Genomic DNA, 144,179 nt, shown 5'->3' with positions numbered 1-144,179 from the left:
GACTTACAATTTTGTAAAAAGATCATGTTATTAGAATACAAGAAAAATGATTAAGCGTTTTTGAAAATTCCTCCCCTGAGGGGGTTAAAAAGGGGTTGAAAGTTTGTATCGAGTACAAAAAGTTTGAACCTTCTTTGAAAGCCATAATAATAGAATACAAAAAAATATTTCAGCGTGTTGAAAAATTCATCCGCAAAGAGGGTGAAAAACGGGTTGAAAATTTATAATTATGTATCGAGGGTGATAGAAGTGAGGAATTCGAAATTTCGTAGACAAACACAATATTAGAAAACAAGGAGAGCATTTCAGCGTTTTTGAAAATTAATTCCTTAGGGGAGATAAAATGAGGTTGAAAATATTTTTTCAAAAGACATAATAATAATAATAATAAAGCCATTTATTCCATATTTCGCATATATACATCTAAATTTTGTTAGTTGGTTGTAGTAGAAAGAGAAAAAAAAAGTACATAAATTAATTTGTTAGTCTTAATGCTAATGAAATATGGACCCCTTCTGGGTAAAGGCCTCCTCCATCCTCTTCCATGCCTCCCTGTCCTTGCCCAGCTTAATCCAGTCGGCTCCTGTCGCTTGTGTGATATCATCAGCCCACCGCCTTATTGGTCGGCCAACATTTCTTTTTCCCGTTGGTCCCTTCCAACGCGTGGTTTCTATGGTCCATCTTCTGTCCTTGAATCGTGAGATATGTCCAGCCCATCTCCACTTAAGTGAGAGCGCGTGCCTGAGAGCATCGGTGATTTTTGTTTTTTGTCTAATGCTTTCGCTCCTTACTTTTTGAATTCTTCTAATTTTTAATATACTTCTTTCCATTGCTGTTTGGCTACATTTGATTTTCTGTTTTATTTCGTCTGTAAATGTCCAAGTTTGGCAGGCATACAATAGGCAAGGTAGTAGACATGTGTCAAATACAGTCTTTTTTAGGTGCAAACTGTAGTTTCCTTTTAGGATTTCTTTCAATGTCCAAAATTTCCTCCAAGTTGCGTTTATTCTTCTTGTTATTTCCTCTTCATTGCTAGACTTTTTGAATGACAGCTGTTTTCCCAAATATATGTAGTCATTGACATATTCTATGTTGTTTCCCTTTATCACAATGTGTCTTTTGCGATGGTTGGTCATAATCTTAGTTTTATTCATGTTCATTTCTAAACCAATTTTTGAGCTTTCGTAGTCGAGTGAGCTCATCATTTCCTCAAGGTCTTTACCAGTTTCAGCAATTATAACTATGTCGTCAGCGAACCTGAGATGGTTCAGAAACCGTCCATTTATCCGCACTCCCTTATTTTTCCATTCTAATTTCTGAAAGATATTTTCGAGTACTGCGATAAAAAGCTTCGGAGATAGAGGGTCCCCCTGTCTGACTCCTCGTTCTATATTTATTTCATCTCCTAGTGTTTCCAGTCTAACTCTACTTTTACTGTGCGTGTAAATATATTTCAAAATGTTGATATATTTTTGGTTAATATTTGAATGTTGTAGTGCGTTCCATATTGAGCTGTGACTAATGCTATCAAAGGCTTTGCTGTAGTCTATAAAGGCCAGATACAGGGGTGTATTAAACTCTCGGTGTTTTTCAATAATTTGATCTAATGTTTGTATGTGGTCTATTGTGCTATAGCCTGATCTAAAACCCGCTTGTTCTTTTGGTTGCAGGTTATCAATGTTGTGGGATATTCTATTTAAAAGTATGGATGAGAAAAGTTTGTATATATTTGCTAAAAGGCTTATGGGTCTATAGTTCCCTATATCTAGAGGGTTTCCTTTTTTGAAAAGCAAGATTATATCCGATGTACACCATTGTTTTGGTACGGTTTCTGTATCCAATACCATATTGAAAAGTTGGCACAACTTGGGAACTAAAATAGGTGCTCCCATTTTTAGGACTTCGTTACACAATCTATCTGGTCCGGGGCTCTTGTCAGCTTTTAGCCTTTTTATATGTTTATAAACTTCGGAGTCTTCAATTGGTTTGATGCAGTTAGTATTACTTATGCGAGATGTTTGTGCCACTGTTTCAGTGTCAGTTTGGCTCTTGTATAATTCCTTATAAAAGTTAGTTGCGTGGTTGATTATATCTTCCCTTGACTTTGATTCCTTCGAATTTTGTTCCAATTTTTGTATCCATGTTCTGTGTGTTTTTAATTCTTTGTCTGCTTTTTTGGTACTTCTGAAGTTCTTGATATTTCTTGATATGATTTCGTATCTGTGGTTACTATAGTCCTTTCTGATTGATTTATTGGTTTCTTTATATAGTCTACTAAGTTCCTCTTTCATGTCTTTAGTTTTATTTTTTGTTTGGATTAGTTCAGTTCGCCTTTTTATTAGTTGAGTTGTGCCATTGCTGAAAATTTTATGTTGACCCGGTTGAGTACAGGTTTTGGGGGGCAAGCTCTCTGTTATGCCTCTTTCCAAGATGTTGTAATAGGTTTGGATATCAATGCAGTCTGGTTCTATGTTTCCAATACATGCTTGTAGATTTTTGGTGAAATTTTCGATTTCTTCTTCTGTTTTTGGGATATTAGATGGTGTTGTAAAGTTTTTTCTACTCTTTTTAAGGTGACATAGAACTAGAGTAGCTCTCACTAGTCTGTGATCAGATGGGAATTTTATATTACTTAGAATTTCAATGTTAGTTATTAGTTTATGGTTGTTTATCATTATAAAATCAATTTCGTTTTTGACATTTTGGTTGGGAGATATCCATGTCCATCTACGGCTCTCTTTCTTCCTGAAAAATGAGTTCATTATTGACAGCCTATATTGAAAAGCATAGCTTACAAGACGTTCACCTCTTTCATTGCGCACTCCATAGCCATGTTTGCCCATGACTGGGTAATGATCCGATTTGGGGCAGCCAATTTTGGCATTGAAGTCCCCCATCACTATAACATTCTCATCAGACATAGTATGAGCAGATTCAAGGTCCTTATAGAATTTATCAATTTCATCCTCTGTTGAGTTTTCTGTTGGTGCATATGCTTGTATAATTGATAAGGGAAAGCTTTCAAATTTTAGTTGTAGAAGCGCTACTCTTTCTGAGATTCCTATAAAATTTCTTATTTTGTTTTTATATTGTTTCATGATTAGAAACCCCACTCCGTGTAGTCCTTTAGTTTCACCTATATAGCAAAAAATAAAGTCTTCATGCTCTTCAATACTACAGCCCATTCTGCGGACCTCTGAGAGGCCTAAAATGTCGCAATTGATGTTTTTTAGAGCGTAAGTTAGTTCAAGGTATTTTTCTGTTGATGCTAGCGATCTTACATTATAAGTACACACTTTGAGGGTTGTTTTTTCATTGTCTATTTTGATTTTTGGTGGAGGGTTGCAGTCTAATTCCCCACGATGACCAGTCGGGTTGGGGAATGTTTTGTTTGTAATGTTTAGTTCTTGCTTGCTTAGTGTTGTTTCGTTCCGGTGGCTGATGGCTGTATCCTATGCTTTCTGATCACTTGGTGAGTTTGGAGTAGACAGAGAGTTGCATCTATTTCTCATTACATCAAATGCATTCAATCGATGTGTTTTTGTTGTTGATTGTTGTTTGCGGGGCTGTTCCGTTACATTTGGCGAGGATGATGCTTCCCTTTTCCGCTTTTCATTTCCTGGTTTCCCCTCTTTGATGACTAGTTTGTCATATTTTATGAACGCGTATTTGCCTTTCTCTCTCTCTTCTTCAAGTTTTGAATATAGTTCTCTTCTCCTGTCGAGGACTTCCTTTGGATAGTCTTCAGCAGCATATGCATTTTTTAATTTCTTTTTATTCATCATTACCTCATTTTTCTTCCAGTTGTTAACGAATGATAAGACTATCGGCCTCTCCTTTCCATTTTCTTTGTTGTTTTTGCCAATTCTGTAAATCGTGTTTATGTCTCTGTCTTCGAGTAATATGTTTAAATCGTCTTCGAATTTCTTTTTTATCATTTCTATGAGGTTGACAATAGATTTTTCGGTTTCTTTTATTCCGTACAAAATGATGTTGTTTATTCTTTTATGTTTTTCGAGATGGTATATTTTTTCTTTTAAATTCACATTTTCTAACTTTATTTCCTGCATTTCCACATTAAAAGGCACCAACTTTTCATCTATTCGCTTCATGATGTCCTCCGTTTGTTTTGACATTTCTAACTTCATTTGATCGAACAAGGTTTGGAAGTTATCCATTGCTTTTCTTTTGTTTGCGAGGAACGGAACGTAATAGTAAGAACGCAGCTTTACTGAGTCTGTCAGGTTGTATTAAAAGTATGTAGGATATTTGATGTGGCAACACTTCACTGATGTTGTCAAAGTCTTTTATTTATGTACCGTTGTCACATAACCTATAAAGTTCCTTCGTTTTTTCACTCAGAATATTTACGTTTATTGCACAATTTCCACTTAGTATATTATTTCAAAATGTACGTGGACACATTATACATTGGATTTGAATGTTTTTACACTGGATAGCAAGGAATGTACACAGTTTTTTCGACGAAAGACAGAGCACTATAACAGTACGTGTTTACTTCAAGATAACCGGAACCGGAAAAGACATACTTACTTTAATTTCGTAAAAAGGCATTATATTAAAAACAAGAAAAATAATTTCAGCGGTTCGGAAAATTCTTCATTATGTCAGTTAACGGCTTAGAGATTCATAGGTTGTGACAGACAAATGTCATGCGTTGTAAAATTAGTAACAAATTATTAACCCTACTACTGCTGTCTTTTGCTGCACAATGTTCTATGCTCGCATTATCATGTAGAATTATACAGCGTGTCTTTAGCCATTGGACAAATCCCAGGTAGGGTTACTTTTCAGGGATGCTATAACGTTAATTTTTTTTTTATTAGAACGAAAGGTAGAAAAAAAATCATACAAAAGTTTATTATTAAAAGTTATAAACCAATAAACGACAGCAAAAAGAAACACACTGTATTAGTCTTTGACAGTGTTTTTGACAATTTGTTCGAAAATGTTCGACAAGATGACATTTTGTCAAAAGTCAGAATCTTATTAGTGTCATCAATAAAAAACATAATCAAAAAGGTCGAAGAAGGTTTTATACTATTCTATGAGGATCTCAGGAGCTCTTCACACATACAGGCTGCTCCAAAGTAAAAAATCTTATTTTGTTAATTTCTTCGTAACCGCTACACCGGCTGTTATGATACTTTGTATACTGGTTCTAAATACCCTAATGCATATGTACATTTCGGTTTTGTCCAATGGCTAGGGACACACTGTTTAACAACCAACATACAAATCCACGTATGAAGTTGCGGGCAACAGCTAGTGTACCTATAGGTATACAGGGCGTCCCAAGGCGGACATCAAGGGAAAGTACCTTAAATATCGTAGATAGGATATTTTGCTGCAAGAAGACTTTATTTTATTTTTTAAAGTAAGTACTATTACATTCAAAGAATTTCTAAAAAAAAAACTGGGAATTAAACCGAATCTTGAAATTTTAATCAAAAATTTTACTGTAGTCATTTTCGTTTGCGATATCATATTTCTGAGATGACTTATTTTTTATGCATTCTTTCGATTGGCATCATAAAAATACAGGATGTTTTTTCACATTTGAGTCGGTTCGATTTACAGACAAAGTAACTTATTTTTTTTTAATTTTTGAATGCAGTATTACTCAGTTTTGAAAATAAAATAAAGGCTCATTTTAGCAAAATATCCTATGTCTTATATTTAAGGTACTTTCCCTTGATGTCCTGGGACACCCTGTATATGGCTCCGGTCTAATAAAATGTGTAGGGCTCAATTTGAGCGAAAAATGATAAGATTGATAAGGTAAGTGAGCTTACTTGCAAGTTGCTCTAGCGTCAGAAATGGCCAGTGCAGCCAGGACGGCCAATAACATTATTATAGACTTGTTCATGGTTGACGTGCTATAGCAGCTTTCTGAAATAGAGAAAGAAAAAGTGGTTGAGAAACATATTGGTATTAATGAATAATATATTTGTATGTTATGTATAAGCGTATGTACCAATGAGTTTTTCGCAACTTATGTACGAAATATCATTTGATATTTACCAGTCGCTTATCGGTGAAGGAAAACATCGTGAGGAAACCGGACTAATCCTAACAAGGCCTAGTTTATCCTCTGGGATGGAAGGTCAGATGGCAGTCGCTTTCGTAAAAACTAGTGCCTACGCCAAATCTTGGGATTAGTTGTGTAGCTATGGGGCTATTAAATACAGTATAGCTACAGTTGTCAAGCGGACCCCAGGCTCCTATGAGCCGTGGCAAAATGCCGGGACAACGCGAGGAAGAAGAGGAGATATGTATAAGCCGTAGGTACTTGTTATGCAGTCTCAGGTTTTTTTTAATATTTTACTATCATCTAATCTGCATTGAGCCATTCCGTTGTTGCTGTTGTTTTAATTTCACCGTTATTTATTTTAATATTATACTTGTTTTGTAAAGTCATAAAGCAGTTAAAATCTAGAAAGAAGTGCTGGACACAGAAATAAAGGAGCATTTGTGTAAAATTTTATGCTTTAAAAAAATTGCAAATATTGTTACATAAAAGACTGTCTTAAAATTAGTTTGTGGAGCGTTTAAAGGTTTCATTGAAACTTACCTATAAACGGAGCAAACGTTATACAATGTCTACGTGGTCCGAGTCAAATATTTGCACTGACTCCAGTGCCCGTGAGATACAATAACTGGAACACATCTTAATAATTTACATAACTGTAGTTATACAACAATAAGGTCAGTCTGATAATACTTTGAATCAACATCAAAATACTCGTAAGTACAGAATAATATTGCCTTTAATTTGACAACGTATCAATTGTTTTTATAAGTGCATGTCGCTGGTTGATTGGTTAGTGGTTAATATCAATATTGTTGGTGGTTATATCTATAGTCTTCTAAAGCTACAATTGAACTATCATAGAGATGATTATATATAAGAAATCCTATTACACAGTAATGCTACAATTATCATCATATACGCCAAAATTATTTAATTTATTGTTATTACACCATTATAAGTTCCTCATTATTAAAATGCCTCATTAGGTATCTATGATTAAATATACATATTCCTATGATAGTCTAATTGCGGCCTTACTCATAGTCATACCTATATTCCGCGACGTAGAGACAATTTAGGCTTCGAGTCGGTTTATTATGATATCTCCAGGTCGAATTTTGAATCGGGGTGGCAGTGGTTGATGCTTAAATGAGCTGGTTTGCATACGTACCTACTTTGTTTGACTTAGCATCTGAGCCTTAGCCGGTGTGATGTGATGCTGACATAGTGCACGGACTCAATGCCGCTTAGGCTGAATTAGCAGTCATGAGAGCTCCCAGTGCTATTTTGCCTCAACTTCGCCTGCCCCTCGTAATCTCTTCTTCTAGTCCTTGCTGCAGGATCTGCTGGCTAGAGATGCCCCAAGTATCAGTATCAGTATTTCACCAGTTCGAATTATGAATAGGACTTCTATTTAGTACACACACACATACACGCACGCACGCACGCATATATGCACGCGCAAACACACACACACACACACACACACACACACACACACACACACACGCACACGCACACAATTTCCTAATACCTACTATACCTAGTACCTAAGCAAATCCGTATTATTTTGATTTGTATCTGTTACGGAAACCTGTTATTGGCTTCATGACTGTATTCTTGTTATATTAATAAATAATAATAATAATAAATAAATAAATATTATAGGACATTATTACACAAATTGACTGAGTCCCACAGTAAGCTCAATAAGGCTTGTGTTGTAGGTACCTAGACAACGATATATATAATATATAATTATAAATACTTAAATACATAGAAAACACCCATGACTCAGAAACAAATATCCGTGTTTATCACACAAATATATGCTCTTACCAGGATTTGACCCGGGACCATCAGCTTCATAGGCAGGCTACTACCCACTAGGCCAGACCGGTCGTCAATATAAGTCTATACTGCTTGTTAAAAAATAAAAGTAATGCAATTCAGTTGCAGGGTATAATCTTACTAACAGCTGTATTTCACTCCGCTTTATATGGATTAGGTATTCGATAAACGCTCAACCCTCACTGTCAGCGAGAAAACAAGCTTCTTACACAAATAGAAGGGATTTTAATATCCCTAAGTAGTGATGATACTGGCCTTCTCCTATAAAAGACTTGCAAAGTAATCCACAGAAAGCGCACAGATATCCTCCAAATCTGCCTGAGTCATCGCATCCTTTTCGAATGAATAGGGTCAAGAAAGAATTTTGGTGAAGATACTTTGCAAATATACTTTTTAATTCCACGTTCAAAGGCGTCTAATGCGATTATAGCGAACACAGTATTAATGAAAGGTTATTTATTTATGGCGTTATTCATAAACGCGTTACTGGCCTGAGCTATGAATCGTTTGTCTTTATCTGTCATTTTGACTTCTGTATTTGTCAGAAAGGGATAAAACATAATTTAATTAAATCAGGCCCGTAAAGTTTTATAAATAAGGGGGTTATACAATGGTTCTGGATTTATAGGGTTAAGTAGGTTCAGAGACCGGAGTTTAAAAAAAAATTCGTACCGCTTTTTAGGGCTCCGTAGTCAACTATGAGATCCCCCTGCAAACAAGTTTCTATGCAGGGGGTCAGTTATCTTTGCAGCTTGCTGTACAAACAAGTACGAGCGAAATACACGCGCAAGTCACATTAAAATGATGAAGATAATTTTGATATCAGAATGTAAGTTCAAATTGGCCTTTGTCCGTTTCCAGCTGCTGCGGTCGCAGTTCAATCTTACCTTTAGCTATGATTTCTAAGGGACAGGCGGATTGTCGCTACGCAGTCAAATATAAATGTATCAAGTTTTTAATTTGGAACGTGAATTATAAATATTATAATATAGGTTACTGATCTAAAATAAAAACACTCCTTATATTGTAACTTTATGGTACAGTCGACGATATGTTTACCTACATTTTTCACCTTATTGCAAAGGAGTAAGATGCAAAAGTGTAAACATATCTTTGACGTCGACTGTACCTACTAATACAGTGCATTGGTGACACCGAAATTAAAAACATAGGTAAAGGCCCAAAGTGTCTATTAATTTAATTTTTCAGGTAAAACTGAAACTTAAGTGAAACTTAAAAAAAACACTTGTAAAAACTGGTAAGTACCTAGTACTGTCAGAAAATGTATCAAAAATAACAATGTATGTACTATTCAACAGGATATCAATTAAGCGTGCACCCGTGGAGGACAAAACATACGCAATGCGACAAAATTAAAAACAAGTTTTAACATTCCTGACAATATACCAAAAACAATCTACGTAATTTGGTCGGGTTATTCTTTACCCGCCATAAACTGTACAAAATGTACGGTGGGGAAGAAAAACCTTTTTTTTTCCCACCGACAGACTGTGACAAGGACAAACAATAATAGCCCTTTCTCTGCTAGTTCTACTGAAAGGTCTATAAGTGTGCATCTCGTTCAATCATCTCCCGGCTCTATCATTTCATCTCCATACTATAGTACCTCTATGATTAAATATCATTATAGCAACATAAATGGTTATCGTTTTCCGGCAACTTTCCTACGGGAGTTTACCTACAATAAGTGCTGAACGTATTACCCGCGAATGAAATTACCAACTGGCTTAAAACTTCTCGATGAACCGAGTTCGAAAATAGCATTATAAATTCACCAGTTTACAATCACAGCGCTACTTCGTCGAGGCAAAAAACCTTGGCGGGAAACTCGTTCTAACTTTTCCTATTTTTCTGCGTTAATTTCACCTGAACCCATTACACTTGGCAACAATTCTTAGTGCGAACGTTTCTATTAGGGCGCTTAAATTGCATTTTAAATGACTTTCTCCAAACTTCGGAAAGGTAGGAACAGTTTTTCTTTTCACGGACGTGGACGTGGCTTATTATCATGTAATGAAGAAAACAAGCTTACTTATACTTTAATCGACCGGGATAAGGACTTTGATCTAGTGAAACTACCGTGACGACCGGTCTGACCTAGTGGGTAGTGACCCTGCCTATGAAGCCGATGGTCCCGGGTTCAAATCCTGGTAAGGGCATTTATTCGTGTGATGAGCATGGATATTTGTTCCTGAGTCATGGGTGTTTTCTATGTATTTAAGTATTTATAAATATTTATATATATCGTTGTCTAAGTACCCTCAACACAAGCCTTATTGAGCTTACTGTGGGACTTAGTCAATTTGTGTAATAATGTGCTATAATATTTATTTATTTATTTATTAACCGTGAATCATTCAAATCTGTTAAGCTTACTTATTTTTAAATATTTTTACGACAAAAATGATTTATGTACCTATATAATTTATCTGGGTTCAGCCCGAAGAGAAAACTCGAGAACGCTGATCATAATAAGAATAAACATTAACTATCTAAATCGATTTTTAATTAAGTCTTTAAATTGCAAGTTCTAGTGATGCAACGAATAGTATTGTATTGTATCAGAAAAACCAACAAAACCTCGATAAACTACAGTACTTACCCACCCAGATACATCTTAATTTGAAAAGGTGATTAATTTTGAAAACAAAAACTTACTCTTCTTAAAACTTATTGCCTAGAAATTAGCCTGTTAAAAAAATACAACAATACTACTACACATAATACACAGTATAAACTACACGTACTAGTAGTAGTAGAATACTATATTGTCCTATATTCATAAGAAGACTGCTATGCAGTTGCAGTAAGACAAGTAGACTTCAACGCTACCGCGCCGTAGTTCAAATGAAGTTGATTTACGAGTAGATATCACTGTCAGCCATTTAATTGACAGATTGAAGTTCTGGAGTATAAAAAAGAAGTATATAGCTAGTCTAGTTGAGCAATGAAATGTTAAGGATGAATAAGTTAATTGGCCTCTAGAGCGTATCGACGGGGCCTCCTGCGGCACAGAGGAATGCATTTAAATTGGATTTTAAGAGTAGAAATCACCGGCGCGCTCCCCGCCTCTCTCTGCCTTGTTAAAGCCAATCTCAAAGTTTACGTAAACGAATAAACCTTCTCCGTCAACTAAATCCAACGGTATCAATTTAAACTATAAATCGACTGTTACTATTTTAATTGAACTTCAGAACTGCGCTGTTAGGAGGAGTAAGCAAAGCTGAGAAAAAACTTAGTTCTTTAACTATAAAAATGAAAATGTTAAAAGCAGTCAATTAAGTTAGCAATAGTTAAACAACGTCCGATATAATTCAATTTGCGAAATTCTGTCGCGCAAGATTTCTACGACCTACATAGCTTCTTCTGGCGCATAACCTAATAAACGAAGTTTAGGTAGTTTAGGAATTAACAGACTGCGTCATGGTATAGGTCTTGTAGTTTTTTATGAATGAGTACACTTAAATTTTCTTGAGTTACACTAAAGCATAAAGTAATTTATTTAATATTAGGGGAAGGTGGGATGACACCGGATAGATAGATCAGGAAATTAGATCATGATTAATTAGTTAGGATCGAAATAAAGTTTTATTCATTAGTAATTTCATCAAATGGTTTTATCCGCCACTTGTATCAATTCAATTCGGGTTCCAAAATTTCGATAGGTAAGTATATTTGGTATAAGTTGTTGCTAGGCCATATACGAGTATGTATATTCTGAACCTGATGAACATCACTTTAAATCTACATCAGGTACCAAAATTAGTTTCACATTACAAATTCTCGCATTTGTTGAAATGGAAAAACGCGAGCAAGTTATTTAAAAGGCAGGTAAGTGCAGAGAAAATGGAACACGAATACTCATGTAAAATCTGGGTTAATATTTGTAGTTAGTGGCCACTAACGTGCATAGCCCATAATGATATTGGTTTACGCACTTTTGTGTACCTATCGCGTAGTTACGAGCAGTATAATTATTACATACATGTAATAATGTAAATACCTACATGTGTAAACTGTAATGAAACGTTTCTGTGAAGCCAGTCATGGATGAACGCTTTATTTTGTACGCTTCAATTCCCGACTAACGTTATTACGAGTATCGTCCTATATAATTAACTAGGAAGCCAATTCGAAGGTACACTTGACATCGAATCAAAAAGATATCTAAATAATGTCATCAATCACGCATCATTTCGCTCATGTATAAGCGTGAGCGAGACACACGGGCGAATGAGAACAAAATGACATCGTATAGATTTTGATTTGGCCTCTAGGTGAGTTATAAATAGAATTCAAATAACTTTCAAACCCGAAGTACGGGAGAGACGCGGAGGGGTGTATTTCACACACAGCACCAGATAATAAGCTGAGCAATATGTAATCATTAGGTAGGTGTTAATTTATGAGAACGCGTCTAGCTGGGCACGAGGGTCATTTCTCAGGTCAGTAGAAACATTAACTTAATGGTCTACAGACAATGTTTCTGTGTTTGCTGTAATACGTACCTTCGCTTTTAGCGAACTAAGGTACCTATTGGTGTTATTTTATTTCGTGATTCATTATTATGTGAATGTCCTAATGAGAATGTACAATATAGTTGCAATAAGGTATATATGTTTTGGACCCGGGTACGTCCTTAAACTACGTCCAAAAGAGAGGTATGGGCATTGTGAATGTCATCTCGCTTTGTGTGGTAGGGCACAGCACAGCGGATGTCATTCCAGATCTAGAGCAGAGCCCAACTGGGGAAGTACCTCCACCTTACAGAAAACCGCAGCCAAATAACACTAGACCCTACTCATAGTGTTGTGTTCCTGCCGGTGAGTAAGGTTGCCAGAGCTCAACTAGGGGGGGGGGGGGGGGGGGGGGAATGCTAGGGTCGGCAACGCGCATGTGACTCCTCTAAAGTTGCAGGCGTATGCTTGTTTGCCACCGACGTAGTATAAAAAAAATATGTGTATATTGTTGTAATACTTACAGTTTTTAGTTCCGGACATCCGGGGACTGTGCGTTTGCTAACGAGATATGCTGTGTAGTATAGATTAGTTAGCTGTATGGGCGCATTGTTATCGGTGAGTTCTTAATATGACTTGGAATAGGGACTTTGGAAGCTGCTGCAGAATGGTAAATATGAATAGGTAGCTCAGTCAGCAGGTGTAACTATTCATTTGACAAGCAACCCGATGGATGTTATAAGACCAGTAAAGGAAACAGTGAAGAAATTAAATGGACACATATTATTGTAAAAGCAGCCTTAACCGAACCTAACCTAACCCAAATGGCGAGAACTAAAGACCAGCCGTCAGCCGTGTACGACTACATCATCATCGTGAACACGATCACTCTAACAAGAGTGACACGACTAGCGGCCCGAATCGAACTTATTAAACATACGATATGGATTAAGGATGACTGACGCTAGACCGGGCCGGGCCCAGGCCGAGGCGTCCGACACGTCGTTTTCTATGACGGCTAATCAGTAATCACGTGGTGCTTTCCATAGAAAACGAAGCGCTGGAAACCCCGGCCCGGCCCCGACCCGATCTAGCGTGAGTCATCCTTTAGATAGGTCAGTGTCAAATGTGTCGTTTCTTCAAAAAAAAAGTCACTTTTAACACTGACATAAATTATCTTTAGCATGTTTGAAGTATCTTAAAGTTCGAATCGGGACGTGCTGCTAAACATATCTAACCTGAAAAAAAATAAGTTAATGAAATCATATCGAGGCGTAGATTTTGCGCCCTGGCACCGCGGGCTCACTACGACCCATTTCTTCGCCGATCATTATTCAAGCTAAGTGGGCAGGCCGATCAGGTTAGTGGATGAGTAACAAAAATCCAGCGGTCATACATAACTAGAGTGATAAGGTTCACGAAGTGGTTGAGTTTTGTCGAAAACTTACATGAGTCTTCAAAAATGAAAGCTAGGTACAGTTTTCGGTAGAAGTGTTACTAATATTAACGACATGTAAAAGTAGCTGCAAGTATTAACTATCAGTCGTCAATACCGCTAGAATCGTTTATGTGACAAATAACTATGCATGGTATCGCGTTCAGTATGAATCAAATGAAATCCAATGACAGAGGGGCCATAAGCGCTGCGGATTTAACCCTCAAATATGCTCAGAGAAAATTAATGGTTTCGGAGGAATCATCGATTTTGTGTTCTTCGTTCACTGTGCCATAGAGAAATAAGTAAGCATAGAGTAATTATAGTCATTATTTGCGCGTATTATTTTCGTAGTCGACATCTAGCGTCAAGTAGCGGATTTATCAGTACTGCTATTTGACAACAGATGTCGTGACGAACTAAAAGTGTAATTAACAATTTTCAGATAATTTTATAACCGGATTAACCGGAACTCTGTTATTTTAAACTCCTTGTGCTTGTAACATTAGTTGTAAATTGTTGAGCAATACAATACACTTTTCGTCAGTCGCGTCACTCGTGACATCTAGTGTTTAGTAGCGGTACTGATAAATCCGCTACTTGACGCAAGTTGTCGATTACGAATATAATAAGCGTTTTGGTAATAAAACTGATGTATGGAGTGAGCACTCTATGCTTAGGTACTTATTTCTCTATGGCGACCGTACTAACGTTATTATTATACTTGGCCGTCTTTTGATCCATACTAAACGCGACACCCTTTAGATCAAGAAAGTCCATAATAAATTGTACAAAAACAATGTTTTAGATGTAGAATATTTAGCGCTTAAGTAAAGTCCCAAATCCCCCGCTGTCACGATGACTCACCGACCATATGCGAAAATTCAACAATCACATTGCATTTCCCTGGGGAGCACTTCTCACGCTTCTCTCTGACACCAGATGTGATATGCTGTCTCGTTGATGATGTCAGTAGATGCAAATGAATGAGATCTAAGTCGAGTAAATGTTAAATATTTTCATAATCGCAACACTGTTGTTTATACGTAAACAAGTTTTGCCTAACTACATTATAATTTGTTGGAGATAATATTGTTTATACCTATGTATATAAATAAACATATTATATTTTACCCACAGAAACTTTGAATTCAATATCAGCTCATATAACGCAAAGCGCTCATATAAAATAACTTTACAGTACATAATATGGTGCTACTTTACCGCACTAGTGCGAAAATTAGCATATTACGTTTGTCGAACATTTAAAGGGCCATATGTACTGTAAAACGTTGTACGATACATGTGCGAATAGGTAATTCGCAACTCTTGTCGATTTAAAACACTCCCTTCGGTCGTGTTTTAATTTATCGCCACTGGTTTCGAATTTCCTATTTTTCGCACTTTTATCGTAATGTACCTACTATTACAGTACATATGGAGCTACTTTCCCGCACACGTGCGGGAATGAGCACTTTCCCTGCATATGTCAAAACTTTAAAGAGCCATATTACTGTAAAAGGTTGTACGATACACGTGTGAATAAGTAATTCGCAACTTGTGTCGATTTAAAACACTCCCTTTGGTCGTGTTTTAATTTTTCACCACCGTTACGAATTTCCTAATTTCTGTACTTGTATCGTAAATTTACTTACTGTTCATTACTTTCTGTTTATGTAATAACAAAACGGCCCAGCCACATATTTTGAGTAAGGTGTAGAGTTTGTAAAGTTAGGGCGTGTAGAAGAGTTAGAAGCTTGGCTCAACATGAGATCTGATAACTTTCTGACAGTGAGAGCCATATGGTCTCGTCTTGGCAACATTAATGAATAGGTATAAGAATGTTTCTGATATTAACTACTTCACAAGCGTTAAGTGTTATAATAGTTATTTTTCACCTTACATCTATGTGACGGTAACGAAAAAGCCAAGCCAGTTAGGGCGTGCAGAAACTTGACTCTACATGAAATCTGATAACTTTTTGACAGTGCAGGCCATATGGTCTCGTCTTGGCAACCTTTTACATGAAAATTTCATTTATTTTGTTTCGCTCGATTGTAAAACGAAAGAAATTCATCCATATTTCCTACACAATTGAATTCAAACTCAATTGCCATTTTTTTTTGTATGACGGGCCTTAGTCGGATAAAACGTGTAGCAGACAAACGGCGACACGTGATGCGGCCGCCGGTGCGTAGCCCCGTGGAAAGAAAACGGCTTTCTTTACGAGCTATTTCGCTGAGCCAATATTTCTCCGCGACAGAGCGCGGCATCATAAAATAAAACGAAAAATTCCAACGCACTGCCACAACCGCCATGAAAATCATAAGGGCCTAGATTTTTATTGACATTGGTGAGAGCTTCATTCCAGAAATTGCCTGATTAATCTATACACGAGCAAATACAAGACGAAATTGCATACCTGATGCCAAGATAAATATTACCTAAAATCAAAGAGAATTTGAAATAGAGGTGGATTGTCAAAAAAAAATTTGTAGCTGCAGTAAATTCACTGCCATCTTTTGACACTTGATTAAAACTTTTAGAATGCCATTTGAACGCCAAAGTAGCGCCATCGCTCAAAACGATGCCGCCATAGCTTTGGCATTTGATCTATCAGTTGGCGCCACTTTTTGATATTTAACAAATTTAACAAATATCAGTGAAAGAATAAGGATCAAAGTCAAATAGCAAATAAAAGTTTTAATCATGTGTCAAGATGCCAGTAAATTACCAGTGGCAAAAAAAAATTCTTTGGCAATACACCTCTATTTCCAATTCTCTTTGCCTAAAATGAAATCATTCTTGATTGCAATAATAATTGATGCATAATAAACCAACACTTTAGAAATATCCTAAGCATCACTCTTGCATTTTGTAGCAAACCACTTTTGTTTAGATATGGCTCTAACTAAAGACTATAAATACCTTACTTAGTGACTTCTTCCTCGCGTTGTCCCGGCATTTTGCCACGGCTCATGGGAGCCTGGGGTCCGCTTGACAGCTAATCCCAAGATTTGGCGTAGGCACTAGTTTTTACGAAAGCGACTGCCATCTGACCTTCCAACCCAGAGGGTAAACTAGGCCTCCTAAATATAAATACCTTACTTAGTGACTATTTTTTACTAACAACGAAAGATATAAATATTTATGCCTGTTATGTTATGTTATGTGTATTCATCCGACCCATCATCAATTCACTTATACAAGCAAAATCATTTTATTCGATCCCTGAATATTCATGTTGGGACGAACAGCACAAAACATTATCTACGTCTAGCGGCTAGACAGTAGACATAGATGAACGTACCAACTTACAGTCCTATTAAATAAGGTAAATGCCGTTTCCCGTATATTTTAGTAGGTATGTTTTGACGAAAATAGGGAGAGACAAAAACAAAATAACGTAAAATCTCCAAAAAGATTCCATCATCCAGTACTGTTTAAGCATCTTTACAACATATTCAACACACAGTTTACAATCGCTTAACATTCGCAAAATGTATACGTAGTGTATCACAAAATTTATAGAAACTTCTACCAATTTTAATGGGACAAAAGACATTTAGTCTGACTCTGAGTAACTCATACAACGGTCGGGCGTACCTTACGCTCTTAGAAACACTCTACTCGTACCTACAACCGTATAAATAATCCTAATAATTAGAAACATAGAACAATTAAACCTTTGTTTTCTACAACGTTTTGTTTTTCTGTAAAAACACGTGAAGTACAGAGTGCACTTGTTATTTATATTGTGCACTTGAGGCTCGTACGACAAATGCTTGACAAAATACTCTGCCAATTGTGTCGGAGTGCCGCCCTCAATTGTTCGAGATGAAAAATGGCCTATTCGGATTGTTCGCGAACAAATGCGTGCCGTGCGGGTCATTACGCTTTGTTTTAGGAGTAAGAACGACAAAAAATTCACTGTGAAAAGCTAAAATTTTCGCATCCGCCCTCTTGAGTTGCGAGGAGCCGTGTTTAAACTACGGCCAATTGTTTTGCTCTGAATATTTTGTTTCGGTATGGAGTGCTGCTTAATTAAAATTAAAATTTTACTTCGAAACATTGTTTAGTTAACACGGCGAGTGGGCATGAGAACGTTTGTATAATGTACATTAATATATTAGATTTACTTGTTAGCTTGTGAAAGCTTTCACTTTTCTAATATAACCCACGCTACCTTTTCTTCATCAAATAACACAATAATACAATTTTGTAATACGTCTCCTTCCATAATATCTGGCGTTTTATATCTAAGGGAAGAAAGAAATCTCTGAAAATAGTCAATAATAAGAAAAACGAAAATCGTCGAAATCATAACAAGAGATTTTACTGCCCGGCATCCGATTCGAGCAGAGCAAAGATTGTTTCAGGCCTCTGGCGGGATAGAGACGAGGCGATAATAACAATGTCGTCACTTCCTCAATCTTAACTTCTTCAATATTTTCTGAACCGATCCGTAATAAAATTCTATAGAGCTTGGATATTTTTATAAGGCGCACCCTGACAACCTTTGTTAGGATTCCCTTATATTAGCACCGTGTCCGTTAGCATCCATTTGTTTTATAATCTTTGGCTGAAATGATATGTTGGGGAATCGCGCTGTCCACTTGTACAAATATAATATAGCTCACATGGTTTTAGAAGTTAACTTACTTTAAAAAAGTAGAAATATGTATTGTAAGAGAGGCTAAGCCATTCATAGCCGATTTTTCAACAGTAATTGCATTTTTATCTGTATTAATTCAATACCATTTATGTTCAGTTGTTGCCTTACATAAGAACCGTTTGAATTCAAACTACACAAACACACACACACAGCCGTAATCTGCAGGATTAAATAATAAAATCTTTATTGCTTTATTTCATATTATAAAATTTATGAACAAGAAAGAGGTGTATTAGGTTTGTAACACATTTAGTAGTGGAGTTGAGCCTCTGCCTCCTGAACTATGTCAAAATCAAAACCTGTGATTGCGGCCCGACTTTGCTGCCGAATACATTGCTGCAACGGCAACAACAACGGTACCTTTATATCAGCGGAATTTTAACGTACGTGGGCCAAAATACTTTAAATGCCTAATAGAAATTGTGTACAATTTTTGTTTCAAGAGACAAATTAGTTAATAAAATATAACATTTCATTACTTTTTAGGGATCCTTAGTCAACTTATAGTTTCGCCATGTCCGTCTGTCTGTCTGTTCGAGGCTTTCCTTGGTGATCGTTAGTGCTAGAAAGCTGCAATTTGGCAATATATAAATCAATAAAGCCGACAAAGTCTAAAAATTTAACTTTTTCTAGGGTACCTCCCCGACCCCTACACGTAAAGAGGGGATATTTTTTTTTTTTGCTTCAACTCTGTAGGGTCACACTGTGTGCTGTATGTGTCTTTCAAAACGAATACGGGTCTTCAACAAACAGTTTTTGATAAAGTGAATATATTCGGAGATAATCGCTCCGAAAGAAAAAAAATTGTGTCCCCCCCTTACTTTTGAACCATAGGTGCAAAAAATATGAAAAAAATCATATAAGTAGAGTTTAAGAAAGACATTAAATGAAAACTATAGCGGACATTATCAGTTTAACTGTTTTTGAGTTATCGCAAAAGGTCTCCCCTTCATAGTAAAGAGACGTACATCCACTAAACGTTATTACGACGTTAAATGAGTTGTTAAAATTATTTGGCATTATTCATGTAAATAAACTAAAATTTAAGACAAAAATTGCTCTAAAATATGTTTATTTTCATTTATATAGCAATCTAAATGTTTTTCGCTATCAGATCTTTAGACATGCAAAGTCTCCGATTGGAAGTAAGTCCAAAGGAAAAAATCATGGCCATACGTCTTTTACTTTAATTAGGTACTAATTATGCAAATTTGCTAATTTGTTTAAATCGGATGAAAGGTACCATTTCATCCTTTGGTTAACAATCTACTATACTTTAAGCTCCAGTTTAGCTTATTGTGACGGAAGGGTAACTACGGAACTCTGCACTGAGCATGGCCCGACATGCTCTTGGCCGGTTTTATTTATATTCATTCCGCATATTTATAATTTATTCTATAATAGTCTATCATCGCTGTGGCGAAGTTTTCACGATAATTATATTAGTTATGCCGATATTAAAAACAACATGGGATGACCCATCAACAACTGCGTTAGATACTTTAATAAAACCTTATATTTCATTAGAGAAAAACTGCAGGAAGAACTTTGGTTAGTGGTAACAAGTTTTTTTTTGTAATATATTTCATTTTTTAAATTATGCTTATAAATCTTTGGGGCAAAATGGTAACGCAGTAGTAACAATACCTATAGTAAAACAGTTGAATAAAGGAAAAATAAAGATTTTTATAAAATGTTATATTTGAAAATAAGTGTTTCACATAAGTTTGATAGGTACCTGACATTTATGCGTTAGAAATCGATTTCAATTTGGAAACGGACAAGTTTTTAGGCATTAAAAAGTATTTTGGCCCACGTAACTAGACAAAGATCGTAAATATACCTTGGCGTTATAAAGGAGGGATGGGAGTTAAGTAATTGTAGTAATTACTGGGCCGTAAAGACTGTGAGTAAACAGCGGTGACGGCATCGACCGGCGACAGACGCTGCCAGTATCTGTTTGCACGGTGAAAACTGTTTATCGAGTTAATAAACGTTTTTATACAAAAGTATATATTATTTCATGTTCTATAGTTAATCATTGCTTTTTGTTTTTATTACTTTATTACACCGAAAAAACCTTATTAAATTGTGTACTTTCAGAACATTTATATGAATTTGGGGACTAGGTATCTATGTCCCTCTACTCCTCTATTTACTTATGTACAAAAATAAATACCTATATAGAAACCATCTATGACTCGAAAAGAAATGATATGGTCTCCCAATCCACAATTTTAGACCTACGTTATTTGTGCAGCACTATATTTACTCATAGTTTATCTACGGTGGAAAGTTACACTATTCACAAAGTCAACCCTTAGCTATCAGTTGATCTTTGCATTTGAAGCAAACGCCTCGTCCGAATGTTGGTGTGGACTTAAAATTCGTCATATCAAAGTTATCGAAAGGGATGAGTGGTCATTAATTAATTAAGGCCCTTCGCGACTTCTCCCCGGGGATCCATTACTTAATTAGCATTACTCACGTTGACCCACCGGAGCATGCCCTTATGCTTTAATTATAAGACAACTGGCTCTAATCTCAATCACGAAAGAGGTACTTACCGTGCGAGTATCTGTGCCCTGTTCTAATATTTTCGTATAATATAATGATTAAAAAATAAAATAAAAATAATTTATTTGCCAATAAATATGCATTCACCACCACACTAGCCTAGGCCTCGTGGCGTAATTTTTTAAATATGATACGAATTATTTAAACATTTTGAGTGATATTACATTATTCTAAAGTATAGTATTGTATTATCCATACTCTCAAAAGAATTATCATAACCGCCTTAAGTGACTGAAATACTTACCTAGTCAGAGAAAAGCACACGATTTCAGCATTATTCAAAACAGACTTTCTTTACTAATGCATTTTATGGTCGTGTGGAAAATTTACGAGGCCCAGGTGAACGCAAAAAAACGAAAAGGTAAGCACCTCATCGGGGCTGATTTCAATATATAAGTTTTAGGAGCACCGAACGAATTTCGAGTCGTACCTATAGACAATTATTTTTCAAGGAGTTTTGTTGGATTAAGATAAAACCACACAACGCCTAGAAACATAATTTCACGCGTTCGCTAATATTAGGGACGCTGGGACGCGTCGAATTTTTCGGTTTGATGGTATATTGTATAATTGCTTGTTAGCTTCTTGGCAGCCAAGATTTTTGTAAGCCAATGTTTAATCCCCGTATTAAGAGTTATGCGTGGCGCGGGATTTGAAACGTGTTTTCCCCTATTTTCCGAGGCCAGGCCGTCGCGCCGCTATCCTGGGGGATCCCATTCGGAAAAACCTCCATAAATATTTCTTACTTTGTTTGTATCTTCCGCGGAGTATCGTTAGCACAATTCCCTTTTTCCTCGCGGGCTTAGGCATCTGCTCCCGGATACTATTCGTACTTTAAGCCGATACGTAATCCTTGTTTTTACATATATCCCAGATACTAAAATGACAGTTTGCTTCCCCAATTTGTCCAACAAATCTATCATTTTCGAGTGTCATTCTCAATTATCTTTGTTTTCTCTCTTAACTATGAATTTTAAATCTGAAAGTTTCTGGGTACCTTTATCGGGAGTATTAGTTGAAAAATAAACAAACGGCAATAACAGCCGCGGGCTCGATTAAGCACGATCTGATTGCCTCGAGCCTAAGTAATCCATTTTGTTTACTGTTTTGTGCGAGCCTTTTAGTAATTAATAATTAACCTTATCTCCAGTCAAAATCTGTTGTTTTAATTTTTACTTTATTTAATTAAGTTAGACTTAATAAAAGGAGACTCAGAAAATCATACAGAAACAATTATGATTACATCAATTTTAAAAATATCACCAATTTAATAAATTGTATATCTAGTACAAGTACGGCATTGTTTTAAGTAGATTACCATCTTCTTCTTCATATTATTCTTTGTTAGGGGATATATCAGGCTCCTTAGCCTCTGTATTACCTACTGCGACCATTCCTGATCTATTGTGATCGCCACCTCGGTCAAGCCCTAGGTGCAAGCGATTCACTCATCATTAGGATCATTTTGATCTAACTCCTCCGGGCGTAATATATATTATTGCTCAGAAGTGAGTCACGAGTGCGCATTAGGGCAGAGCAATCTTTGAGGACGTGCAAGGGTACCTCCTCTGTGTCTGACTGAGCAAAATCTGAACCGCCCTGTACTATGTTTTCCCATAGTATTAAGCCACAGGGCCCGGTAAGCACACTATGATTCCAAGACAGTGCCAAGGCGTTCGTGGGGTGTGGTTCGCGTTGCCATCTTATTTAATATGAGGAATAAGAACATCTGATAGGAACAAAATAAGGGTATCCTTAACCTATATTCTGCTTAACCTATCTAGCCTTATCTAGCAAATCCACCCAATAACAAACGTTGCCACAGAACTTAGTAACACAATTTGGTTAAAAAATAGTGATGATCCGTTACGGGGCATAAACGGTTCACCAGACAGGTTAATGCGTTCTTTACCAGGTCTATTCAAATTTCTTCTAATAAATTTCTAATCAATATGGTATGTCAGCTACCATTACACACACCAAGTGACTGGCACTACACTCTTTTTATAAGTAGTGAATAATTATTTCGACTGAAAGCAGAACTAAACAAGCCCAAGCCGAAGAAATATCGAGATTTTCTGATACAGTTTTATAGTACGAGCACACACGTATTGTGAAGGTATCGAAATTCGAACTTAATTGACAGTTTACGCTTCGCCCGTTTATGACCTCGGAAAAACATCCGGCTCGTTGATTGCTTACGTTTTTATGCGTACTTAGAACTCAAACGGCGCTCCGGGGAAAAGCAATAATAATGCAATCCAATGCGCATTCATTGCGTTGTATTTGTAGGAATAATATACATTTACAGTAAATAATGGTGCTACTTTACCGCACTAGTGTGGTAATTAGCACTATTCGTGCCGATGTTGAAAATTTAAAGGGCCAGGATATGTTCTGTAGGTAAAACGTGATGATACACGTGCGTATGGGTAATTCGCAATTGGTCGTGTTTTAATTTATCGCCACTCATCACACAAACAAATGACCTTACCTGGATTCGAACCCAGGACCATTGGCTTCATAGGCAGGGTCACTACCCACTAGGCCAAACCGGTCGTATGTTATTGTAAATTCCTCATCTCAGAGCTTTCAAAAGGGGATGGCAGTTTGTATTATGTACGACATTTTTCTAATTAGAGCTTTCAGCTTACATTTTGTCAGAATATAAGAAGAGTTGTTTCAGCGTTTTTGTAATTTCATATTTATCAGTACCCCTAGTGTAAATTTAATCGACATCATAACGTGACGAACGCGTTTGCGTTAAGTCTCATTTTGTATAGGATTTTGAGTTTCCAAAACGTCCCGCTTGGCGCGCTCTTTCTAAATCACATACAAAATGAGACTAAACGCAAACGCGTACGTCACGTTTCGAAATCGAATTTATTTACACTAGGATACAGTACTCCAATACCACCTCACGATATCTATCTGGTACACACATGCATGCATGGTGACATGCATGCTAAAAATAAATGATTTTATTTTGTATTTTGTTATATACGTAATGGTTCAAGACTCCCATCTGGGCAAATCTTCCGGATTCCCCCTAGGGATCAAAAAGGGATTTTCAGTTTGTAACGGGAACGACTATTTTAATACGTGAGAGTCTTAGTAAATAGGTGTTTTGCCAGAATTCAGAAATAAAATATTTCTGCATTACGTAGATAATAGCCTTGTCTAGAAGAAAAGACATTTCCAATAAAATGATACCTAAGTTTAACATACCAAAACATGGCTCCAAACATGGTTTCCAGGCTATTCAAGAATTGAAGAGGGAAGTATAGCTTTACAATCCTAGCGAAATAACGGTACTTTTCCTATGAAATTCCATTTCGGAAGAAAAAGTTTTTCACTAACTAAATCTTAACAAATTACTTTGATCTTTATGTCGGTCGCTTCAGCATATTATATTCTAGGTTTATAAGTTTCGCTTTAAAAAAATATATTTTGTATAGCAAAGGACAATGGGCACTTTTGTATGGGGAGTGTCCCATGGATGTATACTGTTGAGACATATGTCGTTTTAAAGCTCTTAATCGTAGTATTATTTTATTGTATGGCACCAACCTTGGACTACTTGCAGGGACCGAGCTATATAAAAAAAGAAGTTGCGCATATAAGCAGTTATATTTCCTTATACGCGGGATATAAAAAGTTTTAGCGTATTTTATTCGAAAGAATATAAAAAATGCTTTATGTTTTTTGTATCAACACCAATGATAAAGTATTTAAAGGGACACAATGTACAGTTTTAAAAAATCGTCATTCTAAAAATTACTTGATACACAGCGAAATAAGAGTGTATACAAATGCCATGTATATCATGTGAAAAGTATTTTTATAAGCTATTTTTCGTATAATATAACTGGGGTCAAATCGTTGCAGGGACCAAAATAAAACCATTTAATGAGTTAATTAATTGTAGTTAATTACGCCTTAACTTTTCTACTCAACGCCAGATGTCGCTCTAAAGCAAAATTCTACTTGACGTAAAACATTCATTCGGTTCTCCTATTGCACGCAAGATGTCAGTACTAGACAGGATTTGAAAAATCATAATTAAGTAGTTTAGTGCCATTTATTGAGCGGTATTAATTTAAAAAAATATATAAATTACTTTTTCATTATATTTCAGGCATGCAAAGTGATGTAAATGGTTACAAAAGTAACTCTATATGAATGACATTTTTTAGTTCCAGTTTACGCCGCAGCGCATGATCAAAATTATTAATATCATCTTCCCTGGACACTTTCGGTCTTTGGTGTCATATAAGTAATTAATGCTTAATTGAAGACCTTCCAAATAGGATATGACTCAATTGTATATACCAATAGTAAAAATTATCCAAACTGCTACCAAGGCTCCATCTAGTGCCAGGTAGAACAAACAAAGCGGCATTTACCACAATTAATTAACGAAAAAACTCGTTTTATTACCGCCCCTGCAAGCATTTGAGTGCAAGTATATATATATTAAAATACCTTATAAAAATGTCTTTTAAATGATATATATGGCTTGAGTATACAAGCAAGTTTCAGTGTTTAATAGCAGTATTTTTAATTCAAGCAGATGTTATATCAACTAATTCCAGCCCTGTACATACTTAAACGTAAGTAGTGGTAAACAGAAATCTAGAATTTCTCATATTCTTTCATACAAAACACCTAACAACCGGCTACATAACAAGTACTTTGTAAAACAACAGTTTATTTTCGCCACTCTTTTTTTTAAATTGCTCAGTCCCTGCACGTTATCCAAAGTTGGTGTCATACAATAAAATAATGCTAAGAGTAAACCCTTTCAAACGAGATATGTCTCAACAGTATACATCCATGGGACAAATTGCCCATTCTCCTTTGTTTGCGAAGCGAAGCTACGTAAAAGCCTGTAAGAATGCGAATTTACCCCTATTCGTTATTTACCTGCTGTTCGTTTTCTATTGTAACCTTATCTATTAAGTTATGCTTAATTACATAATTATACAAGTAAAAATCTAAGCTCAAGTAGGTTACTTCTAGTAATTGTCAGAAAGCATAGATATAACATAGATTAAGATAACCTGCCATACCTCCAGCTCGCGTGCAGCCAGATTGTGATCTCCACAGACGGCCGGCACCTCATCTCTCCATTAGCTGATTAGATTTCCTTCTATACCTACACTCATCTGGTGGTAAAGTACGTCCGTACCATGCATCGATTTTAATCGATTATACGAGTACACAGACAGCACAGACAGCAATAGCCAGACTGATTGAAAATCAACATATTACACACATACTAATTTAAGTCATCACATTGTAAATAAAGTTTACTACTAGGTATCGAATCAAGTTATTTTTATCAAAAGTTTTTATATTCACCCAGAAGGCACTGTAATAAGCCTTTAAGAAAATATACCTATACTCAAAAATTCAACCCATCCCATAACGCCGTGGCCGAGAAGACAATGGATGCGAATGCAAAGGACGATGGTTCGATCCTAGCCTTGGGCTCTGGAGGCTTCGCTCACTTTTTTCTTTTTGGTCTATTTCAGTTCATACTCGTAAAATTTACCTTTGAATGGCGACTGCAGGAGCGCTTTTGTAACAGGGTTAGATTCGGGTTATTTATTATTACCTAATTACAGCGAGATTTCATCGCATATAGACTTGAGAAATACCTCCGAAGTTTTAAGCGCAACATTGCACTGTGATCCTCGAGAAAGATTTTTTCCGGGACCACGAGTCACACGAGTCGAGTGCAGTTACGGGCTGAAAACGTTAAGGGACTGATTATGTTTATTTATTTATTTTAAAAGCGATTTATTCTTGTTTTAGTTAAGAATGATAAATGTTTATATTTGAAATAAAAGTGTCTTTCTTTTGTGCTTCTTTAAGGGTAATTTTTCAAACGACTCTTCAAACAAAACGATTCCTTTCGACGACCGTTCTGGCCTAGTGGGTAATGACTCTGCCTATGAAGCCGATGGTCTCGGGTTCAAATCCTGGTAAGGGCATTTATTCGTGTGATGAGCATGGATATTTGTTCCTGAGGCATGCGTGTTCTCTATGTATTTAAGTATTTATATATATTATATATATCGTTATCTAAGTACTCACAATACAAACCTTATTGAGCTTACTGTGGGACTTTAGTCAATTTGTGTAATAATGTCCTATAATATTTATTTATTATTTAAACGATATTTTTTTCGCGTTCATGGAGAAAAAGTACCTACCCGACGCAGTATTAAAAATCTGACCGCATTATTTATTTATTTTCATTACTAGCACGCACACCACGTATTCTAACTGGGACACATTATTTTTTTGTTTAATGTTGTGAAATAATTATTATTTAAATTAAATTATTATTTTAATTATTATTATAAAAAAAATATCTACTAAAAATTCAGTACATCGTCCATCTTCCATTTTTTTTAACAAACTACCCCAAGTTACGCATCGAAAAAGTATGGTATTTAATTTAGTCGAATAGTTAGCAGATTAATAGTTAGCATAGATCTTTAGGCATGAAAAAAAGGGTTTGGAAATTATTAGATAAGTGTCGATAACTAAGAAATAATTATACCAATGGAAGATAGCAAAAAAACTGTGAATCTGTTTTATTATTATTTAGTAAATGATCAATCTCAAATACCGGATTGTTTTTATTCCCCGTACACTTTCTCATTCCCTTGTCGGTTTTTTTTACTCCCTTTGCCGATTTTATAATTCCCCTGATAGCTAAAATACTAATAGGAAATATTACGCAAAACTCTGTGTAGAGGGCGCCACTATCACATTCTGATGGCTTACCACGAAACCCGAAAATCGAAATGAAGTTATCTGCATCTGTGTCATTCTTGCATATTCGAGCGATAAAGAGGCCTGATATCGAAATTGCGCCCTCTGTAAACAAACCGCTTTGATGCATCAATGTCATAGTAAAAACTTCTCAAAAAACTGTTTAAGGCATAGTATGTATAAGTTACTCTGTGATTTATGTGATATGATAGTGCTGCTCTCTGGCGGCCGAACATTGCAGTAATACTGCCTATTGCTGTTATTGTGTAATAAATGTTCCAAAAGTGATGGCTATCCTATTCGTGGGCTTAGAATTAAATTGAATTTCATATTTGATTACAACTTGGTCAACATTAGTACGAATTAATGATGTGAATAATCTGATTCGGAAGAATGACCCTTATTCAAAATTAATGTTTCGTTCGTTCGTTCGTATAGAAGAAACTTGTTTTTCGGTCATTTATGTCTTGTTCTAAAAGTTGAGGATTTACACGTTCTCGCCATGTTTAGTAAGACAACTTTACCGTGCTAAGTCCCAAACAGAAGTTTTCTAATAATGTACTCGTGAAAGCGAAACCGTGTTGCGTGATCCTTCAGGGATTTAGTGTAACCGCACCCTGAGGGTCAACTGAAAGGTTTGACCATACGAGTAGACGATAATTCCAAACTTGAGGAGACTCGTGTGGTGGATACATTTTCGGACGTTTAAGGAAAACAATTTAATGCTTATCATAGATTTAATCGCTGTACCTTACCTACTCATTGTATCGGTTTGTAAGGGGCCGTTTCGTGCGTAGAGTACTTTTGTATTGCTTTAATGCAATGGGTTCCATATAGACATTTGATCGATTAATACCATTAATAAAATTCAGGTAAAGGTCGTAACGGATAAAAGAAAAAAAGACTATGTCATGGAACGAAAGACTTCAATAATGCTGCACAACTTTATATGGGATACAGGGTTTTACTATTATTTTGTCTTTGCGTTGCTAAGTTTTCTTCATTATGTCGAATTAATTAAGAAACATGAACATATAGTTTAGCACAAGCCACCTTTTGATTTACTAATTGAAAATTTCCTACAGAAGTCACAATCACATAATCGATAGTAATTTCAAACAAGGTTTGAAATTTTTTGTTGTTCTTTTATAACTACATATAACAATGCCATGTCAAGCGTCACACTCACAATTATAAACGTGTTGGAAAGTGACGGTCTCAATAAGACTATTAATCTAATCGAGACTATTACCTTTTGGTCCTTCGGCTTATGATTTGCATCCGCGAGCTAACTGCTGCAAAAAATTATTTCACCTCAGCAGCTCGAATAAGCCTACTTTCGTCACTCCAGGGAGTGAGACAAAGTAGCTTTTTAATTTAGTGAAAGCCATGAATACAGGAATAAAAACTTTACTTGATGTTGCATTTTTTTAACTTTTAATATGTTCTCACTATTGAGGTGAAAAGTTGTATGTGTCACACGAGAGTAAAGTTATTTTACATTTCATATTTTTGAGTCCCTCGCTACGCTCAAGATTCTAACTTCGTAACACTCGCTTCGCTCGTGATTCAATTATAGAATCTTTCGCTTACTCGGGTCTCAAAATACTACGAGAAACTATAACGACGGGGAAACTATAGGTCTATAACTAGAAAGATGTTACTTTATATACTTATCTGTTTTGTAAGACTGTTTGTTTCTTAATAAAACAAAAAAAAACAACACTCGCAAGAAAAACTAACTTTCCTCTCTAATTGCACAAATAACTATTAAATAATTCATCTGTGTCCATTTTTTAGAATGCACACAGATGAATCGCTACGTGACGTGTTTAGGGAAAAGCGTTTTTTGACACTTACCGGCATTCACGTAGGTTTTAGAATTAAGCCTATTTGTAAAAAATCACCCTGAATATTTCAAAAAGCGTTCTTGCAAAGATAATATAAATACAATATGGTACTTCCAAGAGCACCTTAATATATAAAACGGTTCATATCTGCTATTTCAATCATCTGTCTAACGAAATTAAAAGCCTCGAAGGAAACATTTTTAAAAGAAGTTTATCGTATTTTATAACTTAAACGAATTATATAACTATGTAAACCTAAATGTATATTAAAACTTAGTTTAATAAAAAACCTAAGTTAACATATGTAGTTTAAGATCAAATATTTCTGATTTCTGAATTAATTAATTATTCATACAATATATGAATAATACACTATAAAATTATTGAAATAACGTAAACCGTATTTATTTTTGACATAATTATAAATATTATGTTACTTGACCGTATAACATCACATGCCTGTGTTTCATATTAAAATTCTTAGTCGTTGTTTTTTACGAATTTGCCTCTGTATCAAATATGTCCTGGGTGCCTAGTCAAGATGCTCATCCTTCGCTCCGTAGCGAACGATACGGTAATCTCTCTCTATCACTCTGCGACAAAGACAGTTACGTTTAGATCGCTACGGAGCATTTTCGTCTTGCATCGATTCGATCGTCTTCAAACGATTTGCATCTTGGCTCCGCACCCTGGTGAGATAATGTTGCGTAATCCTTAAAACATTTAGTGTAACTGTCGGCCCGATTCGAAGAATGATTAAGACACGCTTAAGATCTTGGAAAGATCTTTAAAAGATCGATAACTAAACGATGTGTCAAAATTGAGGTTTATTTAGATTCCGCTGTGATCCCAATAATATCTATGTACGATATTTCTAACGTCAAAGTGACATTGCTTGCCCGAATCAAGCTGCTTCTGTCAATTATACGATATACAAACGATATCTAAATGAGAACTTATCTCAACCAGAACTTATCGATATCGTATCTCATTCTTCAAATCGGGGCTTGTAACCATAATCGACCCACTTATACACACATTCACCGCTGAGCTACGGTCATAGTGCTACGGCGTAGCCGATAACAATTATTTCCCGGTATGTAGCGGAAATACTTCGTAGAGGCAAGACGACAACGTGTCGTGATTAGCGCTGAATGGGTTAAAAAAATATGTTACTTATTTCTAATTAACATGTTCTTAATAGCAGCGCATCTCGCTCGCACCTAACTGCCAGCAAGATCCACACGCGAGTCACTTCAATGTGTAAGTTCGAGTCCGCCTACCTATTGGAAGCGTGCACGACTGTCCCGCAACCTAGTGTGCGCAAGTCTAGGGGAAAACGTCAATTCACTACATCTTATAAAACTACTCTAAAACTAAAAACTACTGAACGGATTTTCATACGACTTTCATCTATCAATAGAGTGATTCTTGAGGAAGGCTTAAGTATATAAGGTTTTGTGTAAATTGTTTGAAATATAACGATGTTGTCGGAAAAAATCACGCTGGCTAGGAGCTTTAATCGAAAACGCTGCCTAATCCGTTTGAGCTATAACAACACAATGTATGGTGGGGTTGTTTCTCATTCATAGGTCTACAAAAAAGTCCGTGATGTTAAATGTCTATCTTTTAAGGATAACTTAGTATATCCATTCTTAACTTATAGAAAAAGATCACGTAATATGTGGCATTTGCAAAGCTATTTACATGGATACATTATTAACAATTATCAAAATAAATACGTTAGTTATATTAAGCATTTCATACAGATTACAATGGTCCCTTACACCATTCAATTTAAATGAATATTTCAGGAGTAATCGTAAATCAAAGTTTCATTTCGAGCCATATAATTGTACGAAATGTTAAAGACGCTATCCGCAGTTAGTTCAAATTTTTACCACCTTATGCGCTGGGATCGCTTTACTTACCCCCACCATGCACTTCGCACGGTCCCAATACGGGTTATTCTGTTTTCCTTACTGCAACTAAATTATGCAATGCAGTTCCACCGACATAGCACTTGTAGCACAAAATACGTGCAGAATGACGTAGCAAAAATGTATTATTTTCAGGTTGAATATGGAATGGAACGTTATTCAGATTTTAAATCGGATATAATATTTAACACTCATAATGGCTTATTTATTTGCAACCGCGATATGTACTGTACATAGTTATTTAAAACTAATATCATATTTTTAAATACATGTGTGTCCGAAATATTCGTTAATAATACGGACAAACCAACTATGAAAGAAACAATAATTACGTTATGCAAAAAAGATAGGTACTTATATTAATTATATAAACCAATTACATTGTATTAAAAAAAAAACCTCTAATTAGTTTTATTATTTTATTAGTCTTGAAACCTACAGGCCAGTTAGAACGTACGCTGACATCAGAATGAAATCTAAATATGTAATGTCATTTACTTTCGTGCGTTTCGCTCTCGCCGATACATCTACCGACAAATACCTTCGAGCGAAATGCAGGATAACTAACGGCCCGATTCGAATAATGATTAAGACACGTTTAAGATCTTGGAAAAATCTTTAAAGATCGATAACTAAACGACGTGTTAAAACGATCTATCTACGATATTTTTAACGTCAAAGTGACATTGGTTGCCCGAATCGAGCTACTTCTGTCAATTATATGACATATAAACGATATCTAAATGAGAACTTATCTAAACCAGAACTTATCGTTATTGTATTCCATTCTTTAAATCGGGCCGTATATAAATGACATAATTTAGATATAGTTCGTGTCATCATGTACGTTCGAATTGACCTGCTAATCTTTAGTAATAAATGTAAATTGTAAAATAAGTTTTTAATATACGTGTTAGTCTAAGTGGTCAGTCGTGTATATTTCAGTTGAGCTTCGCCAATGGAGCATTTGAATGGCCCTATGTTAGTTATTCAAAGCGTGACTCGGTGCGGCTGCGCCGGCCGCCCGTGCCTCGTAAATCAAACTCGCCGTTCGCTTATGCATTATACAATTTTATTTGTGCGAGTCCGCTGAATAGGTAATAAACTACGGCAGGTGAAATGTTTTGCGTCCAAACGAGCGGGGAATTTCGAACGAACGCAAATACCTAGTTGTTAGTGCATGTTCTGTTTGTAGTGTTGATAGCGGACGTTCATCTGCATGTTGGAGGATTATAATTATACAGTTCCTAAAATGTTAGATGATTGATTTTAAATCAATCTACATAAATTAGGTACCTATGCCCAATTAGTCCGTCAGTAAAGTAATAAATTTAGTCACTAATTTTACATCCTGTATTACTAACGACCCACCGCGGCTACAGGTAGTAGGTACAGCGTAATATTGTACATGCCTATTTTTTCCATTAGCTTGTAGTATCGAGGATGAATAACACTTAAATTTATAATTTTACAATATCATATTGTATCATATTACTTGAAGTTTTATTATAACTCCAACAACACAATATTCAAAAAGACAATAAAATACATATCATATGCCTCTGCTCTACCTCCAGTTATCACCTAATTTCAATTAACAGTAACTTTGAAAGTCTGTTGTCTATTAATTTATTAAACCGGGGAACCCTACTGCTGCGCACGGTCGATCTACGCACGGGGGTACAAAAACTATTTGTATCAAAATGTAGGTAGATACTTCACATACGCACTCAATGACGTCACTACACACGCGTGGCCTGGGCTATGACCGCGAAATACGTCAATTGCGGGCATTTTTCTCCTAATTACGTCTTACTGTGAATGAAAGAGAAAGATCCCCGCAATTTGAGAATTTCGGTTTTCTCGGTAGGCCCCCTGTTTCCAAGTACGTCCACGCACATGCTAACCACATGATGGTGGTTGAACGGGGGGCATGAGAATCGTACGCCTTGTTTGTAGTTTTTATAACCAGAAGCTACGATGACTGCTTACCATCAGAGGTCCCACCAACGTAGTGTAAAAAAACAGTATTCCTTTACTTGGAATACTGTAATTATTATCACTACACAGTTGTATTCTTAAATAAACTTTAATGAAATAAGCCACAGTGTACAATGGTACCTACCTACCTAGTGGGCAGACGTGGGCGGTTCACCATATAACGAGAAATGCAAACCACAAACTAGTGTTAAATTGATCTCCGCGGTACTTTCCAGTGAAATGTGGACATTATTTTATTCAGTGAGCGCGTTAGTTTCCCGCAGGCCTCTTCATCTCGGGACGCAGCGGGGCAGAAAATTCACTCCTACCCTCGTTCCACACATAGATGCGTGTCTACCTAACCACAAAAATGTGCTCGTTTCTGAGCATAACCTTCGCATAATTTGACCGCTAGATACCTAACAACTACGCATTAATGGAGACCAGTGTTGAAATAGTTCCCTCCGTTGAATCAGGCAGGTAAGCGACACGAACATCAACCCTGCACCCTCGCCAGCCACCAGACTAATCCGTTAACTAATTTAGTTATTTACTTACAACAGAATTCACTTTTATTTGAACTTTTACATTTATTTTTCAAAGGTAAATCCTGTAATTACCCTTAAAGTTAAGCAATTTAAATACTACGTAGGTGGCAAATAAGCATTCGGCTTGATGATAAACGATCTCTGTAGCCTATGGACGCCTGCAACTCCGGGGGTGTTACATACGGTTGCCGTAGTTCTACTTAGGTAGCCTAAGGTATGCGTCTTCCAAGCTGGAGAACGCGAGTTTAAACACAAGCTCGTATTTAATGAGTTTCTTGTTCTTGACACATGCACACGGAATATCAATTAATATTTACCAGTCACTTATATGTGATGGAAAAGTCCTAAGGAAACCGAACTTATACCAATAAGGCCTCAATTTCTGCCCTTGGTTAGAAGATCGGAGTTAGAAAACTAGTGCCTGTGCCAATTTTTGTGATTCGATTCGCAAAGCGGGCTCCTTCAGGATGCAAACAAAAAACGCTAAGATGACCTCGTACCTAGTGTAGGTACCTACTTAAATACTTATCTATTTTTGATACCACACAATGTAACATTTTACCTGCTTATCGCGAAAAGGTGCCTTTCAGCGATCCAAACGTATCAGAAAGCGATTCATCCATTACAATAAAGAACGATGATCTGCGTCCAATGTTAATGAAATGGGAAGTGAAATGGTCGTAATTACGCCGGCCGTTTTTACTGCATTGTTGGCAGCCCTCGTCGGCGAAATCACCTGACATTACCGTTGCGAAAATATTTCCAACAAATCACCCATTTGTACAATCTACGTACTTATTGTAATTACTCTAGTAATTACAATTGCCTATCGAATATACACGTAATGTCACAGTTCAATAAGCCAACTGGAATTAAATATGGGACACTGTAAATATGTCAGTACACACACGGCAGTAATGCCGTTGTCACTGTCCCAATAGTTAACCCCTTTAATCTTAATTAATTTTTAACAAGCAACGTATGAGGCCCTGAGTTCAAGCCTCACCCAAGGATCAATTTTTTTCCCCTTTTAAAATTATACTAACCTTTAATCTTAATTCCCAATAACCATTAAATAAATGAAAACCCTATGCTGATGCCACAAAATCTATTTTATGTCCGGTTCACATCTATTCCAGTGGCATTCCAGTCCAGTGATCAAATCCAGTGCTGGAATGCTACTAGAATAATGTGAACCGGCACTGGAATATTCCAGTAAGCATTCCAGTCTAGTTACTGGGATCTCTTTCTACTTTTCTACTACTCTACTTTTTATTCCAGCCTGCCCAATCCAGCGCCACTAGAATGTAGACCGTCAATCCAGTGATGGGCCAAACGTTAAATAGTGAAAACGTATTGTTTTTTTCGGTAACAGTCTCCATAAATTCACTGGATGAAAATGACTGGAATTAAAGTAATGTATGTAATTCAATTCAGTTGTGCTGGATTTGATCATTGGACTGGAATGCTATTGGATTAGATGTGAAAGGGGCATTATGTTAAATTTTTGGTACAAGCTTTTATGGCTGACATTTTGGAAAAGAGCTGATACTCTTCGAACTACTGGATAGATTTTTATCAAACATAGCAAGGAAACTAACTTTCACGTAAAAAAAACCGCAGCGAAATCGGTCCATCTGTTGGAAAGCTACGATGCTACAGACAGACAGACAGACATTGGCATCAAACAATATTATATTAGTATTATTAGCGTAGATTCTACTGTACCTACCTGGTAGACACAGTTTTGTAAAGTGGCGTTTATATTTTATAACTCATTATCATGAATAAACTAGGCTATAGTTACGAGTAGATCTGTACTTACCTAAAGTCCCGGATAGACGTGCGAGTAAGTTCGCGAACTTACAGCTCGACGACCTTTTTCGCTCGTGTGTGAGCCTAAGTACGCGTACTTTACAATCGAAAAAAGTCGTCGAGCCATAAGTTCGCGAACTTACTCGCCCGTCTATCAGCCACTTAATACAACGTCGACTGTCGACTAACAGCGTATTTCGGATCGTCTTGACCCCTTGGCACTGCGTAGAGATGTGGCCTCGCTCTGCATTTTCTATCGCATGTATAACGGGGAGTAGGTACTCCGAGAAATTGTTCGGATTAATCCCTGCCGCTTCTTTTCGCCATCGCCCTACGCGACAACATTTCCATCCTCACCACTTAGATGGTTGGCAGTCCTCAACTGTGCGTTTCTCCAGAAACTTCCTGCCTCGCACCGCTAAACTGTGGAATGAACTGTCGCCTGCGGTATTTCCGGACCGATATGACCTTCATACCTTCAAGAAAAGAGCGTACTCCTATCTTAAAGGCCGGCAACGCACTTACAACCCCTCTGGTGTTGCAGGTATCCATGGGCAGCGGTAATCGCATAAAAAAAATACAAAGCTTAATTTCACAAAAGCTATAGGTTATAGAACATTATTATTATTGCCGCGGATCCCTGAAACACGGTTTGGTAAATTTAAGAGGAGAAATAAAAATAAATTATAAAGGCGAGGACAAGTTACGGTGCGGCTTAGCGAGGCCACACCATCCGTCTTTATTAGAGGGATCTTAGCCCGCAGCACGCAATGGCTTGGCCCACTACTTTGTCTGCTTAATGCCTACACTTTTACCTAATACTTTATTCATACAATTTGGGCTGAATAAGCGTGAACATTAAACAAGTACCTACCTGTTAATACTTTGTCCCTAGGCATAATAGAAAATTCGGGAGACAGTCGACACGCACCAAATAGACACATAAATCTCTGACCTTTAAGTTGGAGACAACGAAACCATAAGCGAAGGTATGTTTCACATAAGTCGGCCGCGTAGTCGAATATTGAGTGAACTTTTATGAAAGTTTCAGCGTCGCGAAGCCCTGAGGACACACGTTGTACTTTGTTCTTTTGCAAAAGTTTAGAAGTTGGTTAACAGATGTTCTTCGTGACTTCTGCTAGTTACTGATGTAATCTCTGTATTTTTTTTTTTTGCTAGAAGTAAGAACGGTTTCAACAATTGGTATATGGGACAGACCGACTGTAATCGCGGCTACAACTTGTGTTGTAATTCTACTATGACTGCAGTTTTCATATAAGTTGTAGCTGGGATGCAGTCCGTCTGTGTTAGCTGTAACACGTAGGTATATATTTCAGCTCCAGTTATTACATGCGCATACCTTTGTAAGGAAATATTTTTTTTTAAGTACAAATTATAGACTATCTATTTGTTTTGTAGGTTCAACGACTAGGCAACTAAACTAAATAAAGATCAAGTCTCTTAGAGTCAGACCAAGCTAGTTAGCTAAAAGAATACTTGAAAGTCAGTGAATTTGATAGCACTGACTGTGCAAGTGTTATTTTAAACGCCATAATTTTATAGAAGTTTGACAATTAAAATAACACTTGCTCAGTCTAGTCTGTGCTATCAAAATCGCTGCAGAGTTAGCTTAGTCTGACCCTATCCGATCACGCGTAATACGCTACAATAAGGTAGTTATTTGTTTTAAATTAAATTAAATAAGGTGGGAGCAAAGTTGTTGTTTAACCGCTTGTACTAATATTGATACCATTGCAAACGAAAGATTCCAAAATATAGCCCCGAGCATAGCGAGTGGTTCAAAAAGTGGGATCTTGAGCCATTCGAAGGTTTCAATACAACGAGTGTTAAACAAATGTTGCCAGCAAATGAAACACTTGAACGCGAGAACAACTGTAAAACATCAAACAGAATCAATCCAAATGAATAATTATCATTCAAAATCAATTTAAAAGTCAACTCTGCCAGCCAACATAAGGAAAAAACTCAGAATTTGCATCAGATTACTTTGCCAGTCTTGTGAATAAAATGCAACTCTCTCATCAGTTTTTGAACAATGGAGAGGGCCTTTACGAGCTGGTGCGGTGAAAAAATTATTGGCGTTATACAGATATTATACATGGACATTTTCGTTTGAAAATGATCAATTTTGTTTATTTGTCTGAATAAGTAAATCCACAAAGTTGATCATGTGTTAGCGTAAAGTGATGTTATTTAATTTGGTGTAATTTTTTCAGAAAACAAAGTATCTTCGTAAAATTCTCCCGTGTAATGGAAATCGTGCCCCACAGGCCCCAGGGCATCGCGGATTCTCACACAAAAGGCCCAACAAAAAGGTCCTGCCGTCACATGAACATTGTAAAACTCTCCCTAGTACTTACGATCTTCGGACCAAACAAATCGCAACTCTATGCCACCAACGTAAATTGCATTTTCGCTATAGCGACATTGTTTTGTAACAGTTTTTTCCAATCCGATAATGCGACCTTAGCGTCGGGATCATGGTTTACTACAAATTGTATTAGAGTAGCAGATTTAACTATTTATGCGGACTCTCATTCCAACATCTTGTAATCTTACCTTTCAGTGCTCGGTCCTTTGACATAAATAATGTACTGTTTACAATCGAACCTTTCTTTATTCACTCACGGTATGGAACCTGCGACAAAGTTGAAAAGAAGTTTGCGTATTTGTGACATATTTACTTTACTCTTTGTTTGTAACTAAAGGTACGAGGTTTTTAAAGGGTCGGCAAGGCGCATGTAAACCTCTGGAGTTGCATGCGTCCATAGGCTATGGTGACTGCTTACCATCAGGCGGGCCGTATGTTTGTTTACCACCGACGTGGTATTAAATAAAGAAAATGATTGTCGATTACGCATTAGGTGAGTAAGGTGCATGTTTGTGTAGCTCTAATACCTAACAAGCTTCTACATCCTCCTAAATTGTGAGCATTCACGAGATCGATTACCCTGTCGAGAATTCCTCGGATCTCCATTTGATCTTCATTTCACAAGAAGTACTTGGGCGACGCGACTTGATCTGATCGTCTTGCCTAGACGATTCTGTGCTACTCAAGAGGGGACATTATCTGAGAAACGTGCTACTTGCTACGGCAGCTTGCATTTCGCTTTGCGTAAATGTCAGACTATGCCCCAGTGGGTAAATCGAAGTTGAGATAAAAGGATTAAATTATGCAATTGCACCAAATAACGAAAGACGCAGATAATATACTCGTAGGTTATATTTTTGACCTACTTCGAAAGAAGACGTTTTTTGCAATAATCTATAGTCAGGTTTTTCATAATTACATTTATAGGTACTTTTGTTTAAGATCCTTATCTAAGTACTTGTGCTTCTATTGTGTTGCAGCTTGGTTACATCCGTCACAAAGTTAAGTGAATCTACATCCTTTAAATATTTGTACATTTCAGTCAGTTATGTGAGAGATAATCATGAAAATTAGATAAATAGAATAAAATATATAGAAGCTTCAAAAACAATAACAAAAATCCCTAAAATAAGAACGAAAAAACATATCCCGATCATGTGCATTCAAGAGTTGCTCTTGTTACTATTGTTTTAGTAACATTACTCTTGTTCCATCCTAGACTGCATCGGCACTTACTACACTGAAAAAAATAGATAGCCGAACTGGTTTTGTAACTTTACTAAATAACTAAACTACGGTTATAAGAAAATAAACTTTGCATAAATTTACAAACTTATTTTGTAGTGTATACCCAGTACCTGAACACTGATAGCCAAACACGGTTTTGTAACATATAACACATAGTTCGCAAGTCCCAATTTTTGTGTAAACAGTAACCAAAATTTTGTTACAGTTATGCAAACATTTCTTTCAGTGTATCAGGTGAGATTGTGGTCAAATGCTTACCTTTTACTAATAATAAAAAATGGAGGCAGTTTGAGTCCCAGGGAAAGAAATAGAGTTTTATCGCGGAAAGGCAGATAAATGGCGTTATTCATAAATGTCTGTCAAGCTAGTTATACATATAGGATATACTTAACTACAAGAACTTATATACAATATTTCGCCAAAAATCCTTGTATCAAATCTTGGAATCGCTTCGTATTGTTGTCTTTTGTGTTCAGTTCGCATTCGTTTTCCATCGCACACCATTATTCACATTAAGTGGACAGATCTCGGGTCAGATCCAGGCATAAGAAAAGCACAAAAAGTGCCCGCTTTATCCGAGCATGATAAATCTACTTCAAATCCGAGAATAGCGTCTTTATGAAGGAAATTGAAATAAACCGACCGTGCGGATAACGGCTAAGTAAGAAGATCGGGATCCTTTTAGAATAAGTATATTGGTGAATCATTTTCATTCATCACTCCATTGTACCGCTGCTGTAGCGAAAACTTCGTAATAACTAGGTAAGTGCTGGGTTTTCATAACTCTTTGGTAAAGTTAAGTAAAAAATATTTTTAAAGTCTGGTGAACCAATTTGTTTGCCTGGACAAAGTTGTCAGCAGAAAGGCGGGTGAAAAATGTAGGCTCTAGAAGAGTCGCTCTCCCATACAAATTTACTACATTTTTAGGGTTCTTCTACTGCTTAACCAGACTATATTCCATAGGTAATTATAACCGAAGTTTAGCACTTTCCATGCCACGCGCCCATTTTCAATACAAAATGAACACACCTAACGTGATCTTGTCAGTGAATGCGTTAAGAGGAAAGAGGACGGCCGCTTCTCCATACAAAGGTATTCCCCATTTTCCTCTCTGGATACTGACATTATGGAAAACATTTTTACATAATTGGATGTATATCAACAATGGTTATGCTCCTGCGTTTGCTTTTTTTTAGAATTTTTGATTATTGTAAAAATTAGGAGCGAAAACAGTTTTCATACAAATTTTAAAATGCTCTTTGGTAATAATTACAATTTTGAAAAAAAATCTAACGTAGGGGCATGGCTGTAGTCGATATACATCAAATGGTGTCCAAATATTTTCAAGAATGTTAATATTCAGAGAGGAAAATGAGGACTACCTTTGTGTGAAAAGGCGATTTCGCACAGGTTCTCCACTTTCGTCTTAAGAGCGGAGTATTTCTGAAATTCCACTGATACACGAAAATTTCTACCGCTAAACGCATTAAAAATTTCTCCAATGATGGCCATCATCAACACTTGAAATAAGTATTGAAATATCAAAAAATTACAATGGTGAACAAATTTAAGCATTACTGGAGAAATAAAAGTGTTTAATTAACCGATTAAAAAAAGAGGTGGTTATCAATTCCACCGCATTTTTTGTATGTATTTTACCTCAGAAGTCCGTCATTACTGAACCAATTTGGATTTTTTTTTGTTTGAAAGTAATATATCTAATTAGTGAGTGAAAGAATATGCTAACCTAACCTACCCCTTCGGGAAATACGCCTGATTATATTTGTGAATGTAGGTATTGATCTTATTTTTATAAGTATGTCGTTTCACTTAAAGGTTAATCCAATCAGCAAAACTCCTCATCTTAGCATTTTCCCGTCTTCATGCCACAGGAGCCGAGCCTCCGTTTTGGTATTGTAACAAGCGACTACCATCTGGGATACCACCCAAATGGGAAACTAAACCATATTGAGATTAGTCCGGTTTTCTCACGATGTCTTACCTCACCGGAAAATGATTGGTAAATATCAAAAGTAATATTCTATACACGCGTTCAAATAAAATCACTTGTACGAGCCGGAGTTCCAATCAGCAACCTGCCTTTGAAAGAGTTACCACTAGGCTCCCAACGGGTTCCACCTACTATTGTATCTACCTTAATATGTAACCCGTAAACTTTGTAAGTCTATAATTATGAAGTACCTAGTATTCTTTCTTTACCATCGCACCCTTTTTCCATTCAGCAGATTGTCCAGATATACGTCCTATTTTAGTAGTGCGGCAGAAATCGACCGTGAAATGGTTACCACACGAGCTCGAAGTGCATTCCCAAGTGCAAACGAGTCGAGCGCTCGCTCTAATGATCAGTGGAGTATTCGCAACTACCTAATGCCGCCGCGGTACCCATGTAGGGGCAACACTGAACATTTGACAATAAATCTGTTATGGCTCCTCTACATGATGGCCCAGCGTAGGCCAGTCCAAGGGACGCATTTATGCGTTAGAGGGAGCAAGTGATACTGCTATCTCATTTCACCGCATAGCTGCGTCCCTTAGACTGGCCTACCCTGGGCCATCGTGTAGAGGTGCCCTTAAGGATATAAATCTCATAACGATCAAACTCAACTGATGACCAGGAATAAATCTTGTTTACACGTACATGGTTGTATCAAGAGTGAAAGATCAATCTGAATCGGAGGTCGCATATGTATATACCGACTACTGGCTCTGTGAGCTGTATACCTCGCAAATCCCCATAAATCCGCTATTATGCAAAGTTACCAAAAACGAATGCGACTAAATAATATTTATAATTATCTCCCAAAGATCTCGAGATTGCGAGTCATGCGAGAACTCGTCGGCTGTAATGGTTGAATTAAGATTGCGTACTTTTTATGTATGGACTCCCAACTCTACTCTAAGATTTATTTCAATACGCTGTAGTCAACTATAAAAAAAAATTGCCAATCACTTGCCGCCGCGCTCCCATAGAAAATACTAAACGGGCGCGGGGCGGGAGTCGAACGTTTATGTATACATTTTTGTCCAAGCACTGAGATATAGCTATAGGCTTACTCACAATGTTTACATTATGACTAGTTGTATCAGTAAATAAGAACAAACAATTATACACTAGTATTTTATACAATTGAGATATAATACAGAGTTTTTTAGTCGAGTATCGTGTCTAGGCAACCTGCCTAAGTAAGGTACGCGATTGAAGAGCTTGATTGTATAAAATACAATTTTCTTATTGCCTATAAATCAAATCAAATCAAAATATCTTTATTTTGCATAATATATGGTATACAAGATGGACTTAGTAAAGAAGCACATGCATATTTTACCAGCAACTGGCATGCAAAAACACAAACACGCATACATCTATTAACTATGCTAATAAATCTAATATTATACATGTCATATAGTTTTTAGGGTTCCATACCCAAAGTATAAAACGGGACCCTATTACTAAGACACCGCTGTCCGTCTATCACCAGGCTGTACCTCATGAACCGTGATAGTTAGACAGTCTTTACAGATGTATTTCTGTTGCTGCTACAACAACAAATACTAAAAAGTTTGGAACCCTCGGTGTGCGCGTTCGACTCGCACTTGTCCGGTTTTTTATTCTACTATTATACTATACCTACCTATTTCATTGTAGACTGTACACTCACTAAAGTGCTTATCAACCTACATACTCGTACATGTCAGGGCCAGGAACTTTCAAATTGGATGACATACTTAATTTAATATTTCGTATTGTTTTTATTTCAAAATTTATTTTCATTATTTAATATCTTGACTTTGAATTTATAATTTATTTTTATTTTAAATTTTGACACTTTCATTTGAATTTTCTAATTAATAATTATGTATAAATTTTTGAATTTATATTTTATTTTCATTTAATTGTTACTTTAATTTATTCGACTTGGTGTGTTTGTATTTTATGATGTTCTTTATTTATTTTTAAATTTAACTTGTATATTTTGTCTATATAGACGTTTTGTCTGAAATAAACGCATTGAATTTAATTTAATTGAGCTATTGACAAAATTGGTTTGTGTAAGTATGGTAAATAATCGTTGAATTTCAGTAAGCGTTGGGAACACGAGGTCTTGTCCCGCGAACAAACGAAATGGCGGCTACGAGGCGGCGGCGTTTGCTGGAAAATTGGCTGACACGCCGCATGTCTTCCACGCAAACTGTACGAGTTTTCTTTGTTTATACTGAGTCACAGAGTAATAGTATTTTATACAGAATTACCTCACGCACCACACCCCGCACCGGATGGAATTGCCGCGCTCCGCGGCGGCAGATTGACTTCAGTAGGGCTAAGATGGTAGGCTCTTTATCATTTGTTACCATACCTGCCACGTTCTGACAAGTATGTAAGCGCGAAAGTGACGGGCATAGTGACAAGCGATAAAAATGGAAAAACGATAAAAACGATAAAAGCCGCAGATTGATTAAAGCCCGTAGCCCAACATTCAGCCCGAGTCGAAATTTAAGATACGTCAACTATTTTCTAAGGATACGATATGCAACGGATAGCTTAGTGTCAAAAGTGTACCCCTTACATTTTATTAAAGTGTCAAAAGGGCATCTACGCGTTGGCTTCGGCTCCGCGCACGCCTCCCAAAGGTCCGGAACACCATTGTTCCGTGATGGGAAAGACATATAATAATAAAAAGTCATGTTTTCCATAGATCTAGAATATACAAGATTGTCTTTATTACTACCTATTTAATAAAAAATAAAATGAGATTGCGTAACTAATCTGCTTTTGTAACAGTATATTCCAAGATATAATCACCCACCGCATCTCCTCGTCGCACTATCGTCTGTCACCATATCTAACAAATGTCTAAGTGCGAAAGTGGCAGGCATAGTGACAGGAGGTAATAATGCAACCATGCTGCCACCGCTGAATACAGCTTTTCGTATGTACCAGTCCGTTAACCTTACGTTTTGGTATATATTCAAACGACCGCTAGCAGCCGCTATGGAGCTCAAAAGTGGTCACGTTACATGATTGCCTCCCTTTTGCACATTTCAATTATCTTTAAGTTTTAGCGTCATAGAAATTTGACGTTTATTGTGACTTTAAACTTGCTTTAAACACTTTATTTTCAGGCATAAATAAATACGTACCTTAAAACTAGCATAAATATTGTTAAGATACATCGTGGCTACGATACGATGTATTTTGCAACCCCGCAATGTTATGAAATGTTTTATAGTAAAAAAAGTATTATTTTAGATGACGCGCAGAAAAAATATTGTATATGATAGTGATATAATCAGGCTTTTCAGCCGAGTACCGTGTTTAAGCAGCGAAGCTTGCTGAGTGCTTGCGTTTGTACAAAATACTATATTTGAATGTATGAAATAGGCGGCTCGGCACTCGGCCGCATGTTTGGCGGCACCCTTATACCATTACATATAGGTGCATTGACACGTTTTGACAGTTTATGTTATATGTCTATGGTCAACTATCAAAATTAAAAGTCAGGTTAATTAGAATTTATAGAAAGTATATTTTTACTTTGAAATTTTATTATTATATAGTGAGTGGATAGATAACCGCTCCAAATATCTATTTGCAAAAATGAATAACAACATGAAACTTTACTCTTCAACGAATTTTCACAACGAAAACGGTACTGGAGATGCTATGCGGAATGCTCTTATTTTAATAGCAAAAGAAATACAAAAGTAAGTAAATAAATCAGCTGTATATTATACAATGAATCTACATATAGTTCGCGCACGAAGTATGTGGAGATGCGGCAGTGGCAACATGTGCTCCGCGAGGGCGTAGGACCCGTAGGGGGCTCCACTAACATTACTCGGAACTTGTGCGCGAACTATATATGAAGTCTGTTCTTTTGAGTAGGTACTTAAGAACATTTAAGAAAACATTATAAACAGAAAATACACGGCATAATTTTCCCGATGAATAAATGATCTTTAAAGTTTTAACCAAAACCAATCATACTAGATACTTTTATCTTATGTGTTATTTGTGTTAGTTGTATTATTTATGATATGATTGTCATGACGTTATATTTATACACAAACGCAATCATAACAGAGATTATTGTACTACTTACGGGTACCAGTGGTGCAATTAATTTAATTTCAACTATACTCCATATTATGCATAAAAGTAAGGTGGCTGTCACACTGCCACTGCATCCGGTTGCGGCGTCAGTGCGCCTAATAGTGAGTGCCCTAACAATCCCCACTGTGCTCAGTTAACTTTGTAACAAGTAAATTGAAAACATAAAAAACCCGACAGTGTAACTTTAAGTCGTTATATCGTTTGCACTTAACTCCGTAAGTACAACGATTTTTTTGTCTTTTTCACAATATGTTCGTTATATTGCCATGGCGACTGATTTTCGTTATATAAGTCTGTTTTCAAGTCACTCGTACAGTTAAAATACAAATCGATTGACGTAGGAATCACCAAAATCGGTCCACACGTTTGGTCTCTTAGAGTGCCACAAAGGAAGAAACATCCATACATAGACTAATAAACATATTAACCTCCTTATGTATGTCTAAGGGTAATACCACCCAATCGATTGATGTCAGCGATCAATTGGTGTGATAGCGTCTATAGTTCGATACCATCATAATTCATTATCTCTTATTTGCACATAAAAAGGGTTTAAATAAAAGGTGTTACAATAAGTTACATGTCCTAGCCTTTTTAGCCGTTTTTGACAGCATGCAAATGGGTCCTTATAATACTTACATAAAATTTGTACTACATAAGACTACCTTAAATTAACTTAATTAATTATTAAACTACATTAACTTAAATTAAACTAAAATAGATTAAACAATAAGTCAATTTTTCACACTGCCAGCAATAGATAATAAAATAATGAAGTAAGTATGTAATGTCATGGTATAAAGATCGACATCGATCGATCAACTGGCCGCGACGTGCATATCGTTCACGCTCCGTGGCGAACGAAACTCAACTGTCACAGTCGCACTAATATGGAAGAGTGATAGAATGAGATAGCTACGATACGCTACGGACCGTCAACGATTGTAACGTTGGCTACGCGGCCAGAAGGCCTACCGCGAACCACGTTCGACGTGTTGCCTCTCTGTCACACTTACGAACGAATTCACAAGTGTGACAGAGAGCCAACACGTCGAACGTGGTTCGCGGTAGGCCCTCTGGTCTAGTAGAAGCTATCGATCGACGTTGACTGTTCAATGTTGGCGTCGACCAATGCCATCGATGATTAATCATTTGGTGTGGTAATTTAAAATATACCGATTCCTATTCAAGGTTTAGATTGGAGTCTGAGGCAATGAAGCATCCAATGAATAAAAATGATGCAAATATCGATGTTTTTTTGAAAAAGAACAGTAATGCAACAGAAGTTGATATGGAAAATAGACAGCTGAAAAAACTTAAAGAACACCTTAGGACCGTTTGCAGTGAGTAATTGTTGTGTATTCGTTTTACAAGGGCGCAAAGTTGTTGTTTAACCCCACGTGCTAATATAACACCTGAGCAAGCAAAATACCCCAAAATTTAAGTAGCGAAGCTAGCGAGTACATAGTTCAAAAAGTTGAATCTTGAGCGTAGGTATGTAGTTAATTCTTAAGCAGGTTCCACGATAGTTGGATGATACTTGTACGCATGACATTTCGTCTCTTCCAAGAGGAACCCCTAGTGTAAATTTATTCGATAGCGAAACGTGACGTGTACGCGTTTGCGTTAAGTCTCATTTTGTATGCGATTAACAAACAGCGCGCCAAGCGGGACGTTTTGGAAACTTAAAATCCCATACAAAATGAGACTTAACGCAAACGCGTCACGTTCGGCTGTGGAATAAATTTACACTAGGAGTATTGACCAAAATAAGTGAAGGTAGGTAGTGCTATTCATTCAAGTTACGTAGGTTAACTCTACATACTTACCTACTTTAGCTTTAAAAGGAGTTCATATTTATTTTTTAGATATGGCAAAAATAGTATTGTCAGCAAAAAACAAAGAAACGGAACATCTCATGAATAAACTGAAAAACATCCGAAATGAATCATTGTGCTTATCGAAGAGTAACGCCGAAAATCTTAGTTTGATACAACAATTGCGAATAGAAAACTACAATATCAACAACGATGTGCAATTTCTTAGTAACTTTATCCATATGGCTTATCAAAAACTACAGAAAATGCGTAATGAAATTCCTAAAGATATGCCGTTCATAGAGGAACTCAAGACTATACTGCTCGCTTGTGGCCAGTACTATGTAGACTATTGCAACGCGCGCGATCAATGCGCGCAACTTAAACAACGCAATAGATTTCTGAGAAATAAACTAAACATTGTAGAGAACAACTTAGCAGCTACTACCGAGGAATTGCGCAATCTTAGAAATATAAACGTGAAACTCAAAATAAAATGTGAAATGCACCATAAAAACGGAGAAGCATTCTCAAAAAACCTCGTAAATCCGAGCGTTAGTGAAATGTTGCTTAATAATTTTTTGGGCGATGGGAATAACAGTGATTGCTATGGATATAATGCGGATATACCGAAAGCTGTTGAATGTGAAAGAAATTTAAAAATATCTAACAAAAGTCTATGTTTAACATCTCATTTAGAAACTGTTAAAAACCTCCTTGTAGATCAGGATAATATGTTAAAAGAATTAAAGGAATTGTATTTTGAAGTTCGCTAAAGTTGAGATTTGGAATAAACATTTTACAACCAGGTGTGTATTAATATTATCTCCGTCTAATTTGGTAGATTATACATCTTATAATGATACAAACGTATATGGTATGGCACAGATGAACGAAAATCTAGAACATGGTGCTTGTGACAGAAAGCGTTAAAGCCGACCGTGTTGGGAAGATACAAGGAGGTGGAATGATGGTTCCTCAGCCTTACCATCCACCACTCGATATTTTCTTCTGCGTCCACCCGGAAGTCACTCTTGCTAGTATATTATCGCATAGTAATATAGATTAATTTCCGAAGTATCTTGGCAGGAGATTTTTAGTGCACAGGATGTTAATGAAGCTGTCGACGTTTTTTTCAATACCTATTACCTATTATAGGTATATCAAATTTTCGATAAGACAATTCCCAGAAAAGTGTGATGGACTAGGGAAATCATTAATGGCATTACTTTTAAAGCTATTAGGTAATTTTTATCTTCATAGGCCCACTCTTTGGTGGAAAAGCAATAAAAACGTAATCCCTCCAATGAATTTTCAAAGTTTCGTGCTGTATTAAAACAACATTATAACTAAGTCGTGCCTATGATGATTACGTTCCAAAATCTGTAGTGATTCGCGTTCTTTCTGGAATCACATAAAAAGTTTAAAATCAAAAGGAGGCTTCAACACATGTCTTCATTATAGCGGGAAAGTTTATGCAGTGATGCAACTGATGCCTTAGCAAACTTCTCTTCGAGGGTATTTTTGCCAAATGTGCCTTTGCTTGACCTTGACGCTGTAAACAGTAGGTAGTGACGAATCATGTGCCGCAAACTATGTGCATATTAACTGCATAACCCGGCTCGAAGTAGAAATCAGCTATCTGTACGGCTACCACCACCACCAGTACCCCTAGAGTAAATTTATTCGATGGCGTGACGTGACGTACGCGTTTGCGTTAAGTCTCATTTTGTATGGGATTTTGAACTTCCAAAACGTCCCGCTTGGCGCGCTGTTTCTAAATCCCATACAAAATTAGAGTTAACGCAAATGCGTACGTCACGTCGCGCTATCGAATAAATTTACACTAGGGATACAGTTTGACACTGACATATTCGAAAGCGTATGCGTAACTTACTTTCTATGTTTTTAAATACCCATACATTTTCAAAAAGAATCATAGAAACACAAGAAACCTGAACCGAACCGACAGATTTTGTTCCCAGTAATGCCCTTTTCATGATTATATGTGTACACGAATATTTAATGCTCTTCCAGATATTGTTAAGGATCTCCCTCTTAATTCATTTAAAGCACAACTTTATCGTTGGCTGAAACTAAGATGTTTTACACCACAGATGACCTGTTTTGCATGTTAGATAATATTAAGTAGAAGTTATTAAGTTAAGTGTACATTTGCATGCTAAACTAGCAAAATATACTGTCACCTGCGGTATTTCCGGACCGATACGACCTTCAAGAAAAGAGCGTACTCCCATCTTAAAGGCCGGCAACGCACTTACAACCCCTCAGGTGTTGCAGGTGTCCATGGCCGGCGGTAATCGTTTACCATCAGGTGATCCGTCTGCTCGTTTGCCTCCTCTACCATAAAAAAAATATGTTTTAATACAGATATACCTATTTTATCCTTACCATCTCATTGTACCATATTTTAAGCAAATAAACCCCAAAACCGTACTGGAACACGGAACTTTCAAGAGCAGTAGCCGAAAGAAGACTAGCATTGGCTCAATTACGAAGAAATCCGACCCCACAAAATCTGGAAAGGTTAAAAGAAAAAACTCGAATTGCTCAACTTAAGATAAGAAAGGCTAGAAGTCAGAGCTGGCAAACCTTTTGTTCGTCAATAGATAAATCTACGTCCTCTAGTGATATGTGGTCTCGTATGAAGTGGCTGAAAGGCATTAAGTCAAACAGGGCTTATGCAGACAGTCAAAAGATCGACGAACTATTGCATAGCTTAGCACCTGATTACGCGTTACCTGCAGCCCCAAGCTTTAAGTCCAACAATTCCTATTTAAGTGCCGAGATTTCACGCCAAGAACTAGATAGTAAGGTCCGACCGAGAACGCTTTTTTTGTCTCGGCCGAGACCGAGACCGAGACCGAGATTCAATGGGATTCTCGGCCGAGACCGAGACCGAGACCGAGAATTTATAAAATAGAGAAAAAATACGAATTTTGCACTAAAATTGTTTTTATAATCGAAATTCGACGATTGATCAGAAAAAAGTTATCATAATCAATTCCTAGCGCTATTAAACAGTATTTTTAGGGTTCTGTAGCCATAATGGCAAAAATCAAACCCTTGTAGTTACGTCATGCATGTCCTATGTCTGTCGGTCTGTGCGTATGTCACAGCCATTTTACTCAAAAACTATACGGTATATTTTATAACCAAAGTTGGAACGTAGGTGTAGATGTATTATGTAAGTCGCTTCTTAGTTTCGAAAAAAATAATGTAAAATATATTTTCAAATATATACTCCGTATAAATGTAACAAAAAGTAAAAAAAAAATCATGTGGCTCATCATTAGATAGGTCTTTAAAAATACAGAAAGGTTGCTAAAACGTTTTTTTTTATTAAATAAATACTTTTGACAATAATCGATTTAAAAAAAAATTGTGTGATCCCCTCTAACTTTTGAACCGGGAGAGCAAAACCATTAAAAAAATTCTAAATAAGCAAATAACTTTTCAGGAAAATTATTTTGAATATGGAAGAGTTATAAAAAAACTGATCTTCTTATTAAAACGACAAAAGTGCCACTAACATACGCTCTTTTGCTTGTACGCCTTTTTTGTATTATATGAAGGTACGGAACCTTCCCTTCCCGTGGTCCGACACGCACTTGGCCGGTTTTTCAGTACGGATATGCACAAAAAGAGGTAAAATAACAATAATCAAAATAAAGAGTTCTATATTGTAACCCAAAATATCCGCCACAGGTGTCGTTTTGTACTTACCTACTGCTTTGCTTTTTCCCTTTGACACAAATATATTTAGTATCAAAATATCCAGTGTCATCTTCCACTCACAACAAGTTAATCTAAGTTACATCCCGATAACAATATACACCCATTTATTCATCAATAACAACTACCACAAAACGAAAAAAACCAAATGAACAAGTCATTACTTGCAACCGCGCCTATCCGATCCCAACACTTAGTATTTGATAAGTAATTGGCTTAAAATGTGGCTATGAAACCAATTTAAATCACAAAAAACGTCACACCAACCGGGCGATGCAAACAACGAGTGGCTTAGACCCCGGGGATCGTGCGCGGAAAATTCAAATTCACCAATGATAACTCATTGCTCATTCTCGGTCTCGGCAAGAATCTCGGCTCATTTTGGCCGAGAGCCGAGACCGAGATCTCGGCCCGATTTTTGGCCGAGAATGCCGAGACCGAGACCGAGACCGAGATCTCGGTCGGACCTTACTAGATAGCTGCATGAAATCAAAGGATACTGCCCCAGGATGTGACGATATTTCCTATTCTATGTTAAAGTATTTACCCGAGTGTGGCAAAGAAATCTTATTACGTATTTACAACATATGTTTTGAAAGTGGTTATGTCCCACATCAGTGGCGAGATATTAAGGTAGTGCCTATTCCAAAACCTGGTCGTAACTTACAATCCGCTAATTCACTTCGCCCAATTTCATTGATATCATGCATTTGTAAGATTTTTCATTCTATATTAAATAAACGTCTCGAATGGTACTTTGAAAAAAATCTGATGTTTGTTGAGGCTACCACCGGGTTTAGGAAAGGTCGCTCATGTGTTGATAATTTAACTCGCTTTGTGACTGACGCGCAATTAGGAAAGGCAAGGGGACTCATGACCTTGGGTTGTTTTATAGATCTAGAAAATGCATACAATAATGTCGACATATCTTATTTGGTAAACACACTAGACTATTTTGAAATAGGAGCTCAAATATGTAATTATTTATGGAATTTCCTTAAGGAGCGTATAATTAAAAGTTTAATTTCAGACACTTATACCATCAGACACACCGGTCGAGGTTTGGCACAGGGTGACCCCCTCTCACCTTTATTGTTTAATATAGCGACGATTAATATCTGCAGAGAAATAACCAATGTAACAGTATTGCAATATGCTGATGATTATGTTTTATACACTGCTGCCAAGAACGTCAACGATGGTATATTTCAAATACAATCTGCTTTAAATATGTTCAATTGTCTATTAAAGGAAAAGGGGCTATCAATTTCAGCCTCTAAGAGCAAAATATGCGTTTTTGGCAAGCATATAAAGGCCGAGGCAATAAATATTAGCGTAAACGGCACATCCTTACAAGTAGTCGATAATGTTAAGTACTTAGGGTTGTGGCTTGATCGTGGACTGAGATGGAAGCGACATATAGATGAAATAACACAAAAATTAACAAAATATATCAATATTCTTAAAGTTCTCACAGGACCACGTTGGGGAGTGCATCCTAAACACTTAAGACGATTATATATAGCTCTTATACGTAGTCGATTGGATTACAGCAGTTTTCTTTATGACACTAGCGCAAAATGTCACCTATACAAATTAGACAAAGTCCAAAACCAATGTATGCGAGTGATTGGTGGATTTATCAAAAGTTCCCCTATACATGTAATGGAAAATGAATTGCACATACCCCCACTACACATTCGTAGACACTATCTGGCTGGTAAATACTATTTAAAATCTAAATCCCTCTTGAATAGCCCTACAATTAAATCCATTCGCAATTTATGTCAAACTCTTAGCTCTCGACAGTATGGCAGTAAAATGCCTCTTTTAGTTTTGATCCACAATTGTCTAAAGGATGTCCTAATTCAGTCAAAAAAGCAACTGGAAATGTTTAGTTTAGATACGTGGATCAATAATATTAAATTATCTGATGTCATCCAAATAAATTTAGAACCCATAACACAAGCCAAAAGACTATACGACAAAAACCAACTCAAATCTAAATGCACACAATATCTGGATAAAACATATGGGTTGCACTACAAAATATTTACAGATGGTTCCAAAAATAAAGAAATATCGGGTGCTGCATTTTATGATCCCCAATGCAAAGTATCGGCTAAGTTTAAAATTTCAGCCAATATCTCAATTATGCAGATTGAACTAGTTTCTATTTTAGAAGCATTATCTTGGATTGGATCAGTGGATGGAAAAGAATTTGTAATCCTGACAGATTCAAGGAGTGCGCTTCAGCATCTGGCTCGATGCACCTCGAATTATCGAGGAGCACCGACAGCCTATTCCATACTAAAAACAGTTCGCACGTTAAAACAATCTGATAAATCGATTACCCTACAGTGGATACCGTCCCATATAGGTCTCACAGGCAATGAGGTGGCAGATATTTTAGCAAATGAGGCGGTTAGCGACGGAATCCCGTTTAGTATAGTACCTACATTTATGGACACAATTCATCTAGTCAAAGAACAATGCAGACAAATTTGGAATGAATATTTTGATTGTAGATCGGTAGATAAGGCGATATGGTACAAAACGATCCAGCCACAACTCTTAAGGAAGCCATGGTTTGAAGACTCGTGCATATGTCGTCGCGAACTAGTTTTAGCATTTAGACTGCGTTCCGGACACATCCCATTAAATAAATTTGCGTTCCTGATGAAAAAGGTGCCGTCGCCAAACTGTGACGAGTGTGACATGGTAGAGGATGCATACCATGTCATTATGGAATGTGTCCGGAACGAAAGCGAGAGAAAAGATATCATGAACGAAAGCTTTTTTGAAGTTGGGGGTTGCAACCAAATTTTGGGGCACCCACTATCTGAGGATGCAAAATGTATATATAAGCTGGTTTCATTAGGATTAAGTAGAAGATAAGTCACATGTTTGTATACGCACAGAGCGACATCGTCACAAAAGTGACAAAGCTCTTTAATAAAGATAAAAAAAAAAAAAAAAAAAAAAAAAAAAAGCAAATAATAGTTATTTATGATACAAGTGTGGAAAGTAGGTCCATTTCCACACTTGTGTCATACAATACTTTACAATGCATTATGCGAGGAAAAAAAACTATGTTTGGCGGTAATTAGTAATATTTTATTGAGGTTACCTACTACACATATTTCTAATCTTTACTAAAATAAAAATTTACATTGGCATTGTTTTGTAGGTTATGGCGGACGCCGCATCTGACCGAATTCGCACTATTTATGATTGTCTTTTACACTTTTGCCCAACCGCACTAGGGCACCGTACGCACTGAATTTAACGACAAAAGTGAAATAAAGATGACACGCTGACTAATTTTAAGTGATGACTCGATGCAATGCCGACGCGTCGTGCCACGTATTACGTAACCGGCATGCTGTCTCCCGCTGAACACGGCACTTTCTTGAAATCTTGTTTATCTTGATAAATATGACGAATATATCTGTAATTTCTCTTTCCGCGACCGCTCCGGTGCTTCTCCTTTGTAGACGCCCGTTGATGAACTTCAGCGCTATCTTTAACTTTGATATATTGCGTCAATTGGTTCTTGATACTTCTTTATTGTGTTGATGACTTCCGTTTATCGTGCTGATTCTCTCCCCTCATGGGCCACCAAAATGTCTTGAGCTGAACGAGTTCCCGACTGGTCCACCAAATGTCGTGTGATGACCCACTCCTCGAATAGGTTCACTCAAAATGTAGGGAGCTGGACCCAATCCACTTAGGCCTCATAATGCAGCGACGGGAACGGGAGAACCAAAATGATGACGGCGCCGGCGCCCAGGCCGGCCGTGTGTAGTATAGCCGCCCCGTGTGGCTGGTGATGACGATGCGATTACCTGTCTAGGTTGGGTTGAGCACGTGGACACTTCAAATGAAACTAAGTCTTGACCAAGTGATACATGTATTTCGTTCACCAAACTGATTGCACTTATTTATAGGCATTACAAGCTAATACGTACCCAACGTAATCTAGTTCGCTCTACTGTACGGACCGCCACGGTTTTAGTATACGACAAAGATGGCCGCTGGTTGACCTACCAGCAGCGATTGATAATAAACATTGATGACGAACTAGCTTTGCAAAATGACCCAACTCACATTGTGCCGAAGCGGGCGGGGCGTCAACTTTGTGCCGCGGAGCTATTTAGTTCGCAAATGGCGGCCCGTTGTGACAGTCATAGTAAGAAGTATTCAAATTATATATTTCACAAAAGAAATATGCCTTATTGTGCGGATAAATGATATGCTAGTCGTTCCAACAAACACTGGAAAAAGTATGGGATTACTTTTCACGTATAGTTTAGCTAGGATCATATTAACCCTTTACGTCATTTCCAAAAGTTTTATAGCCTTATTAAAGTCACTGTTAGATAATTATAATGAATTAAAATGACAGCTGTTAGAATTTACTAACACTCCGCTGTCCGTCCGTATCTCTGTCCGTCTGTCACCTGGCTGTATCTCATGAAACGTGATAATTAGAAAATTGAAATATTCACAGATGATATATTTCTGTTGCCGCTATAACAACTTTTTTGTGTTTTTTTTAGGTTTCCACAACATGACACTGCGCAAGATAGATGGATCGCGGCTACAGGGCTATATATTTGCTATCGTTGCCGGACTATATATAAAATAAATAAATACAAATATTTTATTCAGTAACAACAAAAAGTTTACAATATGCAGGTTGGTGTCTCTTTTTAAGTAACGAAATACTTGTGTCAAGAGACACCGCTCTTCCACTATAGTGTAGCTTTATTGGTACAAGGCGAGTTTATATACATACAAAAGAAAGAATGTAGTAATATCTTAAAGTGAAGAAGCTTCAACAATTATCCTAAAACCTAAAAGTTATATTACTTTGAAGAATATAGGAACATTTTTAGAGTACAATAGATCCTTACGGATAATTAGTATCAAGCTTAACATAATAATTTAATTTAAAATAATTTTATAAATGAGTGAAACATATGGTCCAAATAGCAATGTGTGTGTGTGTGTGCGTGCGTGCGTGCATGTGTGTATGTGTGTGTGTGTGTGTGTGTGTGTGTGTGTGTGCGCGTGTGCGTTTGCGTGCGTGCGTGCGTTTCAATTTAGCAATTTCTTTATGTTGAAGAGTAAATATCAATTTGATTATTTATATTATTACATAGTTTTGCAGATTGAAACACGTATTGTCTCCTAGCATACACTGACTTGACTTCTGGAGTCGGAATTACACTGGGCTTTCTTCTTCTTTTTTCCACAGTGTCAGGTTTGTATACTGTACTCTTGTGTATTTTTAGGGTCGCATGTAGGACATACACATAAACTACGCAATATTTAAAATAAACTTCTGGAAGCAATGGGGTAATTTTTGGCTACATGGTCACCCTCACGATAATCATTCCGTCCCTCGTTGTGGAACGCGCCTAGCTGCTCTGTCTAATTGTCCCTCTACGCCACCACCTAAGCGGCTACGGCTTGAGTATCAAGTTTAGAACTGAGAACAGACAACGGGGGCCTTGATAATGACTCTATGAAGTAAGTATTTAATTTTGTTAATTTCTAAAATTTTTATCATAGAGCCACTAGTTTAATGTGACCATAGTTTTAGGCTGTGAATTTTTGCTCATATTGTGCGTTATATTTGTATAGTTTTCAAATTTCTGAACGCATCTTAACTGACATTGATAGTAATGACATGGTAACATGGAGATATAAAGTGGAGCACAATCTAACTTTTTTGTCATAGTAAATTGAACCTTATTACTGAATTAGAAAGGTGTTCTTACCAGACTAGAGAAAACGGTCCACTTGAGATACCAAAGGTGATACCAAACCAGATAGATACCAGAAGGCGGTTTTAATATCTTTTAAGTAGTAATTTGTAAAAAAAAATATGATGTCAATATTATTAACTGATTAAACGAAGCACGTGCACAACAAAAAAAAATATTAATTACATAATAAACATAAATATTAATTTTAATAGACATTGTAGAAATTTTGAAAATTAATTGGTATCCCCAACTTGATGACATATTTTGGAGATATTTTCAAAATACGTGAATAGGCGGGTCCACACAGAGCGAGTGAGCGAGTACGTACGTGCGAGGCAATTTCCTCTCGCGCGTATGCTCGCTCTGTGTGGACCCGGCTAATAACGAAGCTCAGCAGTTGATTGTGAAAAATTGAAAAAATGGGTATATCTTTTCACAGATGACCCAAAATCATTCAATTTTACGATAAAAATACAAGACGATAATTGTCAAACTCATTACCATGATGTCAACGCGATGTGAATCAGTTTTACCATACCAATTCCTATTACTTATTACATTTATCTAAATGGAATGGAATGACAGCTATAGTACCAATTATATCCACACTTTATCAGACTCGAGAAAGAATATTTTTCCGTTTCACCAAACATCAGCACACCGTTTACAATATTTGAAATGTAAAAAAAATGGTTCAGATGCAAAAATATCAAACATTCATTCATAATATCATTTTTCGCAATTAGATACAAAGTATTTTTTAAGGGCTCTCCACACTTGTGCGCGAATCGAGGCGCCAAGCCGCGAACGCGAGTGTGGATGGCAGTCGCGTCGATTTCGCAGATTGTTCACACGTTTGCGCCTTATTCCTCGTTTTTTGTCGGTATTTACTTATTTAGCCCGCGTTAAAGGAGACGCGAAGCGCGAACTTGCAAGACTCCACACTCGCAATCGCTTCGCGCCGCGATTCGCTCACGAGTCGGTTAATCTGTTAAGCTGTCATAATCTTCTATGGCGGCTACTTGGTTATATTGGGTGCGAACTTGATCAACCAAAAATCAATTTGACAGTTCCCAGATTGAATCAGTGCCTTGCCGCAAACTAAATCCGATCAGCTGACGCTTCGGCGCCATCTTGCCGCGAAGTTGTGCGAGTGTGGACTGTGGAGTCCACGTCAACGTCGCGTATGTTCGCTCCGCGAAGTCGCGCCGCGATTCACGCGCATAGTCTGGTCATAGAAAATATAAATCAAGCGGGAAATAAACTATTAAAAACGTATTATTGTAGTCAAATCAAAATAGTGTCGTGTTGTTTCACAGGAACTATATACATGAAAACTATATATTCTATTTACCACCCTAAGACTGCACAAATCTATGCACTTTAATTCCATTGTACAAAATAGAAGAAGAAAAGATAATATTATACCAACTACGTCTATTAACACTACCTTTGCGAGTAGACAATTCTCCACCAGGTCTGCAAAATTGTATAACTTCATCAATAGACAAATAAACATTTACCACTTACCTTATAATAAATGCAAAAAATGTATAATGGACTGGATAAAAAAGATGACTTACCAAAATATCGAAAACGTACTACTAAACATTGCTGAATTTGAATAAACTTACATACATTATATACACGCAATTATATCAAACACAGGTACACCAAACTCATGGTTTAATATTAAGTATTTCAAGATATAATATTTTTGTAATAATTTATTGTTTCATTGGATTTTATTATTATTAAGATTTTTGTTGATCTAAGAAAAGAGCAGTACCTCTTAACACAGGTAAAGATTTACTTAAAAAGATGTACTAAACACTATATGTTATCTGTAAATTACTCTGATATCTTGATTGAATAAATAATATTTTTTTTTTTTTTTTAATAACATGGAGAAATATGCTATATATATATGTATATATATATGGAGGAGTTAAAGAGAAATATGCTCGCAATTTGCGAACTTCGGCGTTCGTGACTCGACTCTAACAAGCTCCATAATATTATCGTAAGAAAAAGATAATATGTTTACGCTCCAGTGACAAGCGCCGTGGTTAAAAACTATAAGAAATGGGCGAAGCGGACCGCGGTTCTGTCAGCATATCTCTCTCTCTCTCTCCTACTCATACCTGTGTTCTTGACAGACGTTACGGCGGAACACCTTCCTCACGATCGACCGTGGTAGCGGTCCGGTACGCCTATCAGTAACAGCTTTTAGAACGACTAAGTATATTAAGTAAGGCTTTGTGGAGCGTTTTACAAAAGAGAAAAACCTATATCCATCCCTTTTCAGGGGCCATAATACTAGCACAGCGAAAAGACAGTAAGATTATCTTATCTCTGACTATGCACGAATGAGAAAAGATCCTGGCCAAGCTATATATTCAATATTATCCTAATATCCCACATACATATAACTCATGGTCACCCTAATTAGAAAGAGATGCATCGGCCGACCTTGACTTCTCATGTGGACACACTTTTTGGCCAATGTACACTCTCTGTATTATTTTCTAAGTCCGTGTATGGTAATGACACTAATGACAGTTATGATTTTGACAAAAGAACGCGACAACGACAAGGGCAAACGAGCGTTACTCTTACTATCTTGACATAATCTTGACGCAACCTTCACAACCTTATGTTCTTGAATCATTATGGTGCATTTTCACCTGTAGAATACGATACCTACCACGTGGTTAAAACCTTATTTTCTGCTCTGTTTACTGTGAGGTATATATATATAAAAACATTCCAAAAATACATTATATGTTACTAAAGGATATTATTGTTACATTGGTAAACTACCAGGTCGCCGTATCTCGCGTTCGTTTTATTACTAAAATAAACATGTCCTTAGAAAAAGCAAAACAAGTGGCAGCGTACAGGGCGGTAGATGAGTTTGTGACGAATAATTCTGTCTTCGGCGTCGGCAGTGGATCAACAGTTGTATACGCCGTGCAGCGCCTCGCAGAACGAGTAGAGACTGAAAAGTTGAAGGTGACCTGTATCCCTACATCATTCCAAGCCAAACAGCTTATTCTTAAGCATAACCTATTCCTTGGAGAACTCGACACGAACCCTCGCATTGATGTTACTATTGATGGAGCAGACGAGGTGGATGCCAACATGACCTTGATAAAAGGAGGGGGAGGTTGTTTGCTACAAGAGAAAATTGTGGCTTCTTGTTCCAAAAAAATGATAGTCATTGCTGATTATACTAAAGACTCTTCTAAACTTGGAGATAGATATAAAAAAGGTATCCCAGTAGAAGTTATTCCTATGGCTTATGTTCCTATTAGAAACAAAATTGTGGATCTGTATGGAGGAGAAGTGAAATTGCGCATTGCTGTTGCAAAAGCAGGGCCTGTTGTGACTGATAATGGAAACTTCATTCTAGACTGGATGTTTACTAATCAGGACTTGGACTGGGATCATGTCAACAAAACCATCAAGATGATACCCGGAGTTGTTGAAACAGGGTTATTTGTGAACATGTGTCAGAAAGCTTACTTTGGACAACCCGAGGGGAATGTTATTGAGAGATCTGCTGCATAAAATTTGAATTGGTTTAACATTTTAATATAGTACTTTCTGTTTCTGAGCAAGCACATGGCTTGGCTATAATTATATAAGTTTTAAGTGTAGAGTTAAGAACAAAATGATGTATGGCTTTATCTAAAAATGCAGTTATGTTATGGTGCAAATGTATATATTCTGCATAAATATCAAATTTAATATACTTTATTTCTTATGAAGTACTTTATCTATAGTAATAAATAAGTTCATATCATTTACATAGCCACAATTAAGATATTTTTCTATTTATATTTTTCATACTTCAATGACCTACTAACAGTATCAACTTTGTATTTTACATGTTTCATTTTGACAACAATCCTATATAGTTTAGCAGTTTAGAACAATATTTTGTGGCACTGTTGCTAAGCTCTATGATAATGCTGAATCACATGGCAGTGTGTATTCTTATAAGTTGATCTAAACAGTGTTAACAGTTTAATTTACTTGCTTATTATTGTAATAAAATTTATATTAAAGAAAGAAATTTATAATGATATTATTATAAGGTTATTACTGTCACTTTGTTGGTACAGTCAGTATCGTGTAGGTAATTAGGGCTTGTGCACAAATCACGCTAGGTTCGATAGGGGGGAGGGGGCTCACGAAAAAATCACGCAGATCACATTGGGGGAGGAGGTGTATAAGGAAACCTCACATGTATTTTTTCATAGTGAACGAAACTAAGAAAAAATATCTACCACATACTTTTTCTCGGTTTTGTTAAACATACATCTTCACTTGGCAGTTCAAAATAGCGAGTAAAAACAAGATACTCTATAGGTACAATACTATTTATCTTAAAATTAGGTTGAATGAAAATATAATATAAAAATACTTACACGTGGTTATGTGGGGGAGGTGAGGTTAGCCAAGAACCTCACTAAATATCACCAAGGGGAAGGGGAGCAAATAAATAGCTGAAAAAACCTCGCGTGATTTGTGCACAAGCCTTTAGTAGCTGTGTAATTTGTCTTATATTTTGGAAACCTTTGTTATAAAAAAATATGTTATACTTCGTTTTTTAAACTTTAGAGGGAACAGAATTGAGCATGCAGTTTTTATGAGGCCCTTTAATTGTTAATAATAATGCAAATATCTAATGTAACATGGTCAATACTTATAATTTACTTCAAAATTTTACTGCAAAAAGTGCCTGATTGGGAATCACAAGCTTACTTCTGCGAAGTTCTTTCTAATGCTGAACAGTACAAAGTATAATTAAGTTTGAAGAGTTATTTTGGAGTTTTCAGAAAATAGTGTAAGTAGGTTTAATTAGCGTGAGTTGTAAAGAAAAGTTAATCACTGTCAGTTTCGTGATGATAATTAAATTAAGCATTCAATTTCAATAGAAATGGTTTTGGTGTTCATTTCATAAACTAGAGATATTACAATGTAAAAAAAGTCAAAAATTTCTTTCCCATAAAGATTTCATGCTGAATTATTGTCAGTCAGTGATTAACTTTTCTTAACTACTCATGGTAATTGGGTACAATATTTTCTGAAACCTCCCATTTAGGGTACAAGAGGTGTAAAGTCTAAGATAAAAACCATGCCTGTAAGTATGACAGCAAAACTAGGTGGCAATATATGGTTACATAGTGGTTACCTTGGTTACTGAATTCAGAATTTTTTGAAAACCAGAACTATACATATTCTAGAATCTGGATGTACACTTGTACAATAACATTTATGTTAGCTGACGAATTTGGGGCACAATTTTTTTTCTTATATGGTTACATAAGTTACTTCAATGTATCTGTTGCCGATATACCTACAATGTAGCTAAAAGTAGGATGATTAAATAGCCGGCTCCACAAAGAGAAAGTAGATAAGTAGAAATTGCCTTGCGCGTATGCTCGCTCAGTGTGGATCCGGCTAATGATTATTAATTATTACTGTCATAAAATAAATGCTCAACCTTAGGTGCCATATATTTTATTCTACATTTTCACCTACTTATAGGTATAGAACGCAATGCATTTAAGAAATACTTAAACAATATAAGTTTATTCTTTCAGATCTGGTATGATTAGTAGTTACAAATATTATAGATAGCTTAAAATATCTTATATTTAACAATCAAATGACTAACATGGAATGTTTTAAATACCTACTGATATATGTTTTAGATGTATTTTTTTAAACATGCATTTTTAAGTTAATTTAAGTATGCCAAATTTGTAAAAGTTACTTTTTGTTCCTAATATAAGCAGGTGAATACTTATTTATCATTATTATAAAAATTCGATAGTTTGATATTACACAACTTATTTATTCTTATGCAGATAGTCTTTGGTTATTAAAACAACTAAGGCCAGCTTTATAAACGCTCATTGGATTTTAATAAAGATATACTTCATATACTAATAAACATCCGTTCTGAGTAAAGGTTTCAGAGATTTTTATAGAACCAAGCCTGTAAATGCCTCAAAAGTTGACAGAGTTAAATAGCATTGACATATATATCTAAGGACGGGCCTTACGGACAATAAGAATGGGGCCAGTACAGTGGTGTCAGTGTCACGCACACGAATTCGGCCAATCGTGCAGTCTAACGCCAGAACGCGATTGGTTGATGAGTTCACACTACGCGCACGATTGTTTGCAAATAGTTCCGTTAGACTACACGATTTGCTCGAATTCGAGAGTGACAACACTGAACTAGCGCCGTTCCTAATGCCCGTAAGGCCGGTCCTTAGATATATGTGTCAATCTTAAATAGTTCTACAGATTAGACTATTCATATTAACAAATATTCATTTGTCCTGTTCTTACATTATGTATTATTCCTTTCCAACACTTATATAAAAATATAGGTAACTATTCCAATAAGTTGTTGCAAGAGTCTTCTTCATAGCTGCTACTATTTCATTATCCCTTTGAAGCAGGGATCGGAACCGGTTTTTTGCAAAAACATCGAAATAACCATATATTTCGGTTTATTTTATGCTCTAAATGTAGGACTCGGTTGTGTTTTCAGATAACGACTTCGTATTATTAGATTGCCTAATTAGAAATGGAGTAATTAACAAAGAACGAAAAAATACCGTTTTCGTTCCCATAGAATAGAATACCGGTTTCCGATCCCTGCTTTGAAGGATATAATTTGTGCTTTCAAGAGTACAGTAAGTATGAAAATAGGCCGAATTTTACTTTGGTGATCTAATAAAGACTAGTTTTTTTCATGATGCGTAGGAACTCGTCTTGGTTGATTTCCCCGTCACCATCCCTGTCTGCTTCATCTATCATTTCATGCAGCTCTTCATCAGTGAGGTTTTCACCAAGTTCCCTTGCCACTCTCTTTAAGTTCTTGAAAGAGATTTTACCTGGAATCGTATGAAGTAAATTGTAGTTTATTTACACAATAAGTTTTGTTTACTGAATTCCTGGCTAAAAAAGGTGTAAGCCATAAAGTATACGAAAATATAACAGAATGCTGATTCTCATTTTTATCAAGCATGTTTGATGATATATAGCTGGTAATTAGTATCAGACTGAAACCGGTTTTTTGCCAAAACCGATATCGTAGATTTAGTTGGAACTTGCCTAAACCGAAACCAAAAGATGCTGCCAAAACCAAAACTTTGGTTGTACACTACTTGTAAATTGGTTCTTGGCACATCTTGGATTCACAGAGAATGATCGGCTTTGCAAGGAAATTGCCACTTAAAGCAGTTTGTCTGTGAGGATGTGCCTTGCCTCACCTGAAGTATTGTGTCATGTGTGGACCAGCCTAATCATTTTTGAAGACGCAACATAGAATTGTAACTAAGATACAGGTGTAGTTGCTCATCATTTCAGTTTATTTTACCAGGAATCATGCATTGCAGCATTGGTCATTATGTGATGTACAACAATCAAGTAAATTTGGACTTCGCAAAAATATATTTTTTTTAAATATATTTTAATTTATTTTAAAGTAACTTATCTATTAAATAAAATTAAATGAAAACTAAAAACTAATACTAAATAAAATTAAAATATGTCTAAAAAAGTTGGCCCCTTTGGCATGGTGCCGAGGATGCTGGCAGCATTTCCCCGCTGTATTGTGATGCTAATATGTTGTGCGAGAAAGCTGCCAGAAAAATTTGGTTGTGGTTCCACTATAATGCTAACTACTGCCATGAAACTGGGCATAGGTTTGAGTACTGGGTACTGGTAAGTCTATAGTTCATGTCATTCACAATAACACCCAGATTCTTCAAATCTAAGCTTTAATAACATAACAATATGAGTCAAGGCATGAATTATCAAATATGTACTGTTTCTTAATAACTCTTCAAGTGGCATATATCGTTTTAGAGTTATTGGAATTTTGATTTTATTTCAAGCAATCAAATTTGAAATTTAAATGACATAATCAATGGTCGGGAGTTAACGGTCTACCACTCTAAGGGATATATTTATCAGTGGCAGAGAGTAATACAAATCTACAGGCTGATTTGGATTTCTTGTTCTTCAAGAAAACTATGTACCAGTTCTATGGACACCTTGCCGCTGATATTTAATTTTATTAACCCTTTGAACGCCAAACCTATTATACATAATACACCATCATAAACCTATGCATGAAGGTTAATATTAACCCTTAGAATGGTTTATATCATAAACACACACCACTCAAACACCAAGCTCCCGGGCACAAGCGAGCTAATATAAACTTTACTCGAAAGTGTCAAGGTTACTTTAATAGCACCCGCCATAACAACTATAGTTATCCTTGGAACTGTGGGCATGACTAGTAATAATGCCTTTAGGTGTTCTTGGCATTCAAAAGGTTAAACTGTAACTACATGTATCTAAGGCTAACTTTAGCAGTCAATGGTATAAAATTGTCAAAACCTAATAAAACTCACCAGTTTCATCATCATCAAACAGTTTGAAAGCTTTCATGATTTCCTCCTTTGTATCCTTCTCTGCCATCTTCACTGTCATCAACTCCAGAAAATCTTCAAATGATACTTTTCCATCAGATTTATCAATTTCTGCAATCATCTTTTTGATTTCCTCTTTTCTAGGTTCAAATCCGAGGGCTCTAATTGCAACTTTTAACTCTTTTGTATCAATTTTTCCAGTATTTTCTGTGTCAAATAAATCAAATGCTTCTTTTATGTCCCTTCTTTGTTCTTCAGTGAGCTCAAACTTGGGCCCCGATTTCTTCCGCATGCCTCCTGGTGGAGCATTACTAGCACCAACCTTTTTCTGGGTAGTTGTAACTGCAGTTGTCTGAAATCAATATGAACTACAATTAAATTCTAATAACAGCAGCATACAGCTGTTATCTTTTAATTATAAAAGTAGGATAAAAAAATGTAGGCATGACAATTAGTAGTTCTTTAGCTACATTACAGCTAATTTGCAATAAAGTATAAAATAAACGTGATCAAATGTACCCAAATGATAATAGAACTGTATTATATTATTCACTTACCATTGTTTGTACCATTAAGAAAAGGGCAAAACTTATGTTAATTACCTGTAGTCACTTTTCACTACCTATATCTTTTTCAGATAATTAATATTATAATGAAAAGTTTATTTTATTGTTATCTAGATATAAATATAAACTGTTCATGAGTTGTCAATTCAATGATTGATCCAGTATTTTTAAGCACAGGAAAAAACTGCGAAAAAAGAAGCAGTTGTTACTGTAACTCAAACATCTGAAAGTGTTTACACATAGTCCATTGAATGAGTCCCTCCAAGGGGGGTCTAGAGTGCGTGAGTTAGTAACGTAAGATGTTTCTTCGGAAACATGTCAAGAGTCCCTAGGTAATAAACATACTAAAACCCCGGGACACTAGGAGGAGCCCCGGAGTGGGGGGAGGGGGGAAAGGGTCCATTTTTTCATTTTTCGCTTAAATCTCAAAAACGGTACATGTTAGAGAAAAACTTTCAAGGAAACGTTGAAAGGCCATAAAATTATCTACAAGTTGTACCTAAATCATTTTTTTCTATTCCCAGCCGTTTTCGAGCTACATCCCATGAAAGGTGAAAAATTCGAAAACTTTTTATTTTACCAACTTAGAGTGCCCGCAGACGACCGTTTTTCCTCCTAAACGCCTCCATGGTGGAATCTGGTTTTTTTATCAATGATAGACCTAATTATGAGCAATCTATCGGTACCGGTCACAAGTTGCACTTTTGAGCTTTTTGGAAGAAAAAAAATAAAAAGGTCAACTACCCTAATATAATATTTTGACAATCGAATCCTCCTAAAGGCTTCCATGGAGGAATGTGTTTTTTTTACCAATGATAGAACTAATTAAGAGAAATCTATCAGTACCGGTCACAAGTTGCACTTTTGAGCTTTTTGGAAGAAAAAAAATAAAAAGTTCAAGTATCGTAACTACCCTAATAAAATTCAATTCCCCGTAAACGCCTCCGTGGTGGAATCTGGTATTTTTATCAATGATAGATCTAATTATGAGCAATCTATCTGTACCGGTCACAAGTTGCACTTTTGAGTTTTTTGGAAGAAAAAAATAAAAAGATCAAGTTCAGTAACTCAAACTACCCTAATATAATATTTTGACAATCGATTCCTCCTAAAGGCTTCCATGGAGGAATGTGTTTATTTTACCAATTATAGACCTAATTAAGAGCAATCTATCAGTACCGGTCACAAGTTGCACATTTGAGTTTTTTGGAAGAAAGAAATATTTTTTGATCGATTGATGTGATAAACATGGGTATGTAGTATGGGGAAATTGTTTGAGCCAAAATCATTTTTTACTGCGTGTAACTCAGAAACGGCTGGAAATAGAAAAAAATGATTTAGGTACAACTTGTAGATAATTTTATGGCCTTTCAACTTTTCCTTGAAAGTTTTTCTCTAACATGTACCGTTTTTGAGATTTAAGCGAAAAATGAAAAAATGGACCCTTTCCCCCCCTCCCCCCACTCCGGGGCTCCTCCTAGTGTCCCGGGGTTTTAGTATGTTTATTACCTAGGGACTCTTGACATGTTTCCGAAGAAACATCTTACGTTACTAACTCACGCACTCTAGAACTTTTTATTCAATGGACTAACAAGCGCTTTGGCGCTACGAAATAGGCTCCCGGCATTAGTTTGTCTCTGAATTAAAAAAAAAACGAATGCGTGACATGCATGAGAAAAGTTTTCATTTACCGCAATTTGACGTACAGTTTATCTTTTAATTAGATTTAAGTATAATATGAATTTGTATTGGTGTATTAAAGTAATTATAGCAAAAGTTTCGTTTAAAATGTCTTATGATATTTCAGGACGCCATCCGCGACTTCGGCCAAGAGTGCAACGAAGCCTCATTGTTGCAGCCAATAATTTGGGTTAATGAATAAATCATAGAAAGTTTATAATGTGTGTGCAGATAAAATAGTGTATGTAACTCTACAACTACATACATAATTAGGCATTAAAACACACGAGAGGTCCTTTTAAGCATGTTTTAACCACACTAGTGTTAGTCGCGGATATTTACGAAGTGAATCTGTGGCGGATATGCGCAGTATGCGCTTAAGCGCCAATTACATCCACACTTCCCGATATCGAGCCCGACATCAGTTCCGATGTTGGTCTGATAATCGTTTTTCCGTTTCACGGAATATCAGCACATCATTAACAGTATTCGAAATGTAAAAAATACTTTGACTCTAATAGGGAGCGTGCATGAACTGTAGGAGGCAGCACAGGAGCTGTCAGATTTTTGGCGCGAAGCGTAAATGTGAGGTTTATTGTTCCGATGTACCCCACAAGATGGCAGAACCTACTATGCACAAGAAAACACTTGACGTGTAAATGTGCATGTTTATGGTTCCGATTCAGACCACAAGATGGCAGACCCTCCAACGCGCACGGTCCCTATTTCCAAAAATGTTCAATGTTTAATATTTTTGCCTATTAACCATTGTGTGCTGGTATTTGGTGAAACGGAAAAATACTCTTGTTCGGGCACGACGTCGGGCCTAATATCAGGCCTGATAAAGTTTGGATGTAATTGGCACTTTAGTCTTGCAAGTTCGCGCTTAGATAAGAGCGTTAGAGAGGTTCATAAATGAACAAGCGAAACTTGTCTTGGTCTAACTCACAACACTTCGATATTAATGACAGATACATATCTTATACCTTTAAACGAGCAATTCTTGTATATATATTATATTTCTGTGATCTCTGAAACGGCTCTAACGATTTCGCTGAAATTTGGTATATGGGGGTTTTTGGGGGTATACAATCGATCTAGATTAGTCTTATGTTTGGGAAAACGCGTGTTTTCGAGTTTTCATGCGTTTTTCTTTCGACGCAGAATATGGTCGCTAATTTCATGTTGCTGGCCACTGTCCGTCTGGTCTAGCGGGTTAAGACGCGGACTGCTAAACGAGTGTTACGGGTTCGAATCTCGCCCGGTGACTAACTTTTGTTTTTTTTTTATATGTTCAAGTTTATATTTAATTTTTATTGTTTTATACAAGTTTAATTTAGTAAAAAAATTTAGTTAAGATGATCACCTATACACCACCATATTACAATAAATAGTTATAACCGAGCAAAGCTCGGTCGCCCAGGTACTATTGATTTAAACCAACACGATTTTCATTCATAATATTAAAATTAATACGGGACTTAATCGCGTAAACTTACAGTAGCGGAAAAAATCTATCATATTGTGATTTTTCTGTAAAATATTTCAAATTAGATGAAACCAAGAACTGAATTTGTTGATAACTAATCAAAAAAGGTTATATTGATTTATTCTTAACAGGCCGGTAGGTACATATTTCGAAATTCAATTTGAATTTTTTTTTTTCTGGAATTTAGCGTCCGTAAGAGGCCGGTACATATTTCGAAATTCAATTTGAATTCATTTTTCTGGAATTTAGCGTCCGTCACTAGTAGTATTTAAGTCGATAAAAAACGGAATATCGTGCTAATTCATAATCATATTTGTAAGAAATATCAGTTCCGTCATGGGGAGACCTCGTGGAAATAAAAACTTAACAGTAGCTTAGCTATACAAAAAGCAATAATAAATGGCTATAGAAATGGCTTCACACAATCGTCAGTCTACTATATCGAAGGTTTTGAAACGGGAAAAAGCTCACGGAGGTGTCAAAAGGCACAACAGACCTGGTCGCCCACGCTGCACATCAAGTTTGGTAGACCGCAACATTTTGCGGATAGCAAGACACAATCCACGACTCACGGCGAACGACATTATGCGGGAAATATCGTGTGGAAATTCAGTTTCTGTGTCCGTACCTACTGTAAGAAATCGCCTGATGCATGGTGGACTTCGTGCTTGTCGTCCTGCAAAGAAACCACTGATTTCCAAGAAAAATCAAGCAGCTAGAAAAAAATATGCGAAAGAACATCTTTCTTGGACTGCGGAAATGTGGGAAAAGGTAATCTGGAGCGATGAATCCAAGTTAGTAGTTTACTGTTCGGAACAAATGGAATTACCTACGTACGACGTCCCGACAATGCTCGCTATGACCCCAAGTTTCAGCTCCCTACAGTCAAACACGGCGGCGTGGGGCTGTTTCAGTGCAAGTGGAGTTGGTCCTTTACATCGAATAAACGGCATTATGACGAAGGAAGTTTATGAAGAAATATTAAAAGATGTCTTTTTTCCCTGGGTACGCCAAAATTTCGGTAGAGCTTTCATGTTTCAACAAGATAATGACCCGAAAAATTCGTCTAATCTTGTTAAATAATGGTTTAAAAAACGTTGAGAGGGTTTTGGAATGGCCCAGCCAAAGTCCGGACTTGAAGTTGAATCCTATAGAAAACCTATGGAAGGAGCTAGGTCGTCGTCGTGTGAGTGCAAGAAATGCAAGAAATGTCAACGAAAGATTTGAACAATTAAAGGAAGAGTGGGAACGCATTCCAAGTTCTTTCCTCGCGAAGTTGATTGCATCACTGCCCCGAAGATGCCAAAAGCTGTTCTTGATGCAAAGGGTTTCAGTACCAAGTAGTAATCTAAAATGATCATGAAAGCTACAATTACTCCTTGCAAAAATGGACAGGCGACGTGCCGTACCATAACTTTTAGGATTAATGTATTTTTGTAGAAAAAATCCAATCTACTGGTTTCTGATTATGCTAAATATTTTGTACGCTTTCCGTACAGTACCTATTATTATATTTCCGGGATCTCGGAAACGGCTCTAACGATTTTGCTGAAATTTGGTATATGGGGGTTTTTGGAGGTAAACAATCGATCTAGATTAGAGTAGAGTTAAATTAAACTTGTCTAAAACAATAAAAATTAAAAAATTATATATAAACTTTAACATATAAAAAAAAAAACAAAAGTTAGTCACCGGGCGAGATTCGAACCCGTAACACTCGTTCCTAGCCGACCGCGTCTTAACCCGCTGGACCAGACGGACAGTGGCCGGCAACACGAAATTAGCGACCATATTCTGCGTCGAAAGAAACACGCATGAAAATTCAAAAACACGCGTTTTCCCAAACATAGACTAATTTAGATTGATTGTATACCCCCAAAAACCCCCATATACCAAATTTCAGCGAAATCGTTAGAGCCGTTTCCGAGATCACAGAAATATATATATATATATATATATATATATATATACATACAAGAATTGCTCGTTTAAAGGTATAAGATATATATATGTAGATGTATACAAAGAAGATACGCTGTGAAGCTAAATAAAAGTGTGTAATAATACAGCGAACGTGGTACGCGTGATCGGATAAGCCGTTGAGTTATCGCAAAAAGTCTTCCCTTCTTCGTAAAAAGACGTACAAAGCAATGCGCTGCGAAGGTACTTTTGCTTGTAATGTACAGTCAAGGTATTAAATATCGTCACGAAAAAAGTGCCAAAAATATGTATACACGACCTTATTACCTATGCATTAAGGTAGTGTGTATATATTTTTGGCAGTTTGTCCGGGTCTATATTTAATACCTTGACTGTACATGATTACTAAGGCAACCTATTGTTACAGAATGGTAACTAGGGAACCCTACCTATACGGAGGCGGAGCATGACCCGACATACTCTTGACCGGTTTTTTAATTTATCGGAAGTTGGAACAATATAATAAACGATTGGAATGCCGTCTGCGACAATCTTTATTTAGAGGCCTCCACTCCACACTCATGCGCAAATCACGGCGCGAAGCCGCGGGCGTGAACGTAAGTGTGGCGTCGATTTCGTAGATTGTCCACGTCTTGTTCCCCCTTTTTAGTTACTATTACTACCGTCAATAAACACGGTATGCATGGTTATGAAACTTATGAAACAATGTGGACACGTTCTAGTAGGCATAGTATTTCGTGTCGCATTTCATTGCGTGCCTGATACGTTCGCAAAACGGTCATGGTATGATACGGTGTAACGGGTAGAGGCCTTTACAGCTATGCTAGCAACGCTCTTATTTGATACTACTCTATTAAATAGGTAACAAAAAGATGAAATTTAAAGCTTATAACAGTTTTATTGAAAAAAACCTAACCATAAATTAGGTTCAAAAATATACGTGTACTCGCTACGAGCGTAGCTTGATCAGTTTTCATAGACTTCTAATTCACAACACATAAAAACTGTTAATTTAAGCTAAATAAAAAGTTACGTATTCGATAGTTCAAGGCGCAGAGGGCAGAGTGCTGACGGACTTCATGAGATGGTAGCAGTGCGGCAGGCGGGAGCGGTGGCCGATCTTCTGGAGCGTAGCGGCGGCCTGTGTCAATTACTTTATTAAATTTCATTATTTAAACTAAAACTGGAGTAACGGGACTTTATCACGTGCAAAAAGCGTGTGAAAAGAGTACCCGCCTAGCAATATTTGAATTGAATATTTATTACATAACTACATACTACTTAATAAATACTCGTATGCATTGTCATCAAGTTAAGGAACTTAAGCCCCTTTTAAGGGTCCCCAGCAAGCTCGGTTCTCCATACAAACGTCTCTACGCTTGCATCAAACGACTAGCCAGATTGCTCTGAAACTTTGTACTTAAAATAGGATAAGGTATATCTAGTCCTGTAATTAGTTTATGAAGCTTCCGATACCATAGTTAAAAAATACAGCGAATTTTTCATACAAAACTGGTTTTGGCTCTATTTCGTTTGATGAATAAAGTGGAGCTATGTAAACTAATTACAGGACTAGATATATCTGATGTCATTGTATACGCAAAGTTTCATTACAATCCAATACGTAGTTTTAAAATGAGAACGAAACTCTGTTTGTATGGGAAGGTAAAATTCGGCCTAGCTTGCCGGGGACTCTTAACCCTTTGGAAGCCAAGAACGCCTAACGTCGCCTTAAGTTGTCGTTAAAAGCCACACGAACTTGACTAATATACTAGCTTTCTGCGAGAAACTAGAAATTGTAATACAAAGGAATTAGAGCGAGTAGAAGTTTTTCTGTCGTTTTAATATGAGAGCGTAGGTAAGTTCGATTGTACGGGACCGGCTTTTTGGCGGCGGGTTCGTGTGACTCTTAACTGCGCATGATCACGCGCGGTTGCATACCAGTGCCTCGGCCTCGCAACGCACGCTCGTCGCCATAAAATAGTACATTCTGATAAAAGTGTGCTACTTCACGTTGGTCATTACACACGAGGCGATATTGCGAGATAAGAAATCCGATAGGAAAGTCGATGTGTGTAATGACCAATGCACACGCGTTTCATTCGACGTTTTTCAACACACTTGCGAGGAAAAAAAACATATTAATCAAATTGGAATTGTCAAAACAATTAGTATGCCTGCCGGCCGACTGCTAGCGGCGCCCGGCAGTCCGCGTTGTAAAATCCACTAGTGATGTTGACATGAATCGCAAATGTATAAAATGTTATTTTTTCACCATTAATTAATGAACTTTATAAGTTTGAGTGTACTAATAAATATAAGGTATACATTTATTTGAATTTGTCGAAACATCCTCGTCAATAAAAATATTAAATAAACCAAAAATAAAAACTCGTGTCGATTTAAAACACTCCCTTCGGTCGTGTTTTAATTTATCGCCACTCGTTTTGAATTTCCTATTTTTCGCACTTGTATCGTAATGTACTATTGTTTTACTATAACCAATGTATGGTAGTCGGACTAGTCGGTGCCCGGTCGGAGCGTGCGTTCCGTGACCCTGGTGTACAATGGAAGTTCCGGTGCCGCCACAAGAGCGTGCGAGTCCCGAGTCGAGCAACTGTCTAGTGCCTACCTGCGCGAGCATGCCGGCGCGCTCGCCGGGCGCGGCCAGCACGGCGGGCGGCAGGTGGCGGCACGCCATGTACAGCGCCACCGCGCGCTCGCCCGACCCGCCGCCGCCCTCCAGCGCGCGCTCTGCCGACGGAAACAACTCGTTGTAGCCCGAGATCGTATTCGATGCTCTCGATGGTACTTACAAAATGTCATTACGTGGCACCATAGAATTGTTCATGGAATGAATTTTCATTATTGTGTTTATATTTCGAAAAACAGATTATATTTATTTCAATCGTTTAGGATAATTCATCTTTTTAATTTGCATATTTTTATTGTCTATTTAAAACTTATCATTAAAACATATATGTATATTGAAATTTTTCCTTACAATTGAATTTCAATTTTTGTTACTATTTAAAAAAACGCAACGGTGGATAACACCATGTTACTATGGAGTCATCTTCGATGAAATGGAAGAAAAACGCTTTGTCTTTATCGTAAAAAAATCAAATGGTTTACAGTGGCCGCCATCATACGGGTAGCCGTATGATGTCGGCCACTGGTCGGCGAGTTGACCGTAGGGTCAACACGCCGACTGCAAGAGTAAGGCCGCGTAACGAGTTCTTCGGGGTCGTGTGAGAGCTGCTAGAGTGAGTACCTTTCCCGCAGATGACGGAGGAGCGGTGCAGGCGCGGCCGCAGGCTGCCGTCCAGCAGCTGCTGCGTGCGGCGCGGCGCCGCGCCCGCCATCATGCGGCACACGGCCGACTGCAGGAACACGCGACCGGACACCCACTGCCAACAAATAAATATATAAAACGTCTTGATTTTTTCAAGGGCCTGTTAACACATTGATTAGTGTTTAGTGCAAGTTCATAATATTGCTACATACTGCTAACGATGATAGAGAGACATTACTCACGGGCAGGTCGCGCTCGAGGCGGCGCAACGAGTGCAGGTCGCGCTGGAAGGAGCGCAGCTGCGCGGTCGGCGCTGGCTCGCCGTCCGCCACCGTCGCCTCCCACACGCCGGCTCGCACCTCCAGCACCCAGTCGCAGCATAGCACTTGCATCAGCTGTATCATTCGATCATGGTTATATTAAATCAGTAAATCATATAGGCATAACACAATACCTGCGTGTCATCCTAGATGAGCAATCTTGACGCAAAGGCGAAGCGGCGAGGCACGCAAATTCAAAGCGATATCGTTACTGCCGGCCTAGCCAAGGTGACAATCGCTATCGCTTCGACAACGAAGCGCTTTGTGTCTCTCTATCCGTCTTCCATATTAGTGCGACAGTGACAGTTGCGTTTCGATCGCTACGGAGCGTAAGCGATCTGCACGTTGGCTACGCGGCCAGTTTCGTCGCATAAATTTAACCGAACGCGACCCGCGCGGCCCTCCTGCCGCGTGAAGTTTAGTAGAACACATTCCTATTATATCGTGCAAATTTAACATAACTAAGGCTAAAAATCCCCCAAACTGTTTAGTTTACCGTCCAATTAAGGACATAGATCTAGGGTAGTTTTAATTCTGATGTAATATTGAATGGGAAAATGTTTTATCAGACAATATTAATTAGTCCATAATTACTTTTAACGGTTTTTTGCAAAATTTGTTTGACCGATATGCACCTTCAAAACTCATTGTATTCAAAGAACGCTCGAACGTTAATGCACCCTTTAAATTACAGCCATTAACAGAAACTGTTATCAATAAAATAATACGCTCCATTAGTACCCAGGCCCAGGGAAATGACTGCATATCCCTCGACATGTTACTAATGACCTTGCCACGCACGTTGTTAACCAGTCGATTAAGACAGGCGTTTTCCCTTAAGCCTGGAAAAGTGCCGTGATAAGACCTATTCCTAAAGTCTCACCCACTAATTTCAAAGATCTGCGTCCTATAAGTATTCCTCCTCTTATGTCTAAAATATTAAGGAAAATAGTGTGTACGCAACTAGTAGAATACCTTGAAGGACATAATATCCTTCCTCCTATCAATCAGGATTTCGATAAAGAAAAAAAAAAAGAAAAATTGCCCTTATCGATGTTGTTGATGACATCCTCACTGCCCAGGATAGCGGAAAAGCCTCAATTCTAGTTTTACTGGACTACTTGCGCGCTTTTGATCCAATCAATGTCACTTTAGCTATGTTGTCGCTATGTTTTGACCCTTTCTTGTATATAATAATACGAGTACACCTTTAGAGCTCATTTACACGGTGCGAGAACTCGCCTGCGAGTTGTATTACATTGCGGTATTTGATCGGACGGACGAGTTGGTTGTAACCTCAATAGTCCGCAATGTAACTAAAATCGCATGCGAGATTGCGTTCCGTCTAAATCAGCCCTTAGCGTTTCAGTACCGCGTAGCGTTAGCGTACCTTGAATATTTCTAAAAACTTTATTGTATAAATTGAATACTTTTGGAAAAGACCCGTTTCTAAAATAATTTTTATCCCTCTATAAGTTTCGAACCAAAGTAAAAAAAATATATGAAAAAATATCGGGAGTTATAATAGTAATAAAGTACTAAATAAATTAATAGTTTAAAAACACTAGAAAATACGCTTATGATACGATATTCCATCATGGAATGCCAGTGCCTATCTTCCGGCTTCATCATCAGATCTTGAAACCTAATCGTGGTCAAAGTTCATTACAAGACGTTTCTAACAAATCCAAACACAGCTATAATACTATGTTCCATTATGAAGTTCCAGTTCATATCTTCCGGCTCCATCATCAGATCAGTTCGACAGTACCATATTATTGTATTGTCATCAGAACTACATACAGATGCCAATTTTCATGACGCTACGATCCTTGGAAGATGGTTAAATTAGTTACCTTAGATTCCATTACATAGTTACATACAGGTCGACCTAATAAAATATACTTTGAACGTGATCGGTTGAGCCATTTTTGAGTTCTCTCACGCACTTTTGTGACATGCACTTATCGATAGAACTTAAGTCCCATATTTTTAAAGTCAATACCTACTTATTTAAAACAAAATTGTTAATTACGCATTATCACAAATTGCCTCTCACTGATTACCTTTTTTTCGAATGAACGCGTCCTATATGCTTCTTATTATGTCAATATTGTTAATACACGTTAACATTCTTCAATAAAAAAAACAATTTCGTTTTTAAGTCAATTTTTTACCATTTTATTAGCAAATCGTTTTTACCCACCTAAATAAGTAAATACGGGTGTTTATGGTATGCTTTGAGTAAATACCGACTAAATACTCAGTATTTACTCACCCCTACCCATCTCTACATAGAAAGGTTATGTGTGTTGGTCTACTGCACAGAAGAGACAACAGTGCTAAATGAACGCAGTGGAAATAAGGACACTGTAGAATTTGTAGAGGTACGTTGTGTCTATGACATTGAGAGAGAATTAGAAACAGTGGTGTGATAACAAAAAAGTGAAGAATAGATGAAGATGAGTGATAAAAATTTAAAGTAATGAGGATGGATGAAAGTAACCTAAGAAAGAGAGTATGAGAAAAAAAAGTAGATGAACATCATTAATGCACAGTACATATGTTAGTTAGAGCTCTTTGTCAAATTTTTGCAGATAATTCTTTAACGCATTCACTGCCAACGTTTTCGTAGCGTCTACGCTAAAAGCGACTACGAACAGAGCGCTCGCCGAGCGTGTTCCCGGCCGGCACTCAATGTCTTAAGCTAAAATTAGTAATTATCCATTTCACAAACTAAGCCGTCAATAATACACAAAATGGGTCAAAATTCTATTCGTTGTCCTGTTTTTTGTCTCCAAAAAATGTGAGGAAGTGTAGCTTTTTGTATGAGATGAAATTTAGTTTTCTAATTTACATCTACACCTTAAAAGACATGCACTAGCACGTTTTTTTATTTATTTGATAAAATACAGAAATACAAGCGTTACAGTGTTCCAAAACAACAACGAAAAGAATTTCGACCCAAATACGGCAGCGTATATTTAATGTGTTTATAATATTTGTAGACGAGTAGCGATAATTTAATAAATAACAAAACAGTTAGAATTTAAACAGAATAACATCTGTAACACATACTTTTAACGTAACAACCAAATAAAGATGAATGAAACAGATTCCACCAAAATCTTCAATGACGAGTGTAACTTCCGCGAGGGTTGCCTTGTAGTGATATTGCACAAACGATGGGACAAGTGCAATGCAACTACAATGCACCCCCGCGGTAGTCATCGATGACCCGCTATGGTTTATGTGACGTTGATAAATAATAACAACTTATAATGTAAAATAATAAAAGCAGTTTAGTACCTAAAAATATAATACTTGAGATTGTGTTCTAACCATTATAACACTTAAAGTCACCGGCAAGCTCGGCCGAATTTCATCTTATCATATAAATTTTAAAATTACGTGTTGAATTGTAATGAAACTTTGCACATACAATTACATGAGATATATATGACTGAAATTATTTATATTGCTAGACTTTATAGAACAAACATAATAGAGCAAGAACAAGTTTTGTATGAAAATCTTAAATTCGATATATTTTTTTAACTTGGTATCTGAAGGTACACAAACTTTGTTTTTATAATTTCAGCCCTAGATGTATCTTATCCTATTATAAGTACAAGGTTTCAGAGCAATCTAGCTAGTCCTTTAAAAATGAAAGCGTAACTACGTTTGTACGGAGAACCGAGCTTGTTGGGGACCCTTAAGTAAACACAATACGAAGCTAACTTATCAAGGCAGTTCGGTAGCTGCTTTAACCCTTTACCAGGCCCCGAAGAACCAGCGTGTCTTAATACGTACTTTATATGCTGTTGCAACCGTATTGAACGCCTTGTAAAAAATGTATTTATGAAAGTCGGAGATCTTCCTTTAAACCAGAAATAAAAATGTGGGTTACGGTTATCCCATCGCCTGTCTAAGTAATGAACTGTCATACTAGATTTTGTCTTATTATATTCTTGATCAGGCCAAGGGATATATTCCACCCACATCTTATATCGGTTATAATAGTCAAGGTTTAACTCCAAATTTCCTACGAAACATTATATCAATCACTATTTACTTACGTGAGTTTTTATGACATGACAAGACAATTTACCGGGCCATGGGAAAAATAGCTCCCACACAGTTAAACTCTAATAAGGCCATGGGATAATGTCAACCCACATCCTAATTCTGGTCATACACAATAATGCATGAATATTTAGCAATGTTTACGATTACATTAGCTTTCAACACTCAAAATCTACAAAATATCAAAAAATTGTTCGACCTATGTACTTCTGTTTCATATAAATTATGGAAAGTGTTCGAATTTCTCCGTAGTTTACTGAAATTAGCGTTCAAGTGAATTTAAACGGCTGCCGAAGATATATTACGCAATTTAGAAGCGTGTTCTGAATGAAGATCATAAAATAATATTTTCAGGGATTGACAAAATATTTTGTAGGTGGTTTGGAGTTAAAACCTGACTACGGTAACCGATATAAGATGTGGGTGGAATATATCCCTTGGCCTGGTAAAGGGTTAATAACATTTAAACAAGTAAGACAATCGTTTTATCATCGCAAGAAAAAAAACAATACATAAATGGAAATGATCACGTGACTTTTCATATATGGAAAATGAAGTCGATAAGAAGCAAATGTGGTCAAAAATGTGTGAAATGACTTCCATGAGCACCCATATCATTCTTGCATTCAGTTTCTACATGACATCCCCTACATTTGGAATATCTTACCAGCATTAGTTGAGTGGGTTTCCGGCAGCAGTAGTAGGCCAGCGAGTCGGCTAGTCGGGCTCCGGCGATGTCGCACACCTGCAATATTCAGTACCTAATGTTATCATACCTATTTTAGCATTTTTTTTTTAGTTTAAATGTAAGTTATTTATTTCAATCAATAGTCAGCATAATGAACATATGCAATTATCTTTTGTTATAAAACTTTACCTGATTAAAACTAAAACCTTAAATTTAGAAAGAGAAAAAATAGCTAAAAACGGAGGGGAGAAGGGGGTGTAAAAGTGGCATATTTTAGGCGACTTCTCAAGGGAGGAGGTCATTTTATTGGGAACTTTTTCCGTTTTTTACACGTATATTCCCCGATTTTAAGCCGGACGGAGGATTATTACCTCAACTCCTTCAAATTAGGGGAGCCCGTGGGAATCGAATTCTATAGACGCTCCACCACTGCTGAACAAGTACATAACACGCAATATACATAAAGGCAGCAATGGTAACATTTCCCTAAAAATAGAGGTCAATGATAGCAATGACTGTTCTTGAAAAGTTTATAAACTTAGAGCTGATTGCACTAGTTGTCTATAATTATGAATAACACTTGTAATAGTACATTGTGCATCGAGGGGGGGGTAAGTGAAACTATGGATACGAGCGTGGTTATTCCCGACAGCCGCAGGCTGGAGGGAATTAAAGACCCGAGTTTGCAATATTCTTACCCCCGGAGTTACACACAATGTTTTTCATCACACTTGCGAAGAAAAAACTAAATTTTAAGCAAAATAATTCTTAAATACGGTGACATATCAAACATTCGTCCGCCATTTTGTAACTTCTTGGCAGGTGAGGCATCAAAGGCACAGACCTCTTCGGCATTCAGCCACGATTGAAAATTATGGAAAAATATTTTAAGCGGCTGTTAAATTAATCAAATTAAATAATTTTAAACATAAACAAAAATATTTAATAGTAAACGTCAGTATTATAAAAGTAAAACTCATTTATGCTACTTGGTTTGTATGAATAAGTGACATAATTAAAGAAAAAAGCTATAAGTCCCTAGCGAGTTATAGCTTTTTTTCACAATCCATAACTCCCGCGGGAACAAAATATGCCTTAATCCTTCAGCACACCTGCATGAAATAAGATTTTTTTCGAGCAAGTGTGATGAAAATTATTAAAATACGGAATATTTGATATAATATAAAATTACCTTAAGTATGGTCTCGGCGGTTCTCTCCAATGACGCTGCATCGCGGCAATGCACCAAGCTGAGTAGGCCACGGCGGCTTTTATACGCCATGTGCAGAGCCCTAGGACAATGGACGAAAGTTTACACACACGATAGTTATACAACTATAAACTAAGCGGTGTTTAATAAACATCGGTTGGTATCTAATTGTGCACGCGAATCTTCTTAGTCACTTGTGAATCAGTTTATTGCAGAACAGTAGACGATCGGGTTTCATGGTGTCACTGGTGTGTGGTGAGTGATTTAATTTTTGTTAAATTTGATAAACCGTAGAAACTTTGAAATTCGAATTTGTCACGTTTTGCTAGTAATTAACTATAATTTGCTTGAAAAAATTATCTACAAAAGTTAGAGGGTTTAGTCACTTTTCAGTATTTTGGAGGACAATTTCTTCCAATAGGTTTCGATTGAGCAGCTAAAAAATACGTATCTGTTATTTTAGACTATATCAAAATTAAAAAAATATCAAAATTAAATCAAATTGGAGCCGGAGTTAGTTACCTTTCCTTGTTAAACAAATTGTGTGATTATGTCCTTCTTCTTCATCGTGTTGTCACGGCATTTTGTACCACCGCTCATGGGAGCCTGGGGTCCGCTTGACAAATAATCCCCAGAATTGGCACTAGTTTTTACGAAAGCGACTGCCATCTGACCTTCCAACCCAGAGGGTAATTTAGGCCTAATTGGGATTAGTCTGGTTGCCTTGTTTTCCTTCACCGAAAAGGGACTGGTAAATATCAAATGATATTTCGTTCATAGGTTCCGAAAAACTCATTGGTACGAGCCGGGGTTTGAACCCGCGACCTTCGGATTGAAAGTCGCACGTTCTTACCGCTAGGCCACCAGCTCTTCTGTGTGTTATTATGTCCTATAATATTTATTTAATATCCAGAGAGGGAATTGGGGACTACGTGTGGAAACACTTTCCTCTTAAAACACGAGACAATGCCAATGCCACGAAATGGCCTGATCTCAGCTTACCCAGGCAAAGGATCCTCGCAGCGAGCCAGCGCCTCGGGCAGCAGGTTGAGCCGGTCGCCGATGTCGGCCGCCCTGCCCGTGTCGGCCAGCAGCCACGTCGCGGCCACGCCCACTATGTTCGCCCACCACTCCATTACCGGGTCCCAGCATCCTGGAACATGGAACAGGTATTGGGAGTGAAAAAAAATTAACCCGGGGGGAGGTTGAGGAGCCGTAGGTTCAGAGTTTTTGAAAAATCGTACCGCTTTTTTAGATATCAATACGGATGCTAATAATTTAATAAATCTTGAAGATTTTCTCTAGGGACTTCAGCGATTCAAATCCTATTTTCTGACTTTCACTCGATCTCATCCTCGTCGCCAATGTGATAATTGAAAGCCGGTTTATAGCTGACTGACGTTTATTGACAATTTTCGTATGTGCCATTATAGTAACAAGTACAAATCCTTTTTACATTCGTAGCAGAAAAAAACCGGGTTCCATACTTTTTAGGGTTCCGTACCTAAAGGGTAAAACGGGACCCTATTACTAAGACTCCGCTGTCCGTCCGTCCGTCCGTCTGTCACCAGGCTGTATCTCATGAACCGTGATAGCTAGACAGTTGAAATTTTCACACAAGATTTTTATTTTTCTGTTTCTGTTGCCGCTATAACAACAAATACTAAAAAGTACGGAACCCTCGGTGGGCGAATCCGACTAGCACATGTCCGGTTCTTAAAATATGAAAATTGCTTCTAAAAATGCGCGATTACTTTTTTTTAAACTTAAAACACCAAATTATAATTAAAAAACATGATATCCGCGGTCCCGAGCACGCCCATCCATCTCGCTCACGCTCAGTGAGAGTAAGGTAAGAACACAAAATAAATCTACAAGGTCTTAAGCAAAATGAAAATGTTGACAACTCTTAACAAAATTCTGCTCCACGGAAATATAAATACATATAGTAAAGCCACGTTACATATTCGCTATACTTTTTTAAATGTTAATGTTATTTCTACTCAGAATCACGAGCTCCTTCAATCCTATTAGAAGATAAGTGTCTAAAGATTTCCATTTTACGTAGACTTTGTATGACGGAAACGAAATAGTAGATCGAAAAACGTATGAAAAATTTGGAGTCCTTTTTTCTCCGATTAGTATCGAAGTAGGTAGCTCGCGTCTCTACTCGTAAGTAGAAAAAAGAGAAAAATTCCCAAATTTGAAAAAAAAACGACTACTACATTAAATACAACGGTCCACCTACGCTAGAAAACAAATGACAGGGATGAGTATAAAATTGCGCATTATGCAGGAATTCGTATTAACGTATCAGGCGGGTTGTATTGTACTAGCTTCTGCTCGCGACTTCGTTTGTTTGGAAACATGATGGAACTATCCTAAGTATCCTATGTCCTTCCCCGGTCCACAAACTATCTCCAATATCTCCATACTTATGATTTTCGGGGGCCCTTGAAACACTTCGACCCATAGGGATCTTTTGTGCAATTACCCCCTTAGGGAAGATCCGTCAACTACTCAAGAGCTTTTTCGACCATCCCCATATGCTGGACGATGGAGCTCATAGGTAGCATTGTGAATTTATTTGCTTCCAGATACCCTCCAAAGTCCTTCATTCTTTGTCTGGCGAGGACGTGAAATTGACACAGTAGGTGTTTTACTGTCTCTTCGATCCTCTTCGCCACACATTCCACAATCGGTGATGTCAGTGTCCCATCTTGGCCAAAACTGCTTTGACCCCGTAATGACCAGTAAACATCCCTGTTATAATTTGGAGTCGTATTTTTGCTAAGTTTCCATAGCGTTAATATCTCCATACTACTTCAATCTAAAGTGGTTCAGCGATTTAATTGTGAAAAGGTAACAGAAAAACAGACAGTTACTTTCGCGTTTATATTAATTATAGGATATAGTAGGGTACCAGGTATCTTCATCAAATGTGTAAGTCGAGGACACGTTTTCTTCTATTACTTTGGGCATCTTATAAAATCAATTCTTCGGTAATGGTACGTTACCTGTGTGTGGCGCGTCGGTGGAGACGTCATCTGTGATCAATTTAACGAGGTCCAAGACGTCTCGCGTGTTGCTGCGCTCGTCCGGGACCGACAGCATCTGGAGACTCTTCTGTCAGTTCGACATGGTAAGTTACCTGTGTGCTGCGGCGCGTCGGTGGAGACGTCATCGGTGATCAATTTGACGAGGTCTAAGACGTCTCGCGCGTTGCTGCGCTCGTCCGGGACCGACAGCATCTGGAGACTCTTCTGTCAGTTCGACATGGTAAGTTACCTGTGTGCTGCGGCGCGTCGGTGGAGACGTCATCGGTGATCAATTTGACGAGGTCTAAGACGTCTCGCGTGTTGCTGCGCTCGTCCGCGACCAACAGCATCTGGAGACTCTTCTGTCAGTTCGACATGGTAAGTTACCTGTGTGCTGCGGCGCGTCGGTGGAGACGTCATCGGTGATCAATTTGACGAGGTCTAAGACGTCTCGCGTGTTGCTGCGCTCGTCCGGGACCGAAAGCATCTGGAGACTCTTCTGTCAGTTCGACATGGTAAGTTACCTGTGTGTTGCGGCGCGTCGGTGGAGACGTCATCGGTGATCAATTTGACGAGGTCCAAGACGTCTCGCGCGTTGCTGCGCTCGTCCGGGACCAACAGCATCTGGAGACTCTTCTGTCAGTTCGACATGGTAAGTTACCTGTGTGCTGCGGCGCGTCGGTGGAGACGTCATCGGTGATCAATTTGACGAGGTCCAAGACGTCTCGTGTGTTGCTGCGCTCGTCCGGGACCGACAGCATCTGGAGACTCTTCTGTCAGTTCGACATGGTAAGTTACCTGTGTGTTGCGGCGCGTCGGTGGAGACGTCATCGGTGATCAATTTGACGAGGTCCAAGACGTCTCGTGTGTTGCTGCGCTCGTCCGCGACCAACAGCATCTGGAGACTCTTCTGTCAGTTCGACATGGTAAGTTACCTGTGTGCTGCGGCGCGTCGGTGGAGACGTCATCGGTGATCAATTTGACGAGGTCTAAGACGTCTCGTGTGTTGCTGCGCTCGTCCGCGACCAACAGCATCTGGAGACTCTTCTGTAGCAGCTCGAGGTGGTAAGCCTACAACATGTGCGTTTAAAGATTCAGCTATGTGAGAATTCAATCTTTATAGGCGGAGTGTGATATCGTAAAGTAAGACGCTAAGCACGAAGAATTACGTTCATTGACCCGCCTGTTCCTATCTCTATCGCATTTATTTAAATATATATTACGTCGCAAAGACGGGCCCTAAGGGCACTACAAAGTAGGCCAGTTCGTTAGTGTTTAAATCGCATTTGCTCACCAACGCAATCCAGTCGTGAGCCGAACGGCGCAGAGTGAAGTTGCCGCGTAATGCCATATTTTTTTTTTATGGCTAGTTGTGTCGTGAGAGGGTGTAAGAACTATTACAGAAAAATATAATGGATTGATGAGATTTTACATCAACGGTAAGTCATTTTAGATTAAGTACATAAATTTCTTGCCTAAAACAAATTTTAAGCGATCATTTTATTTCATCATGGTGTGCCTGCACCGTGCCCCTGTCACACGTACAAGAACTGTCAGCGCAGCCGGCCGAACTGTCAGGAGCCCGTGCACACGCGCTTGTGCAAGGGAAGGTATTCTGTACTAACTCTCATAGCGGGCGCGAGCGGGTCCGCGCGGGCCGTGGTGCGGCTGAACAGGCAGCTCTGCTGCTCGTAGCTCCAGCGCCGCGAGCGCAGGAACCGCTGCCCCCGCGCCGTGCCCACCCAGCGCAGCCGCACCGGCACCGACAGGCAGGAGTCCGTGCACACGCACTTGCACAGGCGGAGGGTAGTATCTGAAAAACAACATTTTAGTTACTTTTGGCAGTTATTTATTGTAAAAGATTTAATAATAAATAAGGCTTTGGTCTCTGTTTGACGCCCTAAGCTGTATACAGAGTTAAGCGGAAACCGAAACCTATAAATCTCATGATTATCTCGGCTTGGCGATGACTGTTGTCTCTCTTTCTCTCTCATTGTTAATATTCACCCACACAGTCAAATCCTCGTAGCAAACCTCTTACTACATGGATGTCAGTTATTAAAAAATACCTCTCCAATAACAATTTAGACGCAGCAACGACCCAGAAACGATATCTCTGGAAAAGGAGGATTAGGAGAGCCGACCCCAATTTGAAATGGGACCAGGTCGGAAAAAGAAGAAGACAGCTAGTGGCCGATCCTCGGCACGTAGTCCTTGAAAACGATCGCAGCCACGTAGGTGACGGCCAGCAGGCGTCGGTTTCCGGCCACCTCGTGCAGGTTGACGGCCTGCACCAGCAGGAGACCAGGGCCTAATTAGTCTCTCTAAACTCACCCGCACAGCCAGTGGCCGATTCTCGGCATGTGGTCCTTGAAGACGAGCGCGGCCGTGACGTAGGTGTCGGCCAGCAGGCGCCGGTTGCCCGCCACCTCGGCTAAGTTCACGGCCTGTAGGGCTAGCAGTACGCGCTCGCTGCGCCCGCCGTGCCGGGAGACCATTTCTAGTTGCGCGAGCCGGTGGGATACGCTAGACACTTCGCCGGCCCATTGCTGCGTGGCTCTTCTGGCTGGGCTGAGAAAAATCGTTTATGCTATCAAGCGGTGTTCAAACAATTTGTATTGTTATATTAAATATGATAAAACGGGTCACTTCACGTATTTTGAGTGGAAAACGCTCTACATGTTTCACTCCGTACCGAGGAATATTATATTGACGATATCGTCAGGAGCTTGCGTTGATGGATCGGCGCCGGAACGTTTTAACAATATGTGTGTCTCACGGAAGTTTTGTTACTAAAATTTGTATTGATCTTAACAAAAAAAAACGCGTCATACGCACAGCAATCGACCCCCACGTGCACCTTTGAATTAGGTGCGGGGATCATCCACAATATATAGTACAATACTGCAGACGCCAGAAAAGAAGGGCTTGCCGGATGAGTAGGTATAGCCGGAGTGATACGAAGCCGGCAAGGGCGGCAAGCCTTTTTACGGCCAGATAGTGCTTTTCTCAAACTTGATGATTGTTTCATTTCCTTATGTGATTTGATAGGTTATTCGGTGCGTGGGGTTCTTAAAAGTTGAACAAAAATGTTATTACGCTCCGCCCGAAACGTGATACTTTGAAGCCTGTTATAACTCACGTAAAAAATATATAATTTAAAGTAACGGTGACGTTCCGATAGCAACTGCAGCTGCGTAACTGTGGCGGCATTACTGCTGCGGCCTCGACGCGGGCACTGTCACTGTCAATTACATACTTTCTAATCAGTTTCTTTTTTCGAACTGTAAAGAATTAGCCACTATGGAATTTATATAAAAACTGCACATTTGACGTCACGGTTAATTCACCTTTGTACTTTTTTTAGTTCTATCCGATTTATTAGAAATTGTGTCAACAAATGACTACTGTCTACGTTTTCCTAATTCTAGATATGTACTTATAATAATAGTTTGATGTGATACTTCTCAAAGGCATTTTTCCATCCAACATAAGTACTCACCTGTCTTGCCAGAGGTCGCCCGCGCGGCGCGCCAGCAGGCCGGCGCCGGGCAGGCGCTGCAGCAGCTGGCGCAGCACGGCGGCGGCCAGCGCGGGGTAGCTGGCGCGGCCCCGCCCGCCCGCCTGCACGCTCCTGCCGCACGAGGCCAGCGCGCGGTGCAACTCCAATCTAGCGTTTGCGAGGTCGTTCTGAAAGGTGATATTGTTCTGTTGTAACGGGCTATAAGTCACAACTCGCCGCCAAGAACTTATACAAACTGAAATATCATCTCGTAGGTATATCCATTGACATATATCTTTACGGGCAATTATAATGAGGCCAGCGGTGTCATGCACTCGAAATCGAGCCAATCGTGCAGTCTAACGCCACAACGCGATTGGTTGATGAGTTCGCATCACGCGCACGATTGTTCGCAACTAGGTTCTAGGTTAAATAAAAGGTTCTACAATATACCTTCATAATAAAGTTATCCGCTTGACGTTTGTGTTGGTAGAACAGTCCAGCCTCCTTTGATTGAGACTTCGGTACAGAGTCGCCGTAAACGAGAAGTTTTATGAGACACCCTCCAAGAATCAAGATGTTTATAAAGTAAATAAGGAACATGTTCAATATCCATGCACTCCAAGACACACCACTGTAGCCTAAAACAAATTTTACAAGTTAAATGTTAAAATAAAAGAAAATTAAATCAATGTTGAATGAGAAGGAAGGGAATAACTAAATAAGTCTAACTTCTTTGAGCAACTACTATTGACAGGCAAGAATTGACTGCTAAAATACCACAACGCGTCTTATTGACGGAAGAAACAAAATTTTCACAGAGATGAAAAGGGTCGAAATTTTGCAGAGATAATCTATTCAGACTACGCGTCCGATTTGAAGCACCACTCCTCAGTTCCCACACAAGAACAGGATAGAAACTTATTAACAAAAAAGTAATTAGAAGGATTAATAAGATGAGTACCTTCCGGCCTATTCTCCCCTTTTCCATCATTAATCATAACAACATGCTCGTGTACCAAATATTCCTAACAATGGTACAAGCAAAAGAAAGAAACGAGATGAGAGCAAATCTTTCCCAAAAACTCGCAAACGGAACAGCATTGATTGTATGTGACTAGTCATCCTTAGAATTTCTATAAAAAAAAAACCGGCCAAGTGCGAGTCGGACTCGCCCTCCGAGGGTTCCGTACGACTTTTTTTTTACAACTTTATAGTTTCAGATTTTTGTCCTGTACTTGTAGTGTAAGACGATATCACTTGTCAAATTTCATAGTTCTAGGTCAACGCGAAGTACCCTATAAATTTTGATTCCCTTGAGTTTGGAAATATACATTTATTGTGACATAAACGGCCGTATCTTGTTTTTACGTTAACTTAGAAGTTTGATTTTTTCACAGCTTTAAATGGGCTGTAGACCTGTGTATATAGTTTTAATAAAATTTAGAATAAGTTCAGATGAGTAAATTGATGACTGAATAAAACTGGTAGCTTAAGTAATTCTTAAACAGAATAAACATTTTTTCATTTTTCATTTTCAGCTTGTACACTTGTACGTTTTTTTTTTTACTTACTCATATCATCTTCAGACAATATTTTCCTTTGCTCAATCCTCTTCGAAAAGTCTGCAGTGGTTGAGGATTCGGACACTAAGCCTCCAAAGAAGGAACTGAAGGGATTGAACGCTATAATTCCCACCATGAAAGCACAAAGAGCCAAGCGAGAGTGATCTCCCATGCCAATAACAATTTTGGAGTACTTTTCTTCCACCTGTAAATTACAAGTTTTTAATAATCCATATCATATCTATCTAAATTAGGTACAATATTAATATTAGAAATTAATCGAATTTAAGAATAACCTCACTCCCAAAAGTGTGATCACAGAAATTTGCGTACATTGTGTACATACACTGAAAATAACACCAAAGCAGCAGCACACTCGGGCGAGGAAAATGCCTACACTGGCCGTATTGTGCGTGAGGAAATTGTCTCGCGCGTATGCTCGCTCATTGTGGACCCGGCTAGTCACTCACAATGAACTTAAAAACTCTTTTGAATCAATTTTAAAGTAAATTTTAAGAACTATTCAATACTCAGATTTAGCCTAAACACCTTACCAGTAAGGTTTAAATGAATTACCTTATACTCTGGTGATGATGGTGAATCACTGTCAATTCCATGTGGTGAATGATATGGCGAGGATATGTCGCTGTGTGGAGGTGTGTAGTTCCCCTCCGGTATGGGGTCTTTGACACCCGACCTGTGGCAAGCCAACTTCAGGGCCATGTTCTCCTGCTTCAACCTGTTGTTCTGATTCTGAAGGTACTTTATGTAGTCTATCGTTTTTCTTAATATAGCCGATTTGTTCAACTGTAAATTAATTTGTATTTAAGTTTAGTAATGCTCAGTTACTCACGCCCAGGATCGCGCAAAGTGGAGGAAAGCAAGCAGGAAAGCGGACCCTGGCAAAGGCCGGGATATTGCTAGGTAGAAGAAGAAGTTACTCAACAATTAAGTAATAGAAAATTTAAAACCGTTGACCAGCATGCAACACTCTGCTGAAAAGGAACTTACTAGTGAGTCACGAGAAGCGCTGCTGGGAACAGAGACTGATGGCGTGAGTGATGCAGGCTAACTATACTACAGCATGTCAACAAGAACACTACCTCTACCACACACAAAGTTGTACAAGAAAATGCCAGTGAATCAAATTATTGGTCAGTTTTAAGTAAGTCTAGCTAGACATTTCAATATGTCATGTCACATAAGAGCTGATTTTATGTTGGAACCAGAAGCAACATAAAACTGTCTAGGATAAGCAATTGTCCTTTAATGACAGCAATAAACATTTTTAGGATGTTAATCAAGAACATGTAATTTACCTTAGCCTCTTCCCCAACAAGCATATTTTTTAGTTCCACAATTCTATCATTGATGCTGGTACGGTAACGCCTCTCTATAGCATTATGAGCACTCCTCTTCACTTCCTTGACTTTAGGAGGGCCGGTGTGTGGTGCTTGGCTGAGTGCAATTTTATCCCCCTCCAAAACTACAGGAATACCAGTTGTTAGGAGAGTGGGAGTGTTGCTTGTTGTAAAAAATGTCTGAATTGGTCTGTTATCTGGACCGGTTTTTGGGTTTGTTATAACATTCTGTGTAGTTCCTGAAAAAAAAAAATAGTTTTGAATAGTAAGAGATAACTAAGACAGAAAATAATGTAAGAAATATTTCAATATAAGTAAGTAAATATACTTTATTGCACCACAAAAGAAAATAAATTCAAAAACAGATTTACATGTAAATAAAGGCAAAGCAATCGCTGTAATTGAGTAGACTAAACATGATTACATATTTTTCCCTTTATCCATGGTACATGGTCTACACACATCAGCAGTGGGATGTTCAGATATGATGTTAAAATTCATGATTATTGTCTTCTTTACTTAGCATATATTCACTGAAGACAAACCTTGTAATGGTGCAGTGGTGTACATCAACGTCTGTGTCTCTGGATTAATTATATTTGACTGAAAAATAACTGGAGAGAAATTAGCATCTGTACTCTTTATTATTACAGGTGTCATGCCTTTAGTATTATTCTTTATTAATAAAGGTTGATTAGGCGGTACATTTTTTTGAGGTGGTTGGACGTGTGTGATTCCATCAAGTTGTAACAGAGAGCTTCTACCGTCAGACAGGGGTTGCAATGTTCCAGGAGCTAGATTTAGGTAAACTGGACTTTGGACAACTTGCTGGACGATCATAGGCGGTTGCGCAGCGGGCCGGGGCTGCGTCTGCTGTGTAACGTCGGGTAGCGGCAAACCTTCCGTATGACGCAACTTGTACCCTTCATCTCTATCATATACTCCCCGAACTGGACTGCTCTTTAACTGTGGAGACCCTTGAGGCGTCACCTGCAGAGGATTCACTTGTGGTACCTGTTGAGACTTAACTTTGTGCGCATTCTGAGAAACTAAAGGATTGCCACTGTAATTGTTAAAGTACGGTGACACTTGAGGTTGTGGCGCATTTTCAGACTTCACTTTCGTATCTATACTTAACAGACCGGTATCATTGTCTCCAAGTGCTAACTCTTCTTCTAATTTTTTCATGAAAACTTCATCGCAATTGCTCAGAAAATCTGAAATAAACAAATTGGTCAGTAGTGTTGAAGATTCAGAAAATTAAAAATTATACTAACAAATTATTATTAATAACTATCTACCTTCGATCTCTGCAATATCGTTGACATTGAAGACATCTGAGTTCATAAAAGGATCATCTTGTTCCATTGTTGTAATTGTTTATCACACCATCCAAAATAGTTATTTATTTTGATTTAAAATCCCCAAATTATCACGTCTCGTACCTATGTTTACATTCTTGACATCTGCTGATTCTGTTTGACCAATCAAAACGTACGAATATAGTCGCGCGATCTTACGTCATCGAGTAGTTTAAGCTAAGTTAAAAAACGACATGTGAATTGTATCTAATGTCATTCATGACACTAAAAAATAAACAGTTAAATATTTCTTTTCCGTGAGTAAAACCATAATTAATGATATTAATAATAATTATAATTTTGGTTTGTTTATCTTATGTGCTCGTAATGGCATCTATTTGTGAACTGTATTTTTTAATGATCTAGCTTAGTATGTAGAGGGCGCTACTATTGACTGGTTGTACTAAAGTTACAGCCATCTTTACCGCATGACAAACCGCAAACATTTGAATTTCACTTGTTTTGTAATCCTGGTGCAATTTAATTTTTTTTTTTAATATCTAACTTTTATTCAGTTTTTCTTACACTTTATCAGGCGTGGGCTATAACCGTGAAAATCGAAGTTCGTCAACTGCAGGCATTTTTCTCTGTCACTCTTATTACATTTTAGTGAGAGTAAAAGAGTAAGATCCCGCAATTTGCGAATTTTGGCTTTCGCAGTAGGCTCGCTGATATAAGTGATATACCTGATTTCGGGCCCGAGCAAGAATATTTTTCCCTTTCACCAAATATCAGCACATCGTTAAAAAAAATGCTTCATATGCAAAAATATCAAACATTAAAAATTTTTGGCAATTCTAGACAAAGTATCTTTTAAATTTCAAATATTGTTAACGATGTGCTCATATTCCGTGAAACGGAAAACAGTTATCGGGCCCGAAATCGGGACTGATATCGGGAAGTGTGGATGTATTTGGCGCTTTAAGGCCCAGTAGCTTCGTGTTCTTCTCTCACTCTCACTGAACGTAAGCATGAGCGAGATGGATGTGAATGCTCGAGATGTTTTTGCATATTACATTGTTAAAGGCTAGAATTGCTCAATTTTTTGTAAAACGGGACCCTATTACTAAGACTCCGCTGTCCGTCCGTTCGTCCGTCTGTCTGTCCATCAGTCACAGCCTGTATCTGATGAACCATGATAGCTAGACAGTTGAAATTTTCACAGATGATGTATTCCTGTTGCCGCTATAACAACAAATACTAATATTATATGTAGGGAAAACCCTCGGTGGGCGAGTCCTATTCGCACTTGTCCGGTTTTTTTTTTAATAAGTAATTTTCATATGTTTATTATTATTTATATATCTGGGCCATATAGGGGCATCTTTTATACAATCTTCTTTTTTTCTTTCAAACTTCAACCCCTTTTCCCCCTAACGTCCTGTTCCTCCCCCTTGCGGAATGATTTTGGGGTTGAAAACTATTCTATATCCTTCCCCATAACAAAAGCCATCTACATACCAAATTTCAACTAAATTGGTTCAGCGGTTATTGATTATCCATACAAAATTCCATCCCCCTTTTCACCCCCTTAGGAGCTAAACATTACAAGTTGTTTTTTTTTTTTTGCGTGTACTAAAACCATCCTACATACCAAATTTCAGTTTCCTAGGACTTCAGGAAGTACCCTAAGGGTTTTGATGATCATCAGTCAGTGAGTAAGTGAGTGAGTGAGTCAGTGGCAGTTTTTTAGATATAAATAAAATCTAAAGTATGAGAGCAATGCAATTGAATTATTTTATGCTTAATAAGTCCACTATTGACATTATATCCCGAGAATTTTGTGTATCTGGTATTATGCAAATCCAAGTTATGAGGGTTCAAAAAAACGACGAAGCGCTACGAGAAAAGGCAAGTAGTGCGCTTGCTCTTCGCTTTGCTCATCTTAGCGGGGGCACTACCGTACGCCTGCCCCAAGAAATACCATCGACTTTGATAATATAGCTATTGCGCCCTACCTGTAATATAGTTTATGATTTCTACTCGAAAATTCTCTAGGCGAGAAATCTCGAGAAATTTGTCCTTTGTTGAGACGGGAAAAAACTCAATGCCTCGAGAACTCGAGAAATAAATCTATAGTGATAAGTAAATTAAAGAAAACACGCGTATAACACGTGATGTGTATATAGCGTATTTCTTTATGTGGTTAAATAAATGTAAACAATGTTTCTTGATACATTTCCAGGTACGTAAATGTTTACTACTTTATTATTAGTTAACCAACAAAATAAAAAACTGCCTCGATCCGTCCACTATCGTTCTAGCTTCAATCGATTTTCATGCTTTGAAACTTTAGAACTACTACCCTTAAATATCTAAAGAATTCGTCTCGTTTTAGGCAAATTACTATACTTTGTTTTTTTAGCATTAGAAAAAAAGGTAAATAATTTTGACACGTCTTTTTAATCAAAAAAGCTTTAAAAATATAGTAACTATTACTTATGAATGCAAAATAATGATAATTATCGTATATAATTTATATATATTTTTTATTTTATTGTTACTACATTAAAAAGACTTTTTCAATAAAAAGACACGTCAAAATCGCTTATCTTCTTTCTAATGTAAAAAAAAAACGAATTGTAGGGCCAAGTAATAACTGAATTACTATTAATAAATAAAATGATCCCGATATATTCCTATTAGCAAAATAGCACAAATTTAGCAGCTTCATTGTTATGTTGAGTAGGTAAGTATTCATAATACCTACGCAGTAAAACTTCCGTAAGTTTGTTACATTGAGTTAAATTAATTGACTTGAATATTCTTGCCTAATAAAATACCATATTGTGGATTGTTTAGAACATTTTGTTAAATACTTAAAGAAATACACTATAGTATATCATATCACCGGCGCGCACGACAGCACTTTTCCTTTTGTTTGTTGTTGAATTTTTGATTACTAAGTGCAATTTATGGTAACTAAAATTTTACCATTACTTTGACTATTGATCTCACCTACGACTCCTATGAGTCTGATTCGTAATAAGTACCTAAAGCAAAAAAAAAAAAATGAAAAATAACAGGTGTTTTTTGAATCTTTCAAAAATTCTCGAGATACTCTAGAAACTCAAGAAATCCTGGGCGAGAGTTCCCGTGCCTCAAGAAATAAAAAAGGTCGAGAAATCAGAAACCCTATTACGGCTGCTTTATCTTAATTCAGCTCTGGCTACGGCCCTGTTCCCTGATCGGAACATTTTGAGTTTCGGGGACAGATTATAGTCCGAAGATAAAGATAGTTTATTATTCAAGTAGGCATATTGCAATGCGCTTATGAACGTCAAATAAAGCTACACCGGCTCTAACTCTACACCTCTGACCCGAGAAGATTTAAATCCCCCCTTCAATTGGTGGAGGGTATCCCAATATGGACCGGCAAGAAACTCGGCGGGACAAATATTTTCAAAACATTGCATCTTATAATTAACATGCATTGAATAAAATGAGCCAACCAGGTGAATAACCTAGACGTAGAACATTAGAATAAATTTAAAGCATACATCTTCCATTTTTTGTTCAGTAACACGACCTGAATGAACTGGAGCATTGTCATGATGGAACACCACTTATTTTGTGAATTTTCAAAGATATTTTCCCATATTGCCCGCTTTTAAAACATCCAAAAGTGAAAATCACTCCAGCACTCCACCAATTCAAATTTTCTCCATCGTTCCGTCTTAAATATTCCTACAACTTTTACATATTTAAACAACTGTCAAATCCAACTATCCCGTCAGAATCTAGTAAAACTATAGATAATTACTTCCAATACTGCGGGACCATAAAAAACGATAATACCTATGACCTTTAGGTGTTGTGTTCCTGTCGGTGAGTAAGGTTGCCAGAGCTCAACGAGGGTGCAGAGTGTTAGGGTCGGCCACGCGCATGTAACTCCTCTGGAGTTGCAGGCGTACATAGGCTACGGAGACTGCTTACCATCAGGCGGGCCGTATGCTTGTTTGCTACCACGTAATATAAAAAAAGGTTTATAGATTGATCCAGTAATACAATTGGTGACATATTAAACGTTTATTTTATATTTATAACATTATATTATTTGTAAATATAGAGTTCTTACTTAAATATGAAGGTACGAGAGAACAAACTCGATCTAATATACATAATGTAGATACATATTTAACTACATGTAAGGTACACCTACATACAAGATAATTATGTCGAAGTCTAGTCAAAGGTCCCACTTCGTCGCTTACCATAAGGACGAGATTTGCTTGTATCTTTATACGAATAATCTGTCAAAACATCCTTATGGCAAGCGACAAAGTGGGACTGTTTGCTTGGAAATGACTCATTTTTGCATTCACGACTAAAAATGTAGGTAGGTTACCTATTTCTACATAACATCGTAACTAAACATTATTAATAAGGATAGTATAGGCACAAAAGTTGGTTTTTATACTATAATACCTAAGTTGGTAAGAGGATAACATCTGATTCAAACTAACAAAATTATGAGGTATATTATCCTGCTAACCTTATACAATATTTCTTTCGCCCAAGTTTAAAACAATTGAAATTTTAGAAATTATTTGAGTCATGTGATTTATGTGCATATCATTGCACTAGCAAACGTGCAATTGCATGACTCCACACTAGGTATAGGCATAGAGTTTTAAACTCTGAGTTTTCGTGTTTGACGAAGTCTAGTGCTCGAAATGAAACTTAATAGAGCACAAAGTGCACCTACTGGAATGTCCTAACATACTACAGAATACAACAAACAAAGGCACAACACCGTGAGGCCTGGAGAAGGCTCGACACTCTACGTGATTCAACTTATAATAGGTTCGTATGCAACTATGCAATACTAAGGTAGATAAGGTAGTACAAATCTATGGCATTTTCAAACTAGACTAAATTAACAAATCAGTCTTCCAATTAAAATAAGTAAAGTGTAATAATTAACTTAATTATATGACAAATTAACACATAATATTTAGATTTTTTTTTATAGAAATAACGTATAACTGTTAAGTGTTTCTGTAACTCTGATAAGATTTTTAAAGACATGGAACGCTACGCTAGGCAGATAATTATGGTAATTTACTAAATTCCAGAAAAAATACTTTCAATAGTATAGGCAAGTAGGTACTGTTCTATGTTTTCATTATAGCAAATCTCAATAACAGTTAGGTAGATTAGAGAAATTTTATTAAAAATACGACATTGAGCATTCTTATAAGTAAATCGACTTCTTAGAACTAGAAGAACGACCGTGCTAGTGCAGAAAAATATTACTAATGATTTATATAGTGAGCACACAACTCTATGTATCAACAATGAACATTTATGGCAAATCGACAAACAGTATAATAATTAATCTACCCGTAACATAGGATTTTATGTATTTAAATAGTAAATATATTATGTAGGTACGTCGCTTTTCGCAGTGACAAGCGTCACATACCTAGCCGCACAAAACGCGAGGCGCGAGCGCCTCGTGCTTATGGTCTCCTGGTAGGTGGCGAGGCGAGTTGAGCTCGCGGAGACCGCGGCGCGGTGGACTAGAGCTGAGTGTAGCGAGCGTGAGGTAGTGGTGGCGTTTCAGTCTATAAACATCACAGTCGCGGACAACAAAATTGCACAATAACTCGTCTAGGCGGGGCAGACCCGCCCGAAGCGCAGCGGCAGGGCCGACGCACTGCCTCCCTGCCCTGCGGCCCTACACGGTTACCAATCCAACTAAGAACAACCATTACTAATTTATATTTAAAGCTAGCCTAGTTCGTTATTGATTAACAAAGACGTAAATGTTATAAAACATAAAAAAAACGAAAGAAGAAATAAACAAAAAATCACAAAAGGATACGCCTACCGACCAACGGAAATTTGATTTCGCTATCGGGATATGGCAAAGAAATAAATAGAAAAGAAGAGAGGTAGAATGAAATTGGCCGCGGGGCCCATTGCAATCGCCCGGCCGGAGCTCCCGGTCAGCGTGGCATGCGCGCGCGGCGCGTCCTACCAGTAGCCTACCAAATAAGTGCCTTAATTCATAATCTTGTACGCCTAAAGTCAGTCTTTTTTCCATGTTACCGCGTCCCATCTGACTCAATCTCGCTCACTACTGCAATCTAGTGCAAAGTTTCGAGGTGGCACGATGACACCAGATGGTGGATCAGGATCGCGGCGACGTGAAACCGAAAGATCCTCCACATGGTCGTCATCAGGGAGCGGCGATCGCGGTGATAGCGGTTCGGCCTTCGGGGGTGTACGCGGAGCTAAGGCGGCGTGCGCAGCGGCAGCTAGAGCCATTGCGTGAAGTGCCTCGCGTCCGCCATCTCTGGTCGCTCCTTCTAATGCTTGTTGCAAGAAAGACGGGTCAATTAATGGTGTAGCGGGCGATCCCTCATCAACACCACCAGTACCGCTTAAACCATATGGAAACGCGGCGCCATTTGACTCCCTCTTGACGCCGCGGCTCATAGGTCTACTTGTAGTTATGCCGAGTTTTTTCACTTTATCATACAACGTACGTGAAGGCACGCCATATTTTCGTGACGCTTGTAGAGCACTCATTCCATTTCTGACACATTCTATTGCGGACATAATGTCAGATCTAGTATATTGTTTATATCGTTTCCATTCTGGTTTCTGTTGCGGGGGGACATACGGCGCTAATCCGGCCCGAACATCTTGTTGGAAGTTTGGAGGTGGGGGAGAAGGATGGAATGAGCGAGGGTGTTCCTCTTCAAAAGAACGCTCGGTGTAAGGGGAGTGAGCGTCTTCTGAACGATCTGATCTATTGAAATGTGGAGATGAGGCACGAGAAGATAGTCTGCGAGGGCGGTAGTCGAAGGGGCGTTGAGGACTAGCAGCACGTTCAGAATCATGAGCGGAACCGTTGGAATGAAGACGAGGAGGCGCGTGTTGATTTACCGGATGACAAACAAGAGATACAGGTTGGGAGGAGTCAGGCGGTGTAGTCTGAGCGAGAACGTTCCTTAGGATGGGGGTGTCACGGGTGGCCATTATACTAGACAGTTTCTTGCGCTTGAGGGGGTTCATATCCACAGAGTCATACGCGGCAGAAAGGACGGGCGGTGTAGGTGGTGGCGGCCAGCGCGTGGGCGGCGCGGGCGCCGGCGGGGACACGCTGGAAGGCGCGGCGGGCACCACGCGCGGCGGTGACGCGGCGGGGGTGCGCTCGCCAGGCCGCCGGCGTAGCTCCGTCATATCGAACAGACCTTTAACCTCAAGCTGTTCCGCGACTTTCATGATGCGTGGGATATGCGCCTGCGTCACATTCACTTCTCCCGTGTACATGTACTCCAGGAGCGCGCGCATTTCGAAATCTTTCACCCCCGGGAAGAGGATGCTGCAGTGATCCATCGGAACATCAGCTAAGATTGACTGAAAGTAAGGCGAATTGGCCGCAAGGACCACTCGATGCGCCTTGAAGGTCACCTGGTCATCGACAACCAGTGTGCAGTCCACATAGGTCTCTACTTTAATCAAGGCTTCGAGGATTTCCACGAGGTTTGTTTTGTGGTGGTTCCATTTCAGACAGAAAGTCTGCTGTCCTTCGCTGCTACCCATTTTTCGGAATTGTGATTCTGTTGACAAAACGAAAAAAACTTATTTAAATTATGCGTATGTACCTACATAGGTAATAATAAAATACTTTTAAACTGAATCAACAATGACCATTTTAAAAAGGATTTTTACATTTTTCAAAACATTTTTTATATCTACTGCGATTTATTAAAATTTCAATAATTAAAGTTTCATTAGTAAAGTTTCAGTAGTAAAAGTTTTATTAGTAAAAGTTTCATTTTATTAGAACACTGCTTTGCGGTTTAGTTACAAATAATTTAGAGTATCTACTAAATAGTTGTTTAGAGAGCATACTTCACGCTTATAAGTAAGTCTCTCTAACTAAAACAGTAAAATAAATTCGCAGGCAAAAATTACCCACTAAACAAAAATTATCACTTCAACAAGTTCGTAAAATTACGACTAACCTGGCATAAACCCGTCAAATGTAGAGCCGGGATACATGTTGGCTGCGTTATTACGGCGTACACACAAAACAACACACACGGCATGCGAGCTGCGACTCCGGTAGTATGCAGTCCGGTCGCGGGCCCAGCGCTGAGTGACGTGCGGCCGGTGCGGTGCTGATGCCCAACTGCACCGCCCTTCCCTATTTACATACGTCCAAAGCCCTTCCTATGCTAAATTGACTTTTTACCTTTTATTCGGCAAGTAACGTAGGGGACCGCTGAAAACCGGTGTAGCTCCTTCCTGTCGTGCTCACCAATTCGCACCTAACAATAACCCTGGTTCGTATTCGTAAAATATTAAGGCTTAAATTCGTTTAAACCTTTTTTTAAATGTACCGATACTTACCTTAGACTAAAGTAATTCAGCAAACTGCAATGATCTACGAAAGCGTAGCACCTCTACGAAAAATACTGAAAAACAACTCACCCTCGTTAATAATCCGATATTACAGGCCAATTGCGATTGTTATTGTCGGAAAACTCATGGGAAACAGCACCGGCACTTCAAAAGTTTATAACACTTCGGGGGTTGTTTTCGCGCGAAGAACGCCCTGTGTGGGGGCGGTGTGCTCTTGCGAGCGTCTAGTAGAGACTGTTGGGTCGAGTGCAGCCGCGCGGGCCGCGGGCCTCCGCCCCGGCCCCCGCGGCTCCTGCGTGCGCTTTTTACGCACGGAGCCCGGAGTGCAGTGCAATTGCGTGCGACGGCGCGGGGCGGCGGCGCGGCGCGACCGACGAATTGCAGCGCGCTGAGGAGGGCGCGCGCGAGAGTGTGCGTGAGTGCGCGAGCGCATATTACTTGCCTTCACAGTTGTGTGCGCGCCGCGATGCGCGCCGTCGTCGAGACGATAGAATATGCCGATAAAAAAAATCGTTGCCTCGCCTAGCCTTCGTATGCTAACGCTAAGCTTTGCATCGAGCCGTTGGAGTGAATTTAGTTCGTTTCATTAATTATCATAAAAATCTAATTAGAATGCCATGTGCATTTTTATATTTAATGAAAAAACGCGAAGGCCAATGAAAAGAAAAATATAATGCGTAATCTTTAACTATAATGGAGCAATGATCATAAATATAAAAAAAATCTTATACCTAAGTCCAAGGCCATAAATGAAATCAAATTCCTGTTTCTGCAATGCAGCCGTTATATACCTTTGTGCCCGCACGTTATTACGCCGCTCTTCATAGATCGCCCCAAAATCCCCAAAACTGCGTGAACAACGCCGCCAAACGGGGTCATTGACACATGCCTACGGAGGGAACGCCAAAATAGCGCGAAATGCACTCAAAAATAGAACACGGTGTGTGCAATATTTTTTGTCAGTTGAAACTTCCGTCGAATGCCACAAATTTGGGTTCTATTATCCACCCAAACTATCTGTTTAATTTTACTTTCGGTTAATAGCGTTAATGCTACTATTTACTTGATGGAAAGTACCCAGTTAACTAACATTATTATTTTATTTTTAAATATATGTATCTTAGTTGGGACTCTCGTCCAATTTACTGCCTATGACTGCTAAGCTTCAAAAGTTAGAACTTACTTATTGAGGTACATACCTGATTCTTTTGTTGTGCCGTAAAACTCAAACCATAGTGTCATCAACTATTTCTAATCGATCGTTGAATGGATTTTGATAGTGGCTTAATTGTATACATTTGCTCAATATCGAATTGTAAGACGTCAATCTTCATTAGGACAATGACTATTATATTCGATATACGGGACATGCGGTTTGTCATTGAATTGATGGAAATAAAGGGGTAATCTTTATAATCGATTAATCGCATCCTATTTGATAGAACTAAAATAGACTCGGTAGAACTTTATTAACAAATATAATGCAATTTAGGTACCTAACGTTTAGTAATATTATCGAATAGCTAGGCGAATTCTTACATGCAAGTATTTAGTACTTACTTATATCCATGAGTGCATTATTTTATCATATCTAGAGGTTGTATTTTTGTTAGATATTATTATATACATAGGTAATTAATATTTAAGTGACATAAAATCGCAACACAAATTCCTAATAACACTTAGTGGAAATACCTTCATGTAACGACTCAATCTCATCGCATTGCTGTAATACTCGTAAATAGATTAATTATTATAAACATCTAAAATAAGCAAATTTCGCATTAGGTAACTCATTAATTAAAAAAAATCTGGTATGCATTTCAGAAAATTTCTCACGAAAGTCTGATTCAATTGTTTGGAACGAAAAACAATGGCAGCAAATGCCAGGCCAACTCTCGTCACCTCAACGAGTTGGAGGGCTCTTCACTCTAGTGGCTTGGGGATTTGCATATCGATGACGACTAATATATTTGTTTATTACAAAAGCTCCACTTTTTATTTTACAACTACATGCAGTTGTGGGAATAATCATGAGTATGAAATATTAAATAACTTTAGATGTCATACTGTCATCGAGAGGAGAGATTGATACATATATTTAAGAAAATAGGTTATAAAAAAATGTTTGCACAAGGAACTAGAAAAATTGCATAAGAAATATTGTTTATCGAATGATTGCAATTAATTTGCAATTGATAAATACAGAAGATAATTGAGTAGTTATTTAGAATATTTTGACGAGGTTAGCGGCCTACCACAAAACCGTTAATTGATGCGAATTTGATACGAAATGCAAATTAAACTGTCTACGTTAACATACGCATACCTACGCCTTTGTTCAAGCGAAATGACTTTTAATTTGTAAAAATTTTGCTTATCAGTTGCTGCGATCATACGTTCAGAGTTTCAGCTTCAATTAACGAACAATGATGCCAAGTGACGAATAAAAGAGCATTATGCTAATACCAGCATGCTAGTGCATCGCGACCTATCCCACGGCGCGCGCGGCAAAAACTGCAACCGAGGGGTTAAAGAAAAGAAATAAAAAAGCAATAATGCGATCCCGCATGGTGGCTCGTTGAGCTGAAATTGATGCGACTGATGAACCAAAAATAAGGGATATATATAAGGACTGTCGATAAATGTTATTGCACGCCGGATAAATAATAGGTTCTCGAGAGCGGGCACAATGCTTTGCATTCATTTAGGATCGTTCATAGAAGTTATTCAAAATTGCCAGGACACCCAGCGATGGTGATGGACGTGATGGTAGACTATAGACGAGTGTAGAGAGTATAGATAGTTTGCTCTATAGAGCCATTCTTTTTTCATATACCTTTTAGGAAATTGGGAATAAACCCGCATATGAACTAAGATACACATATTAGGTCAATTTGACTCATAAATTAACAACACAATAAAAAGGCTATGTAAACACATACTGATTACTGGTAATGTTAAAGTTGTTTGAGGTGGAATGGTAATTAAACATACATATTAATGGCAAATATTACAATGCATTTTGCATAATGAGCGTAGGGTTGGTATAAAGAGATAATCGTAATTTCACGGGGCACGGCGACCATTATTTGTCACCAGCATCCGCCACGCGCTGCCCGAATTTATTATTTTATTTAGTACCCTTACCCTCTTATCTCTAATATTAACTGCGAGACAATTAAATAATAGACGTACTTTGCACTCGGCTGCGCCATTTAGTTGTGTGTTTTCCCGGTGGCTTATTTATTTTATTAAATTGAGATTCCTGTTTTTTACGGACAGATTCGTTGTTTTATTGTTATATTAGTTAGTTTATTAAATATACTTACGTAATACTTAAATCCGTTCCAATATTGAGTAGTCGCTTAACGTAGGGGAGGGTTTTTAAAACTAATTGTGAAAACCGAATACTACATTCTTTAAGGATAAAATTTTCTCTGAATCTTTATTTGCATTCATATGTAATTTAAGATATGAACACCCTAAAAAGCAAGTCTTTAATAATAATTATCCAAATTCGGGCAGTCCACGCCCTGCAAGCGGCCCGGAAGGCGCTCATTGTAGCGAAACTCCCCGGGCCAGGAAACAATGCCTATACACTTTCCTCCCATTGTCTAGCCGCCCCGGAGGACATTATAGCGACATCATAGATTGTAAATTGCGAGATTTGACGATCATGTAGAGCGACTTGTCTGCTAATCGTAGATGCTCACAGGTAACTAGGTACTGCCTGTTATGTACTTATATACTCAGTAAATAATAACTAAACCTCGTACGCCCGAACTAGTGATTGGTAAAGTTTTTTTTATGATATCCCACTTATATAAGTACGACAATGTAAATTTGAAGTGTTAGAATTATAAGCTACTTACACAAAATATTTTTATTTACACTGGTCAATCTAATACGTAAACGAAAACACATGACTATGAGTTTTTCTATTAAATGTAGGCATAGTTAAGTGTTGCTCACGTGAACTTAATTATGTTAGTTAACAAATTTACCGATCCAAAAACGATAATAATTAATACAACAGTCAAAATTTCGAAGAGATACTATCGACTACTATGAAATGGGTCAAGAGGGTGATGAAAAAAGGCAATAAATTTTAGAAATGGGCGGTTCTGCTAAGTATCGTTGTCAAAATATCGGCCAGCAGCACCTGCCCGCCAGACAGGCTGGCGCGCGTAATGAACTTCTGCTAATGTCAACATTTACGCACCGCCTCGTTTCACGTAATAGCTAGAGCTTGTTTAACAAAAAATATGCCAAGAGCTGATCGTGACATTATTACATTGCTTGTCTTTAAAAAACCCACAAAAACACCCTTTAAGTCTGCTTAAACTTTGTAGGTATGTTATGTCATCAAAAACAAATATGTAATTCATAAAAAGTGTAACCGCACCGTTGACTTGACGGATCTTAATCTTATAATAAAGTATATCTTAAGATAATTTGCTTTCCTACTCGCGGCCATGTTGGCTTCGCCCGAATCCCGAGAAAATAAAACAACCGCGAGCTCTCTACTTTTTTACTTTTTTATACAGGATCATTTTTCTTACCGGCCAGGGTAGCTTGTTTTTTAAATTTAAGCCTTGAGTTGTTAACGACAAGGCTGTTTTGTGGAGTTGGAGGCTGTGGCGGAGTGGACGTCCTTGGGCGGACTCGATCTGCTACCCGCGAGAGATCGTCCCATCGCGCATCGCCGCATGCTGGTCGTTGCACCGACGCGATACTTTTAAAATGCATTGGAAAGTTAGAAAATGTATTCGTTGATGGGTAATTTAGTTTCATAAATTTTGGATCCTGCTCAACGACATTTAACTTTTGAGCATATGTTAGCTATGCAAGGTCTTTCAGAAGGTGTGGTGTCGGAATACTAAGTAAGATGTTTCAATAAATTACATAAATATCGTTTTACAAGTCACACCCATCACTAATGCTTTACGTTTAATTTACGAGACGACACTTTCGTTGCTGCGTAATTTTAAGTGTCTTATGTTTGTTCTATCTTTAAGCATTTCTGAAAGCTATTGTTGCGTTATTTAAGTGCGTCTGGTCAAAATTTTAAGAATTTGTATCATGTTCGTTACACTGAAAATAAAAATTAAAAGAATACTTACTAACAAATAATCAACAAGTATAAATAAATACAATTTCATTAACTCCGTGAATATTAGGTGTCTATTGAAGTTTCACATACAATGGCTCCCAGCCCTAAGCCACATCCCTCCACCTCATCTTAGACGACAGCTGGCACTGGTAAAAGAAGCGAACAAAATTCACAGCGACCCGAACCTGCCGATCCGCCAGGAATTCCTTAATCCTCCACAGCATCGTCTGAAGTCTCGACACCCGCCCTATCAAACCGCTCAAAACCTGACGCAAGGCGGATTCAATATACAAGACGCTTGGAAAGATGAGTGGAAATCCAACCTGCCAAAGCCCAGCCTAAATACCTACGACCCTACTAAAAAGCCGTATGGCTTTTCAGCATCTAGGAAGGAATGGTGCCAATTAAACAGACTCCGCACCGAACATGGACGCTGTGCGAACTACTTGTTTAAGTGTGGTTGGCGAGACTCGCCAGCGTGCGACTGCGGGGCCCCAGTGCAGACTATACACCACATTATACATAATTGCCCGATACGAAAATTTGTTGGAGAGGCCCTAGATCTTCACTCACCTAATGCAAACACTGCCCAATGGGTGAAGAACTTAGATATTGTATTATAATTTATAATTAAGCGACTCTGTAAATGCCATACGAATAAATAATAAATAAATTGAAGTTTCGATTGGAACATGCAAAGGCATTTTTAACCCCAGCTTTGCCGATTTCTAAAAGTCAGTCACCTATATTTTATTTGTGAGTTTTTTTATCGCAGTTCATTTTCTCTCGTGCTTTGCTAGGCTTCGTGGAGGAGCTGGGGTGGTTAGAGTAGCGCTACCTCGTTTCACGCAAAATAGGCACAATGGTTGTCGATTTGCGGAAAATGCCCAGAAGCACTAACTAGCACTAACTAACTTTCTCTCGTAACATTTTTATGAATTAACTGTTGATGAAGGCCATAAAATCATGAAGCCATTTTTTGTCCGTTATCGTTAAAAAAGAGTTAATCAAAATTTACCTAAATATTACGCACCCTCTTATAGTTCACTACAAAACTTCATTTATTTCGGTCGATAAGCTACAAAGCTAGTGAGTTTTAGCAAAATCAATAACAAAGAGTCGGTATGTTGTATCCGGCGCGTGTATAATGGCGGTAGATGGACACGATACCGTCCATTGAGCCATAATTATAGGTATCATTCAAAGCTGGCAGGACAATATAACTAAGACACCTGGATTATGAATAGAGAAATTTTAATTTGATATTGATCTTAGTCTATCTTTGTCACACTTGTTAAATACCTGTGCTTTGAGTGAAAATTTGGATTGTGCATCCCGGACGGAGTCATTGTGATGAGGAGACGCATAATATCTTATCTATCAAAGTTTTGGGTAAAGTACTGGGTAGCTAATTAGCAAATAAATTAACTTCCAGATAAAACTTCCTGAAAAACGTAGAACTTTATCTACCAGTTAAGTTTATTTGATGACTGTGTAACGCCAACGATTACTTTATTCGCTAGATACCTAAGTGGCAAGCAGCTTATTGAGGACTTTACTTGGACATTGTGAAACAGGCCCTTAAATTCCTAAATTAGGTAGGTAATTCAGATTGCGGGTTATTTAAGTTAAATACCAAAATGGAATGCGAATAATGCGATATCCTCATCATCATCAGAACCCTAGAAGATAAAGATTAGGTTTTCAATAGGTAGGTATTTTTTATTCGCTATTAAGTGCTTGAAATTACTGAAATCAGATTTTGTTTCACTTTTAGTTGACAACTAGTATATTAATATTGACATCTAATGAAAATTATGAATCATAGTGGCGAAGGCCGGTCAGCATATGTCGCTACAAACCCTACATGATTAGTTTTTTACGGTTGTTTTATTTGCAACCACCCTTCAGCAACGCGGAGGGTTGTGGCCAAAATTGTATTTTTATTATAATTGCGCCTTTTTTTATAGAGACCAGTCCGCAAGGGTAAACATTGTAGGGTTGTTTTGCCACAACTAGCCGGGGTAGGTATCATGTAATTAGTTGTAGTATTTAATAATACATTTTATTACAGCAACAATTATGATCATTGTAAGTTTTGAATTTGGACTATGGAAATCCGACACAGGTTTCGTTTTTATCTTGGTAAGGTTATTTTGATAATTCTCGTTTTCAATGTGCAATATGAACCTGACACTGTTAATAGAGAAAATTATACGAGAATTCAAGTAAAATTTCTCGCTAAAATTGTTAAAATTGTTATCAATTCTGTAACTTTGCTACTGAAAAAGTGATACCGATAGCGTAAATACCATTTCACCCGCCTAAAAAGATACAAATAGACAATAAATATCACTCATGCGTAAGACAAATACTGACAATTTTATTACAAAACGCGATAGGCGAAAATCGAAAGTATTTTGCTTATTTTATAAGCAGGGTTCCGTTACGCGAACGCGAATTGGGAAACTACAATATGTGTTTTGTTTTGTAATTATTAGTTAAAAATTGTTTGACGGCTACATAGCCCAATTAGAAATATCTTTGCCTACGAAGCTGGTGGTCCCTGAATCGATTCTATAGCCAAATATTTATTTGTGTGAAGGAACACGTATTTGTTCCTGAGTTATGTTTTTTCTGTATATTTAAGTATTGCATTAATGTATCTGTCCCAAGTGTTACCCAATTGAGCTGACAGCCACCATGACTTCTATTCCTCCTAGGGTCCGTCTCATGAAAGCTTGTAGTTTGGTTTACAACCAGAAGTCTCTTTTTCATAGCTCACATGCTCTGAAAGTGGGTCATAGTTGATCTATAAAGTACGCAGAAAGTGATACGTTTCTGCTCTAATGCAGAAAAGTAGTGTACTTCTCTGTGTCCCCGTCCTCCCATGAGTAGCTGGGTCGAAACAAATGGAAAGAAATTCTCTATTTCCCCGCCTGGAACAATTGGTAATTGTTCTAATTTTACTAATCCCGCGTTGGATTTTTTACATCAAAAATCATGCAAGTAAAGTGTTTGCATTTACATTGATTTCATAAGACGGGCACCAAAAGGAATACACCAAAAAAAATTTTTAAACCCTTAAACTTGCATAAATGAGCATAGGCAGAATCTTATACAGCCACAATAAAACGTTTTTACGCTATTAAATGGGCTTTTAAAGATATTTATAATTATTCATGTAAATAAAATTAAATATAAGATAAAAATTGCTTATTGTAAAATAACGAGTAATCGTTAATTTTTTTTAAGCAAATAATACTAAAATATATCTAAACATAAAACTAATTTAAAACTAAACCTAAATGTATCAGAACTTAAATATAAATATAAACTAAATATGTACAAAATAACTACCTACCTACTGAATACCGGGCCGCCCCCGGTGCAAAGGTGTCCAACACGCTCGCTGCGCTGCCGCGTTGAATTGCGATGGATAGCCTTTGCATCAGGAAAAATCCGGAGAGGATGTCAAGGCCCCTTTCTAGCAGGCATTTCATTAAATTGTTATTCATTATTTAAATTCTCTAAAATAACTCGCTATAAACTACCTCGACATAAATGGGTGCCTTTCATCCCTTGGTCTAATATTTAACTCTATTCTATTATTCAATCTACTATTTAACTCCCCTTTTTTTAAATGTATTTTTCTTATTTCACTTCACTTACAGTACACTTTTGCGTTTTTAGTATTTCAGAATTTCCTCAGGATCTCTACAAAATACGAAATGTCCCGCTGTCGATTCCGATTCGACCCGCTTCAAAAGGCTTACACTAAACCCTTTCTCATTTTTATATTTCGAACCGATAGCCCATGACTATTTTGTTGCCAATTGCGTGTTGATCCCAAACGTCCTGTAAATGCCTTTTTTATTTTCGTTTATATTTTACGCTAGCCCTGCTTTTCATTTTCCTCTATTGTGCAAATAGGTACTTGACATATGTTGAATATTGTAACAAAATTTAGTTAAATGAATAGAAAATGAGCCATCCATTATAAAAAAGTGGAATTTACAAAATTATATCGTGATTATAAAAAAATACAAGGCTCCAAAGTCTAAAAAAAAAAAGTTTTTTTGTCTTTCAAAAATACACATAAACGCAATATTTCAGGGTCAAAATGGCAATTTCCTTGATCTTCCATACATTTAGGACAGACTTATGTAATGGGACGTCATATCACATTATCATTTTGGTAGAGGCGTTTCAATCGTCGAGTGCGAGCGTCAGACTTTAACTCTCATTTCTGACCTTTGTGTTGTTAAATGCAATGAGTCCTATATAGACATTCGATCCTCAGGAAAATCAAGATCGATTGACATTATTTATAAAAAAAACTGTCAAGTAGCCAATTACTGGCCACCTTATACTAAAAGGAATTCTGTTTAATAATCACACAATTTAAGTTAATCATCAGAACGATAGTAATTTAGTTTACTTGAATTGTGTAAATAAATAAATAGAATTCTTATTTTAGCCATTTTAGTAAAAGGTGGCCAGTAATTGGAGGGTGGCCAGTAACATAAACTACCATCAACACACAAGTTGAATAATATAACACCTAAATTAATTGATTTATTGGGTTGTTGTCTTGTTTATAATTTAATATCACTTCTTAAGCAAAATTAAGATGTTTCATGCCTAAAACAGGACAATTAAGGGTTGATTTAGTACTTAGGTCATACTAAGAGTTCATGGAATGTTAATATTTTTTTTAATTTTTAAAAATCTAAAATTACTTCAATTTGGCAGTGGCAAAAAAGTACGGTCAGTAATAAGTACAAATCAGTAAATTAACCAAATATATCAAAACTGATAAAGATAAATCTTAAACTAGTATTTGCCTAGAACTCTAGAAGGGAAGAGTATTTCAACGTGAAATATGAAGCTAGCATATTGCACACAAAAAGTTATCGTGTCGTGGTAGTTGGTATCGGCCACGGCCTGTGGCAGCGGGTGTGATTGGATATTGCAAATTACTATTTGGTCGACCATTATCGCGCTGGCTTAGTTCCATGGAAGCGATAACATTATCTATAACCAGAATTCGCTGCAGCGCACTGCACGATTGCTCTACGTTCTACCACGTACAACTTTTTTTTGTTCAGTACTGTATCTATTATCTTTGTCTTGACCTCTTTATCGACCCTAATGGCTTTGGGTCAGAGTTGATCCTATATCCTACATAAACCACCATGCTTTGTACACCTTAAAATAGTTGCGATGTGTAATATGGGGCAACAGGTAAGTTGCATTGTTCGGTAAATGCAATGTAGATTAGCAATACTAAAAGAATTTGTTTTCGACAATGTCTAGACTACCAAGAACCTTTTATCTTGTTTTAGACATGTGCGTAACGCACATACGTTCGTTTCTCAATAAAAATCACGTATTGTGAAATCAAATACAAATTTTGATATTGTAATTCGTTTTGCGAAATTATCTGTTTTAGAGATCCGTATTAGAATTTGTTAAATGTGTTATATTTAAGAGTGCTTAATACAGACTATTTTACAAGATTGTAATTAAGTAGCAGCAATTAATAAACTTACTTAAAATCATTATACTTAGCTTTGTAAATAATTTTAATGAATGTGTATTGTCACAAATATGTCAATATCAAAAGATATAGTAATGGTGATGTGAATGCAACGGCTACCTTTGGAAACAGACCCATTTTTGATATTTCACGGATACCCGTAAAATTTCTACAGCTTTGCGCGTTAAAAGTTGAATGTCCTATTCGTCTTTTATGTTTTTGACGAGTTTAATAAAAGATACTGCAGTTGGCTTCAACATAATTAACAAATTAAAACTATGTTTTTATTCTTCAGTCATGGGCAGTATGGAGCTATTTCTTTCAACAGTCAGAAATTAATGAAACTTAAATGGAATGAAAGGTAAATTGTTGCCAGTGTTTAAAAACTGATGTTAATTTATTATTAAGTATATAATTTTTGGTCTCATTATTGGTGCTACGTCCATTGTAGATGTAGGGGTGTTTATTATGTTTCACAGCTTTATTCTTTGCGATTTAAAGTTTACGTAGTGTTTTTGTTTGTTTGTTTTTTTTTTTTTTTTTAATTTTGCCAGTACAAGACTCTAAAAACCGTGCAAGGCTGATACTTGGGGGTGCTACTACCTTGGTAAGTTCGTTTGATCTTCAACTATACTTACCTACTTAAATAAAGAAACAACACTTGTTTTTTTAGGCACTTTAAGCAATTAAATAGTTAACTGAAATTACCTATTTATTTTTGTTTTTTACATGCGTACGTAGGTATTGTAAATTACAAGTAACATAATCAATAAGCTGTTGCACATTAATTACCTTTTGCATTACACAGAACATGTGTGATTATTAATGCAAATATTGCAACTTACTACTTATTTTACTGTTTGTTTTAGTTCATTTGAATATTGAAGTATTCATAGTCAAGTGAATTTAAAAACACGGTTCGTACTTTACCTGAGATTTTACATTGTTAAAAAGAAATAAAAGCTTAGAATCGAAACATTTAAAAAAGAATAAATTGCTGCACATCTAATCCAATCTAGTTATAAGTAGGTATTATGATTGTATAAACAAGCTAAAGAGTATTTCAATATTTTGTTATAAAATAATAAACTCAAATAATTCAAGTAATCATATGAGGGTCGGTCTGAAAGTTGTTAGCTGCTTCTGCTCTATACTGATGCGATTAGATTATTATTTAGGTATACAAGGGATATTTCAATGCTAATTATGCTATGAAATATACCTGACTATAAACGAATGCAAATAGTTTTTTTTATTACAATTTTAGTCACAATTAAACAAATTTCGTACTTTTTTAAATCGAACATAGATACATATAGTTCGTGTCATCCACGATGACGCGCAGATTTCTCAAATCTAACCTTTAATAACATGACATTACGAGTCAAGGCAGGCGTCGTCGTCAGGGCTCGGAACCGGTTTATTTTTAAATCCCGATGTAGCAAAATATTTTTAATTATTTTATACTCTTTACGTAGGACTGGATCATGTATTTAGGTAACAACTTCGCATTATTAGATAGTCCCATTAAAAATGAAATAATAAACCAAAGAACGAAAAAGAACGTAATAATACCGGTATTTTTTGTATGAAGAAAAAACCGGTTCCGAGCCTTGGTTGTGGTGGATGACACGATCTATACAGCCTCAGTCCCCGTATAATAAAATTTCTCTGAAATGATTAAACTAATAATATTTGCATTCTCGTTTAAAATATGAAGTGGGTTAACATTTTTGTTAGCAGCACACCAGCATTTTAAATTTTTAATAGCAATTTGTCATTTTACAGTTACAGTTCGTATTTTCATCGCGTTGGTATAGTAAAATCATTTGTGTTACTCGTACATTCGGTAGCAAAGTTTGTTTAACCCTCCTGTCTTGAAAGTTGAAACCCTCGCAACGATCAAGATCCCAGTTTTCAATTTTGAAAACTGGAATCTTTAACTTGCTCAAGAGTCAAGTATCAATATTAGCACGATTCTGTCTTGTCAACCAGAAAAACAGTAGGTATGTAAGAATAAATTGTAAAACATTGTACTAAGGTGCTGAGTAGGTAGAAACCCTGTTATTAAATCGCACTGTCATTGTCGCACACCCATCTTACATCAGATAATCTAATGACAATGACATATTTTATGCGGTAAGCGCTGCGGTAAACGCATTTTCCTTTTTCCTACATTCCGTTGTCGCATGCGTTCAACGCTGCGTTTATCGCATAAAACAACCGCGCACTTGATTGGGCTAGAAACACCCCAAAAATGCACGTTGGTGAATCTTAAAACTCCATAGCTTTTTTATATAGTGACAGGAAACGTAACCATGGAAACGAGTGACCAGACAAAGATTATCCACTCAAAGAATATGTTATTACGAACTTTTATTTAACTTACCCTGTTAGTACGAGTATGTATGTTTGTTGGTTAATGTGTTAGTGTGTTTGTTCTGGCAAAATGTGTCTGGGGTTTTTAGAATTGTCCATGAGTATTAGTTGCCTGTGGTAAGAAAAGTGCAGTCAGCGATAAAAGCTTTTGTACCTACCAAAAATGTTTTTTTTTTTTGCCAAAAACTTATTCTAATCTATACGTACCTTAGAGGTGTTTCAAAAACCTTCATTGGTAAGTAATTAAAAAAACCTAACTTAATTTAATTTAAAAAAAAACGGTTTTTTGCTGTCAATAAATTCGCCTTGTTTTTCATAATAGAAAATGAAAGTTAATTAGGTTTAGACCTAATATACTATAATCTGCATTATTAACTGACAAATTTACCATTCATAAACTTTATTGCAGAATAAATAATGGCCGCTGCTGATTAGTTAAGACTCTTAGTATGTACAGTCGTGGAATTTGGCTTGTCACTATTCGATTCGTAATGGCATTAAGGTTCAAAACTGACAAACTTCAAATTCCGTGACCTAATATTTTTAGGGTTCCGTAGCCAAATGGCAAAAAACGGAACCCTTATGGATTCGTCATGTCTGTCTGTCCGTTTATTTTTTCAACCGTCGACACTATGACCACAGAACAGAATCATAGGCGCCAGTGTTTTGTGCAATGCAACGAAACGTGCGAAGGGCCGGTGTGCGTATCGCGCGGCGCGAAACGCAACGAACGCACACGCATTGCGCAGATAAAATGCATTCGTCCGATAACCGCATAGCCTATGCGCGATAGCGACACTGTGCACTATTCAGTTCTTGGCAATACGTGTTAAACATTGACACATGAAGCTGTATTGTAATATACATAGATATACGATTAATACGATCCACTCCCACAGCTAAGCACAGGTTTCCTCTCAACGTATAAGGAAGGAGGTTTTGGGTCCACATAGGGACTATTAAGTCCCCATGCTAACCTAATTTTTTGCAGATATTGCGGATTATGACGCTCATTTCGTCACTCATTTTATTAAGAAAATTGACAGATACAGCGGCGACAACTACGCCGCAACAGTACGAACGTCACCTTTACTTGTACTTGCTTATTGTCTAAGTATGATTCGAAAATTCTAGGTCGATCTTGTATGTACGAGAAAAGTTACCTTTACCTCTCGGTGCCTATTTTATCTTAAATCTTGACCTAAATTCATTAAGTTCATGCAGCATGCATAGTGCTCGATCGAACGACTAATATAATAAAAAAAACAATAGCAACCTACTTAGCCGATGCCGGACTTACCTATTTAGCTTAGCACATAGCTTAGTTGGTACTTTTCAAGCCTTGGAAATATTGGGATTAATATGGTAGTTAAAAGGGTCATCGCAAACCGATATTTCGTTGTCTGCATCTCGCATATCCGAGGGATAGAGTCGTTTTGGTACTTACTTCCCTACTTTAGAAAGGCTTCTAAACAAAATGCAGCAATAAAAATTTAAAAAATAATAATTATACCGAACTATCATAAAAAATACATACAGTCGATATAAATATTCTCCTTACGGTGTTACTTATAAATAAAACCGAGTCAACGTTCTCATAGCTGAGGTAGGTAAGATACTCTAACATAAGCCGAGATCAGCAATGTGGTTGACCTTAAATTCGCACACGTTCGCGTTCTGATGTCAGTGATCCAACGCAACGACTAGTCGGGGTATCCCCGACCTACAAACAAATGCAACACTGCATAAATGCGCCGCTTTGTAGTGCAACCAGCGTAATGATGACATTACAATGAGGACTTTGTGAGCGTACGCGCGCAAAAAAATGTTTTTGTTGTGGGCGGGCGAGAAAGATACGTCAATTTCGCACAATTGTACCAGGACTAAATGAGATTATAAGAGGTGTTTGTGTTATGGCAAAAAATGGTCAGCGTAACCAACTCGTTTAAACCCATTCATAAGATTTGAAGATTGTTTCCTGATTCCGTTATAGACTCTACAATATGTTTTTGATTTTTGAGTTTGAGTAATATTGTTAGGTAATCTGCGGTATATTAAATTGGATTACATTAGAGTTGCCTGGGGCATCGTCCTCAGAATGCTTGCTGCATTTCCCCGTTGAATTGCCAGACTTAGCCGCTGAGCGAAGTATTCCCTGCGGTATTAATAATTATCAAAGATTAGTTTAAATGCACCAGGTACCAATAATGCTTCGCATTACATGTAAACTGTTTATATAGTTAACGACATTGAAGAAACCGATGATTTATGGTCTTTACCTTATAATAACCGATAGTCGCTATAACTAAAATTAAAAATAAATAAAAATTACTTCGTTATACCCCGTTTATCGTTAATAATAATATGTGATATAGTTATCAGCGATTTTAACTGTATTGCTAAAATATACGACAAATTTGAAATTACATACGGCAAAATACATTCAAATATGATTTTAATACCTATGATATAAAAAAAACTTAATATTTACGTCGTACTCGTCAATTGCAATACCTTTTGCAATGCAACTCTAAACATATTTCATAGGTACTTTATTGTATAAGTACACGGTGGGCTCAAATAACCCAACAGATTTCAAAGGTGTATTCTTGACCGCATTTAGAGATTAAAATATCATAATAAGTTTTCTGAATCGTCCTTGTTTTAGAGATATGACAATTCTTGTGAAAAATAATCTGTAATTACATCAGTGAAAAATATCTTTTTGGCTGCGACGCTGCCACCACCATGTGACTTGGTTTAGACATACCTACAGACAGACATAAAACTTGCCAAATTTATCTATAAATAAAAAACTTTACTTATTCGTTGTAATTTTTTTACGCCAAGATGTACACAGTGCAGAAAACACACAAAAAAGTTTTTTCCTGATTTTAACAAAAGTTGTAAGTAATACTTTTTGCTCGTTACTCCTTATGACGAGAAATGTGTGGTTAAAATAAAATCTGTCAGGTCGGGATACTCGAGCCCACGGCCAAGGTGTGTAGTTATGTTGTTTACATCGAAACAATCTTTAATATAATTGTCCTAATAACTTGCATTACATATCGTAAAATTTTAACAGAAAGAAATAAGAGTCGATACTTATAAATAGAATTGCCGTTAAAGCTTATCGAGTTATTGACCAATTCGCGAACTTTTGCAAACTTCTATTAGGATAGCAGAAATTCATAGGAGGCATAGTATTAAACCACATACAACTATACATATATATTTGTATATAGGTATGTTGTTATTCCAAAGGTGAATGAACTGAACGAGAATAGTTGGTATATAATTCCTATATATTCACTGACCAATGAACGTCAAGGATACGTATGATAAAGTTTGCACGCGAACTAAACACATAGAGATATGAGTCATTTTGGCAACCGGTTCGCGAGTAGGCGTTGCCCAATTCGCGAGATATGCCGCACACATGGACATGTGCTGATAGCACTCCTGGCGCCCTAGTACTCGGTATACCTAAAAAGTTCCGCCTGGTATTTTGGAATATATCCTGCTGTAACTAAACGGCAGGCCTCCTTGAACATAATTAGGAAAAACCAATGTCAACTAATCATAATACCTACGATAAAACTATGATTCGACATGAATGTCGCTGATAAGTTGTTTCATAACACAATTTTACTCAGAAGGTCTTTTTCATGAACGTCTTAAAATTCAACTGAATATCGAATGTATCCAACTTTCACCCAATAAGTGCCAAAATAATTCAATATTAATTAGGTAAGCTTGTAAATGCGTATATTCAGAAGAACAATCGTAGGTAAGTATACTTACAGTTGACAAAGCAAATATACGTGTAATCTATTCAGTTGCGATATTTGTAGCATAAACAGCTTGTTAAACGCGTGAGTCGCCGAGGTTACTCGAAGATTTTGAGGCCAAGGTCTCCCTGCTAATAGTTATTTATTTTTATGTGAGATAGATACAAATACGTTGAAAAGTAGATAAACTTGTACCTGGCTAATGGCTTGACATTAGAAGATGGCATTTTGCTTATTCTTCAAATTTAATTTTATCGTGGTATAATACTTACTACTTACGTAACTTGATCATCTACATATATCATCAATGTCACATTCCCTTAAAAAATCCAATAAAGATGTGTATTAAAAAGTCGATTTAAAGAATTACAAAAAATCATATCGGAAGTTTAAATGAGCCGAGCTACACACGTACTTTGAAGGTTATTCTGTCGACCCATCAAGTCGTTAGGTCGAATTATTAGCCACGTCTTGCACGTGGAGCCTTTAACGCAACGTTTTAGGTAAAATTGACAGTTCATTAATTTGTCAAGCAACCCCTTGGATGTAGGTAGGTTGTATGTCGGTAGAGACGCCGTGGGCAGCGTCCTCGTGACCAAAATACGCGCGGTGAATAATTGAAGCCAGCGCCACCACCACCCCCGCTGGACATTTTCGGTTCATTATAATATAACGCAAACGCTTTTAGGTTTGAAAACAATCACTTAATATGAATAAATGAATAAAAATTATATTCCTATGGTTGATTCAATAATTTATCCTTCTATTTTTGTTCTTAAATATGATGCTGCTCGAGGTCATCATTGTACTAGCCCAAAGAAGTCCTCCGGTCTGATCTTGCACAGTCATACCACGATCGTGCTCTGATCATAGATCTTGCAACCTAAAATGATTTAGGTCTTTTAGTTACTATGTATTTTCATTAAAATTGGCTTTCTTTCCGAGTTATTAATTAATAGGATAGGATATGTCCAATAATGACAGTTTCAGCACCGATGGGTGTTTTAAATTGATTGAAACAGGAGTAGTGCCGCTATTCGTAATTATAGAGCTGTTTCGGCCTCGGCTCGTCTAAAAGGTAGATATCTATTTGTCTTCTACACGCAAATGTAGCAGGGAAATTTGTGTGAATAATTGATACATGTCATTTGGCAACCCCCCTCCGCCCATTGCCTATGACCCGCTTCGTGTCACCAAAAGTTCACATAGAACCTATTCATAAGCGTGTCGTGAACATATGATGCCTGTAATAAATAACCTGGAACACACATCTGGGTGACCGATTGCTTCGTTTGTCTCGAAATTAAAATGGTATGCAGATTCTTCATAATACAATACAATACAATACAAATATTCTTTATTGCTCACCAATATGAAAGAACATAATGAAATACAAATTTAAACATACAACTTAGACTAATAATAATAATATATGTACATATGTATTGTTTCGTAATAGGATTTAAATTACGTCATTTTTTAATCGGGCCGAATTTAAAATAATTAAGTTGTTTGGGCTGTTATGCGTTGACATCACTTTAAGGCGTTACTATATTATTCCGAATCACGTATATTTCATGCCTGAATTTGAAACGGTTGCACAGAAGCAACAGAATTAGACGATAACTCTCCAAGGTACCTAGTTGAAGGCAGGCATGAATAATGTTACCGGCGTAAGTGTTGGGCAGCCGGCGAGGATGAGCGGAGGCCACGCACGGCCGCGCGATGCCCCACATCGATATTCCGTGCATTATTGAACAGTCGCGTGTTGCCTCCCGAATTTCCAATGTTTGGCGATTGATGTGTAGATTGACTTTTGTCATTTACCTCGGCCATGTCAAACACTGAAATGTTTTTCTATGCCCTCTCCTCAAATTATGGTGGATCGAATCGTAATGGACGAAGGCGATTTATTTATTCGTTATGTTTTTTATAGTCAATGGCCGATTGGCCTGGTGATGGATGAAAGCTGTCCGCGACATGCTCTAGGACCCATTTACTATACGAACCGATTATCATTTGGGCGATAGTACGTTTTCTGAAGCGATTACGAATTCGGTGGTGATGTACCAGCCGATAAAGTTAATGAGCGGTCAGCAAATATTGGGTTTATTTGATTTTCATGTGTTTGAAGCGAAAAGCTTTTATCCTTAATCTATTGTTTGATTTTTTTAGCTTTGTTGCGTGGAAAGATAACTTTTTTTACTAGGCACCGTTAACTAACTTAATTGCAGTGATAAGGAATGCGTAAGGTTTTGCAGATTGGGTGGTCGGAGAAAGGTTTAGGAATGGTTATGGTCATAAAGCGGTTTCTTTTCTAGCATGGATATTAAATGTCGGTTCCTTTGAGCGAAAGCGCCGTCATTGCAGATAAAAATGTTTCCGATGCTAAAAAACTTTTATTCCGCAGAAACAGTTATGGTTTTTTGTATTTCGAGATTGAGCAATATGTACCTAAAGAAAGCCGTTGAGCTGTGGTCCTTAAAAAGACAATGAATACCGACACCAACCCTTCCCGCCGCAGAAAAACAATAGATATACGTATTAAGATAAAAGCCACGCAAAAACGACTAGCTAACTACGTTACCTGTCTTACTTATATGTTAGAACCTTAGATCTACCTACGTCGAAGTGGTTGACCTTTGCCTTTCTCGTGGTTATTTTTCACCATAAATACCTATGTGCTAATATTTGTTATCTCGATCGTTATCTCTAGTTATGCAAATAACTAGACATTTATAGGTACCATGTTAATGAAAAAAAACCCTTTGTTTCTTTAATGTTATTTCGACTAATGGGGCGAGTTTTTTCCTCTTCATTTGAGTTTCATTTCATACCTACACACCTATCGAATGTACTTACGTAAAGGAACTTTGTAAGCAGAAATTATTTGGATAATCAATTTAATGTAGATATTTTGGTACCAACTTACCTACTTTAATTATTAGTTGTATTGATAGTGGTGCTACGAATACGAATATTTGTGTCCACCGAATATTAAAAAGGTATACTAATTTCAAATTTCTAACATAACTAGGTAGGTACTCATTCACTAATTTCCTACACGTAAAATGTCATTCGTTGGTGTCCATCCAACATTTCATACAAGAGCATAACTGTCAGTCAGAATAGAAAACGATAAGTATCATGTACATTACAAGCATAACGGAGTACCTACCTTCGCAGGGCTATGTACGTTTTCTTACTAAGAAGAGAAGACTTAGCAATAACTTAAAACACCGGCCAAGAGCATGTCGGGCCACGCTCAGTGTAGGGTTCCGTAGTTACTCTTCCGTCACAATAAGCTAAATTGTAGCTTAAAGTATAGTAAATTGTTAACCAAGGGATGAAATGGTACCTTACACCCAAGTTAAACAAATAGGCAAATTTGCATAATCAGTAGGTACTGGTAATTAGGTAATTAAAGTAAGTCTTTTTACTATGAAGGGAAACTTTTTGCGATAACTCAAAAACAGCTAAACTGATCATGTCTGCTATAGTTTTCATTTAATGTCTTTCTTAACCTCTACTTCCACGATTTTTTTCATATTTTTTGGACCTATGGTTCAAAAGTTAGAGGGGGTGGACACATTTTTTTTTCTTTCGGAGCGATTATCTCCGAATATATTCACTTTATGAAAAAATGTTTCTTGAAAACCCCTATTAGTTTTGAAAGACCTTTCCAAAGATACCCCACACTCTAGGGTTGAAGCGAAAAAAAAATTTCACCCCCACTTTACGTGTAGGGGAGGTACCCTAAAAAAAATTAAATTTTTAGATTTTATTGTACGATTTTGTCGGTTTTATTGATTTATATATATATTCATGCCAAATTTCAGCTTTCTAGCACTAACGACCACGGAGCAAAGCCTCGGACAGACAGACAGACAGACAGACAGACAGACAGACGGACATGGCGAAACTATAAGGGTTCCTAGTTGACTACGCAACCCTAAAAACGGCTGAACCGATCATATTCGCTATATTTATCATTGAAAGAATTTATTAAGCTTTATTTACGATTTTTTCATATTTTGTGGACCCATGGTTCAAAAATCAGAGGGAAGGGGGCCACATTTATCCAACGATTTATAGGCTAATCTTGTACCTTAAAAGGGAGGGAAAAAAAAGATACGGCGCGCCGCGCGACACTTACGATGGAAGATGTGGCCATAGTGCGGGACTTTATTTTATCTCAATTTCTCAGAAAATATACTTCCGTTTGTAATTTTGCTCGTCCCTCGGTTATATCACAAGCTATTTAAAATTATAGATACTGCTATGGTATGCAGGTAAAGGATGACTCGCGCTTGACCGGGCCGGGGCCGGGCCGGGGTCGGGCCGGAGCTTTTTGCTTGTAGTCTATGCTTGAAAATGTAGTCTAGTTTCCGTGTGAATTTCTTCATGGCATTTGCCCTTGATTCGAACGTGTAAAAATTCAACATAAAAACTACAATTTTGCCTTAGCGCCCCCTCTTAATAATTGTATTCGTAATAGTACTATTCTTTGTGTCACTAATTATTCGTAATAAATTACAAAGAGAGCTAACTCAAAAATGCTTGCCGGTTTTGTAATTAAAACACTTAAGAGGAAAGGGGACGGCCGCATCTCCATATAAACGTAGTCCCCATTTTCCTCTCTGGATATTGACATTATGGAAAATATTTTCACATGATTTAATGTATATTAACAATAGCAATGCTATAAGTTTGACTTTAATCAATTTTTTATCATTGCAAAATTAGGAGCGAATAACAGTTTTCATAAAAAATATTAAATGCTTCTCTAACTCTTATAATAATGATAGTTTCCAATGTGTACTTATGAAGCTGATGCGTTAATACTGCTCACGTCTAATAATCTATCTTTAATCAATTTGCGGTAAATAAATATATATTTATGTCGCTATCTTAAATAGATCTATCTAGGCACATAGCACACTGTAAGCCCATTTAAGAAATTTGTTGTGAGAAAACATGCACAACTGAAGAACCGGGTACCGGTACCGGGGTTCGATCTCAGGACTTACAGTTTCGTAACCAGATTCGTTATCAAAAATAACTACGTAGATAATGGTACTAACATAAAAAAAATATCTCAACTGTTGTCCAAAAGTAACAGAAATATCTTTGTTTAGGTCAAGGGACGGCAAAGCGCGGCTCGCGAGCTTCATGCCGCTTTTTGAAGGTACAAATGCGGCTCTTTAAGAGGAAGGGGAGGAAAATTAGGACTACGTTTGTATGAAAAGGCGATTTTGCCCGGGTCCTCCACTTTCGTCTTAAGCCACACAAAAAGTAACATTTGCGAGTCCTTAGACCACTGAAAACAACACTTGTGGCTCTTTGAGCTACATATAATTGGTAATTTTTGCTGAGATTGACTCTTTTTCTAAAAAGTTTTCCGACCCCTGGTTTAGGTGTTACTATTTCTTGAATGACGCAGTTTTGAGGAAAAACAAGTTTATAAACGGGACAAACTCAGACAAAGTCAAAAATAATTAATTACGTTTTAAACTTGAGGATCGTCAGAACAGCTGTAAAAAAGTAATGAATTAAATACATTTTTATTTGTATTTTTGTATTTGTATCGTAGTTGCACCATTAGACTACCTACATAGTCTAAACTATCAACAGTCCAGTCTATCTTGTGTTAGTCATATAACTACCCAGTTTACGGCACCTAAATAAAAGGTCGGCATAGAATACGAGTAGGTAAGTACTATAATGTGAGATTTGTTTATTTAATTTCTTCCTTCCTACTTAAAATACCTCGGAGCCACATATCGGTTCAAATATGTACGTAGGTTAGGATGGTATGAGTAGATCCTGATTAACGGTTTGTTTAAAATGACGAGTCCTTTTAGTGAGTAGCCGCGTGAAGAATGATGGGTTATCTAGATACTACTTATCTACCTAATACGGTGCCTACACCGCGCCGTCCATTAGGCTCATACAAGAGAGAAATTACTTTCCAATAAAAACAGTTAAGTACCGTTACGGTCCTTTTAGAAGCATTATGCGGAGCAAATAAAAGAGAAACCTACGTAAACCCTTTACTGCACAACGCACGTTTTCTGCAGATGAATAGCGCAATTTTTATTATTTTACGACTTGCCTCAAATATTGCACAACTCCGCAAAGACGCCGACGAATATAAACGGCGCTAGATAAAGGAGTATAATAAAAACAAACGGAAAGGGTTTACACAAATGCGGAAAAATTACGCAACATCCAATTTTACGAGCGCGTCAATAGACCAGCCAAAAAAACCGACTTCGCAGGTACGGAAAGGGTATTGTAGGGTGAGCCCGACACTTCCACAAAGAGCCCGTAACGCGAATACAAGTGCCATTCACCATTATAATGACACTGTATGCAAATAAATGCAAATCTTTTTATGGCCGTTCTTTCACTGTTCGACAAAGAACGTTTTGTGTACGGCCTACTGCTACTGAATTCGATTTTGTGTGTTGTAAACAAATTATCGATTCCAGCAAGTGACCCTTTTGCAAGTAAATAATTATGATTATGAGCGATAAATTTAATTTTATTAGTAATAAATTTTAACTTGGTCATTTTCATATGACGTAATTTACCTACGCATAGGTCGGCGCTTGGCTGTTGATACAATTAAAGTTGCATGAAGCAATTAATAACTGCTGCAGCCCTGTAGCGTGACAAAACAACTCTTCCAAGTGGTATCTAGTGAGATAGTTGCCCCTTTGAACTTGATCTTTTTATCAAATGTGGCTTCGACTCAAAAATTATATCGGCGGCGGCGTCGCATTCCGCGCTCCCATCCACCCACACTGACGCAGCAAACGTGTTACGAACATAATCTACACACACGCATACCAAAACAGGATAAATATCAGGGAAAAGGAAGAGTACCAATACAAGAAAGTGCCAAGTTATCTAAATAGATGCTCCTATAGGGGCATAGATCTGCACGAATTTATGCAAAATAGTCAACATTTACTGGCATTCAGTTTTACAATCAATATCGATTAGGTAGTTGTTACTTTTAGTGATAACCAAAGGGGCAAATATACCTGTTGATACACACTATAGAAATAAGGACGTGTTGCGAAATTGGGATATACTTATATTTGGTCACTTTGGCTGACTAATGCTGACTGCACCTAATGTTAAACCAATTAGTTTGATAAGTTATAATAAGTTGTTACAATATTTCTTATATTACAAGCGTCCTATAATACAAATATTAATCGCATCCATTAGTCATATCGATACGTTGTATAGAAATTACAAGGCTGCACTTACATAACTAAGCTGGAAAGATACAACGCACACGGTAAAAAAATAATCTATCTGCATATGGATACGTTTATTAGATGGGTTAGTGTGTGTGACCTTTACACTGGCGCGTCATGTGTGAAACTGCTTCGCTGCGCGGGCGCAGCGCGGCACACGGATGCACCGCACGCACACGGACGCGCGGCTAGACACGAATATTGCTCGCTATGCTAATGCAGCGGAGATTGGGCAGGTCGTTGGCCGCGCTCCCGGACGTTAAGCCATTCGGCAGAACCCGTCGGCCACCCCCGCCCCACCAACCCTCGATCGTTTAACCGCCTCGCGAGCTAAGATTTGTTACAAGTTTCCAGGAAGAAAGATACCCGTTCAAAAGAAAATTGATCTTCCAACTCAACTGAAATTAAAACTGAATAGCTGCGGTGGGATGAAAATTCTCATTAGCTAAAGGTACGCTGTACTTACCTACTTAGCAGTACTACTTAGTCTTAGTCTTACTTACAGTTTTTTCTGAGTTGCCTAAGAATGTCATGATCTGGCGGATTTCCAAATCGGCCACTTGTCCATTATTATGGATTATGGATATAAATTAAACAATGTGGAGACAGCGCTAGTTGCATTTTAAACTCTACATTGAGGTCACCTAGTCTCTCCAATATTCTTCCAGATTGTTCAGTCTAATTTGGGTAGGGCTGCTTCGGCCCGCTGGCCAGTGACCTTGAGGGAAACAGGCGCAGCAGATTACTCACTTACACACGCGTATTTTCCCCATGCTTGTTTTGTGTGTGTGTGTGTGTAATGTAATTACGTATACTCGTTAAAGGGCTGATTGTACTTACCGTGTAACAAATCATATGCATGTAGGTAGATAGATTATCCTGTTTGTTCAATAACATTTCATGAACCGCGGATTACTTAGTTATATTTTTTAATATAACTTTAGTACTGAAAACAAATTACTTACCATTAGACCTACGGCCCGATTCGGAGAATGATTAAGACACGTTTAAGATATTGGAAACATCTTAAAAAGATCGATACCTAACTAAACGAGATGTCAAAATTAACGTTTATTTCGATTCCGCTGTGATCCCAATAAGATCTATCTACAATATTTCTAACGTGAAAGTGACATTGGTTGCCCGAATCGAGCTGCTTCTTTCAATTATACGACATAAAAACGATATCTAAATAAGAACTTTACTTATCTAAACCAGAACTTATCGTTATTGTATCTCATTCTTCGAATCGGGCCGCTTGGCTTTATTTTACATGAAAAGGCTATCATCTCTTCCTACGATTTTTGTGTCGGTTCTTATAAGCGATATATGATATCATAGAATGCACATAATAAATATTATTAATAATTATGTTACAAGCACTTAGGTAGGTACAGTCAGCATCAAAAGTAGCGGATCAAACAAGGTGTCAAAAGTATCTACCATTCTTGAACAGCTTAACAAAATGTTATGGTTAGAAATATGTAGAACAATTAAGACGGTAAAAGATATACTTGTGAATATACATTTTAGAAATTTATCTATATTTGGAAAAGTTATCCGGGATATCAGATACTTTTGGTGCGTTGTTTCATCCGCTACTGTTGATGTTGACTGTACGTTGAATAAAACACAGGCAAATAAAAATAAATAAATAAAAATTTATGTATTCGTTAGCATAGGTAATTAGTAATTAAATATAAATGACTATCACATTACGCACGTCTCACCTGCTTGCGTAAAAAGTCTAGAACTTTCAAGAATGATTTCAATTTCAATTCAAACATTGAAAAAGATGAACGGAATCTCATATCACTATTATGTAGATCAGTAACTGCTAAAGAAGATAGGCAATAATCAGATCGATCATACCAGTTCTTTTAACTGAGAGTAGCTACGTAAATAAGTCCATCAAAATAGCATTAACACAATAACATTGCAAAAGCTGTTCCTAACCTCATGCATAACTAGTCAAAACTAGTTTCCCAGACAGTTCAATCGATGAAAATCACATTTTCACATCAAATACGTAGTAACCACGTGCCATTAATATTGAATAAACGTTTGCGTAATTACTACGGCGGGGCTGTGAATACCAAACGTCTTTTTAACGATTATTTTAATAATTCCATCTTCATGCACAGTATCTGGAGAAATTGTCTGTTACGTGGGCGTTTTGACAGGAGAGGCGGCAGCGACCAACGTCGACGCATAATGGATGCATCTATTAGTGGTGTGCCACTTCTCGAGAAAGTGCATCGACTGCAGCCTTGAAGAGACCCTTTCCCTCGTCCATCACGCAGCTCCCGCCTCGCGCTCGCCTCGTTACATCCAACCGTGCATTAAACTATTGAGTGGACATTTATCGCTGCCACTTATTAAACTCTCTTTAAGGGATTGAGTTGGCTGCGCTACGGATGTTTTCTATCAAGCGTGCCGGCCACAAGGGATGTTTGTGTTTGACCGCCTCTATGTGCCAGGACTGCTTCCCCTTTCATAGTGTTGCGATGCCTGATGCATCGCAAGTACATCCTGCGGGGTCGGGGCGCGGGAGGGCGAGCGGTTATTTCGGTATGCACATTGCAGCGCAGCGGTACCGCGGCACAGCGAGCCACTTGCCACTCGAAATAGTCAGGTCAGGGACCGCGAGCTCCGCCGCGATCCTTCCCCAAGGTCAAGCCCCGAATGCTCCGCGGTGTCCCATAGCCCTACATGTTTCCAACACGCACAATACGTAGAGGCATTATTTGGTGCGTTAAATATTTTTGGAAAATCTTTCATTAAGAAAAATCTTCTATTAAATATTGTAATCAAACGATTTGGTTCGATATCGATAAATAATACCTACAGGCTTTTTCAATTTCGTGTTATCTATTGGGTCTAATGTTGGCAAACGTGACTTCTGGCAGTTTAATCGATTCTTAATTGCGAATACTCCATTAAACGCGAGATAAAACCGCGACTTAGGTGCGCAGTAATCATTAGGCTCACGAATTTTGCGATAAGGGCTTCGAATCATCAAACCACCACATTCATAGTACTTACATGCGTACCAGAGCAAAGTGCGTGGCAAAAAGTCAAAGGAGATTGATTATGAAATTTTTATAGACAGGAATAGATAGGTATAATAGTGTAGAAATAAATATCTACCTATGCGACTTTATTATGAAATCAGTCGATAAGGTTTCTGAATCGTTCACGTGCTGGAAAATTAAATACTCAGTGCATTAAAAATGAATGGAGTAGGTAAATTGAATTAGCCCGCAGTAAGCTCGGTTGTCCATACAACGTAGCTACGCTCTCATTTTATAACGACTAGCTAGATTGCTCTGAAACTTTGTACAGTCGCCATCAGATATATCGGAGCGGCCAAGGTGCTCACAAATATCTGAACACGCCTCTATTGCCAAGGGGTTAGAGTGCGTGTTCAGATATTTTTGAGCACCTCGCCCGTTCCGATATATCTGATGGCAACTGTACTTAAAATAGGATAAGGTATATCTATACATGTAATTAGTTTATGTAGCTTCAGATACCATAATTTAAAAAAATCAACGAATTTAATTTATTCATACAAAACTTGTTTTTGCCCTATTTTGTTTGTTTTATAAGCTGGAGCTATATAAACGAATTACAGGAATAGCTCATACTTTATGTCATTGTATGTGCAAAGTTTAATTACAATCCAACACGTAATTTTAACTCCGTTTGTATGAGAAGGTGAAATTCGGCCGAGCTCTTAAGTTTTGTGAATATTTTTATCTACACATGCACATATCATAAACTCTCTATGATGCCTTGAAAATCCGTAAATAATAGACAACATTACGATAAACTGTTTTGTTACAACAAATCTTATCTGTGAAAATGTTATATGATTGCATTATTATATAGCAAAATCGATTTGGTGATGACATTCAAATTACGAACATCTCTGAAAAAAAGCAATTTTATTTGACCTCTATTCTAATATCAGTCCAGATGACGTTTAATTCGAAATAAAATGTCAATTTGCATACAATTTTGACATATTTCGCAATTTTGACATAGTTAGTTGGTATCGAACGATATTATTATGGAAGGTAGAGCAAGAAACAGAATCTCCATATACCAAAAAGTGTCCGACAAAAAAACATAAATAGGTGGCGCTACAATACCTAGAATACTTGAGAAAAAAATCTAATCATAGACAGTGCACTTCACTCCGTCAATAACGCCTAGCTAGGTTCTTAGCTAGAGTTAGCGCTACTCTGGAGAGATTTGGAACTATTATTTATAGCTGACAGCTGGACACTTTTGCAACAGTTCTGCCTAAGGAGATTCTGTTCCTTGCCTCTACCTTCCATAGATATTAAGGCAATTGCCCCCGACTCTAATTTGTCTATGAATAAATAAAAAAACTACAGGATGTGTGACATGCGTGAAAAAAGTTTTCCTCATACCGTCATAATTTGACGTACAGTTTATCTTTTCATTAGATATATTTACAAACTAATTAATTATTTTTGTTGTTTTTAGACTAACTAAAGCAAAAGTTTCGTGTAAAATGAGCGATAAAGATATTTCGCAGCAACTATGCCCTAATGTCGGCTGTAATATGAGTATAGTGAATATAATATCATACTTAGAAACTTTATTATACTCACTTCGTTCGTTTCTTAAATCCACCTTGTATTTTAATGCCTTTTATTATTTTTATTATGTAGCAGTCACATAAACTACTAATCCGGGTAGGCATATAATTTTATATAGGTCTCGTATTTACAAAAAAGTATCCAACCCTGCATCAGTCTGTCTTATGAGTTTAAAAACAACAACGTAATTGTTCACCCCTCACGTTCGCGACTCTTGTATGGATTCATCTACCCTCAGGTTTGGTCATCGACACCGAAATGTTTTAAGGAGTCACCAAATATAGGTATCATTCATTATATAGCGATTTTGTTTGTTCCGAAAATGTAATGTTTAGTACAAATTTTGATTAATTATTTTAGGTGGGTAAGCTAAAATACATGAATTTGATTAAAATATATATATTCTGCTTAGAAAGGCATCAGTTGTCAGAGTTGGAGTTCCACCCCGCAGACCCCCAGAGTGCGTAGCCAACATGCCAATCGTTTACGCCTCGTAGCGAATGAAACGCAACTGTCACTGTTGCACTAATATGGAAGAGTGATAGAGAGACACAAAGCGTTTCGTTGTCGTAGCGCAAGCGATTGTTACCTTCGTTGATAGAAAACGACAATTGCAACTTGAATAATCTATGCAATTAGTTACGTGAGTTTTCGTAACATCTGTCATCTCTATTTCTCGATGTACCTAGGATTGTCACATTGGCTGGGCTCTTAGATATTGTATTAAATGATTGGTCCCTCAATTTCGCATCGACACTAAGACGTCGGAGAAGTCGGAGACGTTTCTAGACGTACAGAGTTCATATTTCCAATGCTTATCTAGCGCAGGCGAGTCAGCCGCTCAGACCAAGACTCCGAGATCTTTAACAACCTTGAGTTTGAGACTCTCCAATGCAAAACGCACGCGTACCTGCGCCTAACGATAACGGTTCGCCCGAACGTTCGACTCGCAGTGAGTAGCGATTAAAGTAACAGCCGAGATGGCCGAGAGCAAGGCATCTCCGATGTTGGCGAGGACATTGCACTTCCCCTCTCCCCGGGCCTTGGGTCCTTACTCCCCCAAGTGGCCTTGCCGAAACTAGCTTCACAGTGTTGCTTCTAGGACCGGATTTAACTATTTAGCCACCCGTCGCATTCGGTTATTTCGTGTCTAGTACAGTTGGAGGATGTTTTAAATAATTCTTGTAGGTATTTGAATTATGGAAGGTAGAGGTAAGGAATACAATCTCCATGTACCAAAAAGTATCCGTCAAAAAACCATAAATAGGTGGCGCTACAATACCTAGAATATTTGAAAAAAAAAAACAAATCATAGACAGCGCACTTCACTCCGTCAATAACGCCTAGCTACTCTAGCAATACTGGAGAGAGGTTCGGAACTATTATTTATAGCTGACAGCTGGACACTTTTGCAACAGTTCTCTGCCTATGGAGATTTTGTTTCTTGCCTCCACCTTCCATAATTTGAATGTAATAAATAAGACATTAGGTGTGTACTTTGTTTGACATATGACTTACTTGACATAATAATCCTGTAACTTTGTCGCCTGAAAGTACGGGGTCCGTTTGCGTCAAATCCGGCAGTTTTGATTTTTTTCAGACTTATTTATGATGTTGCTTGGTTGGACCACTGAATAATTTAAGTTCGTGACCTCGAGCGCCCAATGCAACTTTGTCAAAAAATGAGAAAACCCCGAAAATGTAGTTTTTTTTTTGAGATTTGGGTGATTGTAACCCCAAAGGACTAGTTTTTGATGGCACCCTTTCAGGGCGTTTTTAAAGCACCTAGACAAAATTTGCTACAATACGAGACTAGAGTTGCCTCTGTAGACCTAATAGTTTCCGAGGTATAGCCTTTCAAAATTTATATTTTTTTCGAACTTCTATAGTAGTAATTAAGGTAAGTAAGTTCAGTAAGTATGCACTTTTGTCTCAGGCGATGCCGCTTGGCAAGATTGTTTCTTAGGTCAAACAAAGCTGATTTGACCCGGCAGCCATGAGATCGTACCATGCCGACTCCCAAAAGGGGGGAGGGGCATACTTTTTTTGTATATAATTCAGCCGATCCTTCTCCCAATTTGGGGGGTAGGCACGGTACGATCTCGTGGCTACCAGGCCAAATCAGCTTTGTTTGACCTAAGGAACAATTGTGCCAAGCAGCATCGCCTGAAATGCAAGTGCATACTCAATGCACTTACTTAGCCTAAGAATTCAAGTTCGAAAAAATAAATGTTGAATGGCTTCATCTCGAAAACTATTAGATCTACAGAGCTATTAGATCTCGTATTATAGCAAATTTAGTCTACTTTAAAAACGCTCTGAGAAGTTACTATTAATAACTAGTCCTTTAGGTTTATACACGCCAAATAAATAAAAAATCGGAATTTTCGCGCTTTTCTCGATTTTGGACTAATTTGCGTTCGGCGCCCGAGGTTACAAACTTGGATTATTCATTGGACCAACATCATAGACGACCATACCTCCATAGATCATCATAGTTTTGACGACCGGTCTGGCCTAGTGGGTAGTGACCCTGTCTATGAAGCTGATGGTCCCGGGACCATCAGCTTCATAGACAGTTCAAATCCTAGTAAGAGCATATATTTGTGTGATGAACACGGATATTTGTTTCTGAGTCATGGGTGTTTTCTATGTATTTAAGTATTTATAATTATATATATCGTTGTCTAGGTACCTACAACACAAGCCTTATTTAGCTTACTGTGGGACTTAGTCAATTTGTGTAATAATGTCCTATAATATTTATTTATTTATTTATAGACAAGGCTGCAAAAAATCAGAACTACCCGATTTGACGCAAACGCTAAATATATAAAGTTACTGTATTATATCCATTAAGCTATCCGTTTTCACACACTAGTTCTTTAGTAGGTACTTATTTATACTACTACTTTTCACTTTTTTACCTACATACTTGATATTTTTCTGCCGATAACCTGGACAAATGTCTAATTCGGTCCATGTTCGTGACTTGCCGTGCCCATGTAACTGGCTAATAAAACATCTTAATTAATGATGTAACGTCATAAAGCCAGCTTAACATTGAATGCAAGGATAGTAGCACTGTCGATACAATCAGCGTCACGGCGGCGCAGAGCGCAGCGGTTCCCGTTATTGCTATGTGCACGGTACATAGAGTTATGTACTTACTCAGGCAGTAGCGTCAGCAGAGAAAATACGATGCTCCCGCGCACAAAATGTTGTTAGAGTCAGACCAAGAAAAGTTGGCAGCGATTTTGATAGCCCAGACGGTGGAAGTGTCAAGTAAACGTCATAACTTCATAGACGTTTGACGTTTAAAATAACCCGTGCACCGTCTGGGCTATCAAAATCGCTGCCAAGTTATCTTGGTTTGACTCTAGTATTATTTTGGGAGAAAATAAAAAATAGGCATATTAAGTAAGACTTGCTCATAAGCAATCGCGATAGTATATTATATAGTACCCATAGTAATCGGTGCCTGTAACTGAAACACTGATAGTTTAAAAACTATTTCTGTGCACTCGATTTCTCAAGAACCATATTGTACAAATCCCTTGGAAAAGTCTTAGAATATCCATTTAGTATTTCCCAATAAATGTCGAGAACTTAAAATCCATTTAGTATTTCCCAATAAATGTCGAGAACTTAAAATCCATTTAGTATTTCCCAATAAATGTCGAGAACTTAAAATCCATTTAGTATTTCCCAATAAATGTTGAGAACTTTGACATTTCCTGTGGCTGCAATTGGAATTTGAGGTACCTACTCGCATCTACTTAGATGTAGATCTATAATTATAGATTATTATTAGTGGCTTTTGTGTACCTTAGTGAGCTAGAATTTGTAGGTAATGGAGCACCAAACCGACTCCCACTTTACACGGGTTTCTGTTTAAAGTATCCTGTTGGACATTATTATGTATTTATAGTAAAATATGTTTACTGTTTGAATCTGTTGCGTACCTACGCTAAACCACAATGTGCAGTAGACCCTTTTGTGTTCTGATATTATTCATCAAATTCATGATTTCCTTATGGGTCGACGTAAACACATTCAAGTTGAATGGCCTTACCGTCTGTGTCAATAACCTAGGCTTATCTTAAGAATGGTATGTTGTCAGATAAAGTCAAGTAGGTAACTGGGCAAAAATCTGCAAAAACTGATGAAAACGTTATGGTAATTTGTCTAAATGTAATCAGTGCCTGTGATAGTGGCTTCCAGTAATTTGTTTTCACCTCATCAAAGGCTTTATTTTTTCTTTGAGGTCACTAAGCAAATGTCAATTTTATCGAATTCTTCGCATTTTTTCTACGCTCGTTAGCTAGGAGGCGAATATTAACATTTGAGAGCTGATCTTACGCTGTATTTTTGATGATCAAACGAACTTACCAAGTGAAGTTCGATCACAATTATGTGATGCAAGGCTGATGCGTGGGAGCGTAACTACAATATGTAAACAATAAATCGCAAAGAATGAAGTTGCGAAATATAATTTCTATTATGTTTTTGTACTAAGGTATATCGTTACTAAGCAAATAGAGCCAATTATGATATCTAAGATACTATTTTTATATTAATTTGATACCGTACTATGACAAGCAAGATAGGCGACAGTCGTCGAGTTGCGGAGATATCGTCCAAGCTACAATACAATACTGTACTATGAGCGAAAAGGCTATTAGACTTGGAATTAACCAACTGCACTTTTCCTGTCCTAATTCGTGCTGTGAAAAATTCACCACATTTTATTGAACTTTGCTGAATTGGTATTCATAGGCATACAAAACTGTCTAAATATAACCTTTAATCAGTGTGTTTTAGACAGTTTAATTCGTTTCTACAATGAGAAGTTATTACGGTGTGTTTTGTCTGCTGTCGGTGCGCCGGTGTGGTCTGGCGGCGCGCCTGCCTCAACACTCGGCGGGTTCGCCGCGCAGGCCCACGACGTCACGCCGCCTCCCGCTTCCTGCCGAGTGGCGAGCTTCCTACGACTAACGCTGTTTCAATATAAACACTTACTTAACTTCTTTGCTACAAAAATAGGGTATAGTAATTTAATCGAGTAACAAATATTAATGGTAATAATTGGTTGTTGTCGTTTGATTGATGTCCTAATTATAGTTATATTGTTTTAGTAATGTTTATTAATTCAGCGTTATTTTATTACTTACCTATATTTATGCAATGTAGATCATAATTTTAATAACAAAAGTGTCATTTGTTTACCTTTTTGTAAAAAGTGTCATTGGCACCGCAGAAACGCTTTTCTTTCGTTCGACTTGAAAATCTTTTAACGAATGTAGTTCAATAAAAACACCGTGTAATTACCCAGCGTAGCCGAAATCGATTAATAATATTTCTGGAAATTGGTCCAATCAACCACCCGAATATCTTCAGTGGTCACAATTATTTTTAAACATCAACTTTTGACAACCAGACGTGAAGAGCTACCGCATATTGTACGGCGCCATATACACGATTGTTAATTCCTCTAAGATACCTACCTACTGTCTTTTTTTTAGCATTGGGTACTTATTATTTAAAGCTTCTAGCACACGTTAGCAAAAACAATAATATTTACTCTATAATAATTATTGAGACCTAGGACAACATGACATAAATTATGTTTGTGGAGCAATGATAGCGCTATCTGTCTATGCAAATTGCCCTTTAAATGGCCAAATCGCTAATAGCACATAATGTTCATTGCTCAATATAAAAACAGCATAAATGATTATATAATTACCAGTACTTGAGACATTATATTTTCGAGTAAGTTATATTTACCTACTCCAGGAGAGCAAATAACGATAAGCATTCACAATTTCTTCATTGTGACCGTAATTAATATATTTAAAGAATGATATTATGAAATATTTGGGTAACCCAATATTGAATTTTACATGTATGTTAGGTATGAAAAAATAGCTAGCCAGTAAATTAATAAAATAACGTTGTAGTGACTCCCATTGATCCCAGTGAAGCTCAAACTATAAACCTTTTCAAAGGAAAAGTATGAACCTCTCTTTGAAAAGCCTACATTGTTAACTACACCAAATTAAACAAATTTTATTTTATCTATTTATTCCACACATATAAGTATAATCTAACAGTTTTACACCAAAGCGCTAACACGGTATACAATTAAACACTTAAAACTAAACAATTGCATAATATAGATATAAAATAGTCGTATATAACAATATAGATATAAAATAGTAGACAGAATAGAGAGTAGATAAGAGTCATTAAAAAATGACTACACAATTATCAATACTATTACGCAAGTAATGCAATCACAGATAACAATTATTACACAGATGAAAATGAATCAGAATCAGCAAAAGTCAGTATCTAAGTAAATTAAAAAAAAACTGCATAAAAATTAATTAAAAATACATTTTATTTAGGTATGTAGAATTGAGAACAGGCATAACAGCTCTTAGGAAAAGATACGCGCATTCGGGACCTTAATAGAGAAACTACGTACCTAGATATTGCCATTCAATTTAGTTTTACATATATTCTTAATGTTATGGATCAGGGGTTCTCAAAGTGCGGTACACGAACCCCCAGGGGTTTGCCAGTGATAAACAAAAATTTGCGACAAGACTTTCTCAATACAGAGTGGTGTTTTTTTTGGACGTGCGGTTGATGAACAGTCATCTGGGATTGATTCCCTAATCAACCCCAATCGCATACCCCTGTACTTACGTAGGGTAAAAAATTTGAGAAAAGTTTCGGCCGTATGCTTATTTGCTACCGACGTAATATAAAGAAAAACCCAGTGCATATATGCATATCTATGTAGGTACGAGTAAGTACGTACCTATTTAATTTGAAGATGAATGTAACGATGCACCCATACTGCACCTAAATTTAAACTCCCCATTAAGGAAAACGGATGAAAGGCGACACGATTAAAAAGAAAAAGTATTCAATTATATTTAGCAATCGCCCCTGTAATTATACAGGAGGTTCCTTAATTGAGCTTCCAATAAAAAGGTCGCAGCTTCCGACTTCCCACGAGCACGCATGCGCGGCATGTGCGATGCGGCTTATTACGAAGTTACATTATCAAAATATTATGGTGTACCTGCATAGAGCTATGCTGCTCACAGAACAGAAGCGCCAGCATCCATTGCCGCTCCAAATTTTACGATTTTACTCACCATTTTATTACAGTTTTTATTTGGGTAGATTATGAATATGATAATCTCTACCATCACGAAAATTATTCCGTATAAACTGCTTCATGAAACACCACTGGAGTTTCAGGCGTCCATGGGCTACGATGACCGCTTACCATCAGGCGGGCCGTTTGCTTTTTTGCCACCGACGCCGTATAAAAAAATATTATTTTGTAATTTAATATAACGACTACTACCCAGATTTAGATTCTAATTTCTGCGGTCAATTGTTGCCTACACCTTTCATCCAGAAGTAGAGGAAAGGTGTAGGCAACAATTGATCGCAATTTTTTTATAGCCCAAAACGCAGACAGTAAAGTAAAGTAAAGTAAACGAAACCCTTAAGTAACATTAAAAACATATGCAACTTTTGTACTTCATGGTGTAATGCGAACTACAGCTCATTTCTTTCTTTCATTTCTCATCAAGAACAGCTGATTTTTATTTTTATTTTCTTTTTATTTGTTGCTTTCTTGATAAATCTTTCTTGAACATGTCTATTTTACCATAGGTGCATTATCAAATGATAAAAAGAGAAATAAACGCATACGGATGCGCCGTCATAACCTGCGACAACTCAGGTTATTTCCGTCTCCCTCTCCTAGATTGATTGGTCGCGTATTTTATTACATTAATGAATCAAATCGTTATATATAGAGTGAAAAAAAAAACTATTTATGTTCCAGGAAGGATTTTTTTTAAAGGCGAGGAATATTTATACTTTGCGATCTAAATCAACGTGCATACCTATACCCCTAGTGTAAATTTATACGATAACGAAACGTGACGTACGCGTTTGCGTTAAGTCAAATTTTGTATGGGATTTTGAGTTTCCAAAACGTCCCGCTTGGCGCGCTGTTTCTAAATCCTATACAAAATGAGACTTAACGCAAACGCGTACGTCACGTCACGCTATCGAATAAATTTACACTAGGGGTTCTGGTCTAGGTAAAAATATACTAATAAGTACGAGGATACAATAATCATGCACATTTTAGAATCTTACTTAGGTTCCTACCGCCAAAAGATGTCGATTTGGCTTATAACTTATAACGGAATACTATAAAATTTAATAATAAGGTCATCTTTATTAATTCTGCTGGTAAACTGTTCCTTTTTAAATACATTATTGATTGATTTTGGTATTTACTGTCTTGATTTCAGCTATTGAATGAAACAGGTAGGTAGGTACAAAGTTACAAACGTTATTTTGATTAATCAGTTCAATTATTTAAGGAGCCCGACTCGGTATGCGTGGCGTCACGCATGTTTAAGCATACATTGAACTCCATTGTCTTGTTTTGCGAAACACGTAGAAATCGCAAGGTTTGTATGTTAATTATTTGACTTTTGAACTGCATTACAATATTTGTACTTTGGCATAAGTACCTAATTGTTTACACAGTCAGTGACCAGCGCTTTATTTAGCAAGTTAACGATTTCAAAGTCCCTACCTATATTCGTGTTACATTCAGGCTTCAGGCATATTGTAGGTAGGTAGGTGTAGGTACGTTGTTTTTGCCCATATATGGCATTGCTATCATCATGTTAACGAATGGTTTTGGTAATGGTTTTATTTATTTCAAATAGCAAATTCTTTGTACTTTCCAATGCGATGAATCGATAATACGAATATTTCGCCCCATTTTACTGGTCTTATAAGTCACATTTCCTGCCTGACCCATAGTTTTAGTTTACACGCGTACCTACACTAAAAATAAAAAGCGGTCAAGTACAAGTCGGACTCGCCCATGAAGGGTTCCGTACCATTTATGACGTATTAAAAAAAACTACTTACTAGATCTCGTTTAAACCAATTTTCGGTGGAAGTTTGCATGGTAATGTTCATCATATATTTTTTTTAGTTTTATCATTTTAGAAGTTACAGGGACACACATTTTACCACTTTGGAAGTGTTTCTCGCGCAAACTATTCAGTTTAGAAAAAATATATATCAGAAACCTCAATATCATTTTTGAAGACCTATCCATAGATACCCCACACGTATGGGTTTGATGAAAAAAAAAATTTTTAAATAAGATTCTTCTGTTGAAAAGGTACAAATTGAAATATATAATTAAATTTCAACTTGTCGAAAATTTACGTATAATTTCAACAACCGTAAAATGATAAAATTAAATGGATGTCATACATTACACAAAAACTAGAAATACTAGTCATATGACTACTTAAAAACACAAATCAAAAAATATTTAATAGAATAATTTTGGCTATTCGGAGTGACCTGTTGTTAATTAATGCCGCTTTTACTATGTTTGTGTTGTGGTTTCGGACATCAGAGCGGATGCTCCTTTTGGTTTCTTTATCTAATATTCGGTATTCTATTGTGCCTATTTTTGATTGGGTTCGTTTCTCTAACAGATGTCGAGATTTGCTAGATAGAATGGTGCGTTTGCTTTGCTTTATTTTAATTTTATTACTTGCCGATTTTATGGCGTCTAGGATATTGTTGTATTGGGATTCTGTAACATCAGAGTCTAAATTGAGGGCGCTAAACCTGTTTGTAAGTTCCAGGTTAAATTAATTGTAATTAGCAGCTAATGCAGATCTATCCAGCTTTTTGAATTATTTTGAAAACTAAATTTTGCGGTGTATTTAAAGCAGAAGGTTAGTTTAGCCCGAAAAGGTCTATGGTCAGAACTAAATTTGATTTTATTTAGAGTGCCTGCGTTTGTAACTATGTCATTAGTAGTTGCAAGAATAAAATCTATTTCATTTTTAAACTTTCCCCCCGGTGACACCCAGGTCCATCAGCGATGGAGTTTTTTGGGGAAGAAGCTGTTACAGATTTGCAAAGTTAGCCCCAAGGCGAACTGAATCAAATGAGAACCACGTATATTATAATACAATAATTTTATTTATTCCCTAGTTGTTCTATAAAATTGTGTTTGCCCCCTGAAGGGATTTAAATATAAACGCCAAAATTCAAGATGATCGTTGGTGGGTCAGAGGTGAGTAACGGTTGGGCTGACCAGTGGCCAGTGGCCGGTGCACCCTTTCGCGAGACATTCAATGCATCTGGCTGTTCGGGGGATTAATGCATGTCTCACAAAAAGTATTTAAAATACATAATTTAACCCGTCGATCGCACAATACTGCATAATAACACTTCTGTAGCTTTTTATAAAAAAAAGTGTGTGTATATGTGTGAAAATATGCAGTTTCGTCTAGTCGTAAACAATTATGTAAAAGCGAATAGGCCAATGAATTAAATTCTCAGTAAGCTGGAAATCGTTTTGATACCTTAATTTGATCGTAAATATGTGTAATCATTTTGAATTTCTTTAATTTTGGTATAATCAACTTAAAATCTGAAAACGCCTTTTCACTAGTATCTGATCCACAAAACCTTGCTGATAGTGCCATTGAAATTGATGATGGATTCCTTCTACATCGAATGGTTTGGCAATCCAAGGAAAAATGTATCTCCCTAGGCTCCGAAAATTTATGGACACCTCCTGGGATTGCGCAAACTCGGATTACACGCATTTAGGATCAAATTAAGGTTTCAAAACTATTACCAGCTTGCTGGGAATTAGTTCCTCAAAACGTTTCTTTTTAATCTAATTTGATTAGCCTAATATAATTGCGCCGATTGAGATTAGCAAAAGTAGGACGTCATTTGTTGCACAATCGATTAATTTTTCAATTTATATGAAAATGTTGTTCAAAGCAATATAATTACCAAAACGTATCCTAATGTATCAGGATATCTTACAAAGATGTTTCAAAAAGCTGCTATATTTAAAAATATTCACATACAGGTAGGTATAGCATAGTATACAATGTGTATGTATTTTATGGTGCCAAGCCAATCCATCCTAATTTTGTTGTACATATGCTTTTGACACTTTTTCGTAAAATTCATATTTTAGAATACTTGGTCATTACTTTCATGGAAATTTAATAAATCTAGAGTTCCTGAAATCCGAAACTTCAAAACATAGAAAAGTTATATAAAACCACAAGTATTTTTATTCCCACACAGATAGCCATGTTTGCGAAATGCGAATAAGATTTCAATGTCGAATTGAAAAAAAGGAGTCTCGTCGTCTAGTCCACTAGGGTCAGTGGGTAAAGGTGACCAACGGCTGTATTTTAGGGGACTTGGCCTTGTAATAAAAAGACAGTGGATTTTATCTAAGAAATCCGTGTACTTGTGGTAGTTATACAGTAGATTGTTACAGGGATTTGGAAGAATTAAAATAGAGGTACTTAATGCCATATCTTGTGTTTAAAAAGGTATCATCAAAAACTAAAATCTATGTGGTGCTTATTCGATCACACATTGATATTGGAAGCATTGAAAAAAAAATTGAATTTAGTAGTAGTTAGTGTAGATTCTTAATTTATAGGTATACATAAGTATACTAACAACAGTAAAAGTTACTCCGCGATTTATAAAGTTGTGTAGGAAAATGAAAAATATATTTTCTTTTAGAAGATTCGGTAGAGTATTCGCGAAAACTTGCGATTGTTTTTAAAGTTTATTAAATTATGAAACACGAAAACTTTATTGATAAACATTGTACATTTAAAACAAATACAAATTAAAAGCTTCCACTAATGTCCATTGAACACGTTAAAGTTAAATCCCTTCGGCAGATGTCTTCAATGCAACTTGCGAAAGGGTGCAGTGGACAGTGGGCAGTCCAGCCGTTGGTAACCTCTGACCCAACAACGAAAGGTTACCATATAATAAGAGGGAAAATGTTTTTTGATATCAAAAAATATCTAAGTTTATTTTTTATTCATACCAACTGACCTAGGATCATTTTCAGTCTTCTAATATTAAAAATCAATATTGGACGATAGTCTTCTAATTGGTCATTAGAAGATAGTAAGTAAGTAAGTAAGTAAATATTCTATATTGCACCAACAATTATACATTTTACATACATGTAAAACTACAAATGAATTTTAAAGGAAGGTGGAGGTTTTTTTTTTTTTTAATTAGCTGTAGCCTAAGTTATTATAAAATACAAATAGTAGGTATGGGTAAGGCAAATCTAGTCATACAATATTTAAACTACCTATATAAATATTCGCGTTTATGACATGATAAACGCGAATATTTGTTTCTCATCCTTGGAAGTATCTTCATAATAAATAATTATGCATAGTGTTCAAAGAAGTCAATAAACTATAGATAGGTAGGCCTACCAAAGTATTGTTTAGATTAGATTCTTAAGATCAGCGTTAAGCTTGTCCTCAGTCCTCATATATATTTTTCTAAATTTGCTGAATTTTCTTAATAAATTTTCCAATCATAAATTAAAATTATTTTCATTAAACGTTGAATGTTAGATCGTCGCAAAACCAAAGAATTAATGCAGTTCAAATGTCATCGAACGCCCATTTGCATTCGTGGCTATTTTAACCGATATACTACCACGTTTTACAATACGTGATTAGATTATTCAAGTTCACGTACCTAATAAATTTTCAACTAGTAGCAACATCTACTAATTTTTCGCACAAAGAACAAACTATTGTCCTTATTAGTTATTACCGTGCGCTGACGATTGGGCTCATTTTTTTGCACGAAAAAGTAAGCGAATTAAAATTGCGAAGTTCAATGTCGTAGGGATTAAGTTCAAGTTCTCAGTCCCAGGAGGTCAGCGGTCATCCGGGGGTCAGGGGTGACCAACGGCCGGCGAATCCACCGGACAGTGCGAAACAAGTGACTAACCCTTACCCAACCTGGAAGATGGCTATTGTTACACAACAATGCCTTGTGCAAAAATGCGACTTATCTGCCTGTCAGTTCAGATCAACTGATTAATAGTTCTTTGTCTAATGCGAGATGAATGATTTGCTTTGTTTTAGAAATTTTTGCAATACGAAATAGTGTCAAAAGGAAATCTTTATGAATAATCAACGCACGTGCTTTCAAGAGATATTTAAAGTGAAATTGGCTGGCCGCATATTAAAATTATCGACATTCTTAGGCCCTATTTTCATAATTTAGATAGAAGATATCTGTAACCAATGAACGTTGACAATCCTTTTAGTTTCTTGCATAATCGCGAAGATATTTAATTAAACCATGGCTTGAAAATTCTACCTACTACCCCAAGCCTAAATTGCAATCGCTAATAATTAGGTATATAAATAATGTTAAACTTCTAATAAAATTACTATTATTAGGTACTCAAGGCTGTAAACTTCGTATACCTATAGTTAACTTATGAAATATATAAATAGGCAAGTAAGAATGTTGTTCTGCAAAACGGTTTAAATTTGGTTGTCTGAAAAGACATTTACCATACCTACATAAAAAACGAATGTCCAACCTATAAAAGAGAGTACGAAGCGCTAAAAAACTTGATACGATAGAATAGAACCGGGTACCCTGGTCCGTTCGTCACCTCTGACCCACGTCATTCCAGTCCATGGCAAAGGACATTGGCAAGTTCACACACTTAGCCTTGATATTGAATTAGCCAACATTGTAAGAATAATTCTATTTCGTTGGTCTTTAGAAATAATCTTTATTATACTCATCTCGTAGTAAAAGAGGAGAATGTTATTATTAAGTACTGATTGTACACAGATGTATGACAGGTAGACGCGTAAGATATTTATGAATATTTCTGCGATGGATTAGTGTAATCAAAACTAAAAAAAAAATGGTGAGTCGCTTTACAGACAAGACTTTTTTTCAGAACGTAAATTCAAAGGAGATTATTTGTGGATAACTTACAGGTACATGAGATAAAGCCTGCTGACAGACAGACAGACATACAGACGGACGGACACCGGAGTCTTAGTAATAGGGTCCCGTTATTTACCCTTTGGGTACGGAACCCTAAAAATAGGGTCAGTGAGGGAAAATCAGAAACTAAAACATTATGACACTCGAAAATATATTACTATTTGGCGACATTACGGCTGTTAAAGTGCTGGAACGTCGACGCGACCGCTGTTACTGTCAATTTCTTTTATAAAATGAGTGACGTCGCTGCCGCATTACTGTCATGATTCGACCGTTCAATCCGTCAATCATTTTATCTAGGCAATAAGGAGTGACAGGCGCCCACGTCAAGGCCGCAGCAGTAATGCAGCTGCGGCCTTGACGTGGGCGCCATCCGAATGTGACCTTAACAGATACAGAAATATGTTCTTAGGAGTCACGAGGCCAATTGAAAAAATAATATTTAATTTTTTGCACTGCATTCTACAATATTTACAAACTCTCATTGTACAAGTAAATACCTACACGAAAAATGGTAGATAGTTTTTTAGGGAAATTTAATTGCTACACCAACATTAGCTGCAGTGATGCGGCGCGACATTGCTTTCGAATGCAGTAGGTACCTACTGCTGCAAATGTCATAAGCCCGGGCAGCAACTTCGTTTTTGACATTCATAGTAGTAATGCAGACGATATAATAGAGCATTCACCATATTTTTGGTGACAGCTGTCCAAAAACCAATGCTGAATTGCGCCCGTTGCTAATCGGTTATATAACTTACATCACTTTGATGTTCACAAAAGCAAACGGCCGGCACGCCGGACAGCGGTCAGTCCCTTTACGACGCTTTTATTTACTCTAAACTTATTAAACCCTTTCTTTGTTGAGTCATTCTTAAGGGTAATTAATATGGTCGGTATTGTGCAAAAACGTTGTTTTTGTTCTTTGTTCGCCGCATTGTTCGTCGGCCGGTTTCCCGCTTTGTCGAGGTGATCATTAGCCCAGTGGGCATTTTTGCGCTGACCGCTCCGAGTGGTTTTTTCTCACAGATATAGAACTACACTAACCCTTTGACCGTTATTCACTTAAGTACCTTCCTATGGCTTTTTTATGATTAATTAATGATCATTGTTTAGTAAGTGAAATATATTAAGGACATAGGAAATATAGGTACGTGCTATGATTATTATTTTCCGACATATATTTCATACATTTTTCACTGAAATTTACGTTACAGTTTCAGCTACAGTTTACACTTCAACTATACATAATCTGCATCACAGCCAGGTATGTATTTGTATAGTACCTATAGAGATAGCGAAAGTTAGGTCATTCACTGTGTGTAATTCCAATGCGGGCAGTAAATTAAACTAGATATAGAATTCATTCGTGTGAATCATTAGTTAAGAAGTTTGTTTAACTTATACTTAATTCCCGTAAATATTTTTTGAAAATTT

General features: G+C 37.2%; 6 protein-coding genes and 1 long non-coding RNA gene across 10 annotated transcripts in view; 3 read left to right on the top strand and 4 right to left on the bottom strand.

Annotated features, from left to right (window-relative positions):
- The window catches only part of LOC133517232 (osteocalcin 2-like), a 16,794-nt gene extending 10,065 nt beyond the window's left edge, over positions 1-6,729 (bottom strand). Inside the window, exons 1-2 of the mRNA XM_061850450.1 lie at positions 6,596-6,729; positions 5,817-5,913 (exon numbers count right to left, since the gene is read on the bottom strand). Coding sequence (XP_061706434.1) covers positions 5,817-5,890 — 74 coding nt within the window. The 5' untranslated portion in view covers positions 5,891-5,913; positions 6,596-6,729. The remainder of the gene's footprint in view (positions 1-5,816; positions 5,914-6,595) is intronic.
- Positions 6,730-44,930: 38,201 nt separating this feature from the next.
- LOC133517226 (uncharacterized) lies at positions 44,931-48,391 on the top strand. The gene is made up of 3 exons (XM_061850442.1): positions 44,931-45,357; positions 46,958-47,109; positions 47,635-48,391. The coding sequence occupies exons 1-3, from the start codon at positions 45,251-45,253 to the stop codon at positions 48,357-48,359; spliced, it is 984 nt and encodes a 327-aa protein (XP_061706426.1). The 5' UTR covers positions 44,931-45,250; the 3' UTR covers positions 48,360-48,391.
- Positions 48,392-56,400: 8,009 nt separating this feature from the next.
- LOC133517231 (uncharacterized) lies at positions 56,401-72,388 on the top strand. The gene is made up of 3 exons (XR_009799342.1): positions 56,401-56,877; positions 67,961-68,074; positions 72,308-72,388. It is a non-coding gene; the product is annotated as an uncharacterized LOC133517231 (long non-coding RNA).
- LOC133517217 (ribose-5-phosphate isomerase) lies at positions 59,081-60,885 on the top strand. Its single transcript, XM_061850424.1, has one exon. The coding sequence runs from the start codon at positions 59,901-59,903 to the stop codon at positions 60,687-60,689; it is 789 nt and encodes a 262-aa protein (XP_061706408.1). The 5' UTR covers positions 59,081-59,900; the 3' UTR covers positions 60,690-60,885.
- LOC133517218 (uncharacterized) lies at positions 62,627-66,323 on the bottom strand. 3 transcript variants are annotated; one of them, XR_009799341.1, is made up of 4 exons: positions 66,145-66,305; positions 65,570-65,939; positions 63,812-64,039; positions 62,627-63,598 (listed from the first exon to the last, which is right to left on the bottom strand). XR_009799341.1 is itself a non-coding variant. In XM_061850426.1 (3 exons), the coding sequence occupies exons 2-3, from the start codon at positions 65,877-65,879 to the stop codon at positions 63,876-63,878; spliced, it is 474 nt and encodes a 157-aa protein (XP_061706410.1). In that variant the 5' UTR covers positions 65,880-65,939; positions 66,190-66,323; the 3' UTR covers positions 63,643-63,875. The 3 variants fall into 3 exon arrangements, 2 of the variants coding, with proteins under 2 accessions (XP_061706410.1, XP_061706409.1); XM_061850426.1 differs by lacking the exon at positions 62,627-63,598 and having other exon boundaries at positions 63,643-64,039; positions 66,190-66,323; XM_061850425.1 differs by lacking the exon at positions 62,627-63,598 and having other exon boundaries at positions 63,661-64,039.
- LOC133517230 (sterol regulatory element-binding protein 1) lies at positions 72,142-91,812 on the bottom strand. The gene is given in 18 exon segments (XM_061850447.1): positions 72,142-72,404; positions 73,896-74,017; positions 74,538-74,673; positions 74,801-74,953; positions 79,632-79,709; positions 80,845-80,944; positions 81,865-82,015; positions 84,836-84,971; positions 85,526-85,705; positions 85,707-85,713; positions 86,235-86,471; positions 87,403-87,590; positions 87,856-88,043; positions 88,977-89,172; positions 89,544-89,774; positions 90,287-90,567; positions 90,874-91,545; positions 91,630-91,812. Coding segments are annotated over 18 exon segments (3,219 nt in total). The 5' UTR covers positions 91,697-91,812; the 3' UTR covers positions 72,142-72,308.
- A 3,891-nt stretch (positions 91,813-95,703) lies between these two features.
- Positions 95,704-101,132, bottom strand: LOC133517215 (protein bric-a-brac 2). Of its 2 annotated transcripts, none has more exons than XM_061850423.1 (2): positions 100,144-101,132; positions 95,704-99,266 (listed from the first exon to the last, which is right to left on the bottom strand). In XM_061850423.1, the coding sequence occupies exon 2, from the start codon at positions 99,247-99,249 to the stop codon at positions 97,762-97,764; it is 1,488 nt and encodes a 495-aa protein (XP_061706407.1). In that variant the 5' UTR covers positions 99,250-99,266; positions 100,144-101,132; the 3' UTR covers positions 95,704-97,761. The 2 variants fall into 2 exon arrangements, with proteins under 2 accessions (XP_061706407.1, XP_061706406.1); XM_061850422.1 differs by lacking the exon at positions 100,144-101,132 and adding an exon at positions 99,675-100,125.
- Between the last annotated feature and the right edge of the window lie 43,047 nt (positions 101,133-144,179).

The sequence above is a fragment of the Cydia pomonella genome, chromosome 4 (assembly GCF_033807575.1).
Source record: "Cydia pomonella isolate Wapato2018A chromosome 4, ilCydPomo1, whole genome shotgun sequence".
NCBI classification, from domain to species: domain Eukaryota; kingdom Metazoa; phylum Arthropoda; class Insecta; order Lepidoptera; family Tortricidae; genus Cydia; species Cydia pomonella.
This window is presented reverse-complemented; position numbering and strand designations above follow the sequence as displayed.

Coding starts and splice junctions, on each gene's coding strand:
- LOC133517226 (XM_061850442.1), top strand. CDS start 45,251: ATGAATAACAACATGAAACTTTACTCTTCAACGAATTTTCACAACGAA. Junction 45,358..46,957: donor ATAGCAAAAGAAATACAAAA/GTAAGTAAATAA, acceptor TTCCTATTCAAG/GTTTAGATTGGAGTCTGAGG. Junction 47,110..47,634: donor ACACCTTAGGACCGTTTGCA/GTGAGTAATTGT, acceptor TTTATTTTTTAG/ATATGGCAAAAATAGTATTG.
- LOC133517217 (XM_061850424.1), top strand. CDS start 59,901: ATGTTACTAAAGGATATTATTGTTACATTGGTAAACTACCAGGTCGCC.
- LOC133517218 (XM_061850425.1), bottom strand. Junction 64,040..65,569: donor GTTTGATGATGATGAAACTG/GTGAGTTTTATT, acceptor ATACGATTCCAG/GTAAAATCTCTTTCAAGAAC.
- LOC133517215 (XM_061850422.1), bottom strand. CDS start 99,711: ATGTATCCCGGCTCTACATTTGACGGGTTTATGCCAG. Junction 99,267..99,674: donor ATTTGACGGGTTTATGCCAG/GTTAGTCGTAAT, acceptor TTTTGTCAACAG/AATCACAATTCCGAAAAATG.